General features: G+C 38.3%; 1 protein-coding gene across 6 annotated transcripts; it reads right to left on the bottom strand.

The window, feature by feature from the left end:
* Positions 1-68,512: 68,512 nt before the first annotated feature.
* On the bottom strand, positions 68,513-135,220 carry CCSER2 (coiled-coil serine rich protein 2). 6 transcript variants are annotated; one of them, XM_061449294.1, is made up of 12 exons: positions 135,108-135,220; positions 120,375-121,845; positions 119,280-119,482; positions 102,947-103,037; positions 99,683-99,845; positions 98,826-99,021; positions 89,980-90,063; positions 88,079-88,165; positions 87,478-87,576; positions 79,349-79,433; positions 74,061-74,100; positions 70,108-70,312 (listed from the first exon to the last, which is right to left on the bottom strand). In XM_061449294.1, exons 2-12 carry the CDS (start codon positions 121,804-121,806, stop codon positions 70,249-70,251), a joined length of 2,544 nt encoding a protein of 847 aa, XP_061305278.1. In that variant the 5' UTR covers positions 121,807-121,845; positions 135,108-135,220; the 3' UTR covers positions 70,108-70,248. The 6 variants fall into 6 exon arrangements, with proteins under 6 accessions (XP_061305260.1, XP_061305267.1, XP_061305286.1 ...); XM_061449311.1 differs by having other exon boundaries at positions 119,280-119,479; XM_061449302.1 differs by lacking the exon at positions 74,061-74,100 and having other exon boundaries at positions 70,077-70,312.
* Positions 135,221-144,179: the final 8,959 nt, after the last annotated feature.

Below are 144,179 nucleotides of genomic sequence, written 5' to 3'. Positions count from 1 at the left end.
TTGTAAGCTAATTGTTATCTTTACCAAAGGCTCCTACTTTCACACATACTATTTTCCTCCATTGGCTCCAGTTGTTCATACGGATTTTCATGCATTCAATACTCTGATTTGCACTTCTCTGTTTTGGAAGGATTTGGAGATAGATTAAAAGTCTTTTGAAATCTTCTCACTGCCAGAAGAGATTGACCAATAAGAGTGTGAGTTTGGCAACATACCAGAGGAGAAAATGCTTGTTTGAGGACACAAAAAAATCACATGAATGTGTGACAGCAATCCAACAGAGATTTTATTAAGGCAACATACAGATTTATTGCTGTACAGCTGAGAACAGAAAGCGCTCCTGTGTATGTACACACATGGTAGTTGAGAAGAGTCAGTCAGGGCTTGCTTTGAGCTGTGGGTTGCTTTTTATGATGAATGGTTCAGGCTCGTTAAGATAAGCACACCAGGTGGCCAGCCCTACCTGGAGATTACCTAAACAAGTATCCTAGGTAATATGTCTACTGTCATTGAAAAGGACTAGAGCAACTGAAATTCTCTTGGACTGCTTCTCTTAGATTAAGACTTCAAAAAAACCTCACGAAAAGTTTTCCAGTGTAAGCAAAAAAAACACCAAAACCTGCCTGCCTCGCAGATCTGCTGGGAACCTGGGGATGAAGGCTGATAAGACAAAGTTTATTTTCTATATTAAAAGAAATGGGGAATAAAGCAAGTGGGAAAGGCTATATGACTTAAAGAGAACCATGTTTACAATGCCATGAATACAGGCTCCATGAGAGCACTCAGAATCAGCATTCTATGAGCTAAAGGAAACTCAAATTATTAGTCTGCTCTGAGAACTGGGGTGCTTTAGCCTGTCAAATAAAAATAGTATACCATCTACAGGACAAAGGTGAAGTGTGTCAGCAAATTTCTTACCTGCTTTACAACTCCTAAGCATTTTAAGCTTTTAAAAATTAACTGCTTAGGCTGTTTTATCTGAAGGAAGCATGCCATTTCAAGAGACCTATGCTTAGTCCTATATATAAATAGTAGGAGGATCTTTAGAAAACATTATTCCTAATAGGAATGCTAGTGTGCATCTGTTCCTTGTTCCTCTTCTGCTTTTGCAATGTTTTGAAGAACAGGCTATATCTGAATGGGGTTTCCTACTTACACTGGTCTCCTTGGTACTCAGAGAGCCAAAGTCACCACTGAAATCTTGGCAGAGGCCAAGCATTAAGGTGGAGTTATCAGTAACGTAACCCATTAGAATTGCAGATAAACTGCTTAAGGATGGATACATTTATGCAAGCTGTATACAAGTTCTCCTTGCCATTGATTTATCCTTTGCCAACCAGTTAAGCCCCCTGAAATATGACACAGACTTTCGAAGAGCTACTATCATTCCATTCAGCGATACACCACCTGCGAGTGAGTAAATGAAACTTTTACAGCCATTCTTCCTTATTCTGAAAGGGAAAGAAGTATGGATTATTGGTCTGGAGAATTTTTACTGTTTACTTTTATTTCATATCTTAACTTCATAAAAGCATTAATTCATTGAATTTTTAAGTCAAAACCACTGATGAAAAAGTATCACCCTTTCCTCTACTACAAAGTGCTGCCTGCCTCCCTCCAAAGGCACTGCTCCAAATTGAAAGATGATTAGACTCTCTAAAGTGACCTTGTGAAATAACAGTAATGCATTTACTTTCTCTGCTTTTCAAATCAACCTTGCTCAATTTAGAAGAAAAGATGGTTTTCCTAATTGCCAGCCCTGAAAATTCGAAGTCTTCTGAGAATCCAACCGAGTTTTTCAAGCTTGTGCATCAGCAGCAACAATAAAGATAGGGAAATAGTTAATGATTTTCAATGAAGACAGCAAATAGTTAATGATTCTGGGTGCTACTTGTAAGAACTCATCCACAGCTGTGCTGAATCTGCAAGGCTGACAAATAAAAAGCAGTAAAAGTTTATTTTTGTCACCAAAACGATCAGGCATAATTCACAACACACAGATACTTCAAAGCTGCTCTGCAAGAAAGTGACTTAACTGCATCTTAATTTCATACAGCAATAAACCAAAGGTTTTCTCTGCCTTTTCCCTGAAATGTAACCCAATATAGGAGATAAATGTTAGCAAGGGCAGCAACTCAAGAAATCCTCACTGGGCTGTGAGGCTGACTGGCTTTATCTTAATGGAGTTCAACATGATGCCTAGCAGCTGGCTTCAGTCATGGTCAATGAAATTGGCTCCCTGTACTCAGGAAAATCTTAAATTCCCCTACAGAGCAAAAGACTAACCTGCATTCCCAGCAGCCTCACGAAAGATCATCAACAATCTGTGTTCTTCCACCTGAGAAAACAGAGCTACAGAACATGGTACTGAGTAACTAGTTGATCTCCTACTGAGAAAGGAACAGAAGTAGTAGTTGCCAAACCTACTTTTCTACCATTGAAACTCGGTGCTTTGGCCATCACAAAACTAGCTCTAAGAGAACCTGGAAGAAGCTGCAAAGTTGAAAGTGCAGTACTGATTAAATTGCACTCCCAAACACTGCTAGCAGTCCCTGGGGACTCAGCGCTCACTAAGTAATGGTAGCTGCCATTGTCCAGAATAAAATATCTCTAAATTACAGCCATTTTCTACCTACACATCAAAAGCCACAGGAGTATCTTTTCCATGACATCATTCACTCTACCTTTGTCTCGTGCTACTCATAGCAGCAGGAGACAAGCTTCCCTTCATAGTTTTGAGATAGCCACTGGAAAACTGTGCTGCTGAGTGGAAATTAAAATTGTAGTAGACATTAACCTGGGAAAAAAATGTATTAATTTTAAGAGATAAAGATGATAATGCTTATTCCATGTTTTTCTACACAATGTTTCCTTGGGTACTCCTAAGAAGATGCATGTTTCTTGCTCATCCACATGCTATTCCAAATTCAAATACCACCCCAGCCTGATTCCAAACTGGTGTTGGCATCAGTGTGGTGTATTTTGAGACTGGTCTTCTTTAACCCAGACTGCTCAAGAGGGAATACTCTCTACATTTCCCTGTGCTGCATAGGTGGAAAAAGGCATTTCCAACAAAAGAAATCTATTCTTTTGCTTTTGTTGCCAATGTCTGAAATGGAAGGTCATAAGAGATGCACCATGTGGAGCAAAATAAAGTATGCCAGCTTTATTTCTTTCTGTTTTAGTAACTAGGACAAAAATCACACATACACACCAGGTTTAAGTTTTCTGGTTTTGTTTTGGGGGGCTTGTTTGTTTGGGGATTTTTTTTTTTTGGCAGGTGGTGGCGGTTTGGGATTTTTTTGGTTTTGAGGTTTTTTTTTGTTTGTTTTTAATTTAGCTAACAATCTGCTCAATCATACAGAAGGCTACCAAAATGAGCTAACTGTAGCACCGCTGATTACTTTCACATGGCATCCTCTAAAGTGCAGGTGAAAGTCAGAAATGGACCTGAACATTTTATTTTCAGGCAAACAAGCCTATCTGCCTAATTCTATTCACCACCCCGGGAGGTCTCCTGCTGCCTCAGTTTTAGGGTGCCAGGTGGTAGCTTCAGTGAAGAGATTAACTTCCATGCAGATAAAGGAAAGAAAGAAGTTCTCCTGGAGTGCAGTTTAGAGCAGGACCTGCAAACAGGCCCTCAGAATACCACTTCTGATAAAGCTGTTTCCTCTCACTGAGTAATCAGGGTGTCCTGGGTTCAGCAGTAGCAGTCATTTTTCTCCTTCTTAGTAGCTGGTGCAGTGCTGTGTTTTTGACTTTCGGCCTAGAAACGGTGCTGATAGCACCAATGTTTTTAGTTACTGCTCAAATGTTTGGTTTGGCCAAGGACTTTCTGAGCTTCATGCTCTGCCAGGGAGGAGAGAAAGATGGGAGGAAGCAGAGACAGGACACCTGACCCAACCTGACCAAAGAGGTATTCCATACCACAGCACGTCATGCCCAGGATGTAACTGGGAGTTAGCCGGAAGGGCTGGGGGACTGCAGGGTTGGAGAAGGTATGGGTCGGTGCTTGGTCGGGCTGGTGGGGTGGGGCGAGTTATCCATCAGCAGGTGGTGAGGTGTTGTATTCTCTTCCCGTTATTTCCTTTATCATTATTATTATTGGTGGTAGCAGTAGTGATTTGTGTTATACCTTAGTTACTAAACTGTTCTTATTTCAACCCATGGGAGTTGCATTCTTTTTGACTCTCCACTCCACCCCTCTGGGAGTAGGGGGAGGGAGGAAGAGGGGAGTGAGTGAACGAGCTGCATGGCTGGGTTTAGGCCATGACACGGAGAGTAGAAAGGCTAACTTCTTAAGTTATATCCCTTAAATTGGGCTGTTTCAGGATCTTCTTACAGCTGAAATAGAATATTTTGTATTTTGACGCTTGTCCTGACTTTTTTATCCTCGAATTCAGTCAAAACCAATTTATTTGCATAAAAAGGCCATTTGAAAATAACTAGCTTAAAAATACCAATTTGTCAGCATTTTTTGTGGACGATATGCCATTCTCATGAGGCAGTGGAACAGCATAGTCACACTTTCAGTACATTTCATACATGCCTGGCATGTAAAGACCACATAGAATGATGGGAGGGAAGGATTAATTTCAATTCTCTTTGAAATTGTGCCATCTCTGCTAAAAATAGTGAGATAGCTGTAAATATGCATCAGCATGTACTGGCCTTTATTAGGAACTAAAACAAAACAAAACCAAAATATAAATATAAAATAAATGTTTCTGAGAGAATTTTAACTGGTAATTGGCTTCAAAGACCATAAGGTATGTAATGTAACTTCTGACTATTTTCACCCTGAATTGTATCAGAAAAATGGGGGATTTGTGGTAAAAACTTTTTATAACTAATGGTTAGGTTTTGGATTCAGAGTGAAGAATAAATGCAGTAACTTAATGGGAAAATATAACAGCCACTGTATACTTAACAATAGCTCATATGCGGTTTCATACTTAAGAATATCCTTATCCAGCAAAAGCAACTAAATACATGCTTAACATTAAGTAATTCCACTTGAATTTACTACATCCAAAAAGTAATCAGTAATCATGAAGCAAAATGTTGCTTCTTGTTCTGAAAGAAAAGTTCTATAACTGAACGTCCTTAATGAATCAAAGGAAGAACCTCATTGTGAATTTCTCACTGTTGAAATTATTTGCTTAATCTTTGAACTATTCATTTAAGTGTGTGCATGGATCTATATGAAAAAGGATGAAAACTGGAACCCATTTGCTTTACATGTTGAAACCCCTAGAGTTTCTGAAAAGCATGAATTATAAGACATCTCTGAATGACAACAAAATTAGTGGTAAGAATTTTGCAAGTATCTGTCCCAAGTACATTCTTAATTCTGATTCTAGGTCATCTTAAAGTTTACCCCCTGACTCCCTTGGCTTTTCCTCATATCAGCTCTTCTGATAAACAGTTGTTTTGCTGCACGTTATCCTGTTCAGCTGTGGATTGGTACAACCACTGCCTTTTGTCATAGCATAGCCAAAATAAACGCCAAGGATGTCTTTTGCTTTTCTAGATACATCATAGATTTCTATATCTAATGTGGTAGAATTACTGGATGAAGAACTGGGGGCACAGTGTGTGAACATCTTATTTAAATAGTGGATAAGGGAAGATCACCATGATGGATGAGGTGCTCAGTGGACTAGCTTACCTAATAAGTCACTAAACCCAAACAGCTCATTATTTTTTTTCCTTTCAGAGCTCAGAAAACCATTGATAATTCCATCTCTTGGTTGCTTCGTGAATGTATCACTGGGGGGGCGGGGGGGCAGGTAGAGGGTGGTTAGTTGATGTTTCTCTCATAGCAGTTTTCTCATATCAACAGAACAGTTTCTAGCCTATGTTACGAAAGATGATTAAAGTCAGCATTTTTTATGCACTGAACAGATCATTCACCAGGCAGTAAGGTTTCGTGAGAACTGAAACAATAAAAGACCATTCTTTTGCCTGCTGCTTAGACACACTTGAGTGATCAATGTCTGCTTTCTCAGCATAGTAACAACATCTGTGTCCCTGCAAAACACATACTTTCTACTCTTCATCACAAGACTCCTCCCTGGTGCATCTGAGCAGTCAATGTTGCTGTCTGTAACCCAGCGATAGTAGTGAACAGGGTCAGCACCACCAGCAGTCTGAAACACAGAACAACTTTGTAATTATTCAGAAATTATATTTATAATCACAAACTCAGAATCAGACTTTTGTAGATTCTAAGGAGTTGTAAATTAGCTCCAGAGTGTCACAGTCATATGCTACCATGGTAGCTTTGTCCTGCAGGTGGGCATATAAAGTTCATGATCCTTACTGCCTTCCCTGTCTATCCAGGCAACTGAAAACTCTTTGAAAGAAAAGTGACAACCATCTGATAACTAGTTTAGGATTTTCAATTATTAGGAAACACACATTCTACTAACAAAATTAGACACAGTGCAAACACCTTTAAGACAAGGGTGCTTAGAGCTAAAGCTCCTTACACATATCAGATCTGTTCCACTCCTGTTGCAGTAATACACATCTTGGGGCTTCCTCCTCCCTCCCCTTGCCACCACCACCCCCCCCCCCATAATTCAAAAGGTACTGAGTTTGTTAATTAGTGTTGAAGAAACCATGCAAACTAGCTGAAAGCAGCTTTTTTGCCTCTGATCACTGACAAGCTCTTAGGCCTGACATTCCCTTCAGCCCAGTATTCCTTTGATTAATGCAGCTGCACAATTATTATTTTTTTTAATTTGTGTAATACTTTCCCATGACAGGAATTGATTTATAAACATAAGACAAAGATTAAGAAGAGGTGGACTTTCAGTACAGGGAAAAAGGGTATAATGAGGTTGACAGTCACAGTCAAGGAGTCTGTTATACTGACTGTGAATCTTGGACAATTTATTACTGACTAAGGCAATAGCAAAGATCTCTTAAAAGGCAGTGAGGAGTCAGCAGCACTTTCCTGTGATGGGGGCCTGTTAAAAATTCTCAGAGGACAGGAGAAGTATTTCACTTGTGGCAGCCATGTGCAGGAATTCTTAACTCGACTGTGAGAAAATGATAACTGTGCTGCACAGAATGCCTCAGGCTCCCAGCCTGATATTTGTAGAATCATAGAATGGTATGGGTTGGAAGAGACCTTAAAGATCATCTAGCTCCAAGCCCCTGCCATGGGCAAGGACATCTTCTACTAGACCAGGTTCCTCAAAGCCCCATTCAACCATTCACCTAAATGAATTAATTTTCTCTCCTGCGTACTGCCATGTTTTTTCCACCTTCTTCTCCCCCTCTCCTACCACACATTAGGGTCCTGTAGGATCAGAGGTCCCTCTTTATCTTAGTTAAACCAGGTCTTCAAAAACAGCCACAGGTCTCTAAACCAAACTTCAAATCAACCCTCAAGACACAGCTGTACAAACCATGTAGAATCATAGAATACATAGGGTTGGAAAGGACCTTAAGATCATCTAGTTCCAACCCCCCTGCCATGGGCAGGGACATATCTTTATGAAACATACATTCACATCCACTTCTAGTGGCAAAGTGGGAGAAAAACAACGGTCTTACCCACTGCAGTAATGCTACAACTCACAACACAATTAGGATTCTCCTTTCCCTCCCTGCTGAAGTTCTTTTATCTCTTTTTCTTCTGCCTGTCTGACTTGAGCTCACCATAAAAAGGTGTACAGAGACTGCCTCCTTAGCTGATCCCTTGAACAGTCTCCCAACTCTCTTTTATGTGAAAATGCCAAAAAGTCTTCAAAGGACTTGCATAAAAATAAACCCTTTCTTCAGAGTTTCAATATGAATTATTGAAAAAATTTGCTATTTTTTATTTATCTTCTTGTTCTCTGCTGAGTCAAGCTGCCTCCAGCTGTCTCTCCCAAAGTTCAATGGATGCTCCAGCCTCCTGAGCACAACAGATTTCCTTGTCTTCATGCTTACATACATGAAATGCAACAGAAACTTCACAGTTATTCTATACTTCTATTTTGAAGTCTGAATGAATTTGCTGTATGAAATATTTAACCAGAGGGGTTTGGTCTGAATTTTTATTTTCAGTTTTTCTTTGGCAAAAAGCCACCACTCTCTCTCCATGCAAACATGGTCCCTTTTCCAAAATTGTGAACTGGAGATGTTGGAATGAAAAGTGGAACACCTGTTTGGTTGTTTTTCCAAAGTTTCCTTCATGGGTCATGCTAAATCCCAAACCCTCTGATAACTCTGCCCAGAATTCTTGAGGAAACATATCATACACGATCTTTTGGTATATTTGTGTCCATCCACCCTTCTGCTCTCATCCCTTTCTTTCCTCAAAGTGTATTTTTAATCCATTACCAAGTTTGAAATATGAGCAGTTCCAAAAAGTTGCACAGAAAAGGCAGCCACATAGAAGAGTCTTCTTAGCTGTAAAAGTTTTAGACCCCAGTGATTTTTTTCTTACCTACTTACTGAAGAAAAGCAAGCTATAAAATCCACCCACTCCTTAACACACAGAAAAAACAATCCACATCAAGAATGGGGCATGGGAACCAATTTTAGAAGACTAGACCACTTCACTAGACCCACTGTTCATTGGGATGTCTGTCTGAGAAAGGCTGCACTATGCCCGACAGGTGGGCATGTCTACCAACATACTACATCTACAAACTAATACTCTCTTGAAGGAGACAGCTTCATATTCCTTTTCATTTCAGTTCTAAAAGTAAAATCTAGGTCTTCCTTGTCCATACTGTGTATCCTTGCCACCAGGCTTCAGCTACTCTCTTGCTGCAGAGTCTGTCATTTTCATTTGCTTTTAGATCTGCATAATTTCCAGGACATTAATGAATTTACATAAAACGTTTCAGTTTCAGTGAATCAGCTTTTTCTAATCAAAAGTGACACTGACAGTAATTTCTCTGCCAGCTCTCACATTGGATAACCTTCAGCAACTCAATTCACATCTTTGTTTCTCCATCTTGAGACAGGGCAATGACCTCTTTCTTATAATCCTCTCTGATATCTATGGACAAAAGCATCATGTAAGAACAAAGCAGCACTTTTATTTATTATTCTAAGCATCACAGACATGGTAAAGGAAAAGTAACACATCATGATACTCACTGAGGTAACAAATTAAAGCCATTCCTCGGGTGACATTTTTTAACTGGTACAGCTCAGGCTTTCATATTTTTTTTTCCTCTGGGTAGCTATCTAAAGGGTTGGTATAGTTCCCCAATGCAAAACCTGAAAAAAAAATATTTCAGCCTTTAAAATATAGGAAACAAAAAGGAAAGAAAAATACTTTATAAGCATACAAATAGCCACTAATATTTCTGTCTCACAGCAAGATTTTTTAATTCCAGCTTTTTTCTTAAGCACGCAAAGAATCAGTAACGAAAATACCTCCACAGTGCAAACACCATATCCAGAATTTTACACTTTAGAGGTAAAATTCTTTGGTATCTCAAAATAAAACATAAATTCCAGTGACAAAAGCAAGTTAAGCACTCAGTATCCTGCCACTCAAGTCGTCAGCAAAAAATCCAGACAAAATAAATTTCCACATCAATAAAGTACCTATTTATTTAAATATCACTCAGCAGTTATAGATCCAGAGTTATCCCTCCTCACATTGCTGCGAGATTGCAAAAATTTTAGAAGGCACACAAAAGCTCAAGACAGTAAAAAAAAAAATAATAATTCCTCTTCTTTCTGCAGAGAGCTCTGCAGGTACAAAAACGCCACCTAGGCCAGTAGAGCTGACACTGTCTAAACACCAGTCCCATTAGGCTGAAGGGCCTGTAGTCACAGAGAGATTGAGAGCTTCTTTGTAGCGCCAGTTCCACTACAGGAACTATTCTTACAGCAACTGCTCATCTACTGTGTTAAATTCTCTGGGAGATGAGCTCTGGCAAATGTTGTTACGGTCTTCACATCCTGTGCTGGAATTGTAGTGTGACCCCAGAGATGTCCCGGTGTGGGAAACAGCACCATCCCTGGCTGCTCCACTTGAAATCTAAACTGTTACATGAAATCACCCAGGGCAGCTTTCCATTCAATGTCCAGACTGTGAAGCGAATCAGAGAAGGTATAAGTACAAGTCCCATTCTAGCCAACCTGGTTACAGGAACTGGGAACCCTGGAAGAAAGGCAGTAGCAAAGTCACAAGAGTGGTGATGTTTGAAGCCCCCTACAGTTTGGTTACATCAAGATAGATCACCTAGCTAAGATGGAGGTAAAGTGCCAACAAGCCCATTATTTTGAGATACCAAAGAAAGCACACACAATCAAATCTCAAGAGAAAAGGCCTTCTTCTTACAATCCCAACTTCCTCTGGAACAGGAAAGGGACTTCACCTTACATTAGTACTTTGTCATATTTCCTTGGTGTTTCACAATGATGAAATTATATTAACTTTGTCTTGTAAAACCTCTGCACAGAGATGTTGTCAAAAAAGCGCCTAGGTCCCTGCAAGAAGAATAGGAAGCTACACGTATCAAAATACATCTTGTAAGCACAAAGTTCCAGCTTATGTGTTAATATAAATATGGAAACCAAGAATACCTAGCAAGTAAGTAAACAACAGATGATACTCACTGACATTCAGGTTGCTGCAGTAGACTTTTTTCTGATCATCTTCTTCTCCACAGTTCCACCATCTTTCAATTAGCCAAGTGCCAAAGTATGAAAAACCTGCTAGAATTAAGGGAAATAGGACAAATTACATCCCCTTTGCCACCTACATCTTCCTTTCCTACATCTTCTATTTCCAGATCCTTTTTTCAATTAAAAGGCAATATAGCATGACCATAAATATTATTCCATGCTCCTGAAAGATCCACTTGGCTTTGGAAAGAGCCTTTCAAATGTTCAATAATTTCTGTCAGATTATTCAAAAAGTCATTTAAAACCTTTGGAAAATGTTCAAACCCTGTGACTGAGAGAGAATTATTTTTGTGATTGAACAGCAAAACACAAGCTTGAAATAGCACATGGGCTCTTGGGAGATTAAATGATCAGCTACCTTGTCAACTCAAAATATAAATTTGGGCTGCTTTTTTTGGCATTTGTGGTTTCAAGGTGATAACTTCTAATTTCATAAAATATATTAGAGCACTTTGTATAGGATTCTTCAGATCCATAAATATATATATATATAAGCTAATGAATTTTCACACAGAGCTTACTTCACAGAGAAGGGAAATAAAAGTTAGCTTTCCTGCCAGCCTGTGCATAGTTTCATACTATCTACAAACAAAATGCATCTACTTGTGCTAAGCTGTAAGTTACTTGCATACCTCAGGCACAGGGCAGTTCATTTAAAGAGACTTATTTCTAGCTCCCTATCCTTTCTCCCTAAGATTGTTAACTGGCTGCTTCACAAAAAGTCACAAATAGAAAGAAAGGTATCTAAATTCAATGAGCCTCCTAGCAAAAGAGGTTGATCACAGTAACAAAATAGGTCTCTGATGAGCAACAGCATTAACATGACATTATTGGGGAATCTATCGTGTCTTTAAATACTTTCAGATACTTTACTGAATATCATTTGTCAGCTTTCCAGCTCTGAAACACAAGTAGAACTATTTCCTTCTCTCAAGTGGGTTAGCCTATTTCATCACTTTCTTTTCATTCTGGAAGACAGCTAAATGAATGATGAATGAGATACTGAACTTTTATAAAGTTCAGGCATAATTCAGGTCAATTTCTACACATTTTAGGCATAGGGGGTGTGCTTGATTCCTTGTTTTGAGCTTTTGGTGATTGTGGTTTTGATTGTTTGGTTTTGTTGCTGTTTTATTTGGGTGGTTTATTTGTTTGGTTTGGTTGTTGGTTTTTTTGTTTGGTTGTTTTTTTTTTGTTTGTTTTTTTGTTTGTTTTTTTTTTGCTTTAAAACTTCACTAGAGTTGGTTTATCCAGCCCCAAACAAGTGACACAATTTGGTCTGTCTTTTCTGGGTGTCTTTCTAGTGAATGTTCTCACTTTCTTTGGTAACTTATTGCAGCCTTCAGTCTCTAATTAGGCATGCAATCTTGGTTTTGCATATATAAACAGTTTCATTAACATTAACGGGACCCATTTTTACAGAATCAACAAAGAAATTAGTGGCTTGTTCGGTTCATTGTCTGCAATCTTGCTCTCGCACTATAGTGCTAACTCAGGGGATCAAAGCACTACATCTTTTGTTGGTTTTTTTTTTCTCTTAAATTCAAAGCTTGTCCAGTACTGTTGCTCTATTCAGCTTTTTATCCTGCAATATATCCCTGCAAGACAGACACACAAATATTACAAAAGTGTGCAGGGCTGCACACGATTGTTCTTGTATAACCAAATTCATTGGGCTGTGAAGTTTGGTGCCTTTTCTTCATTAACCAGCAAAAATGGGGAGAGATTAGTTACTACAAAGAGACAAAACAGTAGAAGTAATTAAAGCGCCTCATATTGAAGTAACGCTTATAGGAGGGAAGAGAAAAAAATTTTAGTACAGTAAGGATAAACTACCACAAAGCTGTGAAAACCAGATACAGGAAAAACAATCATGATCCAGAAGACTTACCTCCACCAGAGGGATATGTATGAGGTAGCCACTCAAAAGAATGCTGCTGTCAAATACAGAGACTGTGGCTTGACTACATGTGTTTCGCTATCATTTTTTGCATAGTGTTCTGATTTTTCTCTTTCAAACTGGCAAGAAAAACTATCCAAAGCTAGTCACTGGTTGTTTGGGGGGGGGGGGGAATGGAAGGGAGTTCCTCCATGGGTATGCTTTTGAGCACGCACAAATAACATTTTCTCAGTGGTTCTGAAAAGTGCAGTGGCAGGGTATTCTCAGCCCTCCCCTCAATTTGAATCCCAGAGAATATTAGAAGGATTGCTCCATGACCATAATGTCACTACAAAACTGCAGCTGTTGCTGTTACAATCAGAAGGCCTTGAGAGTCATTGTTTCTTCTGAACTCTGCTCTACTTTGCTACTGTTAAAATTCAAACACTGGTAGTTTCAGGTGCTTTATTATTGTAGCCACCATAGTACTCTCCAGCTGGTTTACTGCCCTCCCACAGGCTTCTCAACGTAACTTCACTTGTACAAAAGCTCTGTATCACCAGTATATACCATCTATTGCTCCAGAACAAGACCTAGTACCTCTCTTCATACTGTGGAAACAAACTGTACTTGCCAGGATATCTGGATAGATGGGTTTCAGATACCCAAATGCCTTATGGGGATTAAAAGAAGACTCGCTTTGCTTCCCTGTCTCTACAGTGCAACGAAGAATGGACTTTGCTGACAAATGCAAGAGCAATGAATAAGGAGAGATAAAAACATGCCAGTGAGATACAGTCCTGAAAAGCAATCATGAAGATAACTACAGAATTCCAGCTACTACTTTCTCAGTACTTCTCTAAGCCACCTAATTTTTCCAAATATCAGAAGACATTCTGGGAAAGACTTATACACCCATTGGCAAATGGTCTTAAAATCTATACATATATACACGCATATACAGGCAGATATATGTATATGTAACTTTCCCTACAAATTCACCATTGTTTTATCCTTTGTCCACCATATCTACTTTTATGGAAAATATAATCTAAATTTGTTGTTTAGAGATTGTGTAAAGTAAGAAAAAAATAAGGCCAAAATGAAAAACAATATCTACTCCGTATGCATAAAACACTGCAGTCCCCAGGATATTTAGCATTGAACCCTTTGACTATCTCACAAACATTCAAGGACACTATGCAGCATTGTAGGAGAATTTCATAAAAGCTGAGAATCCCTGTCCTCAAGTATACTCAAGTAAAATACTATCACAAGGCCCAAAACTATATCCAAACGCTATGCATGGCACTCTAAACTTTTACTGAAATAACCAAAAAACAGCCTTAGACAACGCTAACACAACCAACACCACTCCACCAATTTGGTTAATAAAGGACACCCTCTCTGTGCTGCTTCTCTTTCATATGTTTAGGTTATCTAGGCTACAACAATCATCAGCTAGATTCTTCAAAACCTCACAGTGTCTTTGAAGACTCACAGAGATTACTCAGACTCTCGCAGTAGCAAGTGTCAGAACCCAGACAGAACGTATCTGTAGCTTAATCCTTTACCTTGTCCTAAAGCTTTACAACATATATGACCACAACATAGTGCTCACAGAGCTGGTTCAGAATATTTTGGTCTTGTGAGCTGGTTTTGCTACTGCTGTATGGTAGTAATTGTTAAGATATTAGCTCTTCTGGAAATGTCAATGCTCAGCTGTACTGCGGTAAGGGTTGCTAGGAAGAAGACCAAAAAAAAGGGGGAGAGGGGACCGTGGGGATGGAAATACCCACCACTGTTTACAAGTGCTGCTTAGCATAGCCTTTTACCTTTGAGAAGAGCAACCACAACTTTGAGAGTACTGCATGAATAGTGCTGTATTTTGAGATGCTTCCTATTAAATAGAATTGGATTAAGGCTGTCTCCAAAAGAAAGGAAGGTGTCTCAGTTGAAAAGGTAATATGAGAAAAGTCGTAACAGAAAACTAGAATCTAATAGAACTAGAAGATAAATTAGGTACCTAATAACTAAACTAGAAAAGAATCTGAAGGGAAAGAGGAATACAGCAGAGTGAAACAGGCAAAGAGATGGGCAATTTAGGGTTACTAAAATATTCAGAAAGGGTTAATTGTTATCATCAGCAAATTATGAGAAAATGCAAATGAGTCAAAATGTAGAAATGAAGGCAAAGTACTGCCTGTCTGGTAAAACACATACTATGTTACATAGCAAACCATAAGAAAGATAGCTCTTGCTCATCAAGCACATGAACTGCCCTACCTTTATGTTACACCAATACTTTATATTATATTTATATATTTACATTATATTTATATATTTTTATATATATATTACAACCCAGGTAGAAACACACTGCAAACAAATAAATGATCCTTACTATCTTATCAGTAAAATGTGAGCCTTTGTGGGGGCTTTCCACTCACATTCAAATCTCAATTTCAGATTTATTCTGGCTTTGATTCAAGTGCAGTGCCAAAGCACTTGCAATACTATCACACGTTATCAACAAGGATTCTGCCTACCAAAATCTCTGAAGGGGAAGCATATTTACTTAATGTAATAAAACACAACGTCTCTCATACTTGCTTCTTTGTGTGCAAGTGAAAAAGGGTGAGGCAGAAGATTATAAAGTCTGCTCTATCAGAAACATTTATTCTGATGTCCTTTCTCAAAATTCTTACTGTAGTAAATAACCTCAGTTGGATCCTGAGGTTTATTTCTTTCAGACACATATGTGATACACAGCTACAGGACCTGAAGCATTACTGGTCCTGCAGGACCTGAAGCATTATAGCTACAGTACTTCAGCATTTGCTTGATCTCTTTCTGTCTCTATGCTGTATATGCCTCCACTGCTGAAGGCACTGACAATGCCCACAGTGATTGCCAAGTACTGATCCCTAAAGCAGGAATAGTTACAGTGATAAGCAGGACCTGGAGTTTCTTGAGTGCTTTTCTCTTTTACATGACTCTGGTCTTCATCTTTCCAGGCACAAGTGGCCTGGCTTAACGTTCTTTACAGAAAGCCTTCAAGTATTTGCACACATTTATGAGATCACCTGAGCCTTCTCTTCTCCAGGCTGAAAAGTCCCTGGTCTTTCAGCCTTTCCTCTTAGGAGAGGCGTCCCATTCCCTTCACCATCCTCATAGCTCTTCACTGGAATTCTCTCCATAAGTTCCATGTCTCTCTTGTACTGGGGAGCCCAGAACTGTACTCCAGATGTGGCCTCACCAGTGCTGAGTAGAAGGGAAGTATCATCTCCCTCCATCTACTGACAACACTCCTCCTAATGCAGCCCAGGATACCGTTAGCCACCTTTGCCATGAGGGCACATTCCTGGTTCTTGTTGAACTTGGTCCACCTGGACCCCCAGGGCCTTTTCTATCAAGCTGCTTTCCAGCTGCTGAGTGCCCAGCACATAATGAAACTGGAAGTAACACTTCCCAGGATTTGCCTGGAGGTTATTATTACTGTTTAAAATTAAAGTCAACTTTCAGAGTGCTGAGTATTATATCTGGCAGAAATGGTTTAATATTTTCAAAGCTTTTCAGTACAAACTGAATTTTCCATGTAAAAACAAAGACCTTTTGTAGAGTTTCATAATTAGAGAAGCATATACACTCTGGAAGAGTTAATAAGAACAGGCAGTATTATTTAGGATCCAGTTTCAAGTCTCTCCAGTCTTTACCACAGACTTTTGACCCTTTGGATTTCTTACTGTCCAGGTAAAAACCCTGAAAACAACAACAATCATGACTGCTATGCCTGATCTTTTCCCCTGATACACACACACGCTTTCTCACAAACTATACTAAATACAAGGAACCCACTCAAAGGTCTCTAAATCCCAATGCATTCCTACAAAGCTCTCCTAACCCACTCCAATCAACATCACCAAAGATACTGTCTGACAGATAATCTACATTTTACTATTTATCACAGCTACACAGTATAAATGACCCAATGAAGGGGAAAGAATCCCCAACTGCAAATTACATTACAGCACAATAAAATCCCTTATCAAAGCCACTATCTGAACCACTGATGCAGTCAAGTGCAAGATACACCTGATCTGTAAAAGAAATTTGTTCACCCAGCAGAATTTCAAGTCTTTAGGAATACAGCAACAGGAATAATCTTGCAATTTAAATACCAGTGTAGAAGAATCTCAGATCCCAAGCAAACATATTGTCAACAATTAGTTAAATTTGAAGAGGCAGGAATACTTATAGCATAAAACTATAACCATTTTTTTTTGCCTCTCAAAACACAGAAGACTTTTTATTTTTTTCATGCACTAAATTCAATCAAGTAATGTAATAGTTTAATTTTGATTGGCCCTGTGGATATACAGATCCCATTTTCTCCTTTGCCATTCAAACCAGCACCAGTTTTCACTGGAGAACTTTACAAGCACTGAGGTGCACAGAGGAAAATATAGGCAGCTTGAAAAGAGAAATGTGTGTCAAAAGCAACTGCATTTCCTGTTCATTGTTTTCCCCTATTTATTGAGTTATTGCTCTCATTTTATCAAATTACAAATTCTGTCACTACAAAGAGTCCCAAAGTCTACAGTTGCCATATCGAAAAATGTGTCTTGTCAATCTATTAAATGTGTACACAATGCATTAAGAAACTTCAGGCAAGCCAGCAGGCTTTATACTTCTTTACTCATTCTCTCTCTACCGAAAAAATGCTGTGGAAAATTGAAGTGCAAATAAGAATGTGCAACTACTAACACCGGTAGTGATTAACTATAAATAGCAAAAAGGAGAGGCTCTCTCCAGATTTGCATCCAGCAGACTTAACCACGTAAGAAGGAATCTGTTGTGTTCTTAACAGATCAGATGCAATCACAATAAGGTCTGCTTACATGCTCTTGCATCAAAAAATCATTTTAAAAGTCCACAGAAAAGTACCTGAGTTTGGGAGTTTGATTAAAATATAATGGAAAATATCTTTTTAAATGCCTTTTTATTTTTAAAGTAAGATCTCATACTTTCATGCTAAAGTTGAGTAAATTCTCCATAAACCTGTATTGCTTTTCAGGTAATTGCTTATTTACCAGTACCAGAAGCAGAGAAAATGTTGTATACATCTCCATCAAACCAATCATGGACTTCTCTCCATTGACTTCAGTTAACTTGGTATTAAAACTTCAACAATGTTGGATACATTTCTGTGAGAATCGCAGGATTCTCTGCCTGTCTTAAAGATCACCCAAAGGTGAGCATTTTGGCATCAGTTTTGCATTCCAATTCAAGACTGCTGAAGCAAGCTAATCCACTCACCTGGCAATTTTCAATACCATTTTCAGCTTTGGATTGAAATACACTGGTCTAATTTTTTTCAGATTAAAAAAAATAATTGAAAAGCTACCTTTTCTCAGGGGAACAGAAATGGGAAATTATGCAGCAAATTAAAAGGGGGTGATGTTAGCATGATTACACGGAAACCTGTAATTTGTCCAGGTTTCAGGCAAGGCCGTAAGTCAGTAAAGTCTACATAACACCTGTCCCTTATAACAGAGTTGTCTCCAGCAGTAGATGTGGTATCTCACTCTTCCAACTTATAACTTCAGCCAACATTTTTCAACATGAGTAAAACCAAGTATTTTTTTGATGTAATACATGAGATAATGGCTTGAAAAATCCAATACGCTATTGAAAGATGACTATTATTGAAGATATCAGCAGTTCAAATAGACACTTTTCAGAAATTAATCTTGAAACTGCACATCTCCTGTCCCTTTATTCTTTAAGTGCTCATTGATTGAGACTATTATGTGCATTCTCAAGCACAAAGGGTTAATTGCTGTGTACCACTACTACTTAAAATAATTCCAGTAAAAAAGGCAGCTGTAATAGCCTATTGTATACTTACTTTCAAGAAGCCTGAGCACATTTTCTTTAGAAACCATAGCAATTTTAATGTTCCTGGCAAACAAGGAAATAATTACCCTGGCAGTCATTGGAATCAACGATGTGCACATGATAAAAAAAAAATAACTAGAAAGAAAAGTATCCATTTCAGCCTACTTAGACTGCAAAAATTCCCCAAACTTAAGGCATAGTCAACTTTAGCAACAAAACTTACCCATCCTTTCTTTCAGTCCCTTTCTCTCATTTTATTCATTCTTTGGTAAAATATAGCTAAAATCTCTGTGAAAAGAAAACAAGGTCTTATAAGTACATTCAGGCATTTTAAAAGCTACGTCTCTATATATTCTGTGAGTCAGAGACAAGTAAAAGTAAAAACAAAAGGAAAATAGAAAAACAGAGAAAATAGAGGAAAAAATAAGGAGTGAAATCTTCTGAAATAAGCCTCTCCACAGGACTTTCTAAAAACTCTTAATTGCTGGGTACCTTCGAAAACATTCCTGCTTCTTCATAGAAACAAACCCCCTTAAATACGGGGCTTAGTTCTAAGGAAATTCACTGAGCAGTTCGGAGAAGACAGGGACAGGCTCTCCCTGTGGTAGGACAAATGTTTGGACAATCTGGAAATCAATAGTAATAATAGTAATAATCATTCCCATGTTTTCTTGGTTTTATTCTCTTTGCAAACTTAGAAATGCTAGAGAAAACAGGTGTTTAGCTCTTCATTAATTCATTTGCAGTGATTTCTCCAGCCAAATCACAAAATAAACTGAGGAGATAAAAAACATTTTTGTCTCCCATGGAAATGCCAACAGCGCAGAGGTATGAGCTCAGCAGAGAGACCTTCATATGTATTACGGAAATTTAGTGGGAAACCAGGCTTCTGCTACCACTGCAAATCTTCTGTCCAGCCAATGCCTCTCTTTGATGAGCATTTTCCCCACTTTTACCTCAGATTACTTTCTTTCCTGAGGATAAGGAGCAACCATTCTGCCATGTTAGCAAAAAAAGTGCCCTGCTTAATGATGGGCAATAATAAATTGTTCCTTGGTCAGGAGCAGGATCAGATGGGTCAAATATGCTTTGGTCATATACAAGGGCAATGGTCAAGCAGACTTACACCTGAAGTTAATGGTAAACTCAAATCCAATACATACACAAAGCTCTTTATACAAAGGAGAACCGAGTTTGAAGAAGTGAACATGAGTAAGATTAATTTCTTAGGGGAAGAAATTGTGTGCAAACTATCCCCCTTCTACAATTAAACTTTTTTTTTTCTTAGCATGCCAATGTAAAAGGAGAGACAACATACCAAAATGGTTAACAAAGGGAAAGGGAAACAACACATCTTATTCTGTCTCAGATTAGATCTGCTTTCACAAAAAAACTGCTCCAGCATGCTGAACAAAGCATCATTGCCTTGTGGATGAGATAGGAGAAACTATCTTTTCAGGTTTTAATTTTAAATTTAAATTTATGAAACACTAATGCATGCTCCATTAAAGTTAGCATTTGCCAGTATAGCCAGCAAAGCAGGAATGCTTACGAGCTTTCAGGAGCGTACTTTTTAAAGGAGAAAAATACCTGGAGTCAGCCTTTTCCATTGTTCACATAGTTCTCCATTTCGTAACACTCCGAAAATGAATTGGCATAAGAAACTGTACAATCTGTTCTCCTTAAATCAAGCAGAGATTTTTCTTTTTTCTTATTCTTTGGTATATAGGGACTTACTGTGAAGAAAAGGGACAAAGAAGGGAAGGGATATTTTGTTGCTACCACACCTGCCCCCCTTTTTTTTTTTCTCCATATACATCCAGATATAATCATGGATCAGATCAAAGGCCCACCATGTCCAGTAGTCCAACCTTGGCTGTTTGATAGTAGAGTATATCACACAAGAACTAGTACATGAGCTGAACAAATACATTGTTATTTCCCCAAAACACATTTCCAGTCTCCAGCAGACTGTAGTTCAGAGATTTCTGGAGCCAGAAGCATTGTCGTTATATCTACAAGTCCCAATGGATTTGTCTCATTGCTTTTCTGAACTCATGTAAACTTTCAACATTCAGAACATTCTGCATATTGTGCAATCAGCTATGGCTTTTTATCAGTGCTGAACTGACCCCCTGCTGATTTCATTTTATATCCCTTAGTTCTTGTATTAGAGGAGAAAAAAATGAACAAACTGTTTCTTATTTCCACTTCTCCATTATATTATCTCTCAGCCACCTCTTTTCTAACTTGAAGAATCTTTCTCTATACCATTGATAGTGAAGAAGTTTCAGGACTTCCTTACTACTCTCCTACTTACCTCTTCCAGTTATATCCAGAAGCCTACTTCAATGCTGGCGAGAGAGAAGCAGGAATAGGCATAGTATTAGTGATGGTTTTGATTTCCTCTATTACTTCCATCATATACCTAGCATATTATTTGGGTTTTAAGGTAATACTGAGAATTCAGCTAATATTTTCACCACACCATCCATCAGGATGCTGAAATCTGAATCCCAATTGGAAACAGACAGCTCAGAACCTATCATTTTATATGTACAGATATTTTTTTTCTTATGTGCATCGCTTTTTATTTATCTACACAGTTTCCTCTGCCATTTCTTTCACTCAATGACTTCAGCTAGTAAGATTTATGTGCAATTCTTTGAAGCTGGCCTTTGTCATTACTATCTTGACATTCTTAGGACTGTCAGTAAACTGCTACCTGTCTATTCATTCCATTTTCAAGATTACTTTCACCATGAAAATTTTCAAGACTATATGTTGAACAGCACTGAGTCACAGAATCATAGAATAGTTAGGGTTGGAAAGGACCTAAAAAAAAAGCTAAATCAATAATGTTTTCTTTTTCCACTATAGCTTGAATCTAGCTCCATTTCTGTGTACAGTGCATTCATTATTCATGAGGAGTCTTCGATCTTAACAAAGAAAGACAAAGGCATAGATAGCAAAGTATTCCCTGCTTCCCTGCAGTAGTGGTAATGACATTTGTTCCCCTATTACCATAGAAACTGAGTCAACAATGAGTACTTACAAATAATATCTCACTCAAATACACTGTATGCTATTAGCAGTCAATATTTGCTAAAAATCTGACAATGACCATCACGTTTGACAATTTCATAGGAACAAAAGGTTGGAGAAATTTACTCTTCGGAGACTGATACTTTCATGAGCATAGTCAAAAATTTGTATTAATTTTATTTAGTAGCCTTCCAGTATCTGAAGGGGGCCTACAAGGATGCTGGGGAGGGACTCTTCATTAGGGACTGCAGTGATAAGACAAGGGGTAACAGGTTAAAACTTAAACAGGGAAAGTTCAGGTTGGATATAAGGAAGAAGTTCTTTACTGTGAGGGTGGTGAGGTACTGAAATGGGTTGCCCAAGGTGACATGGTCTAGTGTCAGGTGTCCCTGCCCATGGCAGGGGAGTTGGAACTAAATGATATTAAAGTCCTTTCCAAACCTAACTTTTCTGTGATTCTATGATTAATCTGCAAATGCATGTTTCTCAAACATGTCTAAAAATTACCTCTGTATTTTTATGACCGTTTGCTCAGTTTATGCCTGTTTGGTAGCACTAGTACTTGCTCGCAAGTCTTTGATGAACCTCACCAGTTTAATCAAATCACCCCATCTTACAGTTTGGGCTGTTGGACTGGTACAGCTGCAAGACACTTATCTTCTCTTTACCAGAACATGAATGGTAGCCTTTGGCAACAGCACGACACAGGCATCTGCTAAACAAACATATGCTTTGTCTACAGTTGTTTTTAAAAATATGTCTCTAGCTTAGCTTAACTGGCTTTGGAAGTGAATTGAGACAAAATGAATTAAAATTCAGTTAATTATATATGAGAGTCTCCACAAAAAGATTAATGTGAAGCAACTATTCCGCTCCAGAAGGTAAATTGAATTATTCCTTTTTGCTTGTGTCCATCCCACATGTAGAAGATGTTTATGAATCAACCGCCCTGTCCCCCACTCAGCTGGACTTTTGAGAATACATAGTTTAGAAATGCAAATAATTCCATCAACTTCAAAAACCCCACATATGTGCTTAAAGGTGTTCACCTTTAAATGAACTAAATTAGTCCTTATGCTTATTTTACATAACTTTCTCCTCCCCTTGGCAACAGAAACTTCTACATTAGTATTCAGAGAAACCAGAATAAGGTAGCTGTATATTTAACTGTGCCACCTTAGGAAACACTAATCACACCTTGTATTATTACCTGCATAATGCATAACTCAAAAACCTGTTCTTTTAAGATAAATGCTCTAGTCAAACAGAAATTCCGCTTTCATGCACAAATTACTAGGATAACTCCTTTGGTCTGATCAGACCCTTCAGACTTCCCTTCCAGACTCAAATCTCCAGAAAATCCCTGGAAAACAGTTATTGCTTTAATCACAAATTTCAATTGAAATAACCAGCCAAACATGGCAGATGCTGTCAAGTAAGTGTATAACCTGCCTTAAACTCTCCCATTAATAAAATCTGTTAGAAACAGAGGAAGCAAGCATGTGTATATTTTGTGCAACATTATATTAGAAGTACCAAAATGTCTTCAGCTCCTTTTGTTTGCTTTTATAAATCTGGAAAGCAAAGTCTGTCAAATATCCATACCTTTAAAATGTATCTATTCAGATATGCTGAATATCATTTTTTTAATGAAAGACAAATCAAACTGTCCAAACCCCACTGGAAGAAACTCGTTTTAACTGTTCTGTGGCACATGGTAATACCTCAATGGATCTTCCAGTTGCCCATGTGTCTAATCAGCCTGCATTCTAAGCTTTTAATCGTCAGTCCCTCTGACTGGATTGGTGCTCTCCCCTGGATTCCCCTGGAGCCTGAGTATCTGAGGCTGAAATTTCAGCTGTAATGCTAGTATTAAACTAGTATTAATGCTAGAATTAAATTTAGCTAGAGGTATTAAAGATAACAGGAAGGGATTCTACAGGTACATAGCAAATAAAAGACTAGGGAGAATGTAGGCCCCCTCAGGAAGCTCTCAGGAGAACTGGCTACACGGGATTTGGAGAAGGCTGAGGTTCTGAATGACTTCTTTGCCTCGGTCTTCACTGGCAAATGCTCTGACCAAAGCCTCTGACCAAACCACCAAAGTCTTGGAAGGCAGATGCAGGGACTGTGAGAATGAAGACCTTGCGCCCACTGTAGGAGAGGAACTGGTTCAAGACCATCTTAAAATGCTGAACTTGCACAAGTCCATGGGTCCTGATGAGATCCATCTGCAGGTCCTGAAGGAGCTGGCGAAGTTGTGAAGCCGCTGGCCATCATATTTGAGAAATCATGGCAGTCAGGTGAAGTTCCCGACGACAGGAAAAAAGGAAATATAACCCCCATTTTCAAGAAGGGGAAAATGGATGACCCGCGGAATTACAGACCAGTCAGGCTCACCTCTATGCCTGGCAAAATCTTGGAGCAGATTATCCTGGAAGGCATGCTAAGGCACATGAAAATCAACAAGGTGCTTGGTGACAGCCAGCATGGCTTCACTAAGGGGAAATCCTGCCTGACCCATTTGGTGGCCTTCTATGATGGGGCTACAGAACTGATGGACAGGGGGAAAGCAGTTGACATCATCTACCTGGACTTGTGTAAAGCGTTCGACACTGTCCCACACGACATCCTTGTCTCTAAATTGGAGAGACATCAATTTGATGGATGGACCACTCCGTGGATAAAGAACTGGCTGGATGGCCGCACGGAAAGGGTTGTGGCCAATGGCTCAATGTCCTGCTGGAGACCAGTAACGAGTGGTGTCCCTCAGGGATCAGTGTTGGGACCGGTCTTGTTTAACATCTTCGTCGCTGACATGGACAGTAGGATTGAGTGCGCCCTCAGCAAGCTTGCTGATGACACCAAGCTGTGTGGTTCAGTTGATACACTGGAGGGAAAGAATGCCATCCAGAGGGACCTTGACACACTTGTGAGGTGGGCTGATGCCAACCTCATGAAGTTTAACCATGCCAAGTGCAAGGTCCTACACCTGGGTCGGAGCAATCCCAGGCACAGCTACAGGTTGGGCAGAGAAGAGATTCAGAGCAGCCCTGAGGAGAAGGGCTTGGGGGTGTTGGTTGATGAGAAACTCAACATGAGCCGGCTTCAGTGTGCACTTGCAGCCCAGAAAGCTGGGCTGCATCAAAAGGAGTATGACCTGCAGGTCGAAGGAGGTGATCCTGCCCCTCTACTCTGCTCTCGTGAGACCTCACCTGGAGTATTGTGTGCAGTTCTGGTGTCCTCAACATAAAAAGGACATGGAACTGTTGGAACAAGTCCAGAGAAGGGCCACGAGGATGATCAGGGAACTGGAGCACCTCCCATATGAAGACAGGCTGAGAAAGTTGGGGCTGTTCAGCCTGGAGAAGAGAAGGCTGCGTGGAGACCTCATATTTACTCTTCGGAGACTGATACTTTCATGAGCATAGTCAAAAATTCGTATTAATTTTATTTAGTAGCCTTCCAGTATCTGAAGGGGGCCTACAAGGATGCTGGGGAGGGACTCTTCATTAGAGACTGTAGTGATAGGACAAGGGGTAACAGATTAAAACTTAAACAGGGGAAGTTTAGATTGGATATAAGAAGGAAATTCTTTCCTGTTAGGGTGGTGAGGCACTGGAATGGGTTGCCCAGGGAGGTTGTGAATGCTCCCATCCCTGGCAGTGTTCAAGACCAGATTGGACGAGGCCTTGGCTGATATGATTTAGCGTAAGGTGTCCCTGCCCATGGCAGGGGGGTTGGAACTTGAGGATCTTAAGGTCCTTTCCTACCCTAACTATTCTATGATTCTATGATTCTATGAAATAGAATTTTTTTCGGACTAAGATATCAGAGGAATATTTAGATCTGATTGTAGAACATGGATTAATCTGATGCCTGGTTGCAGGTTTATTGGCCACGCAATTTTGGTATTCCTGAACACCAGAAGACCTTTGTGTCTCCTCCTTTTCCATTCAAGAATACCTAGAAAGGCATCATGATATTTACAATTCATGGAAAGGAATGTATTTTTGTCTCCTTTTAATTTTGTACGGTTCACAATGTAAAGTCTGATGTTACAGAATTGAACCACAAGTGTGACCAGAACAGCTAGTCTCAAAGGCAAAAAACACCTTAAGATGACAATATGCTTCCAGTTCCTGATTGTATTAAATACATAGTGGTTTTCATTTTCTCATAAGGAATGAGATGCCACAGAAAAAGAAAATAAGTCTCTCTCACACTCTATTTGAATTTAGGAATTGGAAGCTTGCCACATTTTCACTTGCACTAAGAGAAGAAACAACAAGATGACATTCAGCATATTTGAGCAATTTTGGAAGATACACTAGGTAAGGAGGTCTTTAGACATTGGTCAGACATAAGAGTCTGGAAGCATAAGCAATGGTTATGCTTCTGAAGCTGAAGGTTTTGACTTTCATTCCCCATCTTTGGTATGATACTGCTTTATGACATACATGTACTAGAAAAGGCAACTTTTAAAGACCCGTAGGGACTACAAGGGCACATAAAGTAGCATATTCAGGTCAAGTGTGATACATTCTCTCCCTTTTTGGAGTGATGGATAGGATCACAGCTCTTGTTTTGGGATAGGCTCAAGGTTCTAAAACCTGTGTCCCAGAAGTGAGACATCACTCAGGTGCTCCCACCCTAGCCCAAAAGACGAAGTAGACCAATGTAATTACTTTGTCTACTGTTACCACTTCTAGCACTTTGCAAGAAAATAACTATCTGTAATGCTTTCACTTCCTGAAACAAAAGAAATCAATGACAAGATGCCTCAAATTACCAAGGAACCTATCCACAGGTAAGTAAAACTTAATGCCCTCAAACACTTACTTTTTGCCAAAACACACATTGCCATATTTTTCTGAGTTTGCAGGTCCCCTCATCAAGACACTGAGGGGGAGAACACTTAAACTAACAACTTCCTTTGAAACCAAAATTCCTATTAACACTCATGTAAAATAGCCAATAGACAACCAAAATCAGAGCACAGTATCACGTGCTTTCTTGGGTAAGCCTGTAAGAATGAGGGCAGCAGTACAGACAAGGTCATTAAATGCAGAGCACCAGGCAATCTCGCCCCAGGCCAACAGCACAACTAAGTGACAAGCTATGATCTACTGTGAAACAATTTGGTCAAGTTTCATGGAAGACTGCTCCAGAATGAAGCCTTTCCCACCTCAAGAAGAGAAACAGAGAATATACAACAGCTACACTAACCCTGGGAAAGTGACACTGTGAAAATGGATTTTGCTCAATTCAAGTGAAATGACAGGATAAATCCACTGAAAGAAAAGTTATTCTACTCTTTGCTGATAAGAGCTTAGTGATTTAAATGCTCATCAGGACAGCCACCGAGGTCTTCAATTGCTTGTTTGGAAATAAGTTGAGGAAACTGATATACAGAGATCCCCAAACTTGCTTGCTTAGAGTTGGGCTTTTTTGTTTTGGTGGTTTCCTATGCTGGGATGAGGGTTTGGTTTATTGATTGGTTGGGCTTTGGTTGTGGTTGCTCTTTCTGTTGTTGTTGTTTTGTTTTTTCAAGCTAGTAGGGATTTAGTTTTATTATTCACCATAAAATAATGGTTTGGGATTTTTTTTTTTTTTTTAAATCTGACACCATATGATTAGGTTTTTTGTTTGCTATGATGGTGTTTATCTCTGTCCCTAAAAAAACAACAGCCATATCGTATACTTTACACAATCTTGTCTTGCAACCTCATATTTATAGCATTTATACTAGTAACTGTTGAGTTATCTCCCTGCCCATAACCTGACTCTTGCATTCAGTGAGAACAAGATGGATCCCGGAGATATTATATGCTCAGTAAAAATAAAAAAAAAAAAAAATCACAGCCTTTTTATTTGTCATGGGTCTCATTTCACATCTCACATCACATAAGGTGAGTAATTGTGTATTAACAACTGTGTAGTTCTATCTTTTTGTTTGGGGGGGGGTGGGGGTGGTAATTTAAAACTGCCTAGAGTCAATCCACTGATGTTCCTCCCCACCAACAGATAATTACTCTAATGAGTCTGACTCATAAACCATATATGCTGAGCATGCTGATGTTCTTCACAGGGGAAAATGGTTTTATGAGGTTAGTTGTCTGTCAGTTTAGCTCTTGGAACTGGGCACCACTGCACTTGTAGGACAGGATATCACCTGGGGGAAGAAACAGGTAGACTCCACTGCACCTCCTGAATAGACCCGGTCACTGAAATGTTAGCTTTGCACTGTTGTGGTTCAGACCACCTTTCTTCTTTTTGATGTGTCACAGCCATCAGAATCAAGACAGCAAAGTGGATAAATTGACTCTCTGAGAAATACAAACACTTTGTTGGGTATGACCTTACTTATCAGTAGAACTTAACAGACAGACTGTGCCTAATTCCAAATGCCACTTGTACTAGCAGAAATGGGAAATAAATGGGATCTAACAGTCCCAGAAGGCTACATTTGCACATAAGGCAAAACTTTGATTAAGCATTTAAAATCTTAAATCTGACCTTCTCTAAGAGCAAAGTGGGGAATGGTTGATACAAGGGCTACCAATAGAGTTGCTGCTGCTAACACATTAGCAGACAAAGAACCAGTGACTGAGGGCGTCATCATAAAGCATTTCTTAAAGCCACTGAATGCCAATGAAAGCACTAGATAGTTGTATTGGGTTTATATCGCAAGGTTTTGGTAGTGGGAGGGCTACATGGGTGTCTCTGTAAGAAGCTGCTAGAAGCTTCCCCTATGTCCAATAGAGCCAATGCCAGCTGGTTCCAAGACAACCTGCCACTGGCCAAGGCCAGGCCCATCAGCAACAGTGGTAGCACCTCTGGGATAACACATTTAAGAAGAGGGGACAAAAACCTGCATAACAGCAACAGCAGTCAGACGGGAGGAGTGAGAACATGTGAGAGAAACAGCTCTGCAGACACCAGGGTCATCACAGAAAGAGAGGGACGAGGTGTTCCAGGTGCCAGAGCAGAGATTCACCTGCAGCCTGTGGTGCAGCCCATGGAGAGGCAGCTATGCCGCTGAAGCCCATGGAAGTAAATGGGGGAGCAGATCTCTACCTGCAGTCCAGGAAGGACCCCATGCCAGAGCAGGGGGATGCCTAAAGGAGGCTGTGACCCTATGAGAAACCCACACTGAAGCAGGCTTCTGGCAGGAGCTGTGGCCCCATGAAGAGAGGAGCCCACAGTGGAGGAGGTTTGCTGCAGGACTGGTGACCCAGCAGGGGACCCGCACTGGAGCAGCTCTTGAAGAACTGCAGCCTGTGGGAAAGACACACCTTGGAGCAGGGGAAGACTATGAGAAGTCCTCCCCCTGGGGAGCAGAAAGCAGCAGAGACAACATGTGATGAACTGACAGCAATGCCCATTCCCTGTCCCCCTGCACTGCTGGAGCAGGGAGGAGGTAAAGAAAATCAGGGGTATTGTTGAGCCCAGGAACAATGGAGGAGTTGGGAGAAGGTGTTTTAAATTTGTGGGTTTGATTTTATTTCTTATTATCCTCTTCTGATTTGATTGAAATAAACTAATTTTCCCAAGCTGAGTCTGTTTTGCCCGTGAGGGTAATTGGTGAGTGATCTCCATGTCCTTATCTTGACCCATGAGCCTTTTGTTACATTTTCTCTTCCTGTCCAGCTGAGGAGGGGAGTGATGGAGCGGCTTTGGTGGGCACCTGGCATCCAGATAGGGTCAACCCACCACAATAGTGCTGTATAGAGTTTGGTTTTCTCCCTGCTCTCATGAATTGCTGAATGGCTGCCACTTCAGGAAATTATTCCGAACTAGTTGAGTATTCTGAGTAAAGCCAGGCTACAGTCGGGACAATTTTCTTCCTCCTACATTACTGTTTTCTCTTCTTCTTTCTCACTTATTGTTTTACCTCTTGTTACATGAAAATCACATTTTATGTTTTTTTATTATAGACATTACCTTAGAAATGTGCTAGATGGTGCTAGAATATATACATATGCAATGTTATGCTAATACAGTGGCTTAGGTTACAATCTTTGTCCCTAGATTTCATCTTCTGATGCAGCCGCCTTGTGATTGCTTGTTGTATATAAGCCAGAAAGCTGTGTCAGGATAGCAGGGTCTTATCTCCTCATACTTGGGGCAGGCAGGGGAGAAGTGCATACAAAAACTCAGCTGTAATCACATCAGGGCCAAGGTCAAGGAGATGAAGTGTCCCAGCTGCTACTCAGTGAGAACATACAGGTCACAACTGTACCCACACATAAAGTAAACATGCAACTGTATGAATTCTATATTCTCAAGTGCAAGCCATCCTTGCATAAAAAAGCATCTTCCAGACAGCGTTTTCTTTCTCAATGCAAATATTCTTGGAGGGAGAAAACGAGAAGAGGAAGTAGAAGAAGGAAGAAAACCAAACAAACCAGAAAACATCTGCTCCTAAGCAGTTCTACAGCAAAAGAGAATTTTGTAGACAGATACCCAACTTGTCTGTGACTTGTGTTACCACTGTAACTGATGTTAGTGACTTTGGATGGTTTGTGTGGGGAAGTTTAAACACAGTATATTATTGCCCTAGGTTCAGGAGTAGCAGTCATTTTTCTCCTTCTTAGTAGCTGGTTCAGTGCTATTTTTTTGACTTTCAGCCTGTGAACAGCGCTGATAACACCGATGTTTTCAGTTGCTGCTCAGTAATGTTTACTCTGACCAAGGACTTTCTGAGTCTCATGCTCTACCAGGGAGGAGGGGAAGTTGAGAGGAAGCAGAGACAGGACATCTGACCCAAACTGACCAAAGAGGTATTCTATACCACAGCACATCATGCCCAGTATATAAACTGGGGGCAGTTACCCAGAAGGGCTAGATCTCTGCTTGGTTGGGCTGGGTATCGATCGATGGGTGGTGAGCGCTTGTATTCTCTCCCTTTGTTATCTGCCTTATCATCATTATTATTGGTGATAGCAGCAGTGGTTTGTGTTATACGTTAGTTACTGGACTGCTCTTACATCAACCCGTGGGTGTTATATTCTTTTGGTTCTCCTCCCCATCCCTCCATGAGCTGGGTTAGGAAGAAATTAGGAGTGAGTGAATGGCTGCGTGGTTCTGAGTTACCGGCTGGGCTTAAACCATAACAATTATATATAGCAAGTACAAAGCCATACTGGAGCAATTGGACTACACAGTACAGGCTTTGTCCATAACCTACTAGAACTTATATATATATAAATACAAAAGACATTTAAACATGGTATTAATATACTTTGTTCTTAACACTAATGGATAAACATGTGGACACTTAAGGAAAAGAAAACCCCAAGCAGACTAAGCCCGGCTTTAATTACCATTAATCTGCAGAGACGTTCAAGTTGGAAATATCACCCTGGCATTTTCCTGTTTACCAGCTGCAGATCAAGCTCTGTAACATTTAATCTTTATAAGTACTTGCCCTTTGAAAACCTTGCTTTCCCTCATCTTTCTTTCAACAAATCACCTCCTCTGCACATACTGCACAGCAGTTTCTGCCAGCCTCTCCCAGACTACTCCCTCACATAGAAAGCTGGGGAGCTTTCCTTTCCTAACCCTTCTCCTACCTTTGCAGTTTTTTTCCCTTCCTGGGGTCCTGTACCCATGTTGGGTATATCAGCTTGACAAACAAGAACCCTGGGAGGCCAGGGCAGTCATGATGCACTCCTAGTGGTGGTCACTGTGTCTCAAAACCAAGAATTTGCCCAGCAGAATTGAGTACCTGTTATTAAAAATGAAGTGAAACTCCCAGAGAGTTGTTGAGATCAAAATAACATGTGGACCAGCCTAGAAACACAGAAGCCACTTCAGGAGATCTAGAGCTACTTTATAGCTAGATAAAGGCACAATCACTTTTTTAAAGGTTTATAACTTTGATGAACCTACACTTAATCAGAAAGGAAGCACCAGTGACCACACTGGAACAATGTTTATCCTTTAGGCTAGCAACATCCAAGAAGGCCAACACCTCTGCATTCAATTTTGCTAAGCCATGGTATCCAATAAGTTTTAGGATAAATTAATTTGTTTTCAGCTTCTTAAGTATGGGAGAATCACACAAATGTAATTGATCAACAGAAAACTTCAGAGTATCAGGTGTCCCTGAAATCTTTCAGAATAAAAAGTAAAATAAGAACATAAATGATAAAGCTAATTCACTTCTCAGAAATAACAGTCTTGGTTAACTGTGTAGATTATTCCCTTTTCTCCAGGAAAGTAAGCTTGTCACCACATACATCCTATCTCTTACTCTCTTTCAGACCAATAGGTACCTGGACCTACCTCCAGAAGACTTCTATAAGTTTCAGTTATGCTTGATGCTTTCAAAGACCAAAATTGCATGGAACCATTTCTCCTTGACCTCTCTTTTTCCAACACACTTCTACATTTTTGAAGAAAGTATGTATAATTATGATAAAAACATTTATTAATGCCTAATTCTATAGATATGACTGTGTGACATTTGCAGGGACAAAATCACTGGCACTGGATTTATTAACTTCTTTTTGTACTATCAACATGAAGCGTAAGACTTTAATTTCATGGGAGAAAGAAATAAAAGTCATTGTTTCCCTATTGCTACTTAGACTGAGGTAAGCATTAATTTAATTTTTTAATTCTTTTTTTGCACTAAACACAGCAAAACTGAATGAGGAGAAAAAGCCTGAAAGATTAGCACATTTTATAACAAACCACAAGTGCCAACAGAACTTCTGAGAGAAAGCATCTCCGGAGATAACATCCTTATTAGCTTTACTGACACCAGGACATTATTATTATGTGCAAAACACCAATTAAGAAATATTTTTATTATTTTGCCTCTGTAAAAAAAAAAAAAAATTAATCATTTGTTCAAACAAGTCAAATTGAGGATTCAGGTCTCCATTTAGCAAAGCATTCAAGCACATTTCCATCTACAGCTCTTTACCTATGATTGTTTTTGCAGTAATGCTGTATCAGCCTGTATCAGGCAATGCCTATTTCCCATAACTACTTTTCAGATAAATGTCTGTACCCCAAGAGAGATGCTCCTTCTAAATACAGCAGAAAGCACTTATGTAACAATAAAATGTCCTCATTTGGGGAACTACAGCCTCTGGATGGTCAACAGAAATTTCCAGTCTTTGAAACCACAGGTCACACATCTAACGAAATTAGCACTTTATTATCTGCTTTTCCAAATCAATAATCAAATCAGAAGAGGAAGTTCAGGTGGCAGCTAGGAGAATAAAATCAAGCTCATCTGGTACTCATCAAATGAAGACTCCATTATTCCCAAAACACTCTTCATATAAGGTTAATTCAGCATTAATGTCAACACGTTCATATTTCACTCATTTTGTTCAACTCTGCCTGATATAGATCATTGCCTTAACACTAGCTAAACACATCTACACACCCTGTGGTGGTGCTTTTTTTCCAGGAGATTAATATAAAAAATTCACTTAGCCACAGCTGAGTCTCTCTGTTCTGCTCCAGTTTATTCCTCCTTGCAGTTCCTCTTAGTGAAACACGGATTAAACAGCAGTACAAGGCTGTAAACATTATGCTCTGCTAGGCCCTACTTTATGCTCAGACTCTGCTGGCTCAGAAGCTTACTGCATTATAGAAGACAGGGTACTTGCTTCATTGCACAAAGCTGCTCTCTCCACAAAGCTCTCTAGAACCTCATCATGAGTTGGAAGACATTGACTTGCAGGGAGCAGACAACTGGCTGTAACACATGGCACCAGCAGTCAGTGCTTAAATGAAGCTGCCTTATCAAGAATGCTTCTCCCAAGAGCTCTGGAGAACTTCATCAAAGGCTGGCATAGCCCTGTGCAAAGCAGTAGTTTCTTTGAACAAACACATCAGGAGTCCTGCTGAGTTTGGAACCCTTCTCTTCCCCCACTGTACTTTTAACACCAGCTTCACACTCTCTTTTACAGACCATGCAAAGAAACTTGTTTTCTCAGGTTATCACCCTCTAAATCCTACCTCTGCACTCCCCTGGTAAGAATTATGCAACCATGGGTTGAAATACCCAGACACGAAATTTGCACTCTTCTGTTTGCTTGTGTGAAAATAGCATGTATTTTTCCTCACTGACAGTAATAAATAGACTAGGCAAGAAAAAAATGTACATATTTTAACTGAAATTTTTTTATTCCAATACTTGAGCCACAAATGTGTGTACTGCCTTAACACTAAACCTTATTTGTTGACATTTTCCATAACAGCCACAGGATACACAATGAGAAGTATATGGTCTGAATGGTTCCAGTTCCTAAAGGATTAATGAAAGGCCAAATCATCTCTTCAAGTAGTGACTTGGAAATAAAAGCCTGAACTGTAGGGAGGTTTGCTGAAAAGATGGAGAAGCTCTGGGAGTATCCAAGGCTAGAATGAAGTCAGAGAGGCAACCGGGATATAGATACCGTGAGGAAGAGAAGGCTGAAAGCTGCTCACAGTGGCAAGGAATAGTTTCCCTTGCACAGGAAAAAGATCCCACAGGGGCTCTGGGCTACTCCAAGAGGACAGGCCTGAGAATTATCTAGGTCTCGTTACCCTCAAAAGGAGAAAGAGTGTCTGGAGACATACAAGCAGTAACCAGGATAGCTAAAGATGGTAGAGGGGCCCCAAACCACACATATGCAGTTCTCTGGGCCTGTGCAGCTTAAGCCCTTTAGTTCTCTGGCAGGGAGGTATCACACAGTACTGGCATCATCTTAGTCCTGATCTGTCACATCAGAGTTACCAAAGAAATGCATTAATTTACCATAAGAATCCCCTGCCCTACACACATGTATTCTCTCCCACTTGGGAAAGGTAAGAGAAACTCATCAGTACAGAAATTAATTTGACAGTAAATTTGAGAGAGTTAGGGAAATACTTTAGCTTGCCTAATGGCTACAGAGGGGCTTTTTGCACTGGGGTTTCACGTAATCTAACTGCTTGCTATTTAAACAAAAGATAATCTTACAGAGCCTGCAACTACCTCAGACAGAGTCCCATTGCAATTACAAAAGTGATTGTGTTTGAATAGCTGACTTTCTCCTTCGCTGCTCTGCTTCTCTCCACTCAGGTGACTTCTACAGGGAAATCATCTTTTGGACATCACAGTTAGCAGCTTTAGGAGTTGGATTGTCAAAACCTCAGTATCTCAGCCTTACTGCTAGTATTAAGGGTGGAAGATAAATAGACTGTTGCAAAGAAGGGCAGTTGTTTAGATACCTTTGAGAGCCCTTACGCTAGAAAAGTCTCCTTTTATCAGTACTCGTAACTAGGAGTCTCTTAACCTATGACAGTTTCATGCAATCAAATTCCATGATTTATAGGGTTGCCATTACAGAAATAAGTAAGGAAAACCGTACAGAAAATAACAATTTACACTGGCATGTCTGCAATCCCAAGTTCTCAACATGTTCTACAACTGTTAATGAAAAATACACAAAAGACAATGAGTTACGTGTTTGAAAAAGATTAATGTTACAGACCTCCCCAGTACAGAAATGTCATGGCAGGAGAATGACACCCTCAAAACTAAACAAAGGGAGAATGCCTGGGGTAACAGAATGAACTTATCTGCTTTTACAGATAATTTCACTTTAAACAGGAGCTAAAGGTATGAGGCTGTTATAATTTCATGCAAGCTTGCAAAGCTGAGTGTCCTTATAAAAAGAGCAATTATACACACACTTTAAGCACGAAGCAGTACAATAATTAAATGAGTAATTACCTTCCCACTTTTAAGCTGTCATGCAATTAAACTTAATTAAACATTCTCTATACTTCACTAATCTTATACAAACAGAAGAAGGTAAGAAGGGTGGTAAAGAAAGGGCCTTTGGCAGAAGGCGGAGCCTATTATTGTGCCTATAATAAAAAATAACACTGTACAGACAGCACTAGATGCTCATGTAATTGCCTTGTTCCCGATTAGAATATAACCCAGTCTGAGCTGCAAGAAAAACAATACACTGAGAGAATACAATGCCATTTAATTTTATGTAGCATTCTTATATGTAACATTGCAAAATGCTCTTCAAAGGAGACAGTTTCAAGGAAAGGAAAATGCTGGCATTTTAAAGCAGAGGGAGTGAAAAATTCCATACGGAAAATACAGTGCAATTGTAAACCCAAATCTTTAACATAAGCATAAGTTCAAGGTTTCTTTTTTCCCTGGCAGAGGAACATTTGCAAAGACACCACAGAAAAAGGGCCACAAAAAGACAAGGGAACTTTACTGACAGGGAGACAAGACAGCTATGGCCAGTCGTGATCTTGCTCTTATCCTGGTCTGAAAGTCAAATGAGCTTTGTAGGGGCATAGCCCACATACGGCTAATTATGCATGCATTCACAACTTGACTGTATCACATGGACTGTCTCCAGCTGCATATTATTCTTATATTAAGCAATAAAATTAAGACAAAGCTAAATCCTCTCAAGTAACAAGATTTCTGTCTTCTATCACTCCTGAGACTAAGGCCAAAAAAGGCAGCAAAACGGGTATATATAGAAGCAAAACCTGACCGCACTCACTCGACAGATACATTGTTTGTTAAGCCCAGGTGTCCCCAGATTCTGGCCCACTCTCAAATGCCTGTTTACACATGCCTTTTTCCTCTTTTTCTCTTCAACTGAGTCCTACAGAAGCAATTTAGGTACATCTCAGCAAAATATGGCTTGGAATATCAATTTTGCCATTTTCCACCCTCATTTCTTCCAGCATGCAGAGCAGTTCCAGAAAACGGAAACTGTCATTAATATATGCAGAGGGATTTAAACATAGGTTGAGCCTATAAGCACAATGATGGGACAAAAGCAGGATGCCTGAAGATAAATGCTGCTGTCAAACATTAAGTGTCATTATGAAAACAATGAGGAAAAAAAACCCAACAAAACAAAACTGAACAGTGTTCAGAACCCTGAGTGTGTCTGAGTGGTGAGATGCCTGAACAACAGATGAAAAACACTGCACCACACACCCACCTCTGTTGCCCTATACAAAGATAACTTTTTATTTATTTGCCATTGCCTGATGACAAGCCACAAGTGTGGTTAAAATCATAGAATTGTAAAATGGTTTGGGTTGGAAGGGCCCTTAAATGTCATTTCATTCCAACCCCCTGCCATGGGCAGAGACACTTTCCACTAGACCAGATTGCTCAAAGGCCCATCCAACCTGGCCTTGAACGCTTCCAAGGATGGGCGTCTACAACTTCTCTAGGCAACCTGTTCCAGTGCCTCACCACTCTCACAGTGAAAAACTTCCTATTATCTAACCTAAATCTCACCTCTTTCAGTTTAAAGCCATTCTGCCTTGTCACTACATGCACTTTTACAAATTCCCTCCAGATTTCTTGTCAGCCCCTTTAGGCACTCTTGGCTGCTTTAAGGCACCCCTGGGGCCTTCTCTTCTCCAGGCTGAACAACCCCAGCTTTCCCAGTCTGTCTTCATAAGAGAGGTGCTCCAGCCCTCTGATCATCTTAGTAGCCCTCCTCTGAACTTGCTCCAACAGGTCCACATCCTTCTTCTGCTGGGGTCTCAGCGCTGAATGCAGCACTCCAGGTGGGGTCTCATGAGAACAGAATAGAGGGGGAGGATCACCCCCTTTGACCTGCTGGTCACAGTGCTTTGGATGCAGCCCAAGATACAGTTGACTTTCTGGGTTGCAAGCACACATTGCTGGGTCCTGTTGAGCTTCTTGTCAACCAGCACCCCTCTAATGTATCAAGTTTAAAATTATAAACCTTAGGGACAATATGAAGCAAATGCTATTACAGTGTGTTTTGTGTCCCTCCAAATTTCTAAATATGAAAAAGCAAAAGATTTTCATCCATTCCTCTTAGTACCAACTTTAGTTTCAATCACAAGAGTATTGCCAGGATATCTAACAGCCAGATAGATATTCACAGCATCCCAGCACATTGGCAATAAACAATACCACTAAGTATTGCCTATGTGTTCCGAAGATATGTCACGTGGAAAAAGAGCACTACTAAACAATGAAAGTTACATTAGAGCACCAGAGACCAGAAAATCTTTAAAACAACTCCTAACCACACAGGACTTATCTCATCCCACTTTCAAAGCACCAAATTATTTTCAAATAACATTTCCTAACACTCCCAGTGAAAATATCACAAATTTAAAGTAACTGGTAGAGAAAGGTTTCTCATCCACCAGCCAAAAGAGCTTTCTGTGATGCATTTCTTTCTAGAAGACAATAGTGGGGTTTATGCACCATAGACCAAAATAAGTAAATCAACATCTTGAAAACATTGGCTGGGCAGCATTTAAGAAAAGACTATTATGTCTGGTCTGTGTTTGCTTGTCCAGCTCCCTTGCTGAATGGCTGCTTTAGGAGTTAAGGACACTAGGACCAGTCCCAGTTGCTGCACAACTGCAGGGATCCTTCAAAAGCCTACAGCTTCAGCTGTTTAACACAACCTGACAAGTTCCAAAGGATATTTTATTTCCAGTCTGGGACATTGTATCATATTGGTAATCACAGAATCACAGAGGAACCATAGAATCATAGAATAGTTAGGGTTGAAAAGGACCTTAAGATCATCTAGGTCCAACACCCCTGCCATGGACAGCAACACCTCACACTAAACCACGTCACCCAAGGCTCTGTCCAACCTGGCCTTGAACACCGCCAGGGATGGAGCATTCACAACTTCCCTGGGCAACCCATTCCAGCATTTCGCCACCCTAACAGCAAAGAATTTCTTCCTTATATCCAATCTAAACTTCCCCTGTTTAAGTTTTAACCCATTACCCCTTGTCCTATCACTACAGTCCCTAATGAATAGTCTATCCCCAGCATCCCTATAGCCCCCTTCAGATACTGGAAGGCTGCTATGAGGTCCACACACAGCCTTCTCCAGGCTAATGGACTGATAGTCAACAGTTCTCTATAGCTGACAACTGTTAAGTACTGTGTCATTTAAATGCAGAATCAGCAACATAGAAATGGTATTAGTTATGGTTTCTGCCTTATCATCCATCGTCTCATCCATACCTGTATGTCCAAAAAGAAATCCCAGCAGACCAGAACTTGTCCACAGCTAATATCATAGAATCATATAATGGTTTGGGTTGGAAAGGACTTTGAAGATCATTTACCTCCAATGTCTTTACGTCCTCCTCTGGACTTGCTTCAACAGGTCCACCTCTGTATGTTGGGGGCCCTAGAGCTAAACACAGTACAGCAAAACACTCTTGGTTTGCTATGATTAGGCTCTGATTTGGAATTATTGGTTTTATTTTCTGCCCTTGCTTGGGTTTGGGTTTTTTTCACCACATTTTTCTGTTAGATTTGGTAATACTACCTTAACTCCTCCTGATACTTTCTGACACAGATTCAGCACAGATCCTTTCAGCCCCATGAGCATAACTATCCCCTGCTACTGAGGAGCTTTGTTCAGACGAACAGCTTCCATATAACTTTATCTACAGGAACAAAGGAAATAGTAATATGAAACTAACTTGCAAAAAGAAACTTTCAAAGGCAGTGTTATGGAACAGCATGGTGAACTAACCCATGCCATTCTGCACTGCTTGTCATATTCAGCCCAGCTATTTAAAGATAGTTTTAGCATATCCAGAAAAGATGTGAGATTGTTTCCATGCCAGAATTTCCCTTTTGCATGGTTTCCATGATGATTCTGACATATTTTACTGCATATCTGCAAACATCAGAAAAACTAACCTCCTTCTGGACTTAGAGTGTGAAACAAGACTGAGGCACAGGCAGCACAGAGTTATGTTTAATGCTGTGGGGTCTGCCAGAGGGATGTGTTTAACTCTGTCAGGGGTGGTTGCCGCCTGCTGGTAGGGGCTAAGAGTATTGTGGGACTCATTATTTGCCAGGTTTCAAGGAGCACTTTGATTCATATCAGCAAACTTTGCACCTTTACTAAAATACTTACACAGTGAGTAGTTGGAGCCTGCTTTCACTAGTCTCAGCAGCATGCCACCACTCTCTGCAACATCTGCTTCCTCAGGACTGCTCAGAAGGCACAAGCAGGCTTAATTAAAATTGTCAGTGTTTTTCATCAACTGAAATTTTCATACAGGTTCTCCAAAAGGCACAGGAATTATCAGTATGTGGCTTGGTTTTACAGCACTATCAGGGGAAAGCTTGAAGCAAAAAAATATAGAAAAAGATAGTTTGGAACGTATCTAGAGCTCCTCTAGCACAACCTCCCACTCAAAGCAAGGTCTTCTGGAGGTCAGGTTTGTTATCTGAGCTTGCTCTCAGGATAACCTATTCCGATATTTCACCACCCTTATGATCAATTTGTTTTTCCTAATGCCTAATGAGAATTTCCCTCATTGAAATTTGCCTCTGATGACTTTCATCCTGTCATTAAACGCCTCCAGGGAGATGTTAGCTCTGTCCTTCATACAGTCTCCCTGCTGTTAGATTGCAATATGAAATTCTCATAGCCTTCTCTTCTCCAGGCTGGAAAAAAAATAGCACTTTCAGTCTCTCCTGCTCCAGCCACCAACCAGTTTGTTGGAAATTGTGGGCAGATGCTACAGTTTACCTTTGAGGTGCACTGAATCCATGAACAGAGCAGCATCTCTGTAAGGCTTTGCTCACTCTTTGCCGAGTACACCTCAAAGCCTTTCCAGCTGAAAGTTTTTCTTAAGACTCTCTCCAGCTTTCAGATAACAGAGCCTTAGCTTCTTATGGAAAAACAGTGTGTGCTTCTGGGTTGAGTTCATAGCAAGGCAAACAGAGCATGTGTGAAACAGTGTTTGTTTCCTCATTTTTCTGCTAGATTTGGTAATGTTACCTTAACTCTTCTTGTAGATTTCTGACACAGATCCAGCACGGATCCTTCCAGCATCATGCGTGTTTGTCACTTGCCAGTTCTACCTTTAGGATGTAACTGTCAATCCACCATGGTCTGGACTCTAGTATAGCTCTATTCCATTGCATGTGTAGGTAAGCCATTGGACTATGTTGTCCTCAGGATAGTTCATTAGACAACTTCAGCTGTAATTACTAGCTAAAGAGCTACAATAATACATTACTTACCTTACACCAGAAAACCATCGCAAACTCACAACTGATAACTGCACTAAACATTAAGTGAGAAAATACACAGGCATGGATACGCACTGCTTGAAACAGCTGCCCTGTCACATTAACCTGTAGAAAAACAGAGTAATGAAAACCCATTCTGGCTTCACTGTGATGGAATGACACGTATAAGCTGTTCTCACAATCTTTGTTACTGCAATAATAAACACAAACCTGAAAATGAAAAAGGAAAAAAATCCACTCAGCTCAGAGACTACTTCTTGGCAATCAGCACACTCTAAATGACATATAAAATTGTGGTACAAGAGGTAGTTGACAGTCAAGTCCAACCTTCCATCTTCCTTTAAACACCGATCTTCAGAATGGCTTTTCATTAAGAAGTGTTCACTTCTATCCCTGCTGCTGCTCAGCTCCATTTTCAAAAGGGAAGGAAGAGTGAACAGTCATTGACTACACATTTACAGGCCTGTTCTTAACATTGCCTCTCTAAAGTCTGCTCTAAGCCGATTTGAGAAGATGCGGGGGGGGGAGCAGAAGATCGAGCACAAACTGGAGAATTACTCAGATAAGTACAGCTCAGTAAGAAGAGTGAAAGCTTCACAGCTCTATTTTTTTAAAACCTGGTAAATAGGTGCAGGGAAGAGTTCTTTCTTTACAAGTCAGGGGATCAGATCATGAACATCCATTTTTCAACTCCAGCCCAGGATGTAAGGTCAGAAAAGCACACAAACTGAAATCTCTCAAAATAAAACCCAGAGAGATTTACCTTTTCCGGAAAGAAACCCAGAAAACTATTGTTTAGTGTTGTTGAAAAAAGTGTGGTTTCTGTAGAGGAAAATGACCCCTTACTTCAGGAAGTGGTCACAGCTAAAACAAGGAGAGGCAAGTGTTTAAAACACTGTTAGCACTATTAGTCCTAGCATCACAGACTAAGGTGTTTGTGTACTAAACCTTAATGCAAAGCATGAGACAAGGATTATGACTGATGTTTCATATTACTCAGAAATAGAGTGCTCTCTATTTTTATATATACATTTATTTTCATGTGCTTTTAACTTCTCCAAAGTAGCTATATAACCTTTTAGGTCAAGAACAACCTATTAGCTTGTTTCAAACATGCTACGGCTCGCTTCCTGACATACTGTCTTATATTGCACCTAGATCTTCAGTCCCACCAGCCCATGTCTTGCTGAGGCACTCCCTCCGGTCCTTTGGACATAGCTCCAGGTGCAGATTTCTCATCTCTTCTGGCAGTATGTCCCACACAGTACCACTTCCAAAGCTATGAAAGTAACATTGAACTCTCACACTCACCCCAGCAAACCCAGAATTCTTTTGCAGCAGTTCTCCAGCATGATCATCAGACTACGGTAAGAAGCAGAAAGCCAACCTCAAGCACAGAGCAGTTTCACAGCCAAAGGGAACTTACAAAGCAAATGGGCCATTGCTTAATGCGTGATAGATGCCCATGTGCTTTAACAGCACATCTGAGCTGAAAGCTGTTTCAAGAAAGACACAACAAAGAAATACTGAAGAGTCAACTAATGGCAGGAAATGAGAGTATTTTGGAAAGCTTCCATCAAAAAGCCGTAGGCAGGCAAAGCTCCCTTGTGCCTCCTGCAGCCACTGGGATGTTAAATGGCTGCACATGCTCTCAAACTGCTGCAGGAGAGTGGGAGTCTGTGGACAATGAGTACACATTAACACGGATTCATTAATGTGGAATTAAAGACATTGCTCGTCACAGTAGCAAGGCTGAAGAGTGATAAAAATCATGCATTAGGTAGCATTTGAACTGATCAGAAAGACAGGTTTAAGCTACAAACAACTACCCATGAAAGGATTGGCACAGGTCATACATAGGTCAAAGCAGCAAATGAACCCAGACCTCATACAGCAAAGCAGATTAATTACTGATGTAGGCTCAGTTCTTAATCACTTAAGACAGTAATCTAAAGGTGGTAAATTTGGTGTATCACACTCCTAATCCTTTAAGGCAGCCACTCCACAGTTAAGTTGTAAATTCAAGGGAATGGTCCAAAATGTTGTTAAGGCTTTTATTCAGTTGGTACCTTTTTACAACCTAATCAGCAAGCCTGGGTACCTGAGCATAATTTGGTCAATTTAGTTTACAGAAACAAAACTCAGGGAAAGCAAAGACCACTGGTTGAGAACAAGTAAAATAACATCTAGAAAAGGGAAAGTGGACCTTAATCTTAAACCATTTCAGAGGTGTGTCTGACAATTCTCACATGTGCTGTCAGCCCTAACACACAGTTCAGCCATGACAATGGTGGCAGCAGCTAAAAGCATGGTAACAGGTACTTCCAAGACTGGAAAACAGACAATTTATGCCATGGCTGGTACCTGCACTATACCCAGGACTAAACAGCAGAAGCAAGTGAGAAGCATACGTATGCAGCTAACACAAAACAGTTACACCTAGTTGTTTCCACAGGGTAATGCATTGACAACGGCCAAGTTGTTTGGTTGGATGCTCAAGACCCTCAACTCCCTCCCCATGGAGACTGAATAGCAATCTCTTCCTGTGAATGGATATCATCAGTAGCTTGCTAGTAAGGGGTGATTGGCTGAATACTGAAACCAAACATTTCCTGTTTAAACACTTCAACCTTTAGGCATATTATTTTGACGTAGTATTAAATCACCATCTTGTTTGTACCCACAGACAAGCTATGAGAAACCTAAACCCATCAACAACACATTTTTTCTTTTAAGAAATGTGCATGACTGATAGGCTAAAAAAAAAAAAAATCTGCTCTCTCCTGTCTTATCATTTTTTATAAAAGTTCTCATCATGATTTCATAATGACAATAAATATACAGGGTTCTCCATCAGTAATATATCTGAAAGGTCTGAGATGTGGTCCAGGAATATTGCTAACTTCATATCTGATCGTAACTAAAGTGCTTCAGCATCCTCCTCCTCTAATTGTTCCCATCTTTGAGAGAATATAACATCTTGCTTCCACTAAGTGCTGTGAAGTCCATTAATGGAATGAACTGTATGCAAATAAAAAAAAAACACTATCAAGTGAGATGGAATAAGCTTCTAGCACTTGTTTTCACTCCAGCACTGAGAACAACAACAAAACCAAATACAGATATCACTGGAAGTACCCAAGTATTCAAAATCCAAAAGGAGATGCATGAGTAACTGGTGAATCACATGTAAACATGAAAAAGATTAATAATACCAAGTACAGGGAAAATCTTAAAAACATTTATTAGCACTTTGCAGGCTGCTTTGATTACCTTACATAGATAAATACACCTCACACAAGTTTAAGTTACATTGCAATGAAGATGCTGAAAGCAGCCTCTGAAATGGATATCTATTAACTCTTTCAGTAGACTAATTAGGATCGTAAAACCAGCCATACATCACAATGCACTGTAAATCTGTCAGCTAAAAGCAGTAGCTGGTTTAAACAGAGATGGCATTATATTTTTTAACAATTTCAGAGAAATCCCATAGGAAGCATCTCAACCTGGAATTTTAAGGTAATTCTTTAAAAAACAGCAAATTAAACCATTTCGAGATACAAATTCTTCAGTGACGTCAACTGTCTTACTCGACCCTTTCATATAAAATCCTTGTAGATCTATTCAAGCGCTGCTGCAATCAAGTTACTCCATTCCAACAAGGTACAGATGTAAATATTTTTCCCCTAGAAAACTTCCACTTAGACGAAGAAAAAGTCTCTCTGCCATTCATTCAGTTGCTAATGGCTTTCCAGTTTATTTCATGTTTGGCTAAGACACTTTTCAGTTAGAAAACCAAGCTGAAAACAAATCCATATTCAGTTTTCAAAAGTGGAGATCTAAGATTGCCCAACATGTATTCTCCAGGACTAAGTCTACCTGGATAAATTTGTGTCATGCAATCTCTTCCCACAGTGATTGCACCAGTTCTGGCCCTGCAGATTTGTTATTTTCAGTAGCATGATGAATGATGGCCATGCTAGTATATTAGGTACCACAGAGCTCCTTAAGAGAAGGCTCAGTAGATAGGCAGTTTGTATACTCAACACATTGTCACAGTTGCTCCTACTGTGCACAGGGACAATGTTGGAACACCACATACCTGGAGTTTAACTTCCCCTGACCTTTTCAGGTTTTCAAGTTCAGGATTTAGCTGCTCGTCTCCATTAAGAACAGCAGGAAGTGAGCAGTTAAAATCCCTAAATAAGGCTTTGAAAGCTACTTGTGAAATGTTCCAACACCTTTCTGCAATTCAGCAACTGGCAGGAGGGAGGGAGGGGAGGCTGAGAAATGGGGTGTTGTTAGAGCAGGAAAGAGGACATGTTTGGCTGTTACAAAACCAGCCGTTCAAAAGAGACCTTGAGAAAGACTCTGGCAACTCCCATTCATGCTTCATTGCACAGGGCTCTATTCTGATAAGCTTCCCAGATGTGGGAAAAGGTACTGAAGCTTTCAAAACAGTTTATTCTGTTAGAATCATAGAATCATAGAATAGTTAGGGTTGAAAAGGACCTTACGGTCATCTAGTTCCAACCCTCCTGACGTGGGCAGGGACACCTTATGCTAAATTATATCAGCCAAGGCCTTGTCCAACCTGGTCTTGAACACTGCCAGGGATGGGAGCATTCACAACTTCCCTGGGCAACCTATTCCAGTGCCTCACCAACCTAACAGGAAAGAATTTCCTCCTTATATCCAATCTAAACTTCCCCTGTTTAAGTTTTAACCTGTTAGCCCTTGTCCTATCACTACAGTCTCTAATGAAGAGTCCCTCCCCAGCATCCCTATAGGTCCCCTTCAGATACTGGAAGGCTCCTATGAGGTCTCCACACAGCCTTCTCTTCACCAGGCTGAGCAGCCCCAACTTTCTCAGCCTGTCTTCATGTGGGAGGTGCTCCAGTCCCCTGATCATCCTCGTGGCCCTTCTCTGGACTTGTTCCAACGGTTCCATGTCCTTTTTATGTTGAGGACACCAGAACTGCACACAATACTCCAGGTGAGGTCTCACAACAGTAGAGTAGACGGGCAGGATCACCTCCTTTGACCTGCGGGTCACACTCCTTTTGATGCAGCCCAGGATACAGTTGGCTTTCTGGGCTGCAAGCGCACACTGAAGCCGGCTCATCTTCATTTTCTCATTGACCAACACCCCCAAGTTCTTCCCCACAGGGCTGCTCTGAATCTCTTCTCTGCCCAACCTGTAGCTGTGCCTGGGATTGCTCCGACCCAGGTGTAGGACCTTGCACTTGGCATGGTTAAACTTCATGAGGTTGGCATCAGCCCACCTCACAAGTGTGTTGAGGTCCCTCTGGATGGCATTACTTCCCTCCAGCATATCAACCGAACCACACAGCTTGGTGTCATCAGCAAACTTGCTGAGGGCGCACTCAATCCCACTGTTCATGTCAGCGACGAAGATGTTAAACAAGACCGGTCCCAACACCGATCCCTGAGGGACACCACTCGTTACTGGTCTCCAGCCGGACATTGAGCCATTGACCACAACCCTTTGCGGGCAGCCATCCAGCCAGTTCTTTATCCACCGAGTGGTCCATCCATCAAATTGATGTCTCTCCAATTTAGAGACAACGATGCCGTGTGGGACAGTGTCAAACGCTTTACACAAGTCCAGGTAGATGACATCAACTGCTCTACCCCTGTCCATCAGTTCTGATTTTCATGTGCCTTAGCATGCCATCCAGGAGAATCTGCTCCAAGATTTTGCCAGGCACAGAGGTGAGACTGACTGGTCTGTAATTTCCTGGGTCATCCATTTTCCCCTTCTTGAAAATGGGGGTTATATTACCCTTTTTCCAGTCATCGGGAACTTCATCTGACTGCCATGATTTCTCAAATATGATGGCCAGTGGCTTCACAACTTCATTTGCCAGCTCCTTCAGGACCCGCGGATGGATTTCATCAGGACCCACGGACTTGTGCAAGTTCAGCTTTATAAGATGGTCTCGAACCAGTTCCTCTCCTACAGTGGGTGCAAGGTCTTCATTCTCACAGTCCCTGCATCTGCCTTTCAAGACTTGGGTGGTGTGGTCACAGCATTTGCCAGTGAAGACCAAGGCAAAGAAGTCACTCAGAACCTCAGCCTTCTCCAAATCCCGTGTAGCTAGCTCTCCCGAGAGCTTCCTGAGGGGGCCTACATTCTCCCTAGTCTGTTTTTTATTTGCTATGTACCTGTAGAATCCCTTCCTGTTATCTTTAACATCCCTAGCCAAGTTTAATTCTAACTGGGCCTTAGCTTTCCTAACCTGGTCCCTAGCTTCCCAGACAACATCCCTGTACTCTTCCCAGGCCGCCTGTCCTTGCTTCCACTTATAATAAGCCTCCTTTTTCATTTGAATTTTCCTCAGGAAGTCCTTATCCATCCAAGGAGGTCTCCTGGCCCTCCTGCTGTACTTCCTTCTAGTTGGGATGTAACACTCCTGACCTTGTAGCAGGTAATCCTTGAATATCAACCAAGAGTCTTGGGCCCCCCTGCCCTCTAGGGCTGTATCCCATGGAACCTTCCGAAGCAGGTTCCTGAAGAGGCCAAAGTCTGCCTGCTTGCTGCACGCTCTTCTCACTGTCCTGAGGATCTCAAATTCGAGCATCTCATGATCGCTGTATCCAAGGCTGCCCTGGAATGTCACATTTCCAATGAGCCCTTCCCTGTTGGTGAGCACGAGGTCAAGCATGGCACCTCTCCTTGTCGGCTCCTCTGTTACTTGCAGAAGGAAGTTGTCTTCCACACAATCGAGGAACCTCCTGGATTTCTTGTGCCAGGCCGTACTGTCCTTCCAACAGGTGTCAGGGTGGTTGAAGTCCCCCATGAGAACAAGGGCCTGCGAGCATGAGGCTGTTCCTATCTGTCTATGAAGTGCTTCATCCGCAGGTTCTCCTTGATCAGGCGGTCTGTAACAGATCCCCACAGTAATGTCTCCCATCGCTGTTCTCCCTTTAACCCTGACCCACAAACTCTCTGTGGACAGCTCACCTGTCCCCAGACAGAGTTCCATACTCTCCAGCCTATCCCTAACATAAAGGACAACTCCCCCTCCCTGCCTGCCAGGCCTGTCTTTTCTAAAGAGCCTGTTACCTTCCATTCCAACACTCCAGTCATAGGAACCATCCCACCATGTTTCTGTGATGCCTATTATATCATACCCCTGTAGACGTGCACACATCTCTAATTCCTCTTGTTTGTTCCCCATGCTAATGGCATTTGTATAGAGGCATCTGAGCCGAGCTCCAACTGAAGCCGGCTCATCGGCTGGAGCAGCTGGAATATCTCTACATTGCTCTGAGCATTTACTATAGGTTCTGGCAACTGTCTGGGTGTGTTGGAATGGAATGATGCCCCCCTCCCCCAACACATCTAGTTTAAAGCCTCCTTGACCAGTCTGGCAAGCCTCCTACCAAAACTGCGCTCAGACCAGCTCCACCAGCGCCCAGTAGACCTGGCCTACAAACTTGGGTCCCGTGTTCAAGACACCCAAACCCTTGACTATGACACCACCCTTTTAACCATTTATTAACCTGGTCAATCCTCCTAGCTTTTTTTAGGTCCCCCCCTGTACCCTGGAGAATTGATGAAAAGACCATCTGAGCTCCAGAGCCCCTAACCACCTTCCCAGGGCTCTGTAGTCCTTCTTTATGTTCCCCAGGCTACTACCACCTATATCCCTAGCACCCACATGTATCACCAGGAGTGGGTAATAGTCCGTGGGACTTACTAGAGCAGGCAGCCTTTCTGCCACATCCCTGATCCGTGCCCCTGGTAGGCAACACACCTCCCTTGAGACGGGGTCTGGCCGGCAGACGAGTGCTTCTGTCCCTTTCAGTGTAGAGTCCCCTACTACTTTTTCCTAGCAGCACCAGTAGAGATCTTCTTTAGCAGTGCATCAGCCGGCTGTTTCTGGCTCGAGTGCATTTCCTCACTAGCCCCCTGCAGGACAGCAAAACGGTTCTGCGTGGGCACAGGGGATTTAGGGGGAAGCCCCTTGCTTTTGGTTGTCCTTTTCCTGCTTTTTTTTTTTTGTTGGGTTTTTTTTTTGTCTTTTTTTTTTTTTTTTGTCACTAATTCCCAGCTTCCCGGGTTAACGGCCTCCTACTTTCCTTCATGAGGTAGAGGTGAAGCTCGAGGCCCCTGCACCGTCTGGGCCAGGAGCAAGCATTCCTGCTTCCTCTCAGCTTCCCTGACATCTCGCAGCCTATTAACAGCATCCCGCAGCTCAGCCCCTGCTGCAGGAGCACCTCCACCAGGGAGCACCGAGTGCAGCCCTGCCCATTGTGCACCCTCCCCTCACCAGACCAGTGCAGGCACTCTCCTCTCTACACCCCGAGCTCTGCACTGCAGCCTCCCCTCTCATCGGCTCTGTCTGGGTGCCTACGCTGCCACTGCCGGGGCAGCCAGGGCAGAGCTCCCGGACCGGGCCCTGATCATACCACAAGTGCTCACCATCCCGCTCGCCTGCCCGCACAAACTGCCTCGTTTGCCCGCTCTGTTCGCCGCGCTCCCTGGGGCAGGATTTTACCCACTCATGGCTGGTGCCGCTGCTCCTGGCTCCGCCCCGTGTGAGTCAGCTGCTCGCTCTCGTCAGCTGAGCTGCCGGCTCCCGGGCAGGTCCTGTCGATGTCCTGAGGCTCCCTCGGTGGCTCTTGTCGCTCTGAGTTGAGGCTCCTGGACGCTTTGTTCTTCAAAGACAGATTGACTTGGGGGTTCTGCCAGCTTTTTGCCCACTGCATCATGCATTGTTACAGTTGAAACTGGCCAAGCAGCTGCTAAAGTAGGGTGGATCTTCCAAAAATCTCTGGCAGCAAATCAGCAGCTGGAAGTCCTGCATCTCATGTTTTGAATAAGCCAATTCTGGGGTCTTTCAGGAAGGAATGTCTTCTAATACAATACTTTCTAGATCCCAGAGAGGTAGTAGGCCATTTTAATAAGGTCATTATCTCAGATGCAGACATGTCTATTCACCCCTGGTCAATGCCTATGTTCTTCTCAATGTCTTGGAGCCTCATTTGTCTCTGGTAGTACAGCTCAATTATTTTCTTAACTTACTTGTAGATCAATCCTCCTGATTGATTTAGAGCTCTGGATGCTGGGAGCAAACTTGACAAATCTGCATTGAAGGATGAATCCAGGTTCATTGTGACAGGAACAGGCTCCTGGAAAGATTGTACAGAAACCCTACCATGGCCACTCCTGCAAAGTTGGTCAGTGAATATCCCGGTTGTTCAAGGACCTGCTGAGAAGGCAAGTTATGATTCCTTACTACAGTAGCAATTTGAACCAGCGAGCTACAGGTCCTACAGGAATTTGTTTTCCTCTGCTGCTAGAAGGGAAGAAAATTACCAAAACATGCAAAAGGAGACACAAGTTTCCCAGTTTTAATAGGGAAAGGCTACTTCAATCATGAGTGGAAGGAGACAAGCACATCTTTGATGAAAGAGAAATTCTGGGATAAGGACTCCACACAGTTTGTCTGCCAACCTTGTCATCAGAACTGTAACAGGTGCTTGAAAGCATATAATTACTCTGAGGTATGACAGAAATTATGGACCTGTAGAAGCAATTTAATCCGGGCAGCAACAGATCTGCATTTTTTAATCAAATGGCGAGTTTTCCATCTAAACAAAGGTCAGTGGGACAGTAATCAACGCAAACTGCTCATTGCAACAAGTCTGGCTTCCTCTGAAAAACTAGTTCAAGCTACTCTACTCTGGATGAAGAGGACTGTTCAGGAAGAAACTATTCAAACCACAAACAGATAGAGGCCTAATGGAACATATTCTCCCAGCCATGCAACGTAGAATGCTTGTGCAAAAGATACATATAGATCATGATTAGTAATCTCAAAAAGCATTTTCACTCGAACGCTTGTTTTCCCTCGAATGCTTGTTTTCACAAAACCAGAGAAAATATTCGTGCGCTTTATAACAAGAAAGAGGACCTCTGATTAATGCAATTACCATACAAGCCAAAGGAAGTGCAATACTAGAGCTTTGCTTAGAGTACAGATAAAGAAAATCCAGTCAGAAAGGATAGCATTAGAGATCTAAGCAGCGCTGCCTCAAATGAATAGATAAAGAACTCATTTTGCCCTGATACTGCTGGTCACTGATCAGAACCCATTTATACACGCTTTTGTTAAATACAAACTGTGCAAGTGAAAGAAAATCTCTGTTTGAACAGCATCAAACAGAAATCACAGCCCACTCCCACACAATTACTAGCCAGCACAATACACACAGTGACTAGACCAAGCCAGTTTATGAGACAGCCTAAGGATTTGCCGAGGTATCTCACTAAGTGAGCCTGGCTCAGCACGAGCTGATGGGCTGTAAGTAAGAGGTGATTCCCTCCATCGTTTCCCCAGGTATCAGATGGTAGTAATTTCCCTTAGCAGTGCGGAGGGATACTCACAAAGAAATGGAAGGTATAGGGTACTTGTAAGCTACACCTGATCTCTCTCCAGATTTCCTACTGCACAGCCTTTTCTGCAAAAGTCAGGAAGGAGCAGGATGTGGAATTTCTGTCCCCAGTGATGACTAGCCATTGTAGCTGCTCCTCCCAGTTTATAGCTCCTACAGATATTGCAAGGCAAGGGACAGCAGTATGTTTTGCACAGTCTTCAGCTTTTGCCCAATGCATGTGCACCAGTGTTGACCAGCGGGCTTGGCCAGGGACCTAAAAGACAGTAGGTACACCTACTTTTCCTGCTATTTTTTCTTAATTTCAACTTATTTTCTAAATTTCAATTTTCCTTAAGTCACTTCAAAGCCCCTTCTCTCTTTTTCTGATGCTAATGCCTTCCACATTATTTGTACAAGTTGTTTGTACTGTTGGCTCCTTTCAGTGTCACAAATGCATATATTACTTTGAGAATGTGCACATGCATACACTTGCACACACTTCAGACTACTGTCCCCTTAAATCTATTTAATCTGTGTGTTTTCATTTAGATATAAAATAGCTTTTCAGAAGTGCTTGCAGGGTCCTGGTACACAGTCTCTGCTATGGCTCTGTCCTTCAGGGTCTCCTCAACTTTGTTTCCATGCTCTGAACTCCTTCCAATTAATTCATACACTGCAATCTGACAGTGAAAAAAAGGGACTTTGGCTCTGCTTCAGGTGTAGTTCTCTCAGAGCAGGTACACTTGGGACAATTGGTAGAAGAGGAAGGATAATGTAATCTCCTCTAGAGGCACTGGCCAGACTCTACAGAAAATTATCTGTAGCACTAATTCTGCAGCCCTCCATATAGTTGATTTTGAAGCTCCCCAGATTTGTCCTAAGATGAGAACCTGGCAACGAGCTCCATATAAAGCCCAGAAGGCAGGCAGTTATTTCATATTCTGCACAGATAAGTGAGACCTGAATGTTGAGTATTAAAGAAATGCTGAATTTTGTTCAGTGCGATCAGCTCCACAGCAGAACAAAAAATAGTGTGACATCACTTAACAGACTGCACAGGCAACCAACTGCAGCAGCTTCCTAATTCTGAGAGCTCTGCATTGCAGTCTTAACAATGAGGGGAGGAAGTTACTGGGTTTATTTTAGTTAGTGGGCTTTTCTCATTGCCAAGGAAATACACACATGTATTTAAACCAAGGATTCCCTCCCCTCCACAGACACATAGGTTCTGATATCACTGGAGTGGCAATCTCGTATACTTACAGGTAAAATGAAAGATCTAGGCTCGTCCAACATACTTAATGAGTTCACCTCCCCACCCCGCACCCCCCAGCTGGACAGGGAGATTATGTCTAACACAGCTGTAAAGCCTCACTGGCTATTCATAGGGTCATGTAAAGCTCTGAGCTATGGAAGCTGTAAAAGGAAACTAACTGCTTTGCTGTGCAAATCTTCACCATCAAAACAGAGCTCAAATTGACAGGTTCCACTTGATTTCCAGTAATTACAAGGTCTTTTAATTACTACATGCAGGCAAGGGATGGAAACAACTTAGCTGCTCCTCCAAGATTTAATTATCAAGCTCATGCCAAGAGTGACCCAGCTTGGCCCAGTGTAGCAAAAGCTGCTTGTTCTCACAAAATGCTGTTCACTAACATAGCCACTGTCCAACACAGCATCATCTTCATTCTGCATTCAACCCAGGAAAACAATTACTGGTGGAAGTGAGGAGAAGATACCCTATCTGCCTGTCCCTTTTCCCGTTCAAGCAAGAGGTAGCCACAGCTGATCACACACAAAACTAAAGCTTTGTTGATGGCAAATAAAATATGTGCAACATTCTGCATGGGCAATGTCCATATGGATTCTCTTTCCTCCAGTTTTCAGACTGTTGCCTTATATCTTACCTCAAAGGTAGGGTATCTTACCCCAAAGGTAGTAATTTGAAAGACTCTCTAATGACTCCTGTACAAGCGTGACTTCCAAAAACATGCTTTTTTTCCTCCTGAAATGCATCCGTGGCTGGTGTCTTAAGTGGGCTTGGGCAAAAACAGAGACACTGACAGCAGCTCAGCTCCCTGAAGCCAGTTATACTTAGGGGGGTGGCACACAGGAACCCATGCCATCCAGGTGAGTGATCATTTTGCTACTGGTGATCAGGCTCAGAGCCGTGAGGTAAAATTAATAGCCCTGGTGGGTCCATCTGCCCTGACTCAACACATGGCCTACAAAACTGTTAAATAGCAGAGGAGGGGACCAATGCAGTCCATGTCAAGCATAGCAATGCATTTGGAAAACAAAAAAAAATGCAAATAATTTCATCTTCATCTTTACAACGTGCTTATGCACACCCTACACTCTGCAAGACCAGCCAGCAATAACAACCCCAAACAAAAAACAGGGAATAATACGGGTGGAAAAGCATGCCAACACTGCTCAGCACCTCTGAATAGTGCATCCAGTCCAACTGCAGCTCTGTTGAGAAAATACTGCTCTGCAAATATTCAAAATGAGCTTCAGGTAGCAGCTTTATGAGTCTCAAATTGCAACATGATAAACAGTATGCACAGAAGCCACTGCAGTCTATCAGGGAGGATATTAAGACTTTCTGGTAGAGGAACTTCAGCAAATGCTTAGTCAACCTGAATTTATGATCTGATCCTTCAGTTCTCTGTTCCAAATGGAACTAGCCCTTGGCTTCTTCATGCAAACTGTGCTCATTCCCAAGTATGGCTTTTGGAAAAGACAGAAGGGAACTCAGATGAGCACTAGCTCAGAACTTGGTTGCTGTTTTACTTTGTTTTCTATTCTTCTTCAGTAGTAAATGCTGCTAAAATAATAATTCAGAGCTGTGTACAGAGATCAATAAATAAATTGGATATCTGTTCAGTCACCACCTCCCAGAGCTGAGAGTAATTAAAAACCAATTAAGAAACATGCATCTGTCTCCCAGTTGTTCTAATGGGAAGTGAAGGACAATCATAGAGCAAAAGTTGTCAAAAGAAAGGAGATCTTCCTGGACCACCTCTTATAGTTGATCATAGAACAATTAACTTACAAATAAAATAGCTCCAAAGTCATTATATTATAAAGCATTGGTTTTGGTTTTACAAAGCAACAGATCCGTCACTTCATTGATCATCTCAGCACATTTAGCACATTTGATTCATGAAGCTGCACCTGAGGTTGCCAAGAACAGAGCTGATCCTTAATTAATAATAATGAGCAGTAGCTCAGAAGCCTCACACTTATCAGAACCCAAAGGAGCACCAGCTGAAGCAGGAATCTCAGTGGGCAGCATTTTATTCAACCAACAGCAGAAACACAGAGATTAGTGAGAGATAGTGTTTATAAGAGATGCATTAATCATCTTTGTTGTTCATCCATAATATCCCCTGCGCTGTCAAAAATAACGCCTTTTGGGGTTTTAGCAAAGCATTTGGTGCTACAGCCCACGAAACTACCTGAAAGCAATTGCATCCGTAAGTTTAGAAACCACAACTTTGCAATAAGCTATCAGACAATAGTGAGGAAATTCACTGTAACTGAAAAACAAAATGCATTTGTTTTTCTGTAAGAATGTCATTGCAGAAGCAAATAATACAATGCAAAAACATTAACACACAAATACACGAAGTACACAGAATGCTCACATTATGCAGGAACCATTTCATCTTTTGATTCAGGATACCGAACATCAGCTATATTGCACACACCATTACTTGATTATTTGACTGCAGAATTAAATCTACTAAAGCAGGAGTGGCTGATGCTGGGTCAGAATTTTGTCTCCAGCTCCATCCCAGGAGATACATCAGCAGAACCTCCAAGTCTGCCACTGTGCCTTTCACCTTGGCTCAAAAAAATTGCTGGGACCTGAACAGGAAAAAATAGCATCATTTGACCAGGGCATTCATGTTAGTAAGCTCTGTGAGTCCATAAGGTCCTAATTAGGTGTTGCTGAAATAGATACAAGTGTCACTTGACAACAATGCTGTTCAAAGTAAAAGGACACTGAACTGGCTTCCTTGGAGCATCTCAAGCACAAGGACAAGAAAATGAAAACAATTTTCTTTTTCAGAACTGAGTAACGTTTTGTTCCCGTTATTTAGAGAGTGAAAATAACAGCATTTAAAAGTGCCAAGAAACCTTTCAAGCCCCTCATGAATCACACACACAGTAACATAGACTGCTAATCCTTTCCAAGAGTCTGGTTGTTCTAGACTGGTTCAATTCCAGGTGCTTCAGCTGCCCTGTGGCACAGCCTGACTGTTCCCATCCCAGCCATCCTGCAGGAGAAATTCAAGCTCTGTGTGCCCTCAAGCAGCCACCCCACCACCCCACCACCCCAGGCAGCCCAGAATGTAAAACCCCAGCCAGAGCATAGCTGGCTCCACACTGAGAGGAAGGCAGTTGGGGTCCATCACCCACCAGCATAATGCCTACTGATTGCAATTCACCTTCCAGAAATCTCCAGAGATGTGGAAATCCACACCAGACCTTGACCGTGCTCTGATTCATGGTTCTTTCCTGGTCTGACAAGGCCCAACGTGTTCCTAGGGATCACAGGACTCTCAGGATTGCCTTAGGCAAAACCACAACTTCTGCAAAACATCAGGCCACAGAAAATGTCATAAAGCATAAAAGTCAGAGAGATCCCTGAGTTGGGGGAGCGAGTTTCCTGTGATCCCTGACACTAGTCATGTCCAGCATCTGAGATTCGTCAGGTCAGTTGTGACAGGCACTCATTGCAACCAGCAGAAAGGCAAAGTACTAGTGTGCATCCAATTTAAACTTAACAACTGCTGCACCTGCAAATAAGAACATCTGCAGAACATTCATCACCTGGGCAAACAGACAGAGATTTCCTGACAACAGGAAGGCGCTTCAGCTCTTCAGCAGAAAAAAAGCCCCCAAAACAATTAAAGAACCCAAGGAGCCAAACAAACCAATCAAACAAAATATATCTGAATGAATGGACCCTCCTGGGAAACTGCCTGCTTAACCCATGGCCATTACCTTCCAAAGAAAGAGAATTAACAAAGAAAACAAAGCCACAGATCTGTGCATGGCTACTAGCAGCTGGGCCAGCTGCTGATGGATTCAGGGCTGGGTGTTTCCAGTGGAGCTCGCTCAGGTGTCCTGCCATGGCAGCAGGCTCAGCTGCAGCTGGTCAGAACACAGGCCAAGTGCCAAAGGTGTGATGAACAATTATCACAGCACGTTTTAATGGATCAAATTAAAGAAGAAAACAAGGGGAATCTTTATCAAAGCTGCAGCTTTAAAGAGACTTACCAATAGCTGACTTAAAATGAATTCAGTGTTTGCTCAGTTTCTCCACAAACCAGCTCAAACCCCAAAGCTGAGGAGAATTAATTATTCCCATACCCTCACTAGCACAGAGACTGACAATATGGCTTTAGATGACAAGGAAACATCTCTGAGGAGCAGACTCAGGACTGAAAAGTGATTTCCTTGGTTCTGTTAGTAAAAGGTTAATTCACTGTGTACCTGCACTGTGCTGTTGAAAGACTTGTGTCCTCTGTAGTTAGGTCATAAAATGATGAACTCGGTAATGCCCGTGGGTCACTGTGGAAGAGAGGAACAAGTAAGTAGTTATCAATAATCAAGTAAGTGCCAAGACCAAATGTAATCTAGGTCTGACAAGAAAAACAGGTAAAATGATGTGGAGCTCAAAAGCTGAGCTATATAAATTGTCAGCAGATAGCTTTAGAAAAGAGAGGATGGGAAAAGATTCAGAATGCTTTATGTTACTGGGCTGATACACTTACATATAATTACAGATAAAAGGAAGCCATATATGTGAACAGCTAGGGGGACTGTGGAGAAACATGGCAGGTGAGAGTCAGTACCCATGTATGAAAACATCCTAGGGGAAAAAAAGAAAGAGGATGAAACTGATATGGTGACATCTGCAGAGCCGCATCATCCCAACTGCTTAACTCCTCCAGCACTCCTCCTCCCAACTTGGACAGGGCAGGTCAGGTCCGTAGTGGTACTGAAGATGTCAAAGGAAAAGCAACAACCTTTTGGAAAGGCAGTCAAAATAGTTCTAGATAGAAATCAATCTTTTCTGCCAGACCCTGCACCAGCATTACTTTGAGTATGATACAGCTGGCAAGACAGAAAACATTAAAATGCATCTTCCACTTCCCCGTTTTGTGTTAGAAAATACACACACATGCATACAGTGGGGTTCAAGCCTGGCTAGGTACCTTCTGCTTACGCATGCTTTCTTTAGAAGTTCAAAAAGAACTGCCTTTGTGAGCTCTGCCCTGCTGTCTGTGATTTATTTTGCAAAGGCAGAAAAGGGAAACAAAGAGAAACAGGAAGGCACATATATACTGGAACATGATGTGGTTAACAGGTGCCTAAACTAGCACCAACCTGAGCTACTGTGAATTGTCATGTAGATGAGAAAGGCATAGTTATTAATGTAGGTGTTCTGCTTCTGGTCTTGAGGTTGCTGCAGTCTCAGGTAAGCCTGCACTGTATTCTGCTGCATGGCAAACATGCTCATTGCACAGCCAGTCCTTCCTCCAAGAGATTTTACAAGCTTTCTCATACAGCTTCGGTAATGCAGCTTCCTTCCAGCCTGCAACAGCTACTGACAAGCCTTTTATAGTGGCATAAGTCAGCACTGCTTTCCTGTTCTTCATGCTTCAGTGGCACATTTCAACCATAATTCATATTATAGCATCAGTGGAAAATAGGAGAAAAAGCCATCATTACATTAAAAAAAACCAAAGATGACCAAAAAACTCCCTCTGCTGGATTCAGTCTGAAAAAACGAATTGCTCTTGGTAATAGTACAAAGCACTCCTATCCTGAGATCACCAGGCAGATCTAGCAGTAGAAAGCACGTTTGTTGAGTACCATGTTGTATTTCCACGGAGCTTATACCCAAGGTACAAAGACCTGATTGCTTACTGTTAAAATTAGCATAAATTGTCATTTAAGAGGGATTTCTTTGCCATCAGTCAAAATAAGAATACCAGTTTTTCAGAGAAGAGAGGCCAGGAAAAATTACGTGAATAAGAACTGAAAAACTTGTATGAGAATGTGGTGACAGGCTAACATGGACTTAATGTACTTGAAGGTTCAAAGGGAAATTTGCAAACAAGTGCATTTTAGGGGTCATTAAGAATCTTTTTCCTTGTGTGCTGGAAAAAAACGGCTGAGCCCAAAGTTTGTAGCCTGAGCTACAAATCAAACAAACAAGCAAGTCACAATGCAAAGCCCCAGGTCTAATGCATCACCAATTTAATTCCCTGAAAAATTGCCTGCTTTTTTTTCTATCCTAATTCAGGGTGGTAACATATAATTAATAAATTCTTCTAACCTTAATTCATGCTCTACTTGTGGAAACATTATCTTTAAATTAATATGATCACAACAGGCCTTATGTTTCATAAAAATAAAATCCAAAGAAATAAGTTTGTCCCCAGGTTTGTTCCACATTAAATATTCTTATTGGATTTCAGTGCATTCTCAGTGGTAAGCAAATTAAATCAAGTTCTCAACATATTCATATGTAAAAGCCTCCTCCTCTGCAGAACGGAAGGCTTGCTGCAGCAGGCTGCTCACTGCTATAACCTCTGCATATCCAAGTGCAAATCCTAACAAAACAACAGACAACCAAGACTGCTGTGAAATGAAATATGGTGGTATAAGCAGGCAATGCAAGTGATAACTTCTGCTGCTGAAGGTCTAAGGAGGAAGTGTTACCTACCGGATACTAAATTCAAGGAACCTTAGGCGTAATTTTTTACTTTAAAGATGTAACTAAAGTATACTCAAAAAATCAGGCTCATTTATAGCTCACTGAAAAGTGATGACCCAACAGTGATAATGATTTCTGGTTATTTAACCTGTGCTATATGCGGTAAAGATTATGCTCAGTTAGACAGGAAAGAAAACACACATAGGTCCTCCTCAAGTAATATTCTAAAAGTGACAATCAGCACAGGAAATTGTGCAGTATAGCAAAGACAACGCCGCTTCCCACCAGCAAGGAGTTTCTCTGCAGGGTATGTCTGCACACTGAAAGAGCAGCTAAAGATTTCTACAAGGGCTTGGAGCTGCAAACACATTTGCACATTTAGTCTTTACCTCCCATATCCCTTGTGGATTTCCAGCCCGAGCAGTCAGTGAGCTGAATGAGAAATACAGCAGGCTGAAACAAAACCAGCCTGTCACAGAGTCCAAACAGGGAAAACAACTAAATTATTCCTGTTCAAGTTCTACAGGTTCTTCGATTGAGGTTATCAATGTCTGTTTTACTTCCTGCACCTCCAAACAGATGATAGCATTTTTTTCACTGAGGAAGGTTGCTCCGGCTCACCGAAAAAAAATAAATCACTATTGCTTATTTAAGGGCTGTCCCATCAAAGCAAATAGGGCAGGATAAGGAGAGAAATGATTGGTATGTTAGCCAAAAAGGCATAGGCACATCTATGCCTAGGAAGATGTTTTGACATACAGAAATTAGACACAAATTCCACGGTTAGAACCGTGCTGTATTTCCGCTGCCTGCATTGCACTGCCCTCTCCTGTTCACATGAGCAAAAGTCCAGCCGTCTGTCTGTATTAAAATGAGTGGAGGAAAGGCAAAAACCGAAATTTTCACTATTGAAACAGATGAAAACGTGAGATCTCTTTTATGCCAATCTGAAGAGGGAGAGGGAGTAGACAGAAGTATGTTTCTATGGATTTATTCCAGACAAAGCAGTTCATTTTACTTGCTTTTACCTACCTGCTTTTTATGCACTTACAATTAAAAGAATAACACTTAATTCTTGTCCTTTTATGTCAGTAGAGTTCCAAGTTCTTTACCAAGTGCTTTACTTTTATTAGACCTTGTTATTTACCCTGCAAACACTGCCTAAAGCATGTTTGGTAAGGCTCGTGCAAGTGGTATTCGGTTTAGAGCAGTTAGAGACCGATGCTCTTACATATTTTAACAGCTGGAAAGACCTTCTACAACATTTATGCTGTGCCCACTAGTATATTTCTAACTCCCCTCCTCAAATTTCTTTGTTTAGTTTGTACCTATACTAGTCACATTCCAGGATAAGACTCTGGAAAACATACAAAACACAGGTGTTGCAGTGTTCTGTGTTAGCAGAACTGCATACTGCGGTGTGGAAATGACCTTCATGACCCTATTTCTCCTTTAAAAGAAATGCATTTGTATGAAATCAGGCAATATTGCGCAACAGAATAATAACTGTCAAAGATAAACCCCTGAGAAAATTCATACCCTCAAAGCAGCTCAAAAAAGTGTTATTAGAAGCATAAAGGAAATACATATTTAGCATGTATAAATACGAACTATAACTACACAGTAGTCTTTCAATATCCTGCATGTCCCAGAAATGCCACACACAGAGTTTTCCACAGCCACTAATATAATGCTCACACACATCACCCTGAACCAACTCTTTTGAAGTAAGAAATTGAATGCCAGCATAAAATACACAGGAGTGTTATTAGCAGAGAGCTTGTGTATTATTAAGCTTCCCTGCATGGTGACACCAAATCTGCAACAGCTTATAAGCATATGGTTTGAACATCATAGACTTTTCAGAAACAGAAGTTCAGATCCTGGCAGGATCAACTTGGCTTGACAGCCTTCCGCTGCGTATCTTGCAGCAGTAACTGCTTCACTGCTGCTGTTTGATACAAGATCTCACACAAACAGCTCTCACCTGTGATTAGGGGCTTCTATGTTGCTACCCTAGTACAAAAAAAATAACACAGCAACAATCCACTGAAATTACACGGTAGAACTTGAAAGGATTTCTAACCCAAGTCTGAACCCAAGAGTTGCCAATAGCAGCCTGAAGAACACAGAAATCGGTCACTCAAATCAGTTTGCCGAAGGCGAGTAAAAAACCCCAAACCTACTGCATAAATTCACAACTTTTTGTATAAACATAATGTACACTTCCAAGATCTTTCAGGAAGATATGGACACAGATTCCTGCTAGCCCATGATACTGTCGGTGTACTGTCTGAAATACATATTGCCATAAGAACTTTCTTACAGAGCTTCAGAGTACTGTTCTGTTGTGCTGCGTGTAACTCAGAGACGCTATTCCCTCTCATTTACACTTTATGAATTCCTGCAAGTAATTGCTGTGGAACCCTAATAAGTTGTAAATGCACTGGATCTACTATTACTGAAATGGTTCCAATAAGATCCACAAAACTTGCCTTGTAAGTAATTATTTCAAGATTTTCTTTTTATTAAAAACCTGAGCTTTGTATCTAGCTCAGGCCTTTGAAGACTCCTAAGCAGGCAAATGCAGGGAGATTAACGTAATAGTCAAGAAAAAGAGGGAGGATTCACTTCCTCAGGGAATTTTATCATGCTGTCAGCATAGTCTTGATTTTGCTGCCACTGATATTATTCTCATTTTATATATAAGGAAATTAAGGCACAGAGGTTAAAGGTAGCTTGGATGATTACTATGGTTTGTCAAACTGAGTAGCAATTAAAATGTAGCAAAGAATTTTAGGAATCGCTGGGCTTTCATATTACTAAGCACTGAAATCTATCAGACTAAGTGATGCAAGTCTTTAAAGGCTCATAGGTTTGATAACTTGTGCTGTAGCTAAATTAGTGGTATTTACCATCCTCAGACTTACCACTGTCTGCGCAGGAAAGCAGTTCTATACTGATGATCATAAGGAAAATGGGAAAACTTACACAGGCTGATTTCAAGGGTGCCTCTTTTTCTACCTGTAACACCCAAGATAATGATTTATTAGGTCTCATCAGAATAAAATCTGAACAATTGTTTTGATTGGAGAGGCATCAAGAGAACCAAATTCTATCAAGGCTGTGAAGCTCCCTTGAAATCTAGATGTTCTAGAAATCTAGATTCTCTTTAGAGAAGAGATTCAGAGCAGCCCTGCGGAGAAGGACTTGGGGGTGTTGATTGATGAGAAAATTAACATGGGCCGGCAGTGTGCACTTGCAGCCCAGAAAGCCAACTGTATCCTGGGCTGCATCAAAAGAGGAGTGTGACCAGCAGGTCGAAGGAGGTGATCCTGCCCCTCTACTCTGCTCTTGTGAGACCTCACCTGGAGTATTGTGTGCAGTTCTGGTGTGCTCAACATAAAAAGGACATGGAACTGTTGGAACAAGTCCAGAGGAGGGCCACGAGGATGATCAGGGGACTGGAGCACCTCCTGTATGAAGACAGGCCGAGAAAGTTGGGGCTGTTCAGCCTGGAGAAGAGAAGGCTGCGTGGAGACCTCATAGCAGCCTTCCAGTATCTGAAGGGGGCCTATAGGGATGCTGGGGAGGGATTCTTCATTAGGGACTGTAGTGACAGAACAAGGGGTAATGGGTTAGAACTTAAACAGGGGAAGTTTAGATTGGATATAAGAAGGAAATTCTCTACTGTGAGGGTGGTGAGGCACTGGAATGGGTTGCCCAGGGAGGTTGTGAATGCTCCATCCCTGGTGGTTTCAAGACCAGGTTGGAAGAGGCCTTGGGTGATATGATTTAGTGTAAGGTGTCCCTGCCCATGTCAGGGAGGTTGGAACTTGATGATCAAGGCCCTTTCCGACCCTAACTATTCTATGATTCTATGTTTCTCCCAAATTGCTGCATTTCTAAAGAATTTCCAGGAAAAAAAAAGAAAAAAAAGCAACCCACAAACAAACAAAAAACCCAAGTAAAGTAACTGTTGAAGTGTCCCATTTCTACAATTATTTTTAAATGCCTGCCAGTTTGGGCCATTTCAGAGGCTGGCATTGTAATAGGCTTTAAAAGCCAACCTCTGTAATGAAATGCATTCAACAACTGAAGTGATTTTCAGAGGCTGTGTTGGATGGAATAATTTTAAACAGCTTTAAAGTACTTTAAAGTAATTTCCTTTAAAGTAAAGGTTTTGGTCTGCTTTGGAATAAGCAAATCGAAAATGCTCTTAAAGTGGAGTGTCTGGTCTGTTATGTAAGGCAATTACTTCTGCCTTAAGCTTCATACTAAGAACTCCCACTCTACTAAGTGAAGACTTTGAGCAAGCATACAGAACTAGCCCATGTACTAGCCCTGAGGACTCTTACTGCCTCTGATTTCACAGAAAATAACTACAACTATCAGAAAAACCATGCCTTATGCTTCACATTGATCAATGAGCACTTAATACTCGATTAACTCATTTTTAGATCTGTGACATTTATATTCAGAGTCCTCTGCTAAAAGACAATTCTTACTTGAAACTAATAGGCTAATTCATTACCTAGGGAAAGCAGCAGCTGCATAAATCTAGTTGATGTTACTTTTGCTTTGATATTAACTACTCTTGTGGTTCAATCATACTTTTAAAAATAAACCATTTCTGTACAAGGAAAGGTGCCAAGGGTGTTAATTCTCAGTTACAAAATAAAGGAAATGTCATAAATTTCTCATCTTTCTCCTCACGTGTAATATTTTGTCCAATGACAATGAAGCAGATCTGCTCCAATGTCAGGAGATGTCCTTGTTTCCTTTGTGATAGAGCTAATTTTCTTCCTAGTAGCTGACGCAGTGCTGTGTTTTGGCTTCAGTCTGGCAGCAATGTTGATAAAACACCAATGTTTTAGCTGTTGCTAAGTAGCACTTACCCTGATCAAGAACTTCTCTGTCTCTCATGCTCTGCCCGTGAGGAGGGACACAAGGAGCTGTGAGGGAGCTGAGATGGAAGACCTGACATAAACTAGCCAAAAAGATATTCCCATACCACTGCACATCGTGCCCAGTATATAAATCAGAGTTGTCCAGGAGCCACCAATCGCTGCTTGGGGATAAGCTGGGTATCACTCAGCATGTGGCAAGGAACTGTATTGCGCATCACTTTTCTGTCTCTGATTTTATTCCTCTCATTTTTATTTTTAATCTCCTTTTTCATTATTGTCATTATATTTTACTTTATTTCAATTATTAAACTGTTCTTATGTCAGCCCACGAGTTTTACCTTTTCCAAATTCTCCCATCCCACAGACCGGCAGGGAACGGAGGCACGGAGTGAGCTAGCGGCCGCATGGTATTTAGTTGCCACGCACCTGAGGTTAAAGCATGACAGGAGACCATGCTCTCAGTCCAGTCAGCAGAAGTTTGCTCTTCACTGCCTCAAGGCATTTGCTTCTGGATGGGAGAGGGCCGGAAAGACAGGGAAACTGAATTACAGCTTTTAGGGATACTATTTACATAGTCATTGCATCAGCTGTTTCACACCCAATGATCACACTTAGGTGGATAGACTTATCCACTACAGTAACACAGTCTAGTCCACCAAGTAATAAAGAGCACGCTTATCCAGCAGAAACTACAAGGCAAGAGGACCTACAACATGTAATTACCTATTTGGGTCTCGATTGAAGAAGGTACCTAAAACTTGTTTGGACTTGACAACCCTACTCAGGAGTTCCCCCACCCCAAAAGCCTGTGGAAGTCTTTAAGGATCATCTTGAAGCTCAAAATAAAGCCTTAGGTTAAGGATTAGAAGTGTCTGCAGCATTTTCTAAATGTTCTTACTTCAAACTACAGGACTGCCCTTTACCAATCCCCAAATTGTGATTGAAATTTCAAGCTTGAACTCTCATTTACTGAAAAAAGTTAGATGAAGTTAGTGGAGCAGATGTCCTTCCCTCAAGAATAATAAACCATTCAAACCATGGTCAAAATACTGGTATACGATTAAGAAACTTTTATGAATGTATATATTTATGCAGACATTGCATTGATTTGGACTCCTGTGGGGAAATAATTTTCTCAAAGTAATATCTTTTAATAATAATTTTAACTAGTTAATTACATAAGAAAACCCTATGAAATACTCTTCTCAACTCCGCAGTACAGGTGAAATAACATACTTTAGCCACATCAGGATTTTTTCATCTGGAAACAATACATTAAAATGTTTAGCTTGTCCCTTTTTTTTTCTTCTTTAATAAAAAAGTCCCATTTTAAAAGCCTGAAAGTCTGTTGGAGAAAGACAATTCCATGAGCAAACACAATAACCATAAGCATAATCTCCCCCTTCCCCAAAATTTCCTGTCTACAGCCTTGTAATTCTCCAGTCAATGACTTAAAAAACACACAAGTGAACAGACAGGAGACACAGATATTTATTAGAATTATGACTTTTATTTTTATTCACTAGAGCAACACTGAGGAAAGAATTTTTACATACAGATTTTTTTAATCAACTTTACAAGCAAATATCCAATATACAGTATTTACTCTGGCCTGGGTTAAAAAAAATGAAACAAAGGAAGCAGATAGTAAGGGTACCTCTTGTTTAAGCTAGTACTGAATTTAAGAGTTCACTGACACTGGAATTATATTGTTTTTATTGTGGTGCTTTTACAGTTAAGTAGGCAGTGAGCAGCTTTACCACAACAGTGACTAAATTTCCTTGATAGCATAGTTGCGAGATGACTATACTGAGACCTACCACCAGGATCATGTATTAAATCAACTCTGCTTAGAAAAAGCACTGTAACAAGAAATAGCTATAGAAGCCCAATTCAAGAACAGATTCCATTTGTATGGCAAGAAAATGTCTATATTAGGAGTATTATATGCTGTGCAAAACCAGAAGTACTTCCCCCAACATGCAACCTACCCAAGTATGACACTTCAGAATGTGCATATGGATATGACATGCAAAGTAAATCACGCACATGGCATTCAGTTTTCTAGCATCATCACAACAAATCAGCATTTAGTTCAAGGATGAAATGAATTTTACTGATCTATGATGCAGTCTAGTTGCTATGTTTAGTTTCACTGCTATGAGATGTAAAGTTGAAGAATCCACTCTTTTTGCAACTATGTGGAAAAAGAAAAAAAATCAGTGCTATATGATATTTTCAGGGCAGGTCCAGGAGATAATATTGCACTTCTTTCCTCAAATAAAAACATATACTGGGAACATTATTCTCTAAGGGTTATGCTAGTCCTAGGGAACTTTTGCCATTGGCCTTGATTTGCAGTAGAAAGTGCTAGCTTCAGGGAAGGGGAAGGTAATAATCCAGCTGCATCATGAGTATGAAAATTCCACAGTAAAATTAAGTCATTGCACAACAAAAAACTCAGTATACTATATGAATATTTTTAAACATGCTACAGTGCTTATCGATTCTGTGAAAATGTTGTGAAGATACCTTGGAAACAGCAATACTAGACAGCAGGAGGCATCTAGATTATTTTAGGCACAACTCCAAGCAATTAAGCTCATTTAAAGTGCAGTTCTGGTTCGCTTTTTTAATGTGTGTTTATTAATTTGTTACAATGTGTAGTTGCCTCTGTACACACATACTGAACAGTAGTTTAATACTTTCGTGAATATTGCACAAGACTGAGAAATCCAATGAAAAATGCAATAAACCAGTTTCAGAAACCTAAAAAAAAAAATCCCTAAGGATATCAAATAATTTAATTTACGCATTTAAGATAATCTGCACCAGTACTGATTATGTATCTGCACCTTTCATTAAAGCAGATACATTACCGGAAAATACTTGCCTAATCCCATTTGACAAGCTCTACACAGAGCCTTCTTATCCGTCTCCTCCCAACCCCTGTCCTTCACTGAAGTGAAACTTCAAACTTCAATTTTTCTCTCTCAGCTGCCCATCTACTGACAAGCTTTGCTCATACTCTGGACTTACTATACATGCAACAGAGCCTTTCCTGGTAAAGTCTGAAGAGCCAAATACGTAGCTGTCTTTAGAGGGATGCGAACGCAGCAGATGAATAAAAACACAATTCAGGCTAGCATTTGTCACATCCGTGATCAAATCCTGCTGTTTCCAGCTCAATAGCTCACTAATCTGTCAGAACAAAATGCGGAAATGCTATAAAAAAGTAAAAAATTATACTTAACATAGAAAAAAAAAACAACCCAAAAGCCAACAAACAAACAAACAAAACCCCAACAGAATAAATACATTTTTGCTTTTCTGGAAAAAAATAATTACAAACTATCTTTTTTTATGAAAACACTGATCATCTCTTTAATTCATTCCTTAATTTTCAGTAAAGGTGCAGGCAGATATCTATACTTTTAAATGTAAACATAAAATTTTAACATCATTAATTCAGGCTGCTGATACTTCTAGAACAAGAAGCAAAAGAGTTCATGGTGAAACATCTGTCAATAGCTTTAAGTGAAAATAACCTTTTTACCAAAAATCTTACAAAACTAAAAATAAAAGCAGCTTCTCTTCAAGAAAAGTAAACGTAAAAAAATCCCACCTTCCACAGAAATCTATATGGACCAGAAAATAAACCAGGAGTCTGATCATTCCCTCAAGCAATTTTAAACTTCCAAGAAACACAGTTAGCTGCCAAGACCAGCTAAAAGTCAGTTTTATTTTCTTATTGAAAGTAAATACTTACAGCAAAAGCCATCTAATTCAGTGCTTTTCAAGGAAGGATTTTTTCCTGGAGAAAAATTGTTACAGCAATCTTGAATTGTAGTTATTTTGATCCTGTATCAACTGTAACAATGTTACCCTGGTTACTTCTTGCTTGCATTGTCTTTGCCCCAGTTAGCAGAAAGTCCTGCAGGTCTCTTATTTCAGATTGATATAATCAGTTTTGAAATAGACCTTCCTCCATACCTGTTTTTACCCCCAAGCTTTTAATTTTTCCATTTATTTGTTAGATAAAAGAATTTACAGCGTGCAAAAACTTTCTTGGGTATTAATTAGGTACTGAGAAATTCAGGTGAGAATTATGTCGTGTCGTGTTCCCCCCCCCCCAGGTATCCACCAGGATACCCCCTAATTAAAGGGCTTATATTACAGAATTTGATAGTAGATTTTATTTATGAAGTGGCTATACCTATTCAATTTAATTCTTTCAAAGAAAATACTGCTATCTCTCAACATCGCATAGCCAAAGCCTAGAAAAAATATGTTTCTTTTACTGACATGATATGCTGTCCAAGAACCAGTTTTGAGCTAAGTTATTGCAAGAGCCTATTACCACAGATTTTAAATCCAATCCAAGAACAGGAAAAAAAAAGGGGGGGGGGGGAGGGAAACCCAAACAAAAGAAAAAAAAAACCCAACCAAACCGATAGTAATATTCCAGAGGAAAGAAGACAAAATTGCAGATGGGACATAACATTAAGTGTCTGGAAAGCTTCACTGGATATGCACATATTGAACTCACAGCACAAATGTCATGGTCCCACAGTTGCACCACAATGGGCATGTATTTCCAGATCACTTTCAGAAATTATATTTCTCCTAGAGAACAGGTTGGTGTGGGTTTGGTTTTTTTTGTTGTTGTTGTGGTTTGGTTTTTATTTTTTCTTTATTTCCCCCAAAAGTTCCTTTCCAGTTATCATACACTTCTTCAGAAATTACAAAAAAAACCCAAACCGAAACAAAACAAAAAACCAAAACAAACAAAAAAACCCCAACCCAAAATAGACATCTCTGACAAACTCTTAAGAGTACCAGCTCTGGACTAGAACATAATAGGATTGCTCAAAGCAAACAAGTGGGGTTCATATTTTTATAATTAGTTGCTTTTTCATACAAGTTTTATTCTGTAAAATAGTTTCAAATTCTTACACATATGGCAAAGTTTGTGCAAAATTCAAGTCAGGTACTTCAGAGTCTTTCAATATTAAAGAAATCAATAAATACAAGTAGTACAATTAAAGTTAAAAAACATTAATTAAAATGCATGTTGTGCAACCTTGACACAGGTGTTATGGACCCCTTATTCCCAGAGGCTCCCTACTTACCAATTTGTAAGAGCCTAATTTGGAAGGTTTTGCACAAGTATCCTTAGCACTGCGTTTCAAAAATCTACCCAGTAATGTGTCTATTCAACAGACTAAAAACATACCACAGTATTTTAATAAATGATGATGTTTAAGAGAGAAGATTCACTTCACCCTGTGAAATCTGCTTATTGTCTGTGAACAGTGAAAACAGGATAAAGAATAGAGCAACTTCAGATTACAGCAAAACAAAACACAACCCACCCAACCCATCAGATTAAATAACATTAAATATGTCAGTCTTAAGATAAATACAAGAATTTTTGCATAGGCCTCTGGAATACAGAGTCAGAATTATGGCCAGTAAAACATCTGCTAGCAAGTCTAATTTTCCACTGCTCTAACCTAGTGAGTACTCAGAACCAAGAAGTTAAAACAAACAGTAATTTCATTGTCTCATAACTCAAACAAACAGAGGTAAGAAATTATTTCTGCCATCCTGAAATACATAGTGCAGCATTCTGGTATTCATGGCCACCACAGACTTCGGTATTTGCTTCATTTCTAAGAACACTGGGAAATAACAATCTTTAATACAGGCCTGCAATATAGAGAAGCTGCACAGGTCATAACGTGAGCCTCTGAACATACCAGGATGAGTAAGCAAACATTAAAGATGCTACTTTTAATATTCACTCAGGATTTGCAGGCTGTAGATAAAGCAGCCTCAAAGGCAGTCATAACATAGTAGTTTAATGTATGGCATCATTCAATGAGATGTTCTCAGTGTGTCTTTGGTTTAGGGAGGCGGGAATGCCGATTAGAGGACAAACTATCCCCAGAATGCAAACTGGTACTCTGTGTTTGAAAGTTTTCCTTTCTCTGTACCGGTGGCTTTGGGATGTTAGTCTTCAAACAGGTGTTCTGAGGCTCTGTGGATACTAGTGTGGATTTCTGACTGCTCACTTGCTTAGATTTGACAAAGGACGTAGTTGGTGGGCGAAGTTTAGACACTTTCTGACTCTGTTTACCATTTAGGTTATCCTGACCAGATGTTGGCTGTAGCTGAGCTGAACTACATAATGGTAGAAGCTCACGCTCCTTGGAAGCAGCGGAATGGTTTGCAGATCGTGCGAGAACGGCCATTGTAGGAGGCACTAAAGCATTTGGGGGCTTTGCGATTCTTGAAGTCTTTGGCTGAGAAGCCTGGTTTGTGAATGAGGGTTGACCTTTCAGAGCTAATTCAGTCTGTACCTCTTTAGCATCAGCTCGTGTGGAGGTCTGAAAACAGGAACGAGACAATAATGTACCATCTTTATTACTAGCCACCTCTCCAAGGTCTTCAGTGCTTTTGTTTTTCAAATACGATGCATTCTCATCTTTCATGCTTAACTGTATGCTCACTAAAGAGTTTACATTATTGAGGCTATTTGTGAGAGAGACATCTGCAGCATTTTGATTCTGATGATTACTATTTTCATGCAGACCATCTTTAGGATATTCACTGTGGGCCTCGATATGTGGTATTTTTATTAGTTTTCCCTGGGCGAGGTCTGTGGAACTGGGAAGGCTGCTGGAAGGCTGTAGTATTTGAGGCTGTTAAAGAGAAAATAATACAAAAATACATTAGGCCAATAAAACATCAGCTAATATTTTGACTCCAACGTGCGCTGACTGGATGCTTGATAAAGGCTGTATATCTGATTAATTAAAATCAAAACTTTGACTTTGGCAAAACATGATGGTTCATGGGATGTGTACAAATGTGACTTGTAACTTCAATGGAATAAATTATAGCAGCACTGAAATACACAACATGAAGACAAAAAAAAGAAACTGATTAGCTTTAAAAAAGAAACATGTAAAAGGCATGGTTGATGATTTCACCTAAATCTGCAAGACAGCTTAAGAATGGCACGCAAGTACTGATCAATTCTGACTCAAGTGCTTAATAAGCAAATGCAATCGCTATTACACTGTATCCATCTTGGAATTTCTCTTCACTGCTTACCCAAGTTACTATCCAAAACCTTTTAGCAGTGTTCTGTACTGTACGAGCAAGAAAGGAGTTTAATGGACCTCATGAATTTATAGTGCATCTTCCTTGTGTTACTGAAGGCAGAAAAATTGATACAGTTATGTTGTAATTAGGCTACTGATTAGACTTAGGCAAGTGCATTATTTTGAATGGATTTCAAATAGGCTGATAAAGAAACCACCTTCAGCAAAGCAGTAAAACAGAGTGCACGTGAAGCTAGAGATCATACACTACTGCACTGACAGCCAAGGGATAAAGATAACTTAATGAAGACTTCACATTTTATGTGAAGATAAAATCTAATCAGACATGTATCAGACAAGAGAACTGCCAGTACCTCTTATGGGTCATTTCTATTTTCTCTTTACTCTTCCCTGTAAAAAGACTGTAAATATTAATATGTGTGCTAGCTTCACAAACACATCCTAGAGCTGCAACTTCTATACAGGTCTTGGAGGAAACAGAAAAAAATTCAGTGATTCATGGCAAAACCCCAAACCTATTAAAACTCAAACCATAGTTTTAGCAAGTTTCAAGTTTGGATGAATTTCTCATTTTCTTCATAAAGCAGGGAAACCAAATTACTACAAGCCAGTTTTATCCCTAAACTACTCAAATTCTTACCAGCTGATTTACTATATATACATAGGCTTATATCTGTTTACTAGTGAAATATAGTCAATGAAAAAAAAAAAAGAAGCTATGTTTCTCTTTGAGAGATTTGACTAAAAATGACATTTCAGCCGCTCTTTTGAATTATTCACAACTTCTAACTGAGAAAGACAATTCTTTCGCCGGTCTTTTTAGCTCTTAGGATCAGCAGGAAGAATGTAATGATAGCTATGCATGCCAGAGTCCTGTTACATTTCTAGCACAATAGCAAGCCTAGGGATTCTTTAAACTTTTCATCTTTTCCTTGGCAGGATTACTTCTGAAAAGTGAATCCTCAAAATTCTTCATCAAGAAAAAAAATTCAATGCTAATTAAAGAAATATCAACGTTTTCCAAGCTAATTTTGATTAGCGGTTTTCCCCTTGGAATATACCAGTCCTACCTCTTAGCACAGGTAACATTTAAGCTGGACCACTAACATCAGCAAGTGCTGATGTTAGACAGGTTAAGTGTAAGAGCAGTCAGAATATGACTGTTCTGGAAACAGGGAGGAGAAGGAAAAATAAAATAAAGCCTTCAAAATTGGTGTCAAATGAGTATCAGAACACCATTTTTTATGTAACCAAAACTAGCTTAACTTTGTGATTTCCTTACACCACCTTGATAAGCTTAACAGAGCAATCCTAGGTGAAGATATTGCTGAACATAATTAATAATTCAATATACATAGAGTTACAGCTTAAAAGACCCCTAAATTCTCCTGATATTTTTGTCATTTTTCAGTGTTCATGTAGGGGTTACAGAAGTCCTGATCCTTCCAGCTTAGGAGATAAAAGAGAGATGTTAGCAAAATGATTTATTCGAGACCTCACCTTCAAAACCAAAATTGTTAAAAATGAATGCAGAAACCAAAGCAACATATGGCTGATTCCCACAAAAATACTCAACAAAAATTTTCTAATCAAACTTGAAGTTTAAAATTAGTACATTTATAGCAAACAGTATTGTATCAAATTCTAATATGTAAAAATAATTATCAGAAAACCTTCCCCCCTCACCTATAAAAGGTTTCTAAATGCTAGTCTTCAAACAATGCAGATAATTATCTGAGCATTACAAATCCTAACTTCATATCAAATAACCCTAGTTAAGCTTATCAGCAAAATGAAAAATTTCTAACGTACAGCAGATACTGGATTTGTATGGAAAACCGAGTTAAATACAAAACCAACTGAAATACAGCGAAGCAGTTAAGTTTTTGATAATGTTATTTTGAACTCTTCTGACAAAAACCAGGTAACAGTTCAGCTTTTCAATGTGCACAACTTTGCATATAAAAATAGCCAAATACATATTTTCATTGTTATTCTTCATAACCTAAAAGGGTCTAAGCAGCTTAATATCCAGGAATTTAGCAATTCAAAGGTAGGGAACATCTAGCTGCTCAGAATTACGAGGACACTAATGCCCTGGTATCATTTTTACTAAGTTGTTTTACATAGTGTATTGTTTTCTAATTTTGTATTTCTGTTTAGTCAAAGTCTGTCCAATTATCACGATTGCGGATTTTAGTATCTTCCAATTGTTACATGTGTTAACGTTCAAGATGACACTGAAAGGTGAAAACCACCACGTCCTAAATACGCAGGCAAAAGTTCATAAGGTATCCAATACCAAAACTGTATTATCTTCATCCACAGCTTACGTTTGCCTTATATACACGTTTTTCATGGACTAATACTTGGTGAATTCCATTACAAGAAGGAAGAAGGACTGAAAGATGAAGCATTCCACCTTCTAGGCACAGTCTTTTATTTCATGGGAGTCTTAAAGTTTATAATTTTAATTTCTGAGTGTGCTTTTGATAATATTTCAGAGTGGGACAGACCATGACTCCTTGTAGACTACTATGCTAACGAGACTTCCATTTTTGTCCCATAAAGAAAATATTCAGGTGGACAAACAACTGCATTTCTTTGGGATGCTCTTAAAATGTAAAGTGGGACTGTAAAATGTTTCAGGCATAACATAACTAAAGAAAATCAGATCTTCCATAATTGAAAGTACATTAGACAAAACACTGTGCACATGCTCCTTTTTTTTGCATAACAAAGCAACAGACATTTCTGTACTGGTAAGAGCGCCAAACGCTTGCATGTACTGATACACAAGTCAAAATTACTAAATTATAGTTCCTACCACATTTACTTCAGAGAAATAAGAAAGTAAATCTCTCAAACTGAACTGGCTGTCACATCATCCAGATAAAAATGACAACATATCCACGGAGAGGATTACCATTATCACACAATTATTGAACCACTGAGACTGAGTTAGTTTTATGTTGGAAAACTGAGACAAGTATGCTATATTGAAAGAAGTTAAATCAATGTGGTTATGACAGTGATATTTATTGCAATATCACTACTTTAAGATTCCCTTCAGTTTTGCTTTGGTTATTCTGTATGTCTAACATCAATTCCCAGCTTGATTCCCTACATAATACCTCTCTAGATAAAATAAAGATTTTTTTTTTCCCTGCAGTATTATGAGGAAAGAGGGAAGTGAAGCAATGAGAAATCTAGAACCACATGCACATCTCCAATAGACATGCATCATGCATAGGGCAAAATAAAACAACCCAATGAAAATGCGTGAGGAGGAGATGGGAAGAAATTTGAAGTTGTACTGTACCACGCTTTATCACAGAAGTAATGGACTAACTTCTCAACTCCTTGCCAATAGCATAATGGGAAAGCAGAGACAAGAAAAAAACAAGGACAATGATGTCAGAGGACCAAGACAAAACAAATGAGCAGTTGCCATGACAGAACCGCAACTTTTCACCATTTAAATTGCAATTACCATGTTCCCCATTGGTTTTTAATCCACCTTCCAGAAACAAAGGTAGCAATAGTGTTTAAATAATGAAGTACAGACTATATTTATAGCAAGACCTGCACGGAAGAAGCTTTGCTCTTATAACTTCAAGTCTTTTAACACAGTTAATCTCTTATGTTTTAAATACTGTTTAGACTTGTAACTAAAATTCATGTGTATAACTGTATACATCAAAAATATTTGCATTCACACACATACATGTTAGATATCTAAAATTAACAACATCATAAGAAACACTGCATGACAGATTCTGACCATGCTGCCCGTACTGTTCAGTAGCCCATCTTCCTAATGACTCACAGCCTTGAAGAGACTCCAAAATAATATGGCTTCCTTTTGGAAGGGAGATGTAGAGGATGAGGTGAAAGGAAGGCACACAAACCCTACTACATAGGTTTTTCCTTTTCTCATCAGTTCTGACATCCCCTATCTCACTGCACTGGCACAGGATAGGCTGTTATTTCACAGGCCTTCATTTGAAGGCACACCCTTGCTAAATGGGAGAAAGAAAGGCCAAATGGGAAAACTCTTATTTTCTACCTCTGACAAACACCATGATTTCCCACCTTAAATCTGTAGTATTTGCCAACACCTTAATTTTGGATTATTTTTTTTCTCCTTTTTAGCTAGCTATATTATACCAATATTTTAACATTGTAAAATAGGATTCCACAGGATAGACTGTAACTTCAAGTATCGATACAATACTACCCTAATTTTTTTTCTTTTAAAGCACTATTCACCACAGCATGAGGGTACTAAAATAACTGGTAATATGGCATAGAATTATTTTTTTCCTGCATAATCTGTATAGAAATCCCAACTTAAATAAAAATACTTTTTCTCAAGGAAAAATTACTGAAAGAAATATGTAACTACAAGGCAGGCATTTCATCCATAGATACAGATATAGGAGCAAAACCCCAACAAATATGACTAACATGTAAAAGTTTTGTTTGCAAATATAGATTTAGTTAGGTATAAAAGACATTTCTCTTTCAGTCCAATCTGCAACTACCCAACATGGGAGAAGGGAACTTTTCTTAAAAGTAATTTCTTCATATAGCTGAACACTGATTTCTCAGAGCAAAAATAATTACATATAAAGGACAGTAATTCCAGGAAATTTTTAATAATTTGTCACTCTTTTAACCCAAGTCATAGAACTTCCAAGATAATATTCTGAAACTGCTTTGGTTCCGCTAACATAAGCACTTTGTACACCCTGCGTGGAACCTGAATTAGTTAATAAATGTTTGGAAATATTCCACAGTGCTAAGCAAGGTACCTTAAAAAAAAAAAAAAACAACAATCAAACAAAAAAAAAAACAAAACCAAAAACAACAAACCGAAAAGCAACCATGAGAAAGCAAAGCCTGGACCTGATTTATAGTCAATGTGCATTCAAGCAGCTTTCTTGCTGGCTACGTGTCACCTGACAGAATTGCTTACATACAAAATGACAAAATATTTTTTCATGAAGTGCACAGTAAGCGCAGATGTAAACAACTGCAATGCTTGAGTAACAAAACAGTTTTCATCAGTGTCTCTGTGTGGAGAAGCACTTGGGGCTAGGGGCCTAAGAAGAGCATTATAATATCCTTGTATTACAACAGGATTTCATGCTTGGTTCATTAACAATATGTATTCTAAATGCTGTGTTTCTAGAGCTGCACCATAAAAGCTCCAGAATACAAATGCAAGGTTTAAATTGTATTGAAGAAAAATTGCTATATCATCAAATTGTATCCCATAACCAAGAGAAAAATAAAGGAAGTTGAATTCAAGACAAATATGGGAATTATAGGAATAAAAACCACACACAATTTTGTTCATAAAATGACAAGAAGAAATGTACTATTATGAAAGTGTTTATGAAATACAAAATGCAGAATTGTTTCCAAGGCTTTTGAAACAACATGAACCGTATCCTGGGCTGCATCAAAAGGAGTGTGACCAGCAGGTCAAAGGAGGTGATCCTGCCCCTCTGCTCTGCTCTTGTGAGACCTCACCTGGAGTATTGTGTGCAGTTCTGGTGTCCTCAACATACAAAGGACATGGAACTGTTGGAACAAGTCCAGAGGAGGGCCACAAGGATGACCAGGGGACTGGAGCACCTCCCATATGAAGACAGGCTGCGAAAGTTGGGGCTGTTCAGCCTGGAGAAGAGAAGTCTGTGTGGAGATGTCATAGCAGCCTTCCAGTATCTGAAGGGGACCTATAGGGATGCTGGGGAGGGACTCTTCATTAGGGACTGTAGTGACAGGACAAGGGGTAACGGGTTAAAACTTAAACAGGGGAAGTTTAGATTGGATATAAGGAGGAAATTCTTTCCTGTAAGGGTGGTGAGGCACTGGAATGGGTTGCCCAGGGAGGCTGTGAACGCTCCATCCCTGGCAGTGTTCAAGACCAGGTTGGATAGGCCTTGGGTGATATGATTTAGCGTAAGGTGTCCCTGCCCAGGGCAGGGGGGTTGGAACTAGATGATCTTAAGTTCCTTTTCAACCCTAACGATTCTATGATTCCAAGTCAATAAAAGTGGAAATACTAAAAAATAATTCTTATACATCCAATTCTGAAGTGTGTTAACAAAGCACAGTGATAAATTCATAGGGCACTTAAACAGGAGGTATGCTAACACTATAGCTCGTGCTAACAGAAAAGAATTGTAAATATATGATAGTATTGTAGTATTACATAGCAGGGTTATATTAACTGGTCTGTACAGCAGTAATTAATTAATATTTAGTTGTTTATATATGACAATATGAACAGTTTACAGATTTATACCCTCGAAATCTACAGTGTTTGTAAGTGATCTATGTATCCATCAGCCTTCAACAACACAGGAAAGAAACCTGCAGTATTCACAAGAGCAGTTGGTATCAGGTTCAGGATCCAGAAGGTTAAAAAAAACACAAAATAAAAAACAAAGCAAAAACAAACAAACAAAAAAAACCTTGAATTTCAAGACCTCCAGACAGAAAACACAGCCAAACAAAAGCTGAGACTACTTCATGTTCCCATCACCTTTGTTATACTACTGCAAAAGGATACTAACACTGACTTCAAGGCTGTTTTCCTATCCTCAATGGCAATACTTATCTCAGTTCTTGTCTTAAAATCCCACATCTGGCATTCCATATCGCTCAAAAACCAGCAGACCTAAAACTACTTAACCAAGGGAAGAGGTAATGTGAAAGGATGCTAGTGATAATTCCAGTAATATTCTACTTTATGGGACTCTTCACACAGCAATAATCACTGATTTTGCAAAAGTGTCAAAAATGTCCAAGAAACCTCCTAATTTATATTTTTTTTTATTTTCTGTATCTTTTGACCAAACTTAACACTTAAAGAAAAAGGCTAGGAATGCTCAGATATAGGAGATTTATTACACCAAGTAATAGGCTAACCAGTCTAGGTTAATTACTCAAGGGCTAGTTTTCGTTTACTTCATTTCCTTTACTAGTAATTACTCAAATGTAATGTGCAAGATGTATATTAAAAAAATCCAACCTCCTTTAGTAATGGAAGATCACCACAGAACCCTTGAAAAAGAAGCTGCTTCCAACATTGGAGGAATGACTAGTGGGGGCTCAAATAATTGGTAAGAGATTAGGAAAGTTTTCTTCTTCAGTACAGCAGTTGATGTGAATGATGTGACACTCAGGGGCACGCATCTAGCGGCTGTGACACCATCCTCCCATTCTGACTCCTGGATCAACAAGTCCCAAAACCATGACATTCATATGTTCCTCAGGTCTAAAACTGGTCTTTTAAAACTCAGACTTTCTGCTGACAGGACAGCAAAACAGCCATGCTGCGATACTGCTGGCCTCTACCCAGAAGCAGAAGACAAGATGATCTTACAGGTTCTATGTTCATTAACACACAGCACACAGATTCCCACATTAAACATTACAGGAAATGAAGCACATCCCTCCATTGCATAGAGAAAAGCCTATGAGACAGGCTGTGCATTCCTGATGAGTTGTTTAAATGAACATTGTCACAGAAATATCAAGAGAGTATTTGAAACAATATACAAAATACAAAGTTGTGTTGTTTTGGGTTTTTTTTTTCCTTGTAATTGAAGTGAATTAGGATCATAGATGTCTGAAATACATATAAGCTTGGTATTCCAAGGTTAAGCTTACTCTTCAGATCTCCAATGAGACTGGAAATCTTACTTTGTTTCCGTAATTTTACCTTTTCCTTTATTTCTTGTCCAAATACACTCTTGGTCTTTGCTAGGCAGTCGAACAAACTGTAATTCTCAAATTACAGTACATTTTAAAAATATAACTTTAGCTTTACAAACTAGTTATATTTCTTCGAACAATTATTTATAATGCAATACCAAAGCACAAAGTCAGACTTACCATTTCGCTATGTCTATGTAAGCATACAATTTTTAAATCAGCAATTGTCTTTTGTTTTGCAGATCCAAGCCAAGAGAACAAACGCATTTCATATCAGCCCACAATGTAGCTAGCACATAAGGAATGTTAATAAATCATGCAAGTTTTGCAACAGCCACTTCAATGTATTAGAAGGCTTTTTACAACAAATACCGAGCAGGCGGGAGGGAAATTAGTTTTAGGGAAGCCATTCTGAAAAGTTAAGGAAACTTCTCATGAGAGGTGATGAAAACACTTTCTCACCAATATTTTTATGTATGTTCACGACATTTATGTAAATATATCCAACATATTCACATGTGCAGACTTATAAGCAAACAGAACACATACACAAACAGGATAGCATAATACAGCCACTGAAAATAAAGGGAAAATGCAGCAAGCAAGACTTATGGTAAGACAAGACTGGAAACAAGGGCCTATTCAGGTTTGCCTGAAGAACTGCTGATGTAAGTCAGCATTTAATAACTGTTATGAAGACATAAATTGTAGATGTTTATACACTGGTTGAAGGAAGCATTTTGGTTAGCCACAGACTATTGTGTATGCCTGTAAATCTGCCTGAGAAAGGAGGATACTACAAGATGAACAGTGCGTGCAAAGGGGAAGCTTCTACTGGAACACGGTGAGGGAGATGAGTGAGAGGTACAGACTCACTCTGTCTGCGGTGCGGTGGAACAGTCCGAGGGATGCCCTGGAATGAGCCCTGCCAGGGAGAGAAGGAGGGAGCAGAATACCCACCCTGTGCAGAAAGAGAGAGGGGGAGAAGTATAATAAAAAAAGAGAACAGGATAAAACAAGACACCAAAAAGCCACACCATTCTTTTTCCTTTTCCCCAGAAATGTATCATTATATTTCCCAGTTGTTCTACTTCATTAAAGCAAATGCTACATGCTACTGAAGATCAGAAGCCCCCCCAAAAAAAAAACAAAAAAAACCACAAAAGGCTTTATGATGTCCTAAACTAGTCAGAAATCTTACAGAATACCTCCATTTTTGTTCAACAGATACGCACCCATTTCTGTTAAAGATGTTTTCATGGGAAAAGTATAGAAGCTGAACTTTTCATTTTAAAAACACATGCTAAAAATTTTATTTTTACAGCTTTCAAAATGCCTCACCAAGTACTAAGTTGCTTAATACTAATATACTGGAAACCCACACAGTTATAGTTTAGAATAGCTTCTAATGCACAGAAGTATTTTCTAGCAAGTCCTCATGCTTTAGAGTCTACTTCACTCATATTTTGTTAGTATTATTGAATGTGAAAGAGGAGGGGTGACATAAAAATGTATAACTGCTTTCCTTGCATTTTGCTGTTGGAGCTTGGGCCTTCTATTACAGGATCAGAGAACTAACACATTAATGCCATGCAGGGTCTGCCTGTCAGATGTTTCAGATCACCACTAAAGTGACACATTGCAGCAGCTGCAATCTCAAGCCAAGAAAAAGTAATTTTATGCAGTCTTCCATGTTCTCCATACCCTTAAAAGAAACCTATCCAAGCTGCCACTGTTCTCTTAAATCACAACCCTGATTTCCCATTTAAGCAAGAGGTTTAAGTCTTTATAACCCCTTCACTGTTTAGCACCTGAAAACTTCTGCTTTTATGAACATCGGTGCTAACAATAACAACCGCCATTGCCTCCTAGCTACCAGTAACAAGCAGGTATCAGCACCAACCAGTTATAGCTACTCTTTCAGACAGCAGGCATAAGATATGTGAAGGAACACCTGTATCAAAGAAAACAGGAACAAAGTTTGCCCCTCCTCTCCAGTTTCTCTGCCGGCATATCTGCTGCAGATCATACCGCCAGAGGTGGACAAACAATAAGAAAGTATTTTATTTCCATGCTTCTTTTAAAGGAATGTTAAGTACCATATTATTTCCATTAAGAGATATTCTGCATTTATTTATCCTAGGAGAATTTTAAACACTGATGTTCCAGTTATCCTAATCTAGTTAGATTTTATCCACCACTACTCCAAGTGCCAGCGCTGCTAAAATGTAACTTAACACACGCATTTAAGCAAGTCTTGGAATTTCCTAGCCAGCGTATTTTTAACCCAGAACAGGAAATTAAAAAAAAAAAAAAATCTGACAAGGCTTCTTTATTCTTCTCCATAAGCAGACACAAAACAATCACTAGAGTAAAATCCAAAATGAAACCAGTTCTTTAATCCAATTAACTCTAGATGGAGATATTGATTACCTAGCATGTTCTTACAGTCCTCCATCAGTAGCCATTAATGCCAACACAATTTTTAGACTACTGCATGAAAGAACAGCAGTACTAGCTTGAGTCAAGCTATATGACAAAATGATATATGTTCCACCAGCTAAGTACGTGTTAAATACAGCAATATTCCTCAGCACAAGTTTAATCAATCAATGATTGATGAGACATTAACAAAAGCTTTGTATTTTCACAGTGCTGTGCAAACAAACACTTCATTTTTCAGGCCTGTTCACATTCCCTCCTAAATTATGTCAGAAACAACAACAAATTCTTTCCATTCTCTAAACATAACTGAATCTTCAGATAGTAAAAAGCACATTATGATCATAGGTCTCATCTTGTAGAGACTTGAGTTGGCAATGAGCTCTTTACAGAGTTCTTTGATAACTTTAATGCATTAAGGAAAAAGGGGAAAATTTTACATCCTCTCCCTTCCTCTTTCTAAAAGAGCGATTAAGACAAGTACAAGCCAGCTGCACTACATAGCAGATATGATATTACTATAATAGCACAGAAATATTTAGATGTCTTGATATATTCCAGTAATTTTTAAGCATCCATACTGGCACTTCAAAGCCCCACAAACTAAGTACAGTGTTCTCAATAGTTCTTCATGGTATTTAATCATTACTCTGACTAGAGAATTAAACGAAGAAAGTGCAAGTAGCCTTCTTTAGTGTTTTGTCAGCTAGACTGACATGCTCTCCAGACACAGTTCAGTCCCCTTCTCCTGATTGCTGAAGAATATTCTATAGTCTGAGAAGAACAACTAGCTCTTTCTCTGGCAGCTGTCTTGAGAGTTTACACTGCTCCATAAAGGCATATGTCAAATAAATATTAGATGTCTTAGTTGTAAAAAAAAGTAATAATAAAAAATAAAAACCATAAGTACTGTTTAATTGTGTACCAATTAAGGTAATTAAAATCAACATCAACTGAACCAAATAATAACCACTAAATACAGGACTGGGAATTTACTAAGACAGTTGTTATGATTTACACTGATTCCACAAATGATAAAGGTTTTACTGATCCCACAGATACAGCACATGAAGAGGTAAGTATCTGCAAATAAGCCTGGCTTTTGAAAAATGACTTTTAACAGTATTTTACAAAAGTCCAGGAAATTTACAAAGCTTTCTCCTTTAAAAAACTCACATCCACCCCCTTTCATTAGTCAAATATGAACTGAGGTTCCCAAGAAATCCAAAGAAGAGGAAAAAAAGAAACACACACTAATAAGCACACCTCTTCAGATTATGGTAGATATTCAAAATACACAGAAAACGTGGCAGTTTCCTCCTAAATATAGGGAAGGAAAACCTGAATGAAAATTTACTTTATGCTTATTAAAGAGTCTATAAAACTCATAAGCAAGTTCTGTTAGAATTGAAAGATGGGAATGTGACTTACCTCAGCTTCTATAATAAACATTCCCAAAACATTTGATGGGATTCTTCTGGGTTCTGAAGCCTAATCTGATGCAAGTTTTTCCAACTGCACTTTAGCACAAGACAGCAGTCAGAACAGATCCTCCCCCCAGCTGTTATGTGTATCCAGCCACTAAACTTAAATCCCATTGATCTCATTTCCCAAATGCTAGAATTGTTAAATAACAAAACCATTCCAAAGAAGAAGTGATTCAAAATTTTAACCATCAGGCAAAATGGGAGACTTGGGAGTAGAAAAATAACAGAAGCTGAAATAATGCAGCCTACAAACCAGAACAAAATGATGAATGTTCTTCACAGATCCTGATGAACTGTAGAAATGCTGCTAAACATATCACGAAGTTCTGAAGGTTGAGGGTGGTACTTTCGGGGGGGGGGGGGGGGAACGATGTGTTTTGTTTTAATGGCTACTATGAAGATATTAAGGCCAGAGTTTACTATTGCTATGAAGAAGCCTCAACCTTAGAATATGCAACCACATGAACAAAAGGAATTGCTTCTGCCAGAAAAGGACAAGATTTCTAAGCTATTGGTGCACAGCAATTTGCTTTTTTCCCAATATCCTAACCAGCTACTGCTTTAAAAGTCTTTTCTGTTGCAGGAACAAATACAGAAAAGATCCATCTTTTTCTATACAGCTGGAACCTCTGAGCACTTGCAAGAGCTGATTTTTGCTGCATCTCATATCCATTTGTCTTACAACCTTATAGCTTCACATCATGAACAAACCTAGAATGATATACAATGCAAACCAAAAACCAAAAGTTTTTGCAGCAGTCTCCTCTTGCTAAACCTAACACCCAGAAAGGGATTATGAATGAGCAGTTCTGATATGCAGTAGTCTTTCTTGAAGTATTCATGAAAAAAAAAATAAAATAAAATAAACCCAAACCAAAACAGGTCTTATGTGCAGGTTTATACTTAACCAACATGAATTGCCTGTGAAAGGCTTAAAAGACCTCTCTTATGTGTATGGGCCTACATGTTATGCTCAGTCACTGTAACAGTGCAAGAAACAAATGCACAACATGAAGACCTAGTCTAGCTGTGGTTCTGTCTCACCAAGAATGTACATTATAACGGATCAGCAAGAAAACAGCAAAATAGTAGACAATGAGAGAAACCTAGTCTAAATGTGAACATAAACACTAATACAGTGACTAGGCTTCAAAACCTGGAAGTTTAAATTCATATTTGCAGGGTCAAAGCATATAGGACTTTCAATGATAAGGTGGAAGGAGATACTAAAACCAAAATGACAACAGTGTACAAAGACTGCCAAAGTATTATCAAAAATTCATCAAAACAACCACCATAAAAGGCTTTGGAATGACAAACTGGAACAATAGCTAAGTGGAAGGTGAAGAATAGCTGAGCGCTGAAGTATGAAGAAATGTAGCAAAGAATATACATGCTTCCATGTGAACTGATGTTTTTTGTTGTCATTTTACAACAGAAAAGAACAAACAGTTAGGAACCAAAGCTTATTCTCATCACTGTGTATTACTCAAGTACGAAGTACAAAATCCGCTTTTCCTGTACACTAAACTATTGTTACAGGGCATAAGAGAGCACCCATGAACTAGGAGGAGTTTCAGGACCTCAGTTCAATGTAAGTTATTTTCAATACCTTCTTCCTGGTTTTGGTGCTGTTTTCTTTCTTCCATGATAGTTAAGTGATTGACATCCATTTACTGGAAGTGAATTCCATGTAAGTGATCCTTTCGTAAGAAATTCTTCTAGAAACATCATGGTCTACCCTGTTAGTGAATACTTGCCAAGCTTTTATCCTGAGGATGGCTAACTAAAAATAATGCTTCTCTCTTTCACTGTCTATATAAACAGTTGGAAATGACGTAAACTTTGACCATACTGTGAGGACACTACTTCCAAAAACACCATGTAACAGACACAGTATCTAGGCAATACGTAGCTACCTATTAATTGACATTTATTTTCAGCCACTAAGTTTTATCACATAAGTGTTCAGTTTCAAGGATGAACCCTAAAGTTACATAGCTTCTATTTATGTACATATTTATCCTTACATAAGAAAAAACCACAACCTTAAAAGTATTTTCAAAAACTGGTCTCTAAGACTCTAAACTTCCAGACAAGTTTATAATCACATCAGGATGGGCAATATTCTAGAAATATCTGGTAATAAAGAAACAGACAAGAAGATGACTTTTTAAAGAGTACATATAATGATTTCACTTGCCCACTTACTGGGAGAATCATGAAGTGATCAGAAATACTAGCTATTTCAAATGGACTGTAGAATTGCATTAAATTGCCACTCATATGGTCTTAAACTCCTAACTGAAATCCCTTAGTAGCTGATTTACTAGTTTATTCTAGTATCTATTCTTTATGAAACACTACATATTAACAATGTTTGTTAAGCACATTTCTGGAAGCATTTAAAGTATTTCTTGAAACAGTAATTTACTCTGTGCTCCTAGACACTTACCAAGGCTTCAGAAATCAACATGTAGTTATCAGCTCTGCTAGAATTTGGTAACCGTCACAATCTTGGAAGGTAGAATACCAAACTAAATTAAGTTCCTAACATTTACCATCATTTAAAGTGACTGGCAGTTCAACAATTATAAGAAAATATGAAATAGTTATATATTCATCAACTTTGATAACTATTACCAAGCTTAAAGAAGCAAAAAAAGCTTATAAAAGCTTCAAAGGAGCTGTTCTCTCATTGCCAAGACTTCAATTACAATTTGGTTTTACAAAACTGTACCCTGTATAAAAACTTCATGATTTCATATACATTAACTACATTTCATGATTCATACTACATTTAGGACTAATAAACCTAACTTTTCCCAGCCGGTGCGCTCTCAAGTCCATTATATTAAGCCAATGAGAAATGTCAATAAAGTGAAACTAATTTTATGAAGATACAGTTTACTTGAGTGTCTCCTGCTGTTTCCACGTATTGTATTCATACCTCAAGAAAACAGAGCCAATTGTCTCTTTTTTCTGCTGCAAGCAACATTTTATATCATTGGGTTATAGATCAACAATGATTTCATGCCAAGGTTTTTTCTGTATTTCTCCTTCTATTAAGCCTTGCAAGGAAGCATACAAATACACAAATGCATGTTATCAGAGAAACTGTAAAACCAGAAAGTTGAGGTCAAGAACTGAAACTTGGCTACAACAGCAAGATCACCGTCCTACTTTAAGAAATCCCACATCAAGGAGCTTGTATCAATTTGTATTTGCTTACAGAAAGCCTAAAAATTGCAAGTATAAAAATAAAACATTTAATAAAAGCAATCCCAACTTTTCAGGTATCATTTACTTATTTGTAAAAGCTCCTGAAAAAGCAATGTATTTTGAAGATTTGTCAATACTTCATGAATTTTCCTAATTCTTTTAGCAATTTTCAAGTGAAACTTTAGATAAAAAAATAGAGATGTTTACAATATACATCTAATGATCATATGCCTACACACATAGGTATGAGGATCATATACATATGTATGTGTATATAGATACCCACATGCATACACACACCAAACCATGAAAACAATAGAGGATTTAAACCAAAAAAAAACTAAAAAAAAAAAAATCACCTCTCCCTTAGCCTGAACAAAAGTGTCTTTTTAAACAAAACTACTGAATAATGTTAAAGAAATACACTGAGCAACCTGACCAAAACAGATAATTGGGCTAAATGACTCCTTTTACCCAAGATCCAACTCACATTCCCCATCTTCTTTCAATATATCTCTGTCTTATCATTTAATACTACAGGTTGCTCAAACTAATGCTCTGTACTTTGCAACTAACTTTCAATGGTTACTAATCTGCTTCTGAATTTATGTGGGAAATCTGATAAGGAAAAAAAAAAAGGAACATGGAAACAACAATAGTAATAATATCCACAAGAAAAAAACTTCTAATGAAGATCACATATATGAAGTTAAAGCTTGGGAAAAAGAAACAACAGAAGAGCTCCAAAGCTCCAAAGTAACAAGAAAACAGAAACAAACAGAATAAGCAAAGACATTACACATACATTCTGAAACAGAGATGTCAAAGGGAACTAAAAGCTACTTAAGGTTATGATCTTTTTATATTGGGCTCTTATCAAGCAGAAGACTGTTGGAAAGCATGGTGTCAGTAGGATAACGCTGTATGCTAGCAAGTGGTGAACATACAGAATGGTGGTATTTATTTTAACACTACATATTTAAAAGTGTAATTTCAAAAGGATAGCAGGGGTAATTTATTTGCACTACAACCTTACATCAAATAACTCAAGTTAAGAGTAAAAACAAATATCTAACCCATTTTAAGCCTTTTTTAAAGAAATCTCTTAGAATTCTCTAGCTAGAGCAGTAGTTTCAAGATCCAAAACTATTTGCTGGTAACTGACAAAATGCTTCTTTATCATTCAAAGCTAATTCCCCATTATTATTTAATGCTAAATATGTTGTCCCTCCCCCATCTTAGGCATTTTAGTAGTGTTCCATGAAGATACATGAAGCAAACGTGACCCATGCAACAAAATATGGGAATGAAGATGCCCTTTGCCAAAGTTATTTTCAACCAATTATCTTTTGAATGATTCCAGTTATTCAAATAAATGATAAAAATAAAAATAAAAAATTTAAAAATATGAAAATAAAAGATTAACCATTCTTTTTACACTCATGGACAGAAACTTAGATTACATTGTTGCTTTTCCTCAGTAAATGTGAGAATGTCAACAATGAAACTTTAACTATAGAAAAAACAAATACACATACCTATGACTTTAAAATGAGGATATAGGAAAATATGTTATATAGGATTAGATATACAGCTTGGACTGACTGTAACTTACATAGCGCAATGGGAGACTATTTTAAGAGAAGACTTCTTATTTTAAAAGGAATGTTTGTAATAAATGTTTAAATAAAAGGGTTGCAAAAGAATGCAAGAGATGAAGAGCAGGAAGGATACCACTCACAGACAGCACAGAATCTCTTAAGCAAGGCCAATCTGTGCGGCTGCAAAAGTAGTAGAACTGAGGAATGAAATGCAGAAAATCACACCCAGGAAGAAACAGCACGTTTTACTCACAGAACTCCTCCTCCAGGAGGTTTGCGTAAATTTATCAGCATACATGCATGTTGCCCCTGAAGGTTTTTGACTGTCTTTCTGGCAGTTAGACCTAGTAGCCTTAATCACCCCCAAAAAAAAAGAAAAAAAAAGGAGAATTTATTAGAAAATAAGTCTCTTAGAAAAGCACATTCAAGGCCCAGTATTCAAATACCATGTATTACTTGACAGTTCAGCACAATACAAGTAAACTGTAGAAACTAGTATTTACAGTGCTGTACAACTGCTTCTTTTCCAAAAGTATATTTAGAAATTATCTAAAATAAATGTTTATTTTTGGTAAGTGTTTTTGATTCACTTAAATTTCTGAGGCGCCACACTCTTTAAGTTGCCTTTCAATAATTACACACTAGAAATGTAGAATCAGTCTGTTAGCTGAACCTTCACAGACAGATGAGTGAGATGATTCTAAACAGAACCCAAATCTACCTTTGTTATAATGCAAACATACAGAAAAAATGAGACATTCAGCCTTCTAAAATCCTTCATAAGAATTACCTATTGAAGTTACACTCTGTAGTGCACGCTTGGGATTTCGTTAAGCGGTTAGCATTATACTTACAAGTTGATGCTCTAATTGGTTGATTGTTTCATCCTTTTTCTTCAGTTCATCTTTAAGCTGCCTGATCTCATTCAGCAGATCATCCATCTGCAATAGAACAGTGGGCAATACAGGGGTTTCTATAAGGGCTAAACAATCTAAATCTATACCTCTACAGGACATATTACATCAGGCGTTCACAGAGGATTGGCAGTAACATTAGCACGTGCTTTCCTTTTCCTATTCATGTGGTGAGATGTGCTGTAGGCATATAACCTGAAGAATGATGAAACTTGACTGTTAAGTCCCCGTAAGAGACTGAGTTGAGCTGACCCACTAGATTTTCAGAGTAAGTAAATTAACTGTATTTTTCACACAGTAATTAATCTGCTGTACAAGCAACTGGCATCAGGTAGATGAACAACCCTAGCCACCAAACTCTACCTATAGTTCTCATTATCCAACAAGAAGATATACTGTAGGTTAAAGGTTAAGTGAATGGCTATTTAAAAATCATTAATATAAACCTACAGAAACAAGAAAAAATCATTTAGCAACATATGCATAAGTACATTTACTGCAAGAAAACAGCATAACTGATTTGAATATATCCTACTAAAAATTGAAGACTTTTTAGTAGCAAAGTTCAGAAGTCAAAAAATTGGTAAATATGCAATATTGACTCCCTTCACCCCCCCCCCCTTTTTTTTTTTTTTTTACAATTTTTCATCATAATGTCATTTCAATGTATTTTATAACTGTGCCATTATGGCTAGGCCATAATTTAAGGGGCATACTTCAATCTAGTAGAATACATCTACTACTTCAGTTTCACCAAAGATTTTATTAGTTACTGCTTTAGAACAATACCCAGACCGATTTGATATGAAATTTTTCAAACCATATCCCAATATCAATTTAAGAAGTAACAACTCAAGAAGTCAGTTAATCCTAGCATTTTTTTGTTAAGAAGTTAAAAAGCAATACTTTTTCCTGTAGGAATTAAGACTAAGATTCTGAGAGTTTGAGGGGGATGACTGTAGAATCACAGGCAAAACAAATACATCAGACAACAGTTAAAGAAAACAGACAGCTTAAGTGTTAACATGGTTAATAGAAACCAGGGTTGCTAAAAGATGATGTATATGGATCTATAGCTTTGGCAAGCCTCTTAAACCCTGAAACAGGTTTTGGACAGATGACCTTCAAACAGAAATAAGTGTTCTTCGCTTTCAAGAAGTACTTCTAATTCCATTGGCTCTTCAGCAAGTACTGTTCCCCTCGCATAGAGTGCGGGATCAGTGATCTTTCTATACTGAGTTTACAATATGAGCCAAGCAATGCTAGAAAAGCTTACCACTGTAGAAAGCATGACATTACAAGTCCGTGACCATAAAAGATAATACTTTTTGGAACATCCATTGTGATTGCTTCTCCCTTTAATACCCATTCTAAAAAAATAAACTCATCTTTGACTGTGGAGCTCACATTGGTTACATCTGCAATACCTGCATTATCTCAGGGAAAAATCTACTTTAAAGATATTTCAAACTGAAGTTACAATAAACATAAGGAAACAGAGTAAGTAACTGAGTAATACTGTAGGATTCCACTTTAAAGCAAAAATTTTCTTTTCAAATTCTAACACTTATCAAGTAGGCAGAAAACTTTTGAAAGAAGTTACACTGTTAATCCCCACATGATTGCTACAAACACCAAAACATAAGTTATGTTAATTATCTAAACTGTGCTAGCATTTGTAAGTGTGCATTTTAAAAGGTCAAATAAACCTATTTTAACAAAACTGGAAAGATTAAAGTGTTTAAGAAACACTACATAGTTATACACATTTTTGTTTTGTGTTTCTAAAACACAAACAGGTTTGTATCTCTTATCCTGTAGAGTAAATTGGTGTTATTTACCTTAAAAATTGTTTCAGGTTCTTGCAGTTCTGGACTTGACGGAACTGAGAGTCGAATATCCTGGAGTGACACATTTTCATCATTCTATCAGAGAATACAACCAAGAACAAGACATCAAATTACTTGCTGAAACAACTCCCTTGCAAACTTGCTGTCAAAGATGGAGATACATCACCTCTCTGTGGAACCAGTCACAATATCTGAACTCTGCCACCATGAATTTTCCTTTTTTTTTCCCTCCCCTGACAGGAGAGTCTCCCTTGCTGCAGCATGTGTACAGTGTCCAAATAAGGGTCATGAACAGCCTTTCCTCACAAAGCTCAAGGAACAGCTGCAGATATATCAAAGTATGATGATTCTGCACAAAAATCTGGCACAACTTGGCCATTGTGTTCAAATGTATTATACGAGGAAGGAACGGTGATGCTATGTGATTTTAAAAGCTTTGTTTCCTTTAGCATCTATTCAAATGTCTGAGCAGTATCAAAATATACAGCCAAAACATTTCAGGTAGGAATTCTTAACCAAAAAAGCAACATTTGCTACTGTGCAGACTAATACAAAACGAATTCACAGCCATCAGAACTAAATATCAATTATAAAAACTAACTACACAAAACGATTCTTTCCCCTGCCATGACAGCCATGAATTCTGAAATTAAGCACAGCAAGTAGAAATAGAAATAACAACCAAAGATGCCAAAAGATGATTGCATAGGTATGTCCTGAAGCACTTACACTCCAGTGACAAACACGAACACAGAGCCATTATGTGCAGTACTCAAACCTGTGGCACTCAAGCCTCAAAAGGTTGAGGTAGGTTGCATAGTCAAGTCACAGACTGAACAAACTGATGGTTTATTCTTGTGATATGTTCTCAGGTTTGTCCCATGATGTCCTGACTAATCACTGTGATATCAAATGACAGTACAATTATTTTTTTGGTCATGGAATATCATTACCCCATTTCCTTGATGTCAAAAGGTTTATTTTCCCCCACCTCCCTCTCTGTCCATCTCCATCTGCTACCTCCTTAAATACAAAATAAACAAATCTTTTACTTTATATTTTTTCAGGTTCACAGACTGAAGTATCTTTACCCAATGACCTCACTGCTTAACACTGAATTTGCAGAATATGAGAGCAGCATGTTTCAAAACCTGTTTAAAACCACTCTAAGCCTTAGACAGCAACTCCTCAAAACCCACAAGAGTAAAACTGCTGCTCAAATGCTAAGGATCAATTAAAGGGAAAATCAACAATAGACTATATATGTTCTTTGTGAGGTATCTTTTTTTCCTTTTTAATCCATAAGAAATATTTCTGACAAATTTAACTAAATTGCGGAGAAACACTGAGATTGCCCAGATGCAAAAAAGCAAAAAATTAAGTTAAATGAACTTTTAACAATTTAATTTTTACTTTTTCCGATAGTCACCAATTACTTGCAACCAAAATATACAGAACCAACAGCAGTCTTAAATGGTAAGAGTACCAAGAACTATCATACAATTCCAAATTGCTTTTACCACACTACAGACAGTTAATTTAATTTCACTTAGGTTTAATTTTATAATTTGCAGTTATTTGTATTGGTTTGTTTCTATTTGGCTTGTTTTTTTGTGTTGGCTTTGTGGTTTTTTTTTGTTACTGTTGTTGGTTGGTTTTTGGAGGGGTTTTGCTTTTTCTTTTTAATTCTTGGCCTTTTTATTCCCCTTCCTTTTAAATGCTATTAATTGTGAGAGCAGTCAAATTTCAAGGCTTCTGACTCCTTAGCATAGCAAATATTTCAGCTTACTCTGTCCAACACACAGCTGCGTTCAATTCACAAGTAGCAGTTTGTCCCTTCTGGGCAGATCACCAGCAAATGACAGGCTGACAAAGCAGTAGTTTACAGTCTATGTTATGAACAACTTCTAATACAGTATTTTTAAATAATTTGCAAAATAATAAACACATTTTAAAAATATTTATAAAATGCTCGAGGAAATGAGTAATTAGAATCATAGAATCATTTACAGATTAACATATACTTTGTTTTATTTTATATAAAAGAACTATATTTCTTATATTTTACAATTCATCAACATTGCTTATTTTAAATAACTATTCATGCAAACACATGCACTCATAAGAAAAGCTACAATAGATGGTCTCATTTATAATTGTGAAAGACTAATCAAAGGAATGGAAAAAACACAGAAGAGTGTGTATGAGTATGTTATGAGTAACCTAGTATGTTACTATCCTCTGGTGATTCTCTGGTGATTTAAATCAAGTACTCCAACAATATACCTGACTAATATTCACTAGCAAAGCAAGAACAAGTTCATTCGCATCAATTCCCTTACTACTGTCTTAATTATCTTAACACATGTAATGCACACAGATCAATGGAAATAAAATTCAGTTCTAACACTAACTGCGGGACTTTAAGAATCCAGTTGTGAACAAATGCTAAGATTAAGCTATGGTCTTGCTCGGCTTTTTCCTTCCTGCTTATCGTTTTGCTAAAATGAGACTGGGGAGGACGAAATTATCAGGATAAAGGTTATCCATGTACAAAACCAACTAACCAAACAAAAAAAAAAAAACAAAAAGGCCCCCCCCAAAGATTTGAATTCGCAAATAGACAACAGAATTACAAGATAAAAGCAACTGGTTATATGCATGTGCTATTTTTGGTAGCCTAGAAATCATACACTAAGATATCATCAAATTTCAGAAACTTTGAAAAAACATATACTTTTAACCTCTAGGTAAAATAACAATAAGCTTTATAAAAAGATACCATGACATTGCAATAGACACTATAAAATGCTGCTACCAGTTGGTTTTTTTACCTCACCAACATTTTTATAATAGTAGAAAACATTATTTATTACAGTATAATTACATCTTCAGAGGAGTTGCACTAGCCTCATTTGTGCCAAATATAAAAGATGCTTGCAAAAACAAGAATTCAGAATAGTTTGTTAGTCATATTAAAAAAAAAAATGCTTACAAAATGCATTGAAAAACTATTACTTGTAAGTAGCAACAAAACATTTTAATTGCTTTAGCAGAAAATGGCTTTTGAAAAACAGCAGCATCAGAAGGAAGAAACAGTTGTCAATATTTGTAACTATTTCCTAAATTTAAAACATTGCAACAAACAACTGAAACCTCATACATTCTGATAATCCCAGTACAGTTACTTTTAAACATCACTTGCAGATTAGGGCTCAAAATAACTTGCAGTATGTAAATTGACAGAGGACTAATGTTGCAGACACTCCCATTTAATTAGTTATGGAACAGTCTTCAGTTACGGGCTTGATTATTTTAACCAGATATAAATTCATATATACATGTATTTGCATATGATGTTTAATCAAGAACATTGCTCATTTAAGAAACAGTCAAGTACTATGGCAGCAACTTATTATTTCATAGTCCTTTTTTTGGTGCTATGCTTATCAGCAACCCATTTGAGTCACTCCTTGTCTACAGTGATTTTCAACTCAATCACATTTACTGGAAAGGTTTTGCTGGATTTAAGTCAACAGCATACACTTCAGCTTTTGTCCAGTTTTGGGTGATCCCTATGTAACAAACTGAGGTAATCACATGCCTCATGTTTTAAAGTGGCTTATAAAGTTACAGCAAAAACTGGAGTCAGAAGCAATTCCAAAATACCTCTTCACACTTGTCTTCAAAAAGTTAGTGTAAAGTTTTTTATCCAGAGCAACCTATTAGTTTTGGAGTATTCTAAAAGAGTTTGAAGGGAGTTTGTGTGAGGATTCCACACACCCCCAGCTACCTGTTCTCTTTATGTAGTTATTAATAAATTTAAGATGATTTTCTTGGTAGGGTATTTTGCAATGGTTTCTGTAATGGTTACTTAATATTTATATTTGATACTAAGTGCCTATGTAGGAAATCCAAAGGATTTGACTATCAAAGTAGTCAGATTTCAGATTGAATATCATTTCAGCTTCATTTCTTTTCAAAGGGGACCTACTCAGAAAATTAGTATCATCAGCTTAGATTTTTAGAAACCAGTCAATTTTACTGTTTCAGGACAAACTCAGTGAAATCTAGAGATACAGTTGTTAATTGTACGTATAGGTAAAATATGTAACAATCCTTTCTTCCCTAAGTGATAATGCTGTCATGCACCTTATTTCTCTGGACAATTATTTTTCTACATTTAAAACATTTTTACATACCCGGTTCCAAATGTTACATGTCCAAGACACTTCTCAAGTCTTCATGTCATTTTTAATCCATCCCAAGATCATAAAGGTTTTGGGAATAACCCTCCATCGTGACTGTCACAGGTACAGCACAACTCACCCAAAGAGCCACATACTGAAATTAATATTTTGGAGTGGCTGTATTTAACATGGTCTCATGCCAGTGTTTTGTGTGAAATCTCCAGAATGAATGACACACATATATCTCTGTGTTTGCTTTACCTTCCCAAATTCCTAAAGAACTGACTTGCACTTCATAAATAATAACCTGTCACTACAGTGTTTAGTATTTGGCTTACCAAGAGTAGTATCAGATACAAGTATTTAGTCATGAACATCCTAATAAAAACCTTGCTAACTTTCTAACCTACTGTGCTGATTATACACAGCAGCAGTTTACCTAATGGACTGGTGGGCTTTGAGCACTGCAGTATTTTTGCTGATAAACAGTTCAACAGCTCAAAAATGCCACACTGGCCTGTAACTCTCAGCAGTTACATGTTCTCATCTTCTGAGCCTCTCTTTAAAAAAAAAAAAAAAACAACAAAAAACACCAAACCATAAATAAACCCCAAAACAAACAAACAAACCAACAATCAAAAGAAAAGTCAAGCTCCATGACTAAAGAGACTGTAATAGATCCTGGAATATATTTCAACATTATAAACATGTGCCTCCTACACAGCATACAGACAGTGCAGATGTTGTTACTGCCTTTTCTTTCCATCTTCCCTTTTCCCCTTGCTTGCTTTGGGTAATATTGCTTTCAGGCTTCACCCAAAAACACACACACACAAAAAAAAAAAAAGGTACAGAACTTCTAGAAGAAGAGATGAGATAAAGGGTATCCTCTCTCAGAAGAGACCTCCTCCCATATTGCCTCAGAAGAAAATATAAAGCTCAAAGCTTAACAACAATAATTGTTTTCATTATACTAATGTAATTTAAGGTCTTCTTTTACAAAAAGTAACCCATTAGAAGCAAAAGCATTTTCAGAAATTATCTTGTTGTTCCCTAACAGCCTAAGATACCTTTTAATCCCCAGGATTTTTTAAAAAATATGCTACTAACAGTATACTAATAATTTAATCTTTAAAATTCTTTCAACATTCCAGCATCTGCAGTTCATGAAGAAGTTGATATTTCTAAAGTTTACCAAGGTTTATTAAAGTTTTCTCAAGGTCTAGCCTTTGAATGCCAAATCAAAGTTTTCCTTGGTACAAATTTCTCGTTTGAACAGTAGCCTCGGCTAACATTTTTTTACAGACACAGAAAAAATTAAGTGTCCATCAATTAGCGGGTGCTATTCACATGCTCACTACTTGGCATTTTGAGTGTAGCTTCACTCAAATACTGCTGCAGACAACTGTCATACAGTTTCCACTGCCCAGCTGTTACAACAATGATCCAACAGCTAACCGTTTAAACTCAAAATTCTCCAATTTTACCTGCTATTGTTTGTTATTTCTTTGGTTCTGTCTCTTTCAATTATAGTTAAGTCACTGAGGTGAACTACTTCATGGCTAAGGAAAAAAGTAACAATTGTAGGTGCAATTCATACAACTTAATACATGACACAAACCTTCGTATTTCATTCATTAAATCTGTTTGTTCAGGCCTCTTATAACAAAGATAAGTATCTCCTGCAGATCTCAACAGATGCAAAAAGAAGGGAACACAATGAATATGTACTTCAAAGCTATGTGACTTACTAATCTAAAGCCTCAGCAAAAACATATTGGTACATTTAACAATGTCACACTATAGATTACACATTCATTCATACCTCTTCATATAAATGGACTAGTCCTACCTGATAAGTTACAATAAAGATTTGTACTTGAAAATTTTTTTCATTCATGAATGGTGAGTTGAAAAGAAATATATAAAACTTGCCTCTCCCCCAAAAAAGGGCTTCACAGATCTCATGGCCCTGTGAACCTCTTCATCTTTCAGTTCTCCTTAAAATATCAGTAAGTGCTTATCTGAGATAAGACAGATGGTTGTGAATCATTGCTGCCAGTCTTGAGAGGAAGTTACTACAGAGAATGGGTCAATCCTTGCCTAGATCAAAGGCTCTAGGGCACCAGAAATAGTACAATTCTTATTTTAAAAAGGATGTTCTAACACTTTAGCTCTGTAGCCTCATCAGGCAAGTTGAGTAGCAGGTTTAAAAAACTGAGGAGGAAGCAGGAAGATATTTTTAAGATCAGAAGAAAACTTATTTCTATTAAGCATGCAAATTGAGTACCTCAGTCAATGTTTAAGAGGCATTAACATTTAGATGCCAATTATTACTAGAGTTAGACTTCCAAAGCATTTTCTTTTTACAATATAAAGTTAATGCTCCAGTTAAATATTAAGCGAGAACATTCACCAGTAGTTCAACTCTTCCTGTAAACAGTTACAACTGCATTTAGTGCAAAAAAAGAACGTACATTTTTATACCAACTCCTACAGAGTGAACATTACTGCCCTGTCAGAGGTTATACTTACTGAAGTGAAAATTTTAAACCTCTGCATGAGATAAAACACCTATTCCTGGTTTCACTATTTGAAGATACAGAAAGAGGGCAGCATGTGAGGAGTAAGTAAACAGCATGTGTACTGTGGTCACACGGGGTTCAGAAAAGGCTAGACTATTCAAAGAACTACTTATTTTTTCCAAGCAGAATTGGCAACACAACACCAAACCCTTGCTGTTGCAGCAATAGTCAAGATAATTTATATACAGTTATGTGAACTACCATCACAGCAAGAATCCAGTATAGCACATTAAGTTTCCCTAGGAGTCTGCTAGGTATATATTCATTACACGCTATGTTCTATAGTAAGCCCCAATACCGTTGATTAGATAATTGTATAAAATTGCTTTTAATTAGTGTATCTTACTATCTTGCTGTAACTGCTCCTGTGAGCCCTCATGCCTAAGATGTGACTACAGCTCTACTTCTACCTATCCAAATTAAATAATATTGCTAGAAGTTGTAACTGCAAAAAGATAACACATTAAAAAGTACACAAGAGTAGAATAAACATTCCAAAGTCCATTGATGAGTTTCGGAAGCAGCAAATCAAGAAAGGGGACATTTAGGTCAGGAAAATATAGAGAAGTATGCTTGGCAAAGTTTGAAGGGAAGAATAATATTTATTGTTACAAAACTCACACTTACAGGGAGGAAGGGGAGAAGATCAAGCTTTTGGCAAGAGAAGCAGTAAATTCTGAAGAACATACACCTTGGGAGGTAACAGTTTCTTCTGCGATTTTAAGGGTTTTTTTTTAAAAAGCTTAATCTGAGCTACCTGAGGCAAGAAGGTTTGTTTTCTGTAAGTTTTATAGAAATCTGGCTATTATAAACTAGAGTGAGATTTAAAATTAAACATTCTGCATGCAACACATTATTTGGCTGCAACATGCACACCTTTACATAATGAACTACACATGGGCAGATCATCTATCTAGTTGTTTAATTGTGCTTGGGTTAAAGCTCTGGATAAAGAGTTTATTGCTACCTCATGTACTAATTGTCTGCGTGAGGCTGTTGGGAGTCTCAGTTCACGCTGTCCACTACTGAGGCATTAAGTTCTAAGAACACACCCTCCCTCCTTTGACACTACATAATTTTTGTTCCAATTGCATTTCTGATTTTGTCAGTGGAAAAACATCTCCAGCATTCTTGGTTACCACAAGAAACAAATGGTCACATTTCTAGCAGGCACAGTCATACCCTTTAAGTAGCCTCTAGGTTGATTTGCTTTTTGTTTTGCTGTTTTGTTTTAGTACCTTACTTTTAAGACACAAACTTATTCACACTACATTATCCTGTTAGAAAAAGAATGGAAGTATATCTAGTGTTAAAGATAACATCATACAGATACTTTTCAATGCTAATTTGTCTATGACTCCAAAATGTCTCATCGACTTTTTTTTTTTTGAATAGCTAAGCAATTTTTGTAGCTGAAATGCCATACTTCTTGTGGAGTTGTCCAGCAGTTTACCAGCTCCCACAATTTGCCAAGTTTTGAGTGAAATGGAAAAGCTCCTTAAAAGGTTATAACAATTCAGTAATTTCATACACTGGAAAGGTTAAATTTGAGCACTTCTAATAGAGAAGACCCTGTAGAATTTACTCAGCTTCTTATCAAAACACACAAAGAAGATGAAAAGAGTAAGAAAAACAAATACCTTCTTAAAAAGAAGCTATTAGCATTGACTTGCGAAACAGAAGTTTGATCAATGGGATTGATTTTAGCATTTTTTAATAATTTTTTTTCTCCCGGCTTTTTAGGATCTTATTAAGGATATACAATATTTTATAAGTAAAAGCTTGTGTTGACATCCACTGATATTTCTCTCTTATTTAGCGTTATTTCCTCAGAGAAGCAGAACAGTAATCCAATATTTAATATTTTTTGCAGTTAGTAAAGTAGTGAAAAAGCAGAAAAAGTACTCATTTAGACGGAAGTAAAAAGTGCACATTTTCTTGAACACTGTAATTCGGTGTATAACAGAAATTACAATAGCCTAATAAGCCTGAACAGAATAATAGCCATCCAGGCTCACTCTCAAATGTATGTCACTGCTTTTGTTCCATTTAAACAGCTCACCTGGTGCAGTAATCTCTTCAGTTTCAATAACTGAGTTTTTACAGCTGTGCAGTCTTGGACCATGTGCCGAAGGGTCATTTCATCAAGCATCACAGTAGTCTCTGGTAAGCCCACCACCTGCCTAGGAGCCTGGTAAAAATTTGGTGCTCCATAGCTTTCAAAGTGACCAACAGGAGATTCTAGGTAGTTTGATCCCCTAAAAAAAAAAAAAAAAAAAAAAAAGGAAAAAATACAAACCAAAAAACATATATATTTTAAAACCACAGCAATTGCAAACTAGAGCTAGAGAGCATTTAGTAAAAAATGAAATGTTATGTAATGTGGGCCATATTCATATACCGTGGCATACAGCAGAAAATAAATAAATCAGAAAATGCCAATGCTATTTCACTTAAATGTTGGGATTTCTTCCCCACTCTGCACACATCTCTTGGGGACTAGTAACTCCAGTACCCTAAAAAATATTGCTATAAACTGTCATTCAAACTAGCCTGTAAGAACTATAGGATTACATTTAATTTAAAACACATGAATAAGTAAAAAGTTCTCTAAACTTACAAAATTCAAGTAATAAGACAGTGTAATGTTTTTCCATAGAACATATAATTTAGTCAAGCATTTATAATACCATATAAACACAAGTAACATATGCTAGGATTAAAAACCTTGACAGAAACAAAAATATTGAAAACAAATTGTTACAAAACTCAGTGATGCTCCCACTCACACATGTATTTACAGACATAAAACTATTCAGAAAATGTCGTGTACTCAGTATTACTTGAGACCTGTTAGTGCCAAAATAGATTGCTCATGACAGTATTTTAATGATTTGGAATAAAAGAGTAGTTCTTTACCTGTTTAAATCATTTTTACCATGGATACAGTGATCAGTATGGCCAAGATGATAGTGATCCTGCGTATTCCATCGCTGCTGTGGTGCTCTTTTCCAAAATCCCTCCTGATGTTGCCTAGCATTTCTGTCTTGTCTGTCATAACGACTCATATTTTCACATTCCTCTACATAAGGTTAAAAGAAAAAAAAAAGGCAGCTGTAAAATTTGTTCCCAAGACCTTGTAAATAAAATTTTGAGTATGTGCTGGTAACAGATACAGTGTAAAATCTGTGGGGTTTTATTTTCTTTAACTGATTCAAAAAATGTATGTATCTTAGAACTGTAAAGCAGATTTCTGTAACAATGTCACACTTCTACCAGCATATGAACTTGTTACAAGAATAACAGTAACCTGTAGCAGAAACTATAGAAATCAACCTTAACAGTATTTTCAGTTTAAGCAGAAAATCATTTGGAGGAGGCAGAGCTATGGTGAAGAAAAAAAAACACAAAAAATCAAAGAGTAATGTTTTCCTGTTTTTCTTACTGACGGATTTTCAGGCCTTTAAAAAGTTCAAACAAACAACACAGAAAGATGACATTTTAGAAAAAGGCCAGTACTTCATTCCAAACAGAACATTTCATTTTTTAAAATAAATAGGATGAGAGATGTATGTATCTTTGTATTTTTTTTTTCAACTTCAGAGACATTTAATCGTTACTTACTTGGACAGAAAGCCTAATTTAAAAAAAAAAAACAAACAAAATAATCTCTTTTTAAAACACTAACTTCTGCAAAGCAAAGCAGAGCAAATTCCACGAACTTCTTGAGGGAACAAAAGCTGTATTTGGCAAAGCTTGTAAACCACAAGAAACAAAGCCAAAACTAAGGCTATCCATGCAGTCAGACACAGGAAAAAAAAAAGTAATAAGCTGCTATCCTGCCATCACACTTGCTCCTTTACTTACCCAAGGAGTTTTTGCTCACATTGTCAGTTCTTTGCTAGGAGAATAACTCTACACAGGAAAACATTGTTTTATTCGGCTGCCTACTCGGACATAGTTGCGCACAAGACGCTCATAAACAGGCCTTCCTTCCTGCTTAGTTCCCAGCCTGCGTGTTGTTGGGAAGTGAGCCCAGTTTTACCCTGTGATTTAAAACTGCCATCCTCACTCACTGCATACTTGTTGAGCTAGAACTGTTTCTATAAATAGCGTCTAAGCGGCATCCCAGACTCCAAAGTGAAACAAGGAGGGTTTCTGAGGACCTGGAAAGTCTTAAGAGGCAATGTCACTGAAGTTGCACATAACTACGAGAGTGCTGGCAACAAACGCTGTTAAATATTATTGTAACAAATACTCATACCTACAATTCAGTTTTTATCATCTACTTTGATAATCAAAAAATTAGTTAAGAAAATAATCTTGTTCATCGAAAGTAACAGAAAATTTATTTTCCTTTCCAAGCTTCCTTCTACAGCTCATAACACATGAAAATTCAACTGGGTCTACTCAAAACAAGCCCTTGATAATTTTATATGCGATTTCATTATTATGATTCCCAGCTTTATAAAATGACATTGAGACACTGACTTTTTCATGCAGTCATGTTTACTTATAAGAAAGCCTGAAAGTGGCTTTTGAATTTGTCTTTTCAGATGCTTTTTGCTAATTCAGTACTTTCAAGAAACAACTATACCAGAGGCACCTAGTTTATGCCATATTAACTTTATGCGGAAACTCAACTTACAAAAAAAACAACAAACAAACAAAAAAACAACAAAAAAACCACCCCCCCAAAAAAAAAAACAAAAACAAAAACAAAAACACAAAAACCACAAACACAAACAAAAAAAAAAACACAGCAGGTTGTCAGCCACAAAGCATATTCCAGCTATACAAACATTATTGATACTTAGCTGTAGAAGTGGATTTAAGTTTATTATTATATTGATGAAATTTAGAAAGCAGTGGATTAAAAAAGTCATCTCTCATTTGTGTCTAGATTAAATGGGAAACTAATTTTTTTTCTTTTTGTGACATTCACCTTTAAAATGCACATATTCTTTAAATTTGTAATTTGAAATAGAATTACTGATGCAGATGCAGTGCATGTTAATGAACAAGGAAACTTATAAGAAATTGATCTACCCTTTAAAAATGTTTCTTAGTTTTTCCCCAACAGAATTAGAATTACCCTTATTGAAAGAATATCCCATAGGCTTGGACTGTTAACTGTTCTAGAAAACTAAAAAAGTAAAAAGATGAAAACTGTACACTTATTTGGGCAGAAAAGCTGAATATTAGCATTATTTTCAATAAGCACCCTTCACAGAAGTCCTTTGGAAAACCTATTCTGAGATTTAAGATATTAATTTCACATTTCATGATGTGCCACCATGGTACATAGTAAATTCTGTATTTATTTACTGATAATTTGGCTTCATATCTAACATACATACAGGAGTCTTCACTTGTGCCTGTTATTACAGGGTAGCATGCTGCAGTGCTCCACATTCAATGTTGCTATTCACCTCAAAATATATTAGCCTCCATTGAGCTTGGAGAATAAAGCTAATACCCATATCACTTGATAGTAACAATTTTTATTAATAGGTCAGGAATGCCCAAAAGCAAATGTCTCTGGTTTTCCAGGACAGGATTTGAGAAACCATGACAATAATCTCCCTTACCTAGTTCACTCTAGTCCGCATTTGTATTATTTTAAGGGCATCTAGCTACCACTACCCTCTTTATGAAAAGTTTGCCAGTACACACACTAACCACAAGAGTGCATAAAAAACATCTTGAAAAAAACATATTGTAAATCTTCAGGCTTCTGTTACTCTGAATTGCATAAAATATATTAGGATATATTGTCATTCTGTAGGAGAAAATAATAATAAAAAAATAAGGCTGTCATTCAAAGCTAAAAAAATGCTGTTCTAGCATTTTCAAGTGCAGCTGAAGCACAAAACTGAAGGACTAACTTAAAAGTTTGACATTTATTCTACCAAAATAATTTTAATAAACAGAGTGCATGCAATAAGTTTGCATTTTTACATGAGGCAGAAAATTTCTAACTTGAGATTTCTTCAAATGCAAGAGTTGTAATTGGCAGAACAGCAATATTACATTTCATACATGTCAGAAGAGGTGTTGCTTACAGAAAAAAAATTAATAATACATTGTCTTATTAAATCAGAAGTCAGAAAAATACAATTCAAAAATCTCCTAAGTCCATATTGCAGTTTCACATTAAGATTGCTTGGCTAATTTACTAACCTTTATCATGAGGTGGGTCCTCTGGTAGGTCCACGTCAAGCATGAGATCATCATCTTCAAGATCGCATGAATCAAGATTATTCAAGATATCCTGCAAGAAAGAAAATATGAGATATAGATGCTTTCATGATATTTCATTTACCCTACTGCCATAAAAAGCTTATTCCAAAGGTTTATTACATTTGCATTGTACACATATCCAATACTATCAGCAGCTTCTTCTCTTTAGAGGCCAAGATCAACTTTACCTGAGACAATTTATACAAACAACAATCATCACACATCTAGTAATATGATACAGTAACAGTGCTAGTTGAAATAAATATGGATTAAAACATTTTTGTGCTTCACACCTATGGAATACTTCAGATTTTTCTTTTCATTAATATCCTGCCTTCCCCCCAGTTGGAAGCATTTTAAAACAAAATTATTTTGCTCACTTAGAAGATGCTCTATCAGCTTATTTTGGCTCTAGTACCATATTACCATAACATTGAAAGGAAGAGGGGGAACCTATATGTCATCTTGACTTTTTGGGCCAACAAACAAAATATGCTACTACCAGCACTAACCTCTGCTGCCTTTTATCTTTAAGACTGTGGTTCACATAAAGCTGTTTCTAAAGGAACTATCAAACTGTCACAATGCATGTGTGTGTGTTAATAGTTCAAGAAAAATGCAATGAAGTGTGATAGTACTAAATGAAATTATACATATTACGTGTAGTTAGTCAGGTGCATTAAAGGACTGTAGTCAGGGCAAGTCAATTCAGTGTTAGAAAGGCAGAAACCGACCCCTCTTCCTTTAATACCAAAGTAGGAAAAACTCAAGAGTTGAAGGCTGTAGAATATTCCAACTTATGGAGCAATTGGATGCTGCCAGCACCATGCTACTGAAAAGCTACATCAGGCAACAAAGTGTGGAAGTTGACCGGAGAACCCAGAATGCGTTTTACTTATTTACTCAAAGAAGGCTGGACTTATTAATACTAAATGATTACAACACAAAATAGGTCTAAGGAAAATTTTAACGGTTATACAGCTAACTATTGAGCTCTATTTTCCATATCCCACAAAAAAAAGGCATTGCTTCAAGGCACAGAAACAGATTCAGGAACTTCACACCTGTATCTTTTTTTAAGAGCAGAAAGGCAGTTCTTCCTTGGGTTTAATAGCTACACCTACAGATGATATGTGGGAACAATATTGAAAAATTTACCAAATATAAAGTAAATGAAGTGTTTTACTAATTATGTCACACTGGATAATAAAGTGATTGTTAAATACTTAACCAAATACTTCCATACGGACTACCAATACACTGCAAAACAATATTCACTTAGAAAGGTATCCCTTTGCTGGCTACTGTTAGATCACTTTGTGAGAGATGCATAGCTGAAAAGGAAGAACATCAACAGGAATGTCTCAACTGCTGCTCTAAGTGTTCTTTAGCAGTCTTCCTATAATGTTCACAAAGGACTACTATATCTTATTACAAATCATAGAATCACAACATCAGTCAGGTTGGAAAAGACTTTTAGGATCATCAAACCCAACCATTAACACAGGACTGCCAAGACCACCACTAAACTATGTCACTAAGGGCTTCATTTACACATTTTTTTGAACACTTCCAGGGACGGTGATTCCACCACTTCCCTTGGGAAGCTTGTTCCAAATGGTGAAAAAAGCTAAGTATATTTTAAGGTTTTTGGATATTGTGACACACAGAACATTAAACATTCTACAATTCTGCCGGGGAAGTTATTTATTGACTTAGAAAGGAGAGTATGATATGAAAATAGTTAATATGTACTTTGTAAAGCACAAACACTAGAAAGGACAGATGGAATACTTGAGACAGAACCATCTGGCTTTCTCGTATTTCGAAGTCCTACCTGAAATATTTTGTTTACATACAGCATCCCAAGTATTTACTTGAAAAAAAATGAGAAACAATAAAAAACACTATGGAAAAGCTTCACAGAAATGGAAGCCAGTTAAATGAAATGTGGATTGAATATCTGGGAGAACAAATTTCCTGGAAAAAATTTAAATTAAAACAAAAAGTAGTAAATATATACAGGAACTAGAAGAATTTTAACTAGTATGTATTTTTTAAACAATCCTGCAAAATATAAGTGTGATTGAGAGGTAGCTTTGGTTTTTTAGTTGACACATTGTTTCTCTGTCATGCTTTGATCTTCCAAATTAGTACGAGCAAGCATTATTTTCTTCTACTGCAGGAAAATTAATGAGCATGACAAATTACAAATAATGGCCACAAACATCTAAGGAAGTTGAAAACTTTTGCTATTGCTACGCACAAGCATTAAAGCGAGTACAATATAAAAACATAGTGTGTCAGAATGTCAACTAATAAACCTAGATAAGCCACTTCACTCTCTTTGTATCACAAATTCGCAAGTCTAATGATGTCAGAGAAGGTCAGCATTTGAGATGCCACACATTTTTCTGTCAACAGAACATTTCATTATGCTTCCCTAATTACACATTCCTGCACCACACTGAAGCGATTCCATGTGGGAAAACACAACTGTGAAGTTTTCGTAATAGGTAGACCACATGTCAATTCAATTTTTAGTTATTCCCAATGTTATCTACTTGGAAAACAGAATGTAAATGTACATGTCAGCAACATCATCTGGAGATCGCTGCAAGACAACGTGGTTTCATCAACAGATCAGTACAAAAACGCTGTATTTTCAGATTTCTATTGTTATTACTACTGTATAATGAATTGAAGTTAACTACACAGCAGTAATATTGTTAATAATATGTGCTGAACAAATTATCATCATGAAGTGACTCTGGGCAATGAGTTAGAGCAGGAAACAAAATCTTCAGAAGTGCATCAGCTCCAGCTCCACAGAATATTACATGTTTCAGCAATTATTAAAAGTTACAGTAAGAGATGAATCCTATTTTATTTGTATAGTTGAAAAGAATAATGCATGCTGTAAGGGCATGTAGCTTCACAAGGTTGATTTAGCACAAGATTTTCAAGATGGCACAACCTACAATTGGGACTGTGAAATCTTAAGTCAAGCTACAATGCTGTCCAAGATCTCCCTCCAGAATTTTTTCAGGTTAACAGAGGTAGTAGTGCTTTGTTCTCTTACAGCATCAGAGCAGGAAAAGCATTAGGTGAGAAGCAGTTCATGTATGATTAGTGGCATAAGTAGTCACATACACTGAGCAAGCAGAGAACTACAACAGCAGGTAACACTTGCCCTGCATAAAGAGGTGATAAAAGACTAAACAGAGGCAAAGGTAAGGCTGGCAAACAATTTATTTTAAAACTTCACTGTTAAAACTGGATGGATATTATGAAAGATAAACACGCTAGGTTATTTCCAGTATATATCTTAAAGTTATTTACCTATGAATACAGCAGTAATTACAGGTCACTTTGCTGAATGACAGCACATTATAGCATGTTCTATTTATTTAGACATACTTTAATCTCTTTGCACAAACAAATCACCACTAGGTTAGATCAGACTTCAAACTTGTAGTTACTCTTGCAGTACCACAACGCATTCCTTTTATTGAACACTTATTATAGCAAGTATCAGTAATGACCACTATGAAATTAAGGTTATGGCTTCCATTAGTTAAAGGGGCTTTACTTATTTTGAACATTGTAAGTCTTTATGGACAATGTTTTATGCTTATTTTTTCCCTACATCTACCTTGAGCTGATTTTCAGTTTTTAGTAACAGGATAAACAGTTTCTTTGAAACTGTTGAAAAATGAAATAAAGCAGTTTGTCCACACAAAATTTTTTCTTCAGTTGTTATGTTAAAAAGATCTAATGGACACAGACTAGAAGAAAGCTTGACATTTAAGTTTATGACAGTTAAGCTAATTAACATATCAATTTTAAGCAATGGCTTAAAGAATGACATTTAAATTGTCCTAAAATAAAATAAAAAATATATATAACTCCATAAATAAAAGCCTTTTGAAGAGATTTCTGCCAGAATCTCCCAAATACCAGCATTACTTTTATAGGTCTTTTGGATAATTAGTACATGAAACAACATTTTAAAAATACTGTATTATATGGGGGGAAAAAAAAATACTTTGAAAAAAAAAACCAGCATCTCTGTATTACAACAAACTGCTCTGTAAATTTAGAAAAGCAGTTGTCAAATTCACTAAATCATTTAAAGCTGACATGTCTTTGTGACGTTCCATAGGGGAAAACATAAAAAGAAGTCAAACATCCTGGTCAGATGTCACCTCCATTTTACTACTGAAGAAATCCTATTTAAATGAAATGTTTGGTGTCTGTGTCAGCATGACAATGAAGCTATGATACTGTGTTTAACAGGAATATGATACTACGGCAATGATTATATTACCATAAATTTAACAATGTTGATTTCACATAATACCACACAGGAGAAAAGAGCAATCAAAGTCATTTCTTCAGGGAGATGGGGGAAGCCTTTCGAAACAACAGAAGATGTAGCAGTTGACAGTGGGATATAAAGTTATAAATCCCAGATGAAACATACTACTACCTTATTATTAGTAGTCATGTCTCTGCAGCTGTTAAGATCTCCCAGCTGGATGTTTCTAATGTGAACTTTGAACACTACAATTAACATGTAGTCGCACTTACAAAACAGAATGCCTTTTATTTTCTCCAAGAGTTCATTGACTTCACTGAAAGTAGGGATCACTGCAGTGAGCTGGCATAATTTGGGAAAAATAGTGAAAATATACTGTGTTTATATGATTCTCTGTGCTTTAACATTTGAAATGAGAAGAAATTGTACTATTTTGCATCTAGAAGTGATTTATGTCTCTATAGTGTCAAAGTGCATTACTAGTCTTATGCTATACTAAAGGGGCACTGTTTCTTATTTCAAACACACTTTTGCAAAAACTTAGATGTGCTATATGCTCAGAAAAAAATAACAGTTTTAGATGCATGAAAGTCCAGACACTTTCACACCCCTTTACTATGCAGTTGCATATGCTGCATCTCCTATGCAGAGGTGCTAGAATTTAAAGATTTTGGATTTTCATTTAAAAAAAAATAAAATATCTATAGACACACACACATATTTTGAGGAGGAAAAAGACCACAGAAAAAAAGTTCAACAAGCATAAGATAAGCATGAGCAAAGGGAAAATGTGCCCCAAAAAAATCAAGGAGCAATTGCAGAATTTGAGAGCACTATAGAAGCTAAAAAAGGGTATTTTCAGGTACTTAAAGAATGAAAAAAATTTAGTAGCTTTTAAAATTAAACCCTAAACAGACTGAGTCAGCCATCTGGAGGGCAGATAAAAGATGACTGCAAACGTCAAATATGATTGAAGGCTGACAACAGAGAAGAGGGAGACTTCCAGGGTCTTTGTCAATGCTATTTTCCGCATTTTGCAACAGCCCAGGTAGAGAAGAAGTAAGGAAAGACATAGGAATTCAATATGACTCTCCAAAAAGGCAATGTTAAATAAGAACTGAACTGTTAAGGGAAGGCAGAAAACAGACAGAAGAAAAAGACATAGGAAGGTACATAACATACTATAGGCTGAAGAGAAAAAAAAACACTGTAAAAACAAAGTTATCAAAACAGAGAAAACCACAGAGGTTAAAGAGAGAGCTCTGCAGGATACCAAAAACTGGTTAGGAATGGAGTTATTTTAAACACTGTACATTGCAAGTCACATTAAAGATAATTAAGCCCAAAATCCAAACATGTATTTCATCATTTTGTTCACATTCTCTAACAGAAGGTTGCCAAGACAACAAATGCAACAAACTTTATTCTCAAAATCAAAGATATTTTATGTTTTACGATTAGACATAACAGTCTTAAATACCGATTTACTATTCTTGAAAACACCATTATAGAGGCACTGTGTGTTCTACCTAGGTTTACTGAATGTAGATAGGAAATTATTAGCAGAAGTTGTTACCCACTATAGCTTTGGTTTTTAAAGTTTTTTTTAATTACAAAACCAGCCATTAGACCCAGTCAGAAATCTGAAACTTAACAGCATGATAGAAAGAAAACCAGAAATATTAACTATTCTGTTAAGACTTCGCCAGTTCATAAACCACAGCACTTTCCAAACATGCTGTTCAAGTTAAACCCCACTGCTACAAAAAGTATTCCTTCAGTGCCATCTAGCCTTTGGTAATGAACCTACAAAAAAGAAATAAGGTGAGGGAAGCATGTTGACTATCTTCCTGCAGAATTCCAGGAAAAAAAAAAGAACTTTTTCTGAAATAGGCAGAAGCTTTTTAGCAGGAAGTTTCCCATCTATTATCGAGCACAACAATGGAAAGCCATCAGCAGTAAGCATAAGTAGTAGCACAGAAGTAGAGGCTGAGGAAAATCAGTCTTTTCTACAGATTGCTTCCAATCTGTTTTCAGAAAGTCTACCAATATCAGAAGTTTAGCATTACTTTTACAGATTTGCTTCAAATAACTGACCACTTTACACTATAAAGCAATATGTAATTGCTACACACCCCGTTAATTGTCAAAAATAACTGAGAATGATCCTTACTCCACTGACTTGCAGTTGTATTAACAGTGTGAAGTTCAGCTTAAAGGAAAATTGAGAGGCTTCAAATAACTCCCGCTGAGAAAGAAACCAAACCATAACCTCAAAATTCAGAGGAACATCATGGGCACGGTTGCTATCAGGTCAATTATGTGTAGTTAATTTGAATTATACCCTAGCTAGGTTTTGGGGGAATGTGAATAAGACTTGCTTCACAGGATTAATGAGTTCTATTCTTAAACAGTCAGCTTAATATATTTGTTTCTAACTAAAAACAAAACAATCCTCAAATTAAAAAATCCTTATGAAGTTTAATCATGCCAAATGCAAGGTCTTACACCTGTGTTGGAGTAATCCCAGGCACAGCTGAAGGTTGGGCAGAGAAGAGATTCAGAGCAGCCCTGTGGAGAAGGACTTGGGGCGCTGGTCAATGAGAAAATGAACATGAGCCGGCTTCAGTGTGTGCTCGCAGCCCAGAAAGCCAACTGTATCCTGGGCTGCAACAAGAGCAGCGTGACCAGCAGGTCGAAGGAGGTGATCCTGCCCCTCTGCTCTGCTCTTGTGAGACCTTACTTGGAGTATTGTGTGCAGTTCTGGGGTCTTCAACATAAAAAGGACATGGAACTGTTGGAACAAGTCCAGAGGAGGGCCACGAGGATGATCAGGGGACTGGAGCACCTCCCATATGAAGACAGGCTGAGAAAGTTGGGGCTGTTCAGCCTGGAGAAGAGAAGGCTGCGTGGAGACCTCATAGCAGCCTTCCAGTATCTGAAGGCGGCCTACAAGGATGCTGTAGAGGGACTCTTCATAAGGAACTGTAGTGATAGGACAAGGGGTAATGGGTTGAAACTTAAACAGAGGAAGTTTAGATTGGATATAAGGAAGCAGTTCTTTACTGTAAGGGTGGTGAGGCACTGAAATGGGTTGCCCAGGGAAGCTGTGAATGCTCCATCCCTGGCGGTGTTCAAGGCCAGGTTGGATAGAGCCTTGCGTGGCAGAGTTTAGTGGGAAGTGTCCCTGCCCATGACAGGGGGGATGGAACTAGATGATCTTAAGGTCCTTTCCAACTCTAACTATTCTATGATTCTATTCTACATCTTAACTACTTTTGAGTAATTCCATTTTGACCAATCTCAAAATGAACTGCTGATACCACCAGAAGCATCCAGTCACCTGCACTTCCAAAACTATATTCTCACTACATTATCCTGATACATTTCAATATGAACCAAGAATATAAAACACACTGAAATGCCGTTTACTGAGAACCACCTCATATGTGGAAGAACAGTGCTTTGCTAAATTTCGTGTCTCAAGAGGGATGACAAAGTTATAACAGATTGCAGCCTCAATGCAATATTAAGTGTTCTTGAAAAGAAGTGCTTCACATACCTAGAACTGTAGGAACACTAAGACTGAAATTGGGTGCACACATTTCATCCAGAGGGACCAAAGCTGTATGTACTAGAACAACAACTGACCCCAACATGTTTAAAAAACTGCCCCTCTCCTAAATTTCTGATGCTTGACAACAAAAAGCAATTTGAAAAAGATTTAACACCAATGCTCCTATAACTTATATTTAGGTATAAAGAAAAAGGAAACGTCATTAAAAACACCTAGATCGGCACACAGTTATCTTTAAAGTGTCCAGAAACTCAGAGCTTCTCGATGTATGTGTCAATTTGGTTTACATACTTTTAAGAAAATGCTTTTCTTGTTTATACTCATAACTTTGACAAATGCACCAACTTTAACACTACTGTTCTCTTTGGGCACATGTTTACCTGCTCATTATGGTTTGAAGATTTTCTAGGAATAATGAAAACAATGTGCAAAACTTAGAAGTTCAGCAACACAGTTATATAAAGTACACTAGAGTAACTCTGAAGTCCTTCTGTTATTGAAAAAGCTATGGTACTTGCTAGAATAAAGAACAAAATTTAAAAAGGAATAGCCTTAAACTCACATTAAAATTTAACACTTAATATGCAGTTACCAACTTATCCAGGAAACACCACTTACAAGGTGATGAAAAGAAAGAAGCTAATTTCTACCAGTATTTATTCTCATATTTCACACACCAACACAACAGCTGTTGCTCTCTCCATCATCCAAATTCAAAGTGGTCATTAACGGCTGCCACAACTGAAACAAAGGAGTACAACTGAACTTGCCTTGATTTTAGCAGCTAAAACAGCATGAGAAGATTTACTGTGTCAGTTCTGAACCAAGCAGCTCTCAAAGGCATATAAGCTTTCCAATCCCAAAGGAAAAGAAGGTAATTTGCCATAAAAGCTTGTTCACAAAAATGTCATGCTTCTCAAACCAACATCACAAGAGGTTTGTGCACTGTAATACAGTCACATAACCTCTTAATAGTATTTGAGAGCAGGGACACATATCACATTAGACAGAGGCAGAAATGCCATCTCATTAAGTAATTCAGTTTCTTACTACCTCCCGTTGCTGCAATAGTTAAGCTCTGAAGTTGGAGACTAGAGCAGTAATGGGAGGGTTGTGGCTATTTTCACTCTGAAGACAGCACCTTGAAATCAGTTGCTACTTTCATGCCTTTTCCTTTCCCTGCTACAAGCAGAAAACCATCTGCCAGCAAACTCTGCTGAAAGACTGGTTGAGGAACGTTGCTAACAGAATGTACTGAAACAAGTTTATACTCTTAGTTCCATATTGACAAGTAATAATAGATTTTTTTTTTACATAGCAGTTGCAGTTTCAGACTAAAAGCTTAACCGTGGATACATTAAGGATCCTCTCCCACTAATTTAGTATGCCCACAAATATCTGCTCATAATGGAGACTAAACACAAAACTGTGACACTGACTTCTGAGGATTTGAAATTGGAAGCAGTCTACTGGTTTTCCTAATAAAACATTTCAGTCGTAACTGAAAGTTTTTTAGAAACTGATGATATGGAAAACAAATGCCAGAGATTTTTATACTTGTAATATTGGAAAAAGAAAAGCAATTATATCAACCTAATGAAAACTATTAAGTGAGAACAGTACAATTTAAGAGTCAGCATCATTTTTGTCAGATTCTGGAATATGGCATGAAGATGTTGGGACAAAAGAGCATGGAACTTAGATATGACCTTATGAGCTTAACCAGAGGCTACCAGCAACACCAGCTTCGGCTAAGTGGCACTCAGATGCATGCCAGTGAAAAACACCTTTCAAGGCTAACATCTGTATGAGATTCCAATCCCAGAACCACTGTATTTCTGAGCAGGAAGTTTGAATCACTTCATGAATTTTAGAAAACAGAGTAAGGCAAAGCTCTTTCACAGACATCCTAAGGAGAAATGGCAGCTTACCAAGACAACATATTTACAAAACATCCTTTTATATTACAAGTAAAATTCAGACATGCTGTTTGCTGTTTTCTAGAATGCACCAGTGAGCTACAATCTCACAGGAGACTTCATGGGCTACTTCAGTGACTCTTGCGAAGAAAAACCTTGGCCTACAAACCCAAAAGTCAGGCTTTCAGATGAAGGAGTGTGAACAACCACTTACTCACTCTGCCCTTCACAGGACAGGATTTCTGTGATGATCAATGCAACAAATGCGCAGAAAATACAAAACTCCATGCTGCTATTCCACATTAGTGATGGTATGTGCTATACAGCTCTGTCCATAAAAATGGTCTCCAGTATGCTGGGCACAGAGGGAAATGTAGGAGATACAATACAAAGTACAGACTGACACTCTCAGAGTTCGCTCTTAGTCACTTCCCAGAAGGTTCAGATAATTTAACTTCTACAGTGAAAAAAATCTTCATGAAAAACTTAGTAAGAATGAAGCTCATTTTCAGTCTACAATTATGTTCAAGCCTATAAAACCTGCTTTTAATTCAGAAGCATTTTGTGCTGAAAATTCTTCCAATGGCTGTTACAAAATCTAGATAGCACCGCATGGAAACTCAATATTTATCTGTTTGGAATTAGCATTGTGCCATTTCAAAAAAATTTTCAGCACTCCCATTATATACTTCTATCAAAAATCCACACTGGGCAATATATATCTTGTCTCAAATGGCAACCTCTAAGGGGTTCACACTTCATAAAAGTCTCCCAAATGCTACTTTGAAATCAATCCTTGTATATCTGAATAGCTGTTTTATTCCATACTTTTACATTATCTTAAGCTTATATTTTTTTTTTTTTTTTACAGCTGTAACAAATCTACCCAAAATTTTAAGAGCCTAGCCTCTCACGCAACGAGAACTATGCTTTGGTATTAACCCCCGAGGAGGATGTGCAACTAAAGAATAGGTAGAATACCTAGGACACTTCACTGTGTAGAAGTAAATGTATTGGAAGTAAATGCATTGGAAACTCAGACACACAAGTCTGAGTTCACATAACAAATAGCCATTTGAGAAATCAAACTGGCAATTTAAAGCTTACTATAAAGTCATTTTGAAAAGTGAATTATTAAAAATATTAAAATATTAAGGTAATTAACACAGTAAATTACACAATTTCTTACACAGTGAGAAATTAGTGATTGAACTAAATAATGCTACCTTAGCAAGTTTATTTCCTTTTTAAGTGGAGCAAATTTCAGCATATTTCACTGTGCGTATCTACACTTCACAAACCAGAAAACATTTTGCCCAGTTTCAAAAATTAATTCAGAATTGCCCTTTCCCAAGTTTCAATCATAAAGGGAAAAAATAGAAGAAAACAGAATTATGAGATTTCAAAAATTACCTAGGAAGAAGAGAAAAACATAATAAATTCACACTCCAGAAATAATTCTAGCCACATGCCAAGAAATGACAAAACAGATTCATTCCAATGAGATCCAGATTTCACTCCAAGGGTAATTAAATTCTCAACAACTAAAGCACATCTATCTCTTAAAACCAGATTTCAATTATTATTCCAGAATCCTATATCCTGATAATTACATTGATGCTCATTCTGTATATACCCAAAACACTTGTTTTATTTATTTCAGTAAATAAAGACTCATATTGTTACCGAAGTCTACAGTAACAAGGAGTAAGAAGATTCTCTTTAGTCTTTTTCTAACATAGGGTCTTGTTACAACCTGATAAATGAGGGAACACTCAAAACAGTTTCCTGTTCTAAACCTATATGCCCAAATGATATTGGTTTAAAGAAAAACAAAACCCCGAACACCACAACCATACTCTCTAGAGTGTATGAAAGAAAGAAGCCAAAACTACTGGAATATTTTCAATCTGAATTTTTACTTCTTGCAAACTATTATACACTAGAAAATCATAGTGCCTTTAAAAATTAACATACCTCAGAACAGTGCACACAACTGTATTAGCTATCTTATTTTTTACGTAAATGAGAACTTTGACTTTCCAGAAATATTCAAAGCTTCACTCTGAATCAAAGTTCATGTACAAAAATTTGTTTTTTATGTGTCTACTTCATACAATGGACAGGAGAAAACAAACTAGATCAAACTTTGATACAGCAAAAGAGCTTCATTAGTCATCAAGCAAAGGAGCAATGAGACTTCAATTAGGATGCATGTTTTAGGATACATTGCTTGTATGTATTTTGAACATCCTTCCAGACAAAACTAATGAAAGCAAAAACATAGCAAGGATGATACACTATAGTACATGTTCGCATTCTAGGAAAGAGGAAAACATTTGTTTTCCGCTTTCTGAAATAAAATTATTTCAGTCCTAAGCAGTTATTACAAAAATCGTCGTAGAAATCAGACATTCAGTCCTTCAGATGCGTAACTAACAGACTTCTACTAAGGGAATGCTAACCCTACTCAGGCACAAGCAAGCAATATACTAATACAGTCTTGCCCTCTAATGAAATTCATTTATAGGAAATAAGAACTCAACCTTGACTTCAGCCTGGCTCTATAAATCAAAGTGGTTTGGGTTTCTTTCATTAAGACAGTTGCATTACAATCAAGAGCACAATTCAAGCCTAGAAACACAGAAAATGTGCAGATCCACATTAATGTTTGTTCAGGTTCTTTCTGGTTTCTGGTTTGTTTGTTGGTTTGGGTTTGGGTATTTTTCCTCTTTCTGTAATCAAACTGTTAATTTTGTTTGCAAGGCTTTTTTGGTTTTGAATAATTGTAATCTAAGATTTGATTACAACCACTCAGTGGCAGTGAAACGCAAAAACATTTTAATTATATCTTTAACTTGAGCTGAAGATAGTTAGTGACAAAATTGATGAAAGCCTATATTAAAAACTAAACAAAACCAAAACAAACACCAAAAAAACACCAGCAAAAAAAAAATAAAAAAAAAACACACAAAACACATCGGAAGCTGTACCTCACATTGTTGACCAGCTTCCTGCCATGAAACAGTAAAGCAGCTCAGTATGTAGCTGAAACAGAGAACGTGAGCAAACAGTACAGCTAAATATTGAGAATAAGTATTGACAAATATTGTCTATGTCAGTGGCTTACAGAACCATCACAGTTGCTCTGCTAAGCACCAGTCTTCTCACACAGAATTAGCAGAAATTCCACCAGCGATTTGGTGCTCAGCAGCAAAGATCAGTTGTCGAAAGAAATACAAGGAATATCAATGAAATGAAATGAATGCTTGAAGACTTGAAAGGAGTTCAGTTCTTAGAATGTTAACCAGTTGATTTTTGCCTTCAAAACTGGAAATGAAACGGAAGTTGGAATAGTGGAATAAGTTGTTTTCCGTTACACACACACATAAAAAAAATCCTCACAAGGTCAAAAAAAAAAAAAAAAAAAAAAAACACCCCTCGTGCACATCCTACCTAGCCGTCAGTTCCCATGGCATCATCTTATGAGAGGTTATTAAGAATTGTATAACTTTCAAGCCTCCAACACCGGATTCTGCATTTGGTCCATAGCTATCTGGCCAGCTAGTGAAAAACATAAGGACTGTCCTAAAAGAGGCCGCATTTTATTTTATTTCCCTACACACACCATGCCCTTAAAACCAAGCTCTACTGAGAGCAAAGATACTTGTTTTTCTTCTCCCTCCCTCCCAAAAAAAAAAAGGAACAAAAAGATTGAGTAGCCAGCAAGCTCCTTCCACCATCTTCCTATTCTTCTTGTCACTCCAGAAGCCTAGCTAACGTCCCACTGCAGAAGCTGCCTTTTCAAAAATGGTCAAAACATTCCTAATCTAAGATTACCCAGGAAGAGCTGCACTGCCATCTATGGAAAAATTTAGGAAAAATATTAATAGTTGTTGATATTAAGGTCAATACAGTAACAATGTAACAGTAAGATGGAAATAAGAAAAAGGCTGATGTGCATTAACCAGTACCAGTTACTCACCATCTAGTTACTTGAATTCAGCCACATTGCTTCTACTCACTCCAGCTTGATGCCATGGAAACTCTAGAACCAACTATATGTTTTGCAGATTTCCCTAGAAACATTAATTCCAAGGGCCAGTTAAACTGGCATCAGCTCAAAAACACTCAAAATTCTCAATTCTAATGCTTAACCACTGGATTTTGCCAGATACTAACTGCTTTTACCCTCACCACACCAGAAGATAGAAACCACATAATTTGATCACATATCTCCCAGCAATCAAAGCATCTGATGTGCTGATTATTCTCAATGCCTTTAGTTCTATTTTTTTACCTTCTTTATTCTTATTGCATGTAAAAAAAAGGAAAAACAAGGAACAAAAGTTACATTAACCTACATAAGAATATAATTCTTCAGATATAATGACTAACTGCATCAGAAATTCCTCTGCATCTTCAGATTAAAAAAATTATTCAATCTTTAGGCTAAAGAATTTAAACGTATCATGCTTTCTACCAAAAACAACATACATAGGGAATAAAAAAAACTAAAACCAAACTCAACCACCACTAAAAGCCAATTCAACAAACATTTCAGAGCTACAATTTCCCCTCAAAACCAAACCCAACTGAAAATACATTTATGTCTTACAAAAATAAAATATTATTGATGTTTCCCTCATTTAGATAAAAAGTCACAGTAAACACTGTGATTCTGAAATAGCACTAACAGGATAAAAATTAAAATGGATAGAAAACACAACAACTTTCTAGATTCAACCATAAGTCTTTAAACCTCCTCCTTTCTCTGCTTCCACAAAGCATAGTAAGTTCATTCCTTCATTTTTAAGCCCTCATTAAAAAGTTAATTACTTTCAGTAGAGGAAGAAATAAACAAAAAAGTGAACAAAAATATCAAAAGCTTCTAATGTACCTTTGCTCCACAAGGCTTTCAACAGCTTCTGTCAATCAGAACATTATCAGTTCACATACAGATACATGGAGGTCACATGTATCAAACCCCTTGATACACAGGGTCCAAAACATTGGAAAGTAGTGTCTTTTATTTGTCTGACAAACTACACTGTATGTATCAAAATATCTATATTTATTATTTTTCAAGGGCAAAGTTTAAAAACTTTTTTGCTGGCATGTGCATGCATGTGCTTGCAGAAAGGGTGCTTGTTTTTACAGCACCCTTTTTTGTCCCCTGTATGTCAATATCAGTAAAACTACAGAACTCATTCTGCAAGTCTCAAACTGCTTTTCCTAGCTGGCCACAATTACAACAAAAAGTTAATAACCATTTCTAGACTGTAAGCACTGACGCTCAACATCATTTATTTAAAAGAGAAAGCAAACCATAAGTATCTGAAAAAATATCAGTTATTTGTATGCAGTTACACAAGAATATAATTACATAGCTATGTCAAATTTTCAGGAGAAAGCTCTGCTATTCTGCTCTGGGACTACAGCAAACAACCCAGCTAAAAGTACAAATCAAAGTCTAAGCAAGTGCCACAAACCCTGACCAAGTCCAAAAGTACATTACTAAATTCACAGTGGTGTCACAGTATCTAACATGCTCAAAATACATGAAGCATGACACTGATTATACCATTTTTTTTTCCTCTTAGAAGCTCCAATTTTTAATACTGTGTTACTAAAATATGAGTTGCTTTATTCAAAAGTCTGTTCAGGTAAAGGAATATGAACAGTGAAAAGTGATGAAGAACAGACAGATAAGTTATTTTCCTCATGCCCACTAAAATCCCAGGGTTGGCTCCCTCACCTCAGCCGGAGGGTCACAGCACTGCAACAACTCTCCATCCTTTCTTAAGGCTGAATTTGAATCAGTCCTCAGACTGATTTCTTACAGATCTGTTACAACTTTAAGAAAAAAGGTTCTTACGCATCTTGTGTATCACATCCGAGACATACAAAGAGTCCTGCTATATGAGCTACAGTCGGGTATCTACCTTACAGATTCTATGCTTGAACAAGCTGAGAAATCAAAATAAACTTCAGTTCAGAAGGGTCCTATGCATTTACAGTATACAAACAAGATGACACAAGTCAGACAGGCAATAGCTATTTTCTTGCTTTTTCACTCCTAAGTTTAGTGACTGGTAGGAGATATTTAACCTATCATTTGTGGAAATTCCTTTCTTTATTCTTTGTGAGCACCACCATGAGACTGTGTAAGGATGGAGCTGTTCTGCCCTAACTTGAGACTAAGGAAAAAACAAACAAACAAAAAAAAAAAGTGTGACTCAAGGTCACCTGTCCAGGAACAAACTTCCTAAACAAGAAGTTTCAAAAACCTATCAACTACAGACAAAAGAAGAAACAATTCTGAAGTAAAAAAAAAACCAAACAAAACAACAACAAAAACAAAAATCCAAACTACACTAATTCAGTTTTCAAAAGAGATTTAAGCAATCAACTCAAAATACTACATTTAAGCAAGTTATACATATAAATACGTACTATGCTGTTCATTTCTGAAGACTCATAACTTCCACATGGATGGACACTTCCAATAGGTTCCAATCCTTCTTCATCCCACATATACGTGCCATCAGAGCTGTCAGATGGAGAAAGCTCAAAAGAAGAACCAGCTCTATAATTCATCTCTGGAGAAATCGCATTCTCGGCAGTATGCTTTGTGCTTTCACTGTTGTCATCCACTGCTTAGAGAAAATAGGAATAGTTGAGATAACAAAACCAATCCAATACTTCAAAAATGAATACTAAAATGTCTATTACTGGTACTTGTCTTTAACTACACTGTAACAGACCATCTGAAAGCATTCTACAGTATTGTTCACTCATCCTAGAGGGGAAAAAAAGCTCAAGCTGGTTTGGTAGCTACAACTAAGTATTCTTTCAACCTACATCTTTCCTGGCCTTTTACATTGCACTAATTCACCCATCATGAAAGCTACTTTCTAGAAATCAGTATGTTTTTAACATAAAAGAGGTGGGACCAAAAGTTTATCTTTTGGATCCAATCTTTCAAATGTAAGTTCTCTCAAAACAAGTATGTGGGAAGCCCATCATTGTTTTGAAAACACGGCTTTTAAAAACATCATCTGTCTCTTCAACTATTTTTTAAATAATTAATATAGCATGCATGGGGGGGAAGGGGCAATAGTGACACTGCCATTTAAAATTTAACTGATTTAAATTAGACTTATTCCCACTACTCAGCAGCATTACAGCTGTTCTCTGCCTACAGAGGCGGAAGGGAGAGAAAAAAGTTTTCTTAAAAGATCACCAGTCCAGAGAAGTGAATCACAAAGCAAGGATATGAAAAAATCCACAACCATACCACAAGCATGGTTAAAGGAGGAATCTTTCATTCTTATCCCACAGAAAAAAGTTCTTTAAAGTCATGCTTGGGAAGGAGAACTATAGTGGAGAAAAGGCACTGTAAGAAAACAAATGGGCCAGTATAGAGCAAAGTTCCATTCTGAAACAATTCACAAGCAACGGGCAATTATATGAAACAACTTAATTACAATTACAGGATCTTGCTTTAGTACATAAAATTTCAAACAGAACAGAACATAAAGTATTTACCAGACACATTTATATCAAGCCACTCATCAGTATTACAGCAAGATCCTCCACTTTCCTTGAGAGAAGTGAATGGTTCGATTGACATTATATTCCCATGATCTGATTCTTGATGGCAGTTTTCCTTTTCCGGTATTTGTATAGTTCTGTTTGGGTCTTCTATATCTATGAAATCATCACTGAAGTCTTCACTCAAATCAATTTTTTCAGAGGATGACAAAGAAGATATAGATATTTCATCTCCATCATCGCTCATACACATGACTTTTGACCCATGTTTTCCCATACTTTCATGCAAACCCTCATCAGATTCTGCTCGTTGAGCATTGCTCTCTATAACACTGTTTTTCTCAATTGTTCTGTTAATATTTGTTGAAATTGCAGAGTTCTCCATGATGCATGTGTCAGGAGTTGTCCTGTTGTTGCTATTGATATTTCCAGCAAATCGCTGCCGGGCAGGCTTCAGCAGAGAAGGTCGACTTAACCTGTATCCAAAAGAAGGTGCTGACCCAGATCCATTTGATAGTGGGGGCTTCTTTGAACAAGGAGTTGACATACCAGAGTAGGGTCTGGCAAATCCGTACTTCACAGGTTCATTTCCATTGGGTACATCCAACTGACATGCATTTCTTGACAACAAAGTTGACCTCTGAGATGTCCTGGCAGCTAGATTTTGAGTATGATAAGGCCTTGTAAGATCCACAGCTTTATTAAAAGAATGTGACCTGGTTAAAGATGCAGTGGGAAGGAAAGAATTCTGAATGGAATGTGAGAAACTTTGTGATCTTACCATTTTTTCACAGGAAAAAGCCTTGCTGTTGTCTGTAGATTGTGCCAAGCCTTCTCCTGAACTTGTCCTTGTGGAACTGGAATTAGCTCTAGGTCTCTGCAAACCTACCACCGTCCTATTTCCATATAATCCATTTAAATGTGATTTTGGAGCACTGAGTCCAGAATACGAGGTCCTTCCTGACAGGGTACCTTTGGCAAATTTTGCTGAACTAGAGAGTCCAGGCAAAGACTTTGGGTTTAATTCCTCAGTAGAAGATACAAACATATTGGTTTGTTTTGCTGCTTTTGATGTAACTGAAGCAGTACTGTTCAAACCCACCCTGAGCACATCATTACACAATGCTCCTTGAGATTGAGAATACTTCTGAGAATCAATTAATTTTTCATTACAGTTATTTCTAGAGTTGGTGTCTCTCCCATTATGATCATGAAGTTGGTATTTATTTGACTTTTTCCAGTTGAAAGAAAACGAAGACATGTGAACAGTGCCATTGTGCTTGCTGAAACTTTTGCCACCATTATTCCCTGCTAAACTAACAGCTGTCCCATTTGGCATAGGTTGCAAAACACTTCCTGAAGTTCTCGTTCCATATTTCGGTAGCCTGGAAACCAAGGATGTCCTGATTTGATTTTTTTCTTCCATGAGCTATGTGGTACATTGGTCCGTACAGGGTGCTTGAATCTAAGGGAAAAAAAAAAGAAAAAGCAACAATATCATACCTGAATCAACCACACATTAAACAAAAGAATTTTATATACATTTGCATCTATAAATTTATTACATTCCTGTGCCTAACTCTACCTGTATGGTGACACAAACTAGCCCATGCAAATTTTGTGAACTCCAGAGAAATACCAGTCACCAGCAGTTAGTTGGCAGTAATTGTTATTCAGGTCACACCCAGCTCCCAGCTTTCATTCTCTAGATAAACTGCCCTTTATCTATTTATTTATTTATTTTCCCTTCCCTTAGAAATCTATAAAATAAGCTTAAAAAGGGATTGGGTTTGTTGTTGGGTGGGTATTTTTGGGTTTGGTTCCCTCCCCCCCCCATTTACCTATTTTGAGCAGTAAACTGAATTTTTCAACTGTGTTATGATTATTAAATTACTTTTTATTTTAAAAAAATCCTACAAATAGAACATAACACAAATCTGTGGCCAGCAATGTAAAACTGCAAAAACTATATCTAAAATCTGACTAAGAGCTAATGTTTGTTTGGGATTTTTCCCTCCAGTTTCCCCAATGTCTGTAGTATGAGATACAATCCTCACCATAGCATTATTTTTCTAGATCTTATTGATGTCCCACATTCAAGATGAATATTCCTAGGTAGCTTTTCCTCTCTGAATGAAAATTATAGTCTATTTTGGTCATTATCTTATTCATGTACAAACTTCAGGTACAAAGCAACAGTTGGTTTAGGTCAGTGTTAGTAAGTGAATTCTAAAGTCTTACTTCTGTGCGGCAATACATGAATGCATCACCCTAGCTACAAGAGTATGAATTAAGTCACAATCACAGCATGCACACACTCCCTTGTATCTTGAATTTCACTCCCGTAAACCTGATTTGGAGTACAGAGACTCCACTACATTCTTTAATGAATATCTCAACTTACATTCATGCCATTTTGGTCTATTTCATATTATTTTATAAAGCCATATCTGCTTTATAGACATATCTTTTTGCCTTCCTTTGTTATACTGCTTTTTGTTTCTTCCTCCCTCATCTACCTATCCATCCTACTACTTGGAGAATGTCTGTACCACCCTTTTGTACAGTACTTAGCCTGTCATTTTGCCTGGCTATACAATACAAACAACTTGTCTGTTATTATTAAGATTTGCAATTCAGGTAAGGCCTTGAGAAGTCTCCAAGTTTCAATGCCACATCTTAAGACAAGTTTTGTATTAAATTTTCTATTTGCAAGACCAAGTTTCTGTTTTTTTTTCCAAGACAGTTGTAAAAGAATATCGCTTTTGCTAGCCTATACTTCATGTTTTCCTATGTTCCACTTGCTGGTCTTACAACAGTGTAAAGACACAGTCATTCACACATTATTCCCTGAAACTATTACCCATGTTTCTCTTTTCACAGACCTACACACACCTGGCAGGACTGAAAAAAAAAAATTTAACCACAACAATCATGAGAATCAACATACAGCAAGTAACATTATATTTATTCAAGGTACGGAAAATATCTTGTGTAACAGCAAGTATTACCTTAAAGTGAGTCACTCCCCAGTCTGCAAGGCCTCACAAAGTAACACTTAAGATAGAAATCAAAGTGGCCTTAAATTCATGCAAACTGAAGTACCCTTAGGATTTTGTAAATGAACAGGATGCCCCAGAGCTGTACTTCTGTAAGCAGATACACATTAAAAAGATATGAAGAAGAACACAGAGACATGGCTATTTAGGGGCTTCTACATAATGAAAATGTCAGAATCCACACACTACAAATGGAATGCATTTCCATTTAGAAACACACAAATCCAGAGTTTTCAAAAAGTTCTTGCACACCAGAGGCACCCTCACCTGGGTGTACAAAGCAGCACAACAGTTTTCCCCCCACCACTCCCTGCAACAGCAAACTGCAAACTCATTATACATAAGTGCGTGTATGTGGATTTAGGTGTCTAATGTTAGACCTCTCTCAAAAACAGTATGATGACCACCTACTAAAAAAAAAAGAAAAAATTTCACAGCAAATCAGTCATGTATTTATAACCATAAAAAAGAGCTTGGGTATTTGTAACCATAAAAAAGAAACTTGCCTACAGTATACCCATATAACTTGCAAATAAAAAAATCATTATGCTTTAATATCAAATGTCAGATATTTGTCAAATATATACAGTGAAGGCAATAAAGTATACCTTTTCCAAAAAAAAAAAAAAAACAACAAAAAAGAAAAAACAAAAAACCTCATGCATTAAACATGGCCTTTAATATCTTGATGAATTCATTCAAAACAAGCATTATACTGGGTATACATCAAAAGATACCCCAACTCTAACAAAAATCTTCAAGTCTCAAAGAAATCTTCCAAATTAAAAAAAGTTAAATTAGAAAGTTGCTAATTTAACTTTCCTGCTTTATGGATAATTCCCATTTCACATCTGTCTACCATCTCTTAGGTGACTGCAAAATTTAAACGAGGCCATTTAATTAGATTACTTTAATCCTCCACCAAATGCTGCAAATTGAACTTGAAAAGAAGACCTTTCAGTTCTCTAGGAAGGGTGCTTGCTCATTTATCCTTGATTAGGGAAAGACAAAGCATTATCTTCAAAAGTGTACTGATTGCTTAAAACACTTCAGATAATTAAATTAAAAAGACAAGTAATACTTGTCTGTGTTTTATTAGCTACTTAAGCGTAAGTACTGTCTCACCTTTTCAATTTTAGGTTGCATTTGTTTCCCTGAAATAAAATGCCACCAAAAACAAAAAACCCAAAACTTAACAGTACGGTGTCTGGAAGATGTTTCTTTTCCCAGAAAATGGGAAATTTTCTTATTAAATTCTCTTAAACATCCTCAATCTTGACATATGTTTATTATTAGAAATAAAACTACTCTAACCATTACATTCCTTTATCCAGCAGCACAGTACCTGCAACTTATAGTATGATTTCTACATCCCACAAAACTCAGGTTCAATATAATTTAAGTTGTAGTCTGCCGTATTATAAAGAAAATAGAAGTATTTTTAGACTTCAGCAATCTATACATTTAAAAAAAAAAAAAACCAGACTTTTAGGAAATGAGTCTTGTATGTTTTGCCTTGGGAAATACATTATCTAGTGCACACAAGCCTAATCAGGAATTAAGCTAATTATAAAGAGCCAAGCCTTACATAATGACCCAGGGAAAGGAATTAAACCCACAGACCCTCTCTGAAGTATAACCTAAGTTAACTGAAAAACTGCTACATCCTTACCTTCAAGGATATTCAAGATCCTGCTGATAAGCAAAAGGATATTCATTCTTTCTCTCCTTTGTGCTTTCTGCATTGGATTATTTACACCTCAACAAGCTCCTCCAATGTTAGTGTCAGCTAGCAAACACAACATTCACTTTTACTTTGTTCACAGTCTGTTTCAACACCACCAGAAAGGCAGCTTCCTACATATCAGCTTCTCAGCAAAGTTAAGCTTTGTATCTGAAACTCCACCCTACACATTTTGGAATTATTATTACAGCAGAAGACAGCTTAAGGTTCACACATTTCAGTGTTTGGACACCTTAAAATACTGCGATCCCTATGATCCACGCCGCCAGATTGCTAAACAGCATTTTCAAGTTCCAAACAGATTACTCTGAGTGGGACCAAACTCCTCTCCTACTATCGCAGCAGCATGGAATAAACAGCTGCTGGATGAAACGCATCTGACAGACTGGCAACAGATGAGCAATTCTGCAGAGCTATTGCTATGTCAACAGTTTCAGATCTATGTTTCATTATTTTTCTCGATTTTAAGACCACTTAAGCAGAAGTACCGAGTAGCTAACTTAAAACACTTTCCTTAGAGCAACTTCCTTCCCAGTATGAATAATATTTTTCTTGAGGCAGAGACAAACTTAAAGTAACAGGATTGATACATTTGCAACAATCCTCTTGTAACAGGATTGTGCTGGAAAACCAAGATAGTTAACACCACCTTGCTGCTTCTGGATAACAAAAATGGTGCTTTCATGTAGGTCTGTAAGAACCTGGCAACTACAGCGGTACACAAGCTTCCTTACCTACCCCAAAAGAAATCATGCCTATCGTTATCCATGTATCAGCAAAAACCAATTATTAATCAGGTTTTGGATGGTTTTTGCTTTATTGGGGGGAGCAGGGTAAAGGAGGTATTTGGTGTTGGCAGACTGACAGAATAAATGCTATGAAGCTCTGTTAATATTTCTGCCATTAAGTACTTGATGTTACTGTGACATTCTCAATGAAATTTTAAAATGGGCAGTTACATGAAAATACCTTATTTATACCAATATAGGGATGTAGTGAATTATAAGGGAAAATATTCCAGGGAGGACCTTGAAATAGATACAGCAGAAAGCGTCTTTAGCAAGTACTTAGGAACACTGCAAGATGCTAGCATAGCTGCAAGCCAATTTTCAGCTTTAAGAGGTCCACAGGAGCTTACCACCTGAAAAAAAAAGATCTAGCCAGCAAACACCTGCTCTGAACAGGACAAGTTCTGAAGAATTAAAGATGATGAATTCTGAGGAAATTGTATATGGTGTATGAGTTAAATCTTCCGAGTGATTACACTTCTGAAAGTTTACAACTATCGGATTCTTTTGTGTTGCTTACCCTGCACAGACTGGCTCCAGGTAAAAAAGCTGCTTTCTCTTATCTCCAAGATCCAGTAAGATTTATCAGCTTTGCAGTAAAATCCTTCCTTCCTTTTCCTGTCTTCAGTGCCTCTGAAACTCTTCTGTCAAATCAATTCCCAATGCTTTATGAAGTAATCCATGAATTTTACTGTCTGTTCTATATCCAATCTGCATAGTGACTACTACTAACTTCTTTAACAGTCTATTCTTTGAAGGTACCATAGTCATAACATATGACACTCAATGCTTAGTGTACCTTATCTCTGAAATAATCTTGTTCTATATTTGAAGTTTACAGATTATGTTCCCAGATCTCAGAGAGCTTAGAGGTAACACTTTTTCTAAACTTCCTCCTTCACACTTAGGTATGCTGATGTTCTCCCCATTTGTAACAGTTTGATCTACAAACACCAATCAAACTAGTTTATCCAAGCTGCTGTTGTGCTGAATTTTATTTACTGTCAGTCAGAAGGCACTAGGGTCAAGGAATATAAGCAGAGCATGATAATGAATTGAGATAAAGACAGAAAAAGAAAGACATAATAAGAGATTAGGGTTTCTGTATTTCTAACATCGGACAGTATCTGTAGTCAATACAGCAAAAAACATGTGACATTCCTTGCAATCTTTAAAGGTGTTGCTGTGCATCGGAATACTGTTTCCTGATGCTTTCTAAGGCTAGAGTACACAAGCACTTACCAGAGAAAAAGAAATAGGGAAATTCAGCTCCCTTTGTAGGAGGCAGCTACCAGAATACTTCCAAAATCAAAAACTCCATCCACATCCCTTACGGCCACACTCTCAATTCACTCTGCCATAATGCCATTTACATTGCGTATCAGGCATCTCAAGGAAATAAAACGGGCTAAGTGCTCTCTGCCCAGAACATGCTTTGTAAAAATTTGCCCGCTTTACCTTTCCTTATTAATAAAATAGAGCCTATACATTTCAAACCCCAATTTTTTACATCAAAAAGGTTGAAACAAAACAGGATTTCAGTTATAAAACCCGTAAGATTTATTTTTTTTTCAATAAAAAGTCATGCAAATTTTAACTACAAGCAAAGCCTTCATTATGGTTTCTCATATAGGTAAAATATGTCCTGATTTCTGGCATTCTTACACGAGTAATAAAGCAGAAGGGAGGAAAGGTGCAGATGATTAGCCAGCTGCAGCAAAAGCACAGCTTCAGGAAGAAAAAAAAAAATAAGATGGAAGAAGATAGTTGGAGGCAGTGCTATATTACTCCCAGTAAAAGAGAGTATCAGGGCCACCAAAAAGGAAGAAAGAGACTTGAAACAGTGTATTTTCACATTTCTCTTAAGTGTTAATAGAGGTTATTATAGTTAATTCAAAAATGAGACACGAAATGCAACAACACTCTTTTCTGCATTAGTGCTGACAGCCTAACTTTTCTGAAGGATAGAGGTCAGCTAGCAACTGGAATAAAGCACTGCTGAGGCACGACTCTCTGAAGCTGCCAATCATCTGACACATCCTCCTGGGGGAAATACGCAATTCCCTCTTCAAAGAGGGAATTTGTGGCTTCTTGCCACAGCAGAGACAAAACATAGGTCTATTCTGACTCGGTCAAAATTCTGGAAAATGCCCTTAGTAAGAACTAAATGCAGCTCAGACAGCGGTGGACACTGGGTTTTCCTTAAGTTTCCTTTTGTGCATTCTTCCAACCACTCATCTAAATGCAGCAGATCCTTTCTAGTTAATAAACTATTAATAACATGCACTATAAATACCATGCACTTCCTTCATAACCACCTCTTCAAAACACAAGATCCAGAACATGGTAAGGCTTTCATTGGAAATCCAGAGAACACAAGGTACAGCTGATAAAAAACACTACATAAAGTCTGCCGATTCCAAGAACAGAGAACAGCTTTCAAAACATTGTAAGAGGCAGATGGGATAAATTTTAATAAATCATAAGCAGAAAAAACAGACGTAATCATGACTAATATACCTCCAATGCAGAAACACTCCAGCAAGAAGGAATTACGTGGATTACTTCATTTGTTATGTTGCAGAAGAAACAGCCTTCTGTGAACAGAATGAATTCAACAGATTCAACCTTATCAAACAAGTCATGAAGACCAAGCTTCTTAATAGAATAGCTTAATAGCTCTTAAAACAGCAAAAATGTATGATTCTCAAAATCTTTGCTGGTGAAGAGATACAAAGAGCCTGTATTTGCTCTAATTCTTTGATGACATAATTCAGTCTAAATTGCTACCAAATTTGGAAGGGTAATAAAGAAAAAGTGTAAAACCAAACTAAGAAGAGACACACATTATGCGTCTGCCTTACAGATCTAGTGCTCTGCAACCTAAAGACAAAGTCATACAGCTACAGAGAACTAAACTATTATTCAAGCATTATTCTCCCCACAAAGAAAACTACTGTGTCTATAAAGCACATCTACATTACTCTCCTATGCCATTTTAACACTTGGTTGTATTTGTCAGGATTTTAATCCTGGAAGATAACCCATAGTTGTGTATATGTACGCGTGTGTTTACATACATATCCAAAATACTCTGATCTTTCCTATCTGATGTAGATAGCTGCCTTTCAAGGAAAGTTTTAAATCTGACATTAATATTTACATCAAAATGGCAAAATAAATTTTATGCTGTAGTTAATAATGACTGAGTAGTCCCAAACATCAACTGCAGTCTAGAATCCAAACTTTCTAGAAGGGACATGGTAGGTATCAATCTCTCCTTTCAAAAATTCGTGATTATGTCAGCACCAAAACAACTGACAGCAGAAACACGCCGCTGCTTTTGCTGATGGTATTATTCCTCCAGCAACAGCATTTCACATTGGCAAATTCAATCTTTCGAAATTTATTCCTACAAAACAGATTAATCTATCTCTGAGTTCAGACATAAAAGCAATGTCATTCTGCAAACAAGTAGGAACTACATGCTGTTGTCTGCCAAATATTTCACTTAAAAAGAGAGGAGCCTCCCGTTTCTCCCAGAACTCAGCGTCACCAACTGACTCAAACACCCTACTCCCATCTCTTAACTCTACTATGAAAGACTTGCCTTGCTACTGATTCAGTAACAAATTAAAAAGTCAGCATCCAGTTACCGTTTTCTGCTACTTAGTAATGCATGCTACTGTAGCAGGATTTTCTTGCTGATAAGAACAGGCAGGCTGGAAGCCAAGTGAAACTTTGAATACAACCTATTATAAATGGAAATAGGTTTTTTGAGACTGCCACCTTGTCCATCCTACTCCTCCACTTTATTTATTCAACTGAAGTAGCTTCTCCAAGAACACCGAGCTGTCTTGAGCTAAAACCAACTTACAATGGTACAAAGAGATATGGTTCAATATATTTTTGTATTGATGATATCATGACTAATGACAGAAATAATACTACTCGTCTGAACCACTGCTGAACAGTTTATATATGTAGATGTACCTTCAGATTAAAAATTCCCATTAGTTTAAATTTGCAACAAGGCTATGCTCACCACTAATACATAAGATCTTGGTTTCCCTCCAGCCACACATGCTCATTCTTTCCACCACTGCGTGAGAAAGAATTCTGGTTATAGGTTAAGCCGAATGACAAGCAGAGATAATTGAAGGAGACTGCATGGTATTCATAAACTTGCTGGTACTGAGATATCTTCAGTAAGCCTGAAGAGGTTCACAGGTGATAATTTAGCAAGACTAGACAAGATGAAGCAGAAGGATGATAAAAGAAAACAGTTCTTGGAATTTCTTTTCTACATATTGCCAATGTTGCTTCAACATAGTTCAGTTTTCAGAAGATCACAACCTTGGGACAAGAACATGTCAAACCATCAGCCACTGCTGGACTAAAAAAAAAAGAAAAAAAAAATATATATATATATAAAAAAATATGAAAGAAAGAAACTGACAAAGAAAATCTTTAAAACTGGTTTGGATCAAATTCAACATTCAGATTCAATTCTCCAAGCCCTCAGCCATACAGTTCTAGCAGCCAACCTTATTCTAAAGCTGATGAATAAAAAGTCACACTGTCACCTGTAGCAGTCTTAAAAAAAAAAAGTGCACCAGGAAGAGGATGAATGAGGCAAGCATAAAATGTGACCTCTTCAATCTTCAACTACGTTCAATTCATAGGATTTCTTGAATTTTACCTAGTTTGTTTAGGAACCCTCCACAGATCTCTCCTCTGCTATCTTGTCCAACCTGTCCTGGAGACCCCAAGTTTTTTCCACCTATGAGCACCTTAAGCACAGAATTCCAGAGCCCTACTAATAATTCTTTTGAAGATTATTTCATTTCCTTGTGCAGATTCCTGAGGGAAAACTACTTGTAGATTCCCTACATTGGAAGAATTGGCCACTTATTTCTGCTCTCCTTGCTACCAAGCATACAAGTTGTACTGATCATTTTGTTTAAATCTATATGCTTTCAAGAAGATACTGGATTACTTGTATTCTTTGAGTTGAAGTTTGACTTCTCTTCAACATTCACCCTTAAGCAAAAATACTACAGACATATACTGGCACATTACAGCTTCCGGTTGACACTTATCATTGGCTTATTGTTGACCCACACCTTCAAAGTACTATTTGGCTGCTACTGAAGTTAATTTCAGTAGTGCTAGACACCTAAAGCCTCTGCCTATGCTTTAATTTCTATAAATTTGTTCCTAATCTCAAAACCAAACTCTAAAAACATTTCAGTACCAAACAACTTTGTAAGTTCACCACAGCATGATAAATATCAATGTATTTTGTAACCACAGACTGGCAACCTTCTGCAAGTATTTTAAAGCGTGTTTTGTATTTTCTCACTGATTTTCTGATACACAAAGTTTTATCTATATATACCTATCAAGGTTAGTTTTCTGCAGTATGGAAGATGCATACTTGTTATAGCCTCACACATTTGCAATTGAAAAAAAAAAAAAGAGTCTCAAAGAAACTGACATGTATAACTTCAGTTACTTGTGACAGTTTGTCCATGTGATCATTTTCTCCCACATTAGCTTGCAGTTACAAAGAGACAGTCATTTGTGCTTATATTCCACTTGAATTTAAAGGAAGTTGATATATATCATGTTTTGTTTAATCAAGATCTCAAAATTAGTCATGATAAAGTATTATTTTTATAAACTATGATTGCAGAGAGCTTGCATGACTGAAAGATTTACATTCAGATGGATTAGGATTTTTCTTTAAACTCTGTTTACTGATGGACAAGGCTATGCAGGAGTACAGATTCTGCTCCTTTATTCAAGTCTCCTGTTACTAATGGCAGTAGCTTTGGTCTTGCCAAGTTTCCACCTATGCAAGGCTGGTTATCAAGATCAAGGTTAGTTAAAAAACATAACTTCCTTCAAATCATAAAAAATACTGATCAACACATCTGTGTAATAATTTCATCATATAACATAAAAAATACATTTAAGTAAAAACTGTCTTTAATATGATTCACAAAAAGAACATGAGCGGAAGATCACACAAATTAACATTGTGCTCACATCTCCATATCCATCTAGACAAGATTCCTGGATCTCCAGCTCAAAGTACACAATATTGAGTCAAGAGAATTCAGGGTGTTCAGTTCTCCCTTGACACTTTGCTTATCTTGTGCTGTGTGTGTCACAAGCCATCTGGCTAATTAGCCTAAAAGCACAGTTCTTCTGCTTCAGGGAATGAATTCAGAAATTATTTGCAATTTAAGGGTTATTCCAGATCTCTAACTTGTTCAGCCACCCCATAAAAGTAAAACCTTATCAGCCATTTTCCTCTGGCTAAGGAGTCTCCTTGCAGCGAAAACACTGCCAACATTAACCATACTTCTGCTTCAATCAAAGCCAATAAAATGCACTTTGCAGCAGACTACCTCAACTCATCACGGACTAAGTGCTCATAAAAATCCCAGCAATCTGTAGTGAAAAAAGCATTTCACTGAGAACTTGTGACACCAGCTCCCCATGTGACCAGGGATAAGCATTCCCCACCCAAAGACATTCTTGCTTCACTTACTATAGGATATTTTCAGAACTGCTCCAGCTGAATCCTTCCTTTCGAATACAGAATAGCTAGTGAACAAAATCCAGATCTCTGCAAATCAAGCTACTCTGGATCAAGAAAGAAACAATATTCTCAGGATGCCTTCCAAAACCACACCTATTTGATAGAAGTTTAACAGTGAGATAGATACGTGTCCCAGAGGTGTGAAGAAATGCAAAGACCTACACTGACTAGCTAAACATCAACTCTAGAATAATTATTTTAATGCTGTTGGGATTTTATTGTAACATACATGTGTTCAGATCTCCAGAGATGTACATAAGCTCTTTTTTATTGCTTCAATTGAAATACAATACAACATTTTAAACCTAATTATCAAAAGTATCATTAGTATTTTGATCTTCTTAGTATCCCTGGTGGCACAGAATTTAACTCTGCCTGAAAGCTTCTAATTAAGATGGTGCTGCTGTTTACACTTTCAAATAGCACCTAAAAGAGAACACCACAACAACTGCTGCAACTGGCTTTTATTCCTTCATCTGTCTTCCATTTTCAGAGATACACACAGTCTAATAATTTTAGGTGAGCAGTGTTCACATTAAGGCTGATGGCATGATGGCTTTTTATCTGGAGAGCCAGTGCCAACACTCCTTTGTAACTGGTTTATTCCAAATAACCAATCCCTCTTAAAGGATGATCAGGTCCAAAAGTAATAGGTTTTACTCCACTGAGCTTTTACATGAACAGTACCATTAAATGAGATTACTCATTAGTATAACAATATATTAAATGAGATCATCATGTTAATTGACATCATTACTATTTTTTCTAAAACCATATATATTATTACTTTACTTTAAAACCACAAGGTACTATAGTGGTCTAAAATATCAAATAAGAAATCTTCTAAACATGAAATATTTCTACTGTTTAAATAGCTTTACAATTGGAAGACAATACTGAACTGATTTTGGAGCCCAAATACTGAGATTTCTATAATGAAAAGTACTAACTGTAAGCAAAAAATAACTTCAACTTTAAAAACATTTTTTCTACTTCAAGTTCTATGCTAAAGTAGATCCTTGGTTAACATTCAGGTAGCTGTTTATTACTAATTTTCCATGTCAGGCCATAACCTCTTCAGCTTGGAATCATTAAATTCAAAACGGGCCCTCAGAATTTTGAGTTATGTGATCATTGTATGTGTAAGAAAATATCTGTCAATTGTCATTCAGTATCACTAAAAAATGTAAATATTTAATACCTCACATTAATGGGATGAAGAGTTTTGTATTTTCAACTAGTCCACCAGAGATTTTGTTATAGTTTCACATAATACTTAAAGTGCTTCTCAATTATCAGAACGTAGCAAAACGAGACCTTAGATCCAACTTAATTTTGTTTTTAATATCTTCATAATGAAAAATTCTTTTGCATCAAATTGGGACTCAGAGCCCACAAACACCATGAACAAACGCACTATAAATATGAAGCATAAGTCCTACAAATTGAACCAATTCCCTTGAAAAGCAGTAAATACCTTTATACCACATACATCTGGACAGAGTACGAGATCTACAATTCTCTCTTTAATTTGTTGTCTGGTCTGGACAGTAATTCTTTGCTACAGCTTTAAGCTCCCACTCAGTTTTGCTTTCTTTAACTGAAGATAAAAAGCTCGACTTCCTCCAACTCAAAGTTAAAGGCTGAAGGTGCTTACGTTTCATTGTGTGTCAAAGTACATTTAAAAGAATACATTGATAACATCGGGCACTGGGTGAAGACTGCAAAGTCTTGGCATCATCAAAGCGAAATCGTCATACACAACATCCCCTGTTGTTATAATCGAAATCTTTACAGTTTATAGCTAAATTAGATAATCAACTTTTTTTTTTTTCTTCTTAAACTGTTGTCTATGAACAACTACATTGTGGGTACTTTTGCTTCTTCCCCTTTTTTTTGGGCTACAAAGAGATCTTTGCAACCAGGGCCTTCAGCAGGTGGCTCCCAATATACCTGCAGGTATCTCTCACTAAACAGTATTAAAAGACGCATAAACCACTGCAAAGCAGGAATCGAGGGAGGAACCCAGCGGCAGGCCTGCCTTGCCAGATTGCCTTTAACCTCCGGGATCAGCTCAGCTGACGAAGCCGAGCGAAAGCCCCGGGCACGACCAGCCTGGCTGGCACCGCTGCGAGTGCCCTGCCATCTGGGGGAAGCCACACGTGTGGCACGGCTCGCAGCCAGCGGCACTGCGGGAGCCTCAGCTGACATTCAGGCCCCCAGAAAGGTGAAGGCTGTGCCCGGCAGGGACACGCAGGAGGCGGCTGCCCCGCCCGCCCCTCTTCAGCCTCCTGCGGCCTGCGCGGCCGGTGATGCTGCAGCATCCCCTGGCCGAGGTGACAATCCCAGACCCGGCGGACGAGGGGGGGCGGCGGCGGCGAAAAGGGAGGAAGCAACGACCGCTCCCCCCTCGGCGCCGTCCAGAGGACCCCCAGCCGCTCAGCCCACCGCGAGAGGAAGGGGAAGAGCGACAGGAGGGCGGCGCGACAAGCCCCCCCCCCCCCCCCCGGCCGCTGCACTCACCGCCGGGACGGGCACAGGCCGGCACTACCGCCGCCTCCTCAGGCAGGGCCGCAGCGTTCTGCGCCCTCAGGTACCGGCCGCGCGCCGCCCCGCCCAGCCCGGCCCTGCCCTGCCCGCGGTAGGAGGGTCGGCACGCCAGCTCCGCCGCGCATGCCCCGGGAGCCGCGCCGCCTGCCTCCGCGCCCCCTCGGCTCACCGTGACGTCAGCGCCACTGCCGCCGCCCCTCGTTGCCGTCCGTTAGGGCGCTGCGCGGGCGCGTCCTGCTTCTAAACGACTCACGTGGCGCGGTGGCGGGGAGCGGAGCTGCCAAGGACATGGCGCCTCGGCCGTGCCCGCCGGCCCCGCTGCGGCAGCGCTGCCGGGGTTTGCAAGGCCGTGAGGCCTGCGGGCTTCCTGGCTGCGTTTTAGAGTGTGCCCTTACGGTTGGTGTGCCCGTTGGTGGAACAAACGTGATGGGTGGGAGTGTTGGAAGTTCTGGGACACGGAGAGTACTCACAGGGGAACGGGGCCTCAGCAGCTACGTGAAAAGCCTGGAGGGACTCTAGCAGTCAACAGCGGATCCACAGGAGGGTAGGCTTTCTCCATGCCAGGGCTCATGGAAAGACTTGAGAGTTTGATTTCCTCCAATTTCCTGCCTGTGCGAGGGGTCTGAAGGCACTGACGATATCAGGAACTTACACGAGGTTCAGGAGGTTACATGCGTGTGGTTACATGAGATGGTTCAGGATCATTTCACCCAGTTTTTATACCACAATGCTTTTCCTAGCCACCTGCGTGCTTGTTTGGGGCTTGTGTTTCAGCATCTCCCATGGATTGGAACCTTCTTGCATACAGGAACCTTTTGGCACCCGTATTGCTCTGCTTCAGCTTTAGATTTCCAAAGTTTCATTTTTCTCAGGAGTTCTGACTACCAATATTTACACATTTTGGCTGCCTGCTTTACCAACCCTCACAGAAGAAGAAAGCTGTGCAGTAGCTTCAGGCTATGTTCATGTAGAAAAAACCCAACCACCCTGTGACTGATAAGCATCATTTGCCACACCTCTTGACTGGAAGTTGGACACACTGCCAGGGTGTAAGATCTGCTTACAGAGGCCAGCCCAGGTACTGCAGGTGCCTCCTCACCTTTCTAGACACAAGGTGTGAGCACTCCACTTGCTCTGTGGATAGCCAAAAAGCCTTTTGTAAGGGAACGAGAACTGAAGCCTTTGTATGTCCTTTTGCCTGAGCTTCAATGGACCAACCACGTTAATGCATTTATTCTCAGACCAATCTGAAGCGTAATTACTCCCCTGTGGTACAGGAAGAAAAGAAAAAGAAAAAAAAAAAAAAAGAAAAAAAAAAAGCAAGCAGAGAGATTAAATCTCTTGCACAAAGCTAAAGAGACACCAAGGCCAGGAAATGAACTCAGATTTCCTGAGTCAGGCGTCACTGCTTTAACCACACATTCTTTTTTTCAGTCATTGTGAGCTTCGGAGCATTAATGTGAACACCAACTGCATTAGCACAGGATCGATTTTTCCCTACTCTGTTAATCAGAATGACTTCACTGTTCCCACTGACATTTTCTCCAACAAACTTTTTTCCCCATTTCCTTCCCAGAAGTAGAAGAAATTACATTGTAGACTCACTGGGAAGGTGAATTGTTATTACAGACTCATTAGGAGAGCCTTTAATTTCCTCCCACTGCCTTTCTGCAGGCACTGACAGGTATTTCTTCAACCCTAATACTTTAACCATCAGCTCACAAAGCTCATAATTCTATTATCCGAAAATAATTCTGAAACAAAACTCTAAAAAGAAAACTACGTATAAAAGAAGAAAACAACCCAGAGATATTTTAGGACAGATTTGAGAGCCTCCGTTATCCGTTTCGACATTTAACAGATGTCTACAATGCTTATACAGCCTCAAGATTCAGATCCATTCTTTAAGCAGAATTCATAGTTTTTGAAAAATAACTACAAAAAAGAGAAGCATTGCATAGACAATTCGGCTTCTAACTACTTGAAAGATAGTCATAAAAAATCCTACCAAAAGACTAGAGACTAAGATCTAGTGATGACCAAGTGCAGTATATTATCAGTCTAATATTTGATATGTCTGCAGACTGAGGACTTTACATTTCATTGTTTTTATAATCAACTGATTTAAATGGACTTTATATTACATTGGAAGATGAACTACAAATTTGTTTTACCCACTTCACTTACTGATTTAGCGTTGCACTGCCTCCAAAAAAAACAGAGACAAAGCAACAGGTAACACCAACCACCAAGGGACCTTAAAGATCATCTAATTCCAACCGCCCTGCCATAGGAGGGGACACCTTCCACTAATCCAGGTTGCTCAAAAGTCCTGTCCAACCTGCCCTTGAGCACTGCCAGGGATGAGGCAGCCACAATTTCTCTGGGCAACCTGTGCCAGTTCCTCACCACCCTCATTTCAAAATACATCATTCTGTAAAATGTATTCATTGATGGGTATCAAAAATGAACTGTCATCTCTTTTAATCTATGTCTCTACAAATAGTTCTTTTATTAAGGAATATATCTTTTATATTTTCCAAGTTTTAATTTGACACTAGAGTCACTGTCTCCAGAATTACCTATTTAATTTTCAAGTTCTCATACTTTTTTAAACTACACAAGTAATTTAATTTTTGTACTACCTTAAAATTCTGTGCTAAAATGACTTATGACAAATTGATGAACATGTTTACTGAGATAACAAAACAAAACAAAAGTGTGAGTTGTCCCTGCCCATGGCAGGGGGGTTGCTACTAGATGATCTTAAGATCCTTTCCAACCCTAACCATTCTATGATTATATGATACGCAACAATACTTACATGACTGTGATCATATGTGTGTATACGTATTCTTTCTATGCATGATGTCCACAGATAACTAAACTTTGTGCCATTCTGCAGTAAATAATCGGGTAAAAATAAGATAATTTATAGGAAATTCTGCTTGGTGCAAGTTGAAGTCTTTACAGTGGTTCTCCATCACTGCATCTTCTTTTGTGTACATATGGGAAAACAGAGATGAGCTCAAACTCATTTTACAGAAATACATGATAACCTCATCACATTTAAGACTAAGTAAGTCCTGTATTTTTCCTACTCATTTGTAAAATAATCCAAATTAATTACTTGAACATTTGATACCATTTTAGGCATTAGTGATCTATCTATCACTTTTTAAATAGTATTTAGATAATTTTTAAAGAGGATACTATTTAAGTGAAGGATTCCTCATTACCAGTTGGCAGCTGCTTCATTATTTAAATAATTGGCTCAGACATCTACCTTGGATAGGCAAAGACAATGTTGATACATTTAAGGGTTTGGTTGAGTGAATGATGAATCATCTTACCCTTCTCCTTTCAGAAAATGGAATTTTTTGGGGGGTCTTACTTAAGTCAAACTCTTCTTCTGAACATTGCTTAAAGAATACTTAAATATCAGTCCAGGATGTCTGTTTTTAAAATCCCATAATGCGTTACTCTGTGGCATTGTTGACATTCAGAGATGCTCAGAATGTATTATGCTCTCTCTTCATGTGGTTAAAAACAGTGAATTTCACAGGCCTAAACTACTCTCTCATTTTTAGTATTTGCCATGTAAATGAACAAGTGGGCAGAAAGCTTTCCTTTCTGACCCTCCCTCTCAAGGCACATGTACCAAATGTAAGTTAAAATTCATGTAGATGAAGATCACATGCTTGACGTTACCCTTTCTTTACTCTCGCATTGCTGTGATAGAAGTAGCCTGGATCAGTTCAGTAAAAATCTGTCACTAAAATCTGCCATTGAGCGATCGTTACACCTTATTGCTGCTGTCACCCTTTCTTCTAAGGGCTGACCGCTCATGATGCTCCAGAACACTACTTTAGTCTAAATAACTAAGTAGGTCTAAATTATTTAAGCAGACTAGTTAAACTATTTCAGCAGTCTAATTAAAGCTACTTCATGAAACACTGCCAATTTTTTTCCTGCATATCTTCATTGGCCCTATTCTGACAATGTGTATTGTCTTTACAAACACGGAAGACCATATTGCACTGCCTGTCGTTTCTTTTTAAACATCGTAGTGCTCCTCGGTATCTAACTATTAAAATGAATTAATGTATATTTCATTTAAGTCTGATAGTTTCTCTTTTATTTTCCATTGCAACTTCATTTGTATTCACGTAGACTGAATGCCCAAAGTAATACAAATGCCTAACGTTTCCTTTTTTGAGGATTCTGAAACATAAATAAAACCTCTTCTTTCAGCTTCATTTACAGGTGTGGAAATTATTTCCTTTAGTGTAATTAGAAAATTATTCTAAATCAGGCCAGGTAAACATTTTTGTTTCATTTTGTAACTGAAAGTTTGACTGATAATCTCAACTCAAAAAATAGCCTTCCGTTAATGGCATTTTAATAGAAATTTATCTAGAGTGTTTAGGATTTTTTTTTATTCTAATCTGCGAAGTCATCATTCAGTTACACAACAGAAGAAACAGGCTTATGTTTCTAATAATTTAACAGAATGAGAAAAGTTGACTGGAATTCAATGAATTCCCAGTAGAATTCATTAAAAACATTAAAATATATTTGGCATCGTGTGGTTTAACTTTATGTAAACATTGTTACAAAGGATCCTGTTTTAAATAAATCCTAATCCTAAACTGATGTGGGTAACTTGTATTCTTTCTGATTTTCTTATTTAATAATATTTCAAATACTATAGTCCTTAAAATGTTAAACAAAAATGAAATGCAGCCTTTTTTGTTTGTATAGCTAGTGTCCTCCATTTTACAATATGATTATAGTTTATAATCCTTAGATTTGCAGAAGTATTAATCTACTTATAAGCAGGACAGGACACAGTGGATAATGTACTAACAGAGCTATCCATATTAAGAAATAAAATGTAAAAGGAAAGAAAGCATATCCAAGAAGAATACATACAGTTAGAGCATCAGGTTTACGTGTTTGCTTTCATTTGGCTGCTCAACGTACATAATTTGTATGAAGATAAAGACTGTCAGCATCAGTCAGCACTTGGAAGTGAAGAACTAAACAAGATCCATTTGAGTCTTGTTTAAAACAATATTTAGAAATTATGAAAGACACCTGGATGGTGTGGTAACCAAAGACTTCTACATGCTGTTAGCACACAAATAAATGCAATATGCAGAGTGCAGTTGTTCATTTATACCTCCAATGTTGAGTCTGTACTTTGAACTGACAAGACAGCTGAGACACACCAGTTTGATTCTGTAATATGGTCAGAGATTATACAAGAAAGATAAAACAGAATTACAGATTAATTGCACCTTCCTTTCTTGGGGAAAATTCCCATTGACTTGGGAATGATATGAAAATATATAGTAAGTGAAAGTGTTAAATGAGATGCTTAAGCATCCTATAAGGAAGCATTAATGACTAAAATGTATCCTCTGGTCAATTTTGTTAGCTACTTCGCAGTGCAGATAGAGAACAGGGATCACAGAAATGGGGGGAAAAAAAAAAAAAAGAAAAAATCCTGCCCGTTAGCTGTACTTCAAAGGGATTTTGGCCACAGCAACCTGAAATGGTGGGGCTATAAATGCTCCTGGGGTGTTGAAAGAATAGCTCTGACTCTTGCCTGAGAAATACTAATCATATTCTACCTCCCTGAGCTTGGTTCATGTCTCAGATATCCCTGCTGGCCATACACCACAAGACAGTCCTTGCCTGAACAGTTAGTTTATGGAGCAGTTGTATGTTGTGCAGGATTCCAGCTTACCAGAAGCTGGCACAGGGAGTACTTCACACTTACTCAGATGAAATGTTAAATCATTCTTATTTATTTCATCCCAGAGAGGATCCTTTTAAGGGGAAGTGTACATTTTCTGAGTCTCGGTGCATAGATGAAGCAGGCTGCAGAAAGGAATTACCTCAAAGAAAGTGATACTGTTTCCATGAATACTACTTCAGTCATATTATTTACTTTCAATTAACTTAAAGAAAAATACAAGCAGACTGCTGTAGTAGCAAACAGCACTTTCACAGTACAGCTCAGTATTTTAAAAATAGTAGATATTTGACACTAATCTTTCTTGTCTGAACATGTGAAAGCATCAGAAGATAAAATACAAAAGCTGAAATTCCATTTCTCAGTGATTAGTTTTCAGTGATTATTTTCAGTATTAAATGACAATGAAAAACAAAGAGCTCAAAGATGCAGATTAAAAGTTGCATCTTCTTTTCAATTTTGCACATGGCAGTAACATTTGCACTGGGAAGAAAGTTGACCTTATCCAAAACTATGTATATGACTAATCAGTAATTAATGGACTATTTCAATGCTCCACAGGAACATCAAGGACAGTAACACTATATGCTCAAAATCATAGTTGCTTGGAAAAATCATGAAATACTATCTTGGAAAATGTTTTATAAGGATTTCTTTTTCTTTTTTACTTATTCTCTCCTTTTTTTTATTAGCTCTAGTTACTCAGGAAAGCACTGCTTTATATATACATGCTTGTGTGAGTAAAATATATTTATATAAAATGCAACTTTTATATATACCCTAATATACATGTATGTATATATATGTGTGTGTGCCTAAGTGTGTGTATACATAAGCAAAGTTGTTCTAGGCATTAGGAATCATCTGGAGAATATAAGTGGATAGCAACCCTGGACTGTTGGAGATTATTTATTAATTTATACAGATAGAGATTAATTTATGCAGGTCACTAGTGATCAACCCTCCAAGTGGGGTTTGTTAGTGCATCTCAGCATAGGCTGGAGGGTAAGCTATCAGTCTGGCTGCAAGGTCCTTCCTTAACACTGCATCTCTCTGGAAACTGGTTTCAAACTCAGATGCAGTTTGATTGGAATGAGTGTTAGGTACTTGCTTTCCTGTCAGATTAGAAAGCTGGATTCTCACAAAGTCAAAATAGATACTTTATTCTTATAAACTGGCACCTGCCTCTGATTCATGGACTTCTGAAGGCATAATCCCAAAAGATTCTGTCAGATTCCTGAAACACTGGCACCAAGGGATTCAGTCACTGCTCTATCTAGTAAGGCACTTCATAAGGTTCTTGTGTACCTTTTAAACTAGGAGATTTTGAAGGTGTTTTTCTTCGAGTTAATAATTACCATCTGGAGATAGCAACAAGAAAGAGGCTGAACTATTTTAGAGATGGATGCAATAAATAATAATAGGTATGCTTTAAATGGTCACAAGGCTCAAGGACAAATTCTAAACAGCATGACTCTGGCTTTTTAATGGCTAAAAATACGCCTTCAATCTACATTGTGAAACAGAAAATGCTGGCAGACAGAAAGATACATGCAGAATTGCCAGTGAGTAAAACTGCTGCTCTTTCATTCTCACTATAAAGATAGCTGTGAAAAAGATTTTGTGCTCTAGATGCTTTGAAATCAAGGAATTCCCAGTGCTGTGCAAACATGAATGTATTCTCAGGATATGTTTTAATAGAGTTAAGGAGTCTTTTAATTAATTTTAAATAAAATGAGGTATATAAAGGTGCCAGGATCAAATTGGCAAGGTAGTGGCAGAGACAAAGCTGGGATCCACCATTCTTCGCTGTCAGATGAGTATATTTAGGATTGAGCCATGCAATACCCTGTATAAAGTCTGTCCCATACCAAACTGGTGTACAGAAAGAACACAAAATGTAACATACTGAATGTAAGAAAGCTTTAACAGTTACAGCTGCAAATAAATTAAGAAATATTTGTGTATATTCATCTAAATGTTGACAGTTAAAAACAGAACTTCTGAACAGAGGTTCAGAGAGTCTCAAAGTGCAGAAAAAGGGGACAACACAAAAAAGCTGTAGCAAATCTCTTTACTGAGAATGCAGTTGAAGTGCAGAACTAACTCAGACTGCAATAATGGACATAATGAAAATATTATTAAATGATAAACTTACAAAGAGTGCACAAATAGGTGGATAAGCTTTTAGGGAATGTCTGTCTTTCTTTCATCCTTTAACATAATTGTAAACTGTAGTTGATTGCAAAAAAAAAAAATCAGGTGTCTTTGGGATTGGGGTTTTTTAATGCTACATTTTTAATCCATTGCAATCATTTTCAAGAGCAGTATGATACTCTGACAACAAGACTTTCTAAGTTGCAAGACAAATGAAGACAAATATTTTAGAGAATTCAGTCAGTAATGCAATGACAGCTGCTAGGTTTGACTATGATATCTACAGGCATAAAGGAGGATCTTGGTGAAGGGGGGAATATTCTTCTAAATTATTCACTTATTCCAGTGAGAACGGTGTTCCCTGAACTATGCCTTTTCCAATACATGCCATGACATACATTATATGTTTATAGTATTTAATCACTGCTAAGACGCCAGATTCCACTGCTGCGTAACACAAAATGTTACACACCTTTGCACGGAATATAATTTTCATTGTATTCATCAGAAAGCATTTAAGGGAAAAAAAAATATTATTTTGGAGTCCAAGTATCTAATCATAATTAGCTCAAGACACACTGTGGTATCCAGAGGGAAAAGGAGTTTGAAGGCATTTTTATTATGAAAGAGTGACATTATTAGTCCTGTGAAAATTTTCAAAGGTGAGAGCCCCTGTTAACGTGAAAATTCAGCAGCTGAAATTCTGTTACTGATCCTAAAGCATGTCACAAGAGAGAAAGTAGATGGAAAAAGGTTTTATGTTAATTTTCTTTAGGACAGAATTCTTAACAGGTACAGTCACCTAAATAAGTAACTGTATCCTTAACCCTGGCAGAGGTACTGTGATAATGTGCATCTAAAGTGACGTATTTCAATACTAAGAAAATAGTAGCATGTTCTGCTGATACAGATAAATCATGAGCTGTATTACAGACTCTACTAAGAGAAATGAGCCTTAATTTTCCCTGACTTGTGCTTCTTTTATGGTCCTGGTGTCCTGGATGTGTTTTTCTTGTGGAAAGCATAGAAGCAGCTGCAGATAAAAATATTGTTATTTCTCTAGATGCAGATGATCTGAAGAGGTTCAATGATGGGAGAAAACAAAGGGGAGTAAGAGATGAGAA

The sequence above is a fragment of the Pezoporus flaviventris genome, unplaced genomic scaffold, assembly GCF_033815535.1.
Source record: "Pezoporus flaviventris isolate CSIRO_AGI_PZ_B2104156 unplaced genomic scaffold, CSIRO_AGI_Pfla_v1 ptg000001l, whole genome shotgun sequence".
In the NCBI taxonomy this organism is placed as follows: Eukaryota; Metazoa; Chordata; class Aves; order Psittaciformes; family Psittacidae; genus Pezoporus; species Pezoporus flaviventris.
Note: the sequence above shows the minus strand (reverse complement) of the source record. Positions and strands in the feature narration are given on the sequence as shown.

Bases quoted from the DNA above. Each gene is read 5' to 3' on its own strand.
- CCSER2 (XM_061449276.1), bottom strand. From the start codon at position 121,806: ATGGAAGAAAAAAATCAAATCAGGACATCCTTGGTTTCCAGGCTACCG. The intron at 119,483-120,374 runs GTAAATACTTTA...ATTTTCTCTAAG, and splicing joins GCTTGATATAAATGTGTCTG to CAGTGGATGACAACAGTGAA. The intron at 88,166-89,979 runs GTAAATAACACC...GTTCTATTGCAG, and splicing joins AACCTGAAACAATTTTTAAG to ATGGATGATCTGCTGAATGA.